Source organism: Cornus florida, unplaced genomic scaffold (assembly GCF_030987335.1).
Source record: "Cornus florida cultivar Cherokee Brave unplaced genomic scaffold, ASM3098733v1 CherokeeBrave_3.0.0_Hap2_Chr11, whole genome shotgun sequence".
NCBI lineage: Eukaryota > Viridiplantae > Streptophyta > Magnoliopsida > Cornales > Cornaceae > Cornus > Cornus florida.
The window spans coordinates 107,783,983-107,928,161 of record NW_026775581.1 but is presented as its reverse complement, the minus strand read 5'-3'; the positions used below and the strand labels follow the sequence as shown (position 1 = coordinate 107,928,161).

The window sequence follows — 144,179 nt, the reverse complement described above, 5'->3', positions numbered from 1 at the left end:
ATGGCGACGAGAGTAGACCTGCAAAGGTGGAGAGGAATCCTACATGGATGGAGAAGGAGATTCCAGGACAGTGTGATTTTCAAAGAGAGGAACATGACGGGCAATAGGAGAAATCTCTTTCTCCAGATCACAACAGAGAGAATTCTGTACCACATAATTAGTACTATAAAAAGGAACAGTTTCATAAAATGTCACATCAAGAGAAGATACATATGTTTGGTCACAGGATTATAACAATGATAGCTCTTTGACAAAGTAGAATACCCCAAGTAAATACACCTAATAGATTTATAATCAAGTTTATGACGAGAAGGACTATGGTTATGAACAAAACAAGTAAAGCCAAAAACACGAGGCAGAAGGTGAAACAATGTATGCTGGAGAATCTGAAGTGGTGCCTTACCACCCAAAACTCGACTGGGAGTACGATTAATTAGAAAAGTAGCTGTAAGAATAGCCATGTGCCAATAGCATTTAGGCACATGTATACCACTCAGAAGACATCGGACCACAGACATAAGATGACGGTTTTTGCGTTCAGCCACGCCATTTTGCTAAGGAGTATAGGGGCAAGTGAGTTGATGTAAAATCTCCTTTTTATTAAGTTCAAACCGAAACTCATTCGAAACATATACTCGTCCATTATCAGAACGAATATTACGGACAACAGTGTTATACTGGATTTTGATCATTTGAAGAAACTGGGTAAATAAAAGAAACACATCAGATTTCTTTTTCAATAAATAAACCCAAGTACAACGAGAATAATCATCAATAAATGTCACATAATATCGATGTCTAGAGAAAGCAGTAACTGGGGAAGGCCCTAGACATCAGAATGAATAAGATCAAACATACTAGGAGCACAACTCATATGAGAAATATAGCTAGTTCTAGTATGTTTAGAAAGCTCACAAACTTCACATTGAAACTTATGGTTCTTACATGCTTTATTTAACGAAGGAAACAATAGACATAGATATTGAAAAGTTTACATGCCCCAAACGTGCATGCCACAGACTAAAAGTGCGAAAAGAAATATCATAAACACTAGAAGTAGGTAGGACAGAAGCTTGAAGACTCGTTCTTGGTGGTTCCCTAAAGTAGTAAAGCCCATCACGCTCATAACCCTTGCCAAAAATCCTCTTCGAACAAAGGTCCTGCAACAAACAGTGATCTGGTAAGAATATAACTGCACATTGGAGGTTTTTTGCAAGTCGGCTAACAGATAAAAGGTTAAAGACAAATTTAGGTACATGAAGGACAGATGAAAGAGTAATATCAGGAGACAGATAAATGTTACCGTTACTGTGAATGTAAGATGTAGAACCATCCACAAGATACACAGATTGGGTAACAGGTATAACATTAGAAGAAAAAACTGATAACTCACCAGTCATGTGATCATTGGCCCCAGAATCCAGAACCCAAGTGGGCTGCTTGGCCTTAACATGAAATGTAGTAGGAGTACCTGTAGCGATAGTTACAGTGGGAGCAGTTGAAGGAGCACTAACTCTAGAAACAAGGGAGCCAAGCTGGTCCTGGATCTGCCCAATTTGAGACTGAAGCTGGCTCAGTCCAGGAAATACAGTAGATCCACCAGTAGTGTAATACCCCTAATTTAACAAGGATAATTCTGAAATTTATTTAATTATTTAAGTTATATTTTATTGATTTAGTTGTGAATTTGTTGATTTAATTGTGAATTATTTAAATGACTTGTTTTGTTTGGTTGTTTTATTTTAATTGTTTTTATGTAATTGTTTATTTAAAAGTTGTTTTAATTATTGGATGTAATTGTTTTTCTTTAAATAGAGTTAATTATTTTTCTTGATATTGAATTAGTTGTTTTAATTATTGGATGTAATTGTTTTTCTTTAAATAGAGTTAATTATTTTTCTTGATATTGAATTAGTTGTTAAATGATTTAATTTAGTATAAATGGATTTTCTATAAATAGAGTTTTATGTTAGTAGGATTAATTAGGGTTTTGGTTTTAGACGTCACGTATGTAGCCGACATAATTAAACATTAATTAGGTTTCATATGCGCCGACTAAGGATTTAGTGTAGGGTTTAAATTAAACTAGGGTTTTGTGTAAACTTATAAACCTATAAATATATCTGTATAAGGCTATCAAGGGTTTAGAACCCTAACCACGTTGTGGAGACAGAAGTAACAGAGAGAAGGAAAACCAAAGGGGCGCCGGGAAAACTTAAAAGAAAGACACTGAGATTTCTGAACTGAGTCTCACAGGCAAGTTCTAATACTAACTCTACCTCTTTGACTTGTGTTCTTTGCATCTCTGACACAATCTCAGGATGAAATAAGGATTAAAATAAACCTGGTTCGCATGCTTGCATTGTTTCTTAAACATATGCTTATGAACTGTTAAATTGTTCGTTTTGCAGTGTTGTTTGTTTTACTGTTTTGTTTTACTTAATTCATGATTTTAATGATGTCAATTGATGGATTAAGAATTTTAATAGTTCTAAAACATGGTGGGAAATCTTAAGATTATTCTGGGTCGCAGGGCTAGATACCTGAAACAGTATGTGTTCTTGTATGGGTTTTAATCCACTTAGAAACTGTTTTGCGTAATTCTTTTTCCATAGGGTTTTGATTCATAAGTAATGGATTTAATCAACTTTAGAACACCCTATGTGTAATACCCCGTAATTTTAAAGAATGTATTTAAATTAATTTTGTGTTAGGTTAATTAATTTTATTTATTTGTGCATACTACATTATTTTATTAAATTCATTTAATTGTGCATGTAAATTAATTGTGTATGTTAAAATAGTAAATTTATTCATTTAATTGTGCATGTATTATTTTAATTACTTTTATTTGTTGATTATGTTTAATTAAGCAATATTAGTTAATTAGAGTATTATATTTGTGTTATAAAGTATTATGGTGATATAATATATTATTTTGTAATAACAATAATAATAATTATATTAGTTTAATAATAATAATAATAAAAATATAATAATAATAATAATAAAAGTTTATTAATAATAATATTAGTAATAATAATAATAATAGTTATAATAATAATAATAGTATTAAACCAAAGTCATGATGAAATTAGAGATTAGGATAGGATTGCATCAATGGTTATGGTTGGAATTGAAGCCATATGGTTGGGAGGATGGTTAGTTGATGAAAAAATAAGATATTTGTAATATTTATATTATATATTTTGTATATAAATTAACTAGCTTGCCTTAGAAGAAAATAAAGGGAGTTAGAAGCAAAGTATAAATTCTTGAGAGCTATTTTATAAGAGTGAAAGGAAAAGAGAAAGAGAAAGAAGCTTGGACCGGTGTAGGCAATTTTACCCGACTACGCGCAGACCGGCGGATTTATTTGTAAATCCAAAAAGGTAAGTTATTATCTACTTTTCCCCTTTGAATTAATAAATTAATTGTTTAGTTTAGTTTTATGCATAGAGCCAAGGTTTAGAGGTTAATAAATTATTAATTTTATTTTATTCAATTAATGGAATTTTAATTATATAGGATGGTATATATTTATTTAATGTCCTATGAAATTTATAATGGCTAAAAATAATTAAATAAGACTTTAGGGATTTTTCTAGAATTTTCTAGATTTTTCCGGGCATTTTCTGCAATTTCCGGCGACCTTCCGGCGAGTTTTCCGGTCGCCGGCAGTGGGGGAGACGACCGGAGTGATCCGGTGCGACGCGGCGCACCATAGGAGGGTGTACGCGCGCATCCTGGCCATTAGTGGAGTCTGATTGATCCGGTGCATCGCGGTCCATGATACCGCGGTACACCCGGATCCGTGGACGTTGGATGGAGGAGATGTAGATGGATTGATCCGGTGTGGCGCGCACGTAGGAAATCTGATGCAACCGACCAACCAGCACACGCCGCGTCAGCAAGGCACCCCTAGTGCGCGCGTGGCAGCGCGTGGCAGCGCGTGCGCGCGCGTGGGACTCTCCAGACGCGCGTGGGAGCGCGTGGCTGATGCCAGACGCGCGTGGAGGCGCGTGGGAGAGTGGGGAAGGTTGGGCTGCGCGTGGGGAGGCTCTGGGAGGCGCGTGAGGGCGCGTGTGGGGTCCCTACAGCTGCTGGAAATTACCAGAATACCCCTAGGGCCTGTTTTGTAAATTCCAGAACCTTAAACTTGGATTTTTAGGTACTGTGTTGGTAATTACGGGTTTAACGGGCCACGAAATTATTATTTTAACACCCGTTACTTATTCTTATGGCCGATTAATCTTTTCTAAGCATTTATTGGCTCGTTCGCAGTACGGATACTAATGTGATTTATTTAACGACATTGTTAAATATAAATAGTGTTATTATCGTATTTAATGATATCAAACATTACTGTTAAATTAAATAAGGCCATGGTTTTAGTCAGATAAATTATCCATGATATCTTATAGGATGTTTATACTGTTAATTGATATATAAACCATGATTATTATGCTGTGTGCATTTCAGGAAATAAATGGACTGTTTAATTATGTCGCATTTATATTATATGGATGTGTTGCCATATAGAACCATATGAGCTGGCTAATAAGTTTAGACTCATTTATACCTTATGCATTCGTTGCGATAGACAGATGTGTGGCTGTCGGGGTATGTGGTTTAATATTATTGGCATGTGTTGCCTAAATTGACATTCTCGGTATATTTATTAATATTATTTGCATGTGTTGCCTAAATTGACATACTCGGTATATTTATTAATATTGTTGGCATGTGTTGCCTAATTGATATGCTCAGTATATTCATCAGTACTTTGCGAGGTGTTATCACTGTGTAGTTCGTTATAGTCTGTGTTGTCAGTACCGTGCACCATGTATAATAGCTGATTTCCCGGGTAGGGAAAGGCGACACTTGACCACCTAGTGTGAGTCTAAGTGATCACCGTCTATTCTGGTTGAGGTCATGTTATACATTGGATAGTTCCCATAGGATGTATACAGATATAGTACTCATCCGATTCATAATGATTAATTTATTTGATTCTCTGATTTGGGTCATAGTAGAGAGGACTTGCTCGTGGGGTTGACCCACCACTGTTGTTATTTCAGGATACGGTCAGTATCCGTTTCAAGGCTGAGGTTAGCAGTGTGGGACCATCATCCGAACTCATCTACTCCTACAATCCAGTGCAGGGTAGAAGTTTTATGTAGTATTTCAGTTTCAGTTTTCATTTACTTTTGACGTTGAACTCTCAGGGTTATATTTAGGGATCCCTGACGTAGGATTTCCAAGTTGTAACGAAGTACTGTATTAAATAAAGGATGGATGGATGTTGTATTATTTAATGTTTCTTTCCTGTCTAAATTCTTTTATTTCCATCATTTTGTATTCCATGCTTGTATATTGCCAATTGTTTTTGATATCCCTCGTTTTTCGTGTATAAGCCTGATCAACTTATGCGTGGGAAATGTGGGGGTGTTACAGTTGGTATCAGAGCATTCCAGGTTCGAGTGTCTTAGGGATCTGTGATTACTATACTTCCGCGTTGTGTATTCTGATAATTAGAGCCTAAATATTAGGGTTCTTTGTATTCTTTTAGTCGGTCCATTATAATGTACTGACGTTAGATTTTTCTGAATTTAAAAGAAGGATGTCTCGGCGTGGGACAAGGAATGCGAACCGTCATCGCAGTATTTCCCCAACTCAAAATGAGAATCAGGAATTTTCTCCTCAAGTTGCTGATATCATTGCACGAGCGGTGGCAGCAGGAGTAGCATCTGCTCTACGAAACCAGCAACCTCCTCCGATAGTACCTGTTCCTGAACCAGTGGCACAGCCAATGTCATGGGACAAAGTTCGTCACTCGTTCATCCGGGGAAATCCACCGACATTTGCAGGGTCCACAGATGTCCTGTTAGCATATCAGTGGAAACAGGAGAGCGAGCGTCATCTTCGGATGGTAATCTGTACCGAAGTGCAGAAACAGATGCTGGCTACGTTTATGCTGATAGGCAATGCATTGCAGTGGTGGGAGTCTATTACTACTGTCGATGAGAGGACCAGATTGACGTATGCTGAATTTCAGACTCGCTTTGACGACAAGTATTTTCCTATGTCAGTAAGATCAGCGATGAAGACTGAATTTCTGGATCTGCAACAGGAAGATATGACTGTGGCTGAGTATGAACAGAAGTTCATTAATTTGTCATTATTCGCACCAGAGGAGGTCAATACGGAAGAAAAGAAGCGAGACCGCTTTGTGAAGGGGTTGATATGGCCGATTAAAGTGGTGATCATAGGTAGTCCTGCATATACTACTTATATCCAGGTGGTTAATGCCGCCTTACAGCACTGCCAGATGAGGAGTGATTACCGGAAGTCCAAGGGAGATAAGCGGACTAACCGAGACTACCAGACAGGGGAGAAAGGAAGCAGCAGTGGTGCCAAGTCCAATGATCGGGGCAGATTTCAAGGACATCAACCTTGGAAGAAAAACAAAGGAAACCTAGATGTGCAGAGGGATGGAGTCCCTAATCAGGGTAGACAAGGTGGGATACCTCAGACCGGACAGGAACAGTGGTCGGGAAATCAACAGAGAAGGCAGGCAGGTCCTTTTACGGGACGTTGTTATCACTGTAGAGAGATTGGGCATCCGGCCAAGATGTGTCCCAAAGCTAAGCAGGGACAGTATGGGCAGCCGAGACCTAATCAGCCGTTACCTCTACCGGCCCCACCGATGCCACGTGGGCAAGTTCAGAATTTTCCGGCACTTCCAGCACCACCATTTCCTCCGGGACAACCTCCACAGCAGTTGCATCATGGCAGAGTTTATAACTTCATGCCACATAATGCGCAGGCTCCTCAGGCTATTGAGGGTATGTTTTCTGTACATGGTAGAACTGCTCGTATACTGTTTGACACTGGTGCATCACATTCTTTTGTCTCTAGATCTTTTGTTATCTTATCTGGTATGACGACTCAGTTATGTGACCAACCTCTTAATATTTATACACCATTGGGAGTTGGCGCAATTTTACGAGAGTATAGCGGTGATATCCTTATAGATATGGGCCGGCTTCGATTTCTTGCAAATTTGTTAGTGTTAGATATGCATTCGTATGATGTTATACTTGGGATGGACTGGTTATCTCAGTACCATGCTCAGGTTAACTGTTACGAAAAGTCTATTGTATTTTCTATACCAGGACAGGAGATGTATCTTCTCGTTGTACCACAACCTGATAGAGGGCCTAGCACTTATTTATTCGTTCTTGAGGAGGACTCACAGGAAGCGACTGCGGTATCTCTTGACAGCATCCCGGTAGTACAGGAATTCCAGGATGTATTCCAGGAAATTCCAGGCTTGCCACCGAGTCGAGAGATAGATTTCGTTATTGATTTAGCTCCAGGCACTACGCCTATTGCTAAGGCGCCGTACCGAATGGCACCAGTGGAGATGCGAGAGTTGAAAGATCAAATTCAACAGTTGCTCAGCCAGGGATTTATTCGCAGAAGTACTTCACCATGGGGAGCACCAGTACTGTTTGTAAAGAAGAAGGATGGATCTCTTCGTCTTTGTATTGATTACAGAGAACTGAACAAGGTCACTATTCGCAACAAGTACCCGTTGCCCAGAATTGATGACCTGTTTGATCAGTTGAAGGGAGCTACTTACTTCTCAAAGATCGATTTGAGGTCTGGTTATCATCAGCTACGAGTCAGAGAACAAGATGTTCCAAAGACAGCATTTCTCACGAGGTACGGATCTTATGAGTTTCGTGTTATGCCTTTCGGTTTGACGAACGCTCCAGCTGTCTTTATGGACTTGATGAATAGAGTATTCAGAGAATACTTAGATCAGTTTGTCATTGTTTTCATTGATGATATTCTGGTTTACTCTAAGTCGGAGAAGGACCATGCCAGACATTTACGCACAGTATTGCAGACACTTCGAGAACATCAGTTGTTTGCGAAGTTTGAGAAGTGTGAATTTTGGCAGAAAGAGGTCAAATTTCTGGGTCATGTAGTGTCAGAAGAAGGGTTAGCAGTAGATCCAGCCAAGGTTGCGGCCGTTATGGAGTGGGGACAGCCTACCTCACCGACAGAGATCCGCAGTTTTCTGGGATTGGCAGGGTATTATCGCCGGTTCATCCAGGGATTTTCCAAAATTGCGGGTCCACTTACTCATTTGACTAAGAAGAATGTACCATTTGTATGGGATGATTCTTGTCAGACTGCTTTTGCTGAATTGAAGAGTAAGTTAACTTCTGCACCTGTCTTAGCCACACCTCAGAGTGGAATCGAGTATTTAGTATTTACCGACGCTTCTCTGAAGGGTTTGGGTTGTGTGTTGATGCAAGAAGAGCGACCAGTTTCTTATGGGTCTAGGAAGCTTAAGCCTCATGAGCTTAATTACCCGACTCACGATCTAGAGCTCGCCGCAGTGGTTTTTGCCTTGCGTATTTGGAGACATTATCTTTTGGGGGAGACTTTTCGATTGTTTAGCGATCATAAGAGTCTACAGTATTTGTTCACACAGAGGGAACTGAATATGAGACAGCGCAGATGGTTGGAATTCGTGAAAGATTATCACTTCTCTATTCAGTATCATCCAGGGAAAGCGAATGTTGTAGCAGACGCACTCAGCCGCCGACCCTATGTCAGCCTTTCAGCTTTGTTTACAACAGAGTGGGATGCTTTGAAGACTGTTGATGAGTTAGCAGACGCTTTTATGGCATGTGTGGTAGTAACTCCTTCTATCATTCATCAGGTCATTCAAGCGCAACTCTCAGATCAACAGTGTATTGATCGGGTTTCGGAGTTAGCCTCCGGAGATGTTCCTTTTTATTCTATAGGGACTGATGGAGGATTGAGGTACAAGGGACGTTTAATTGTGCCTTCAGCTGATAATTTGAGAAATGTTGTGATGAGAGAGACACACACTTCTCAGTTCTCTGTACATCCAGGGGGAGACAAGATGTATCAGGACATGAAACGCCAGTTTTGGTGGGCCGGCATGAAAAGAGATATAGCTATCTTTGTCTCTAAATGTAGCACCTGTCAGATGATTAAGATTGATCATCAGAGACCGCCAGGATCGTTACAGCCACTTCCCATACCAGAGTGGAAATGGGAGAGTATTTCCATGGACTTTATAGAGGGATTACCTACTTCACAGCATAATCACAACTCTATTTGGGTCATTGTTGATAGATTGACCAAGTCCGCTCACTTTCTGCTTGTTCGGTCAAACTTTACGTCAGAATAGTATGCTAAGCTGTATATTGCAGAAATGGTGAAACTTCATGGTGTACCATTGTCCATCGTATCAGATAGAGATCCGAAGTTTGTATCAGGATTTTGGAGGAGCTTTCAGCAGGCTTTGGGTACAGAACTATATCTTAGCACTGCTTATCATCCTCAAACAGATGGACAGACTGAGCGAGTTAATCAGATTTTAGAAGACATGTTGCGGGCATGTGTTCTTGATTTTAAGGGCAATTGGGAGGAATATTTGCCGCTTTCAGAGTTTGCTTATAACAATAGTTATCAGAAAACTATTGGTATGGCACCATTTGAGGCTTTGTACGGCAGACCGTGTAGGTCTCCTGTCTGTTGGCTTGGAGTTGGTGAGAACAGCTTTCTGGGTCCTGAATTTATTAAGGACACGTCAGAAAAGATCGCTATCATTAGGGATCGGATGCGTACAGCTCAAAGCAGACAGAAAAGTTATGCTGACCGTCGAACTCGTGCTTTGGAGTTTAAGGTTGGTGATCAGGTTTTGCTTAAGGTTTCTCCCATGAAGGGAGTAATGCGGTTTGGGTCAAAGGGTAAGTTATCGCCTCGTTTTGTGGGTCCTTTTATGATTACAGATCGGATTGGGGCAGTAGCTTATCGTCTGGCTCTACCAGATAATCTTCATAGGGTACATAATGTTTTTCATGTATCTATGCTGCGAAAATTTCTACGGGATGAAGATCGATACCAACACATTGATGTGGGTGAGATTGAGTTGCAACCCGATGCAACCTATGTGGAACAACCTTACTGTATTCTCGATCGTAGGAATCAGATACTGCGCACGAAGACTATTCCATTAGTACGTGTACAGTGGAGTCATCATAGTGCTACAGAGTCTACTTGGGAACGGGAAGATATTATCCGTGCCAAGTATCTAGAACTTTTTTAAGACAGGTATGTAGTGAATTTCGGGGACGAAATTCCTTTATTAGGGGGGGAGAATGTAATACCCCGTAATTTTAAAGAATGTATTTAAATTAATTTTGTGTTAGGTTAATTAATTTTATTTATTTGTGCATACTACATTATTTTATTAAATTCATTTAATTGTGCATGTAAATTAATTGTGTATGTTAAAATAGTAAATTTATTCATTTAATTGTGCATGTATTATTTTAATTACTTTTATTTGTTGATTATGTTTAATTAAGCAATATTAGTTAATTAGAGTATTATATTTGTGTTATAAAGTATTATGGTGATATAATATATTATTTTGTAATAACAATAATAATAATTATATTAGTTTAATAATAATAATAATAATATAATAATAATAATAATAATAAAAGTTTATTAATAATAATATTAGTAATAATAATAATAATAGTTATAATAATAATAATAGTATTAAACCAAAGTCATGATGAAATTAGAGATTAGGATAGGATTGCATCAATGGTTATGGTTGGAATTGAAGCCATATGGTTGGGAGGATGGTTAGTTGATGAAAAAATAAGATATTTGTAATATTTATATTATATATTTTGTATATAAATTAACTAGCTTGCCTTAGAAGAAAATAAAGGGAGTTAGAAGCAAAGTATAAATTCTTGAGAGCTATTTTATAAGAGTGAAAGGAAAAGAGAAAGAGAAAGAAGCTTGGACCGGTGTAGGCAATTTTACCCGACTACGCGCAGACCGGCGGATTTATTTGTAAATCCAAAAAGGTAAGTTATTATCTACTTTTCCCCTTTGAATTAATAAATTAATTGTTTAGTTTAGTTTTATGCATAGAGCCAAGGTTTAGAGGTTAATAAATTATTAATTTTATTTTATTCAATTAATGGAATTTTAATTATATAGGATGGTATATATTTATTTAATGTCCTATGAAATTTATAATGGCTAAAAATAATTAAATAAGACTTTAGGGATTTTTCTAGAATTTTCTAGATTTTTCCGGGCATTTTCTGCAATTTCCGGCGACCTTCCGGCGAGTTTTCCGGTCGCCGGCAGTATGGGAGACGACCGGAGTGATCCGGTGCGACGCGGCGCACCATAGGAGGGTGTACGCGCGCATCCTGGCCATTAGTGGAGTCTGATTGATCCGGTGCATCGCGGTCCATGATACCGCGGTACACCCGGATCCGTGGACGTTGGATGGAGGAGATGTAGATGGATTGATCCGGTGTGGCGCGCACGTAGGAAATCTGATGCAACCGACTAACCAGCACACGCCGCGTCAGCAAGGCACCCCTAGTGCGCGCGTGGCAGCGCGTGGGACTCTCCAGACGCGCGTGGGAGCGCGTGGCTGATGCCAGACGCGCGTGGAGGCGCGTGGGAGAGTGGGGAAGGTTGGGCTGCGCGTGGGGAGGCTCTGGGAGGCGCGTGAGGGCGCGTGTGGGGTCCCTACAGCTGCTGGAAATTACCAGAATACCCCTAGGGCCTGTTTTGTAAATTCCAGAACCTTAAACTTGGATTTTTAGGTACTGTGTTGGTAATTACGGGTTTAACGGGCCACGAAATTATTATTTTAACACCCGTTACTTATTCTTATGGCCGATTAATCTTTTCTAAGCATTTATTGGCTCGTTCGCAGTACGGATACTAATGTGATTTATTTAACGACATTGTTAAATATAAATAGTGTTATTATCGTATTTAATGATATCAAACATTACTGTTAAATTAAATAAGGCCATGGTTTTAGTCAGATAAATTATCCATGATATCTTATAGGATGTTTATACTGTTAATTGATATATAAACCATGATTATTATGCTGTGTGCATTTCAGGAAATAAATGGACTGTTTAATTATGTCGCATTTATATTATATGGATGTGTTGCCATATAGAACCATATGAGCTGGCTAATAAGTTTAGACTCATTTATACCTTATGCATTCGTTGCGATAGACAGATGTGTGGCTGTCGGGGTATGTGGTTTAATATTATTGGCATGTGTTGCCTAAATTGACATTCTCGGTATATTTATTAATATTATTTGCATGTGTTGCCTAAATTGACATACTCGGTATATTTATTAATATTGTTGGCATGTGTTGCCTAATTGATATGCTCAGTATATTCATCAGTACTTTGCGAGGTGTTATCACTGTGTAGTTCGTTATAGTCTGTGTTGTCAGTACCGTGCACCATGTATAATAGCTGATTTCCCGGGTAGGGAAAGGCGACACTTGACCACCTAGTGTGAGTCTAAGTGATCACCGTCTATTCTGGTTGAGGTCATGTTATACATTGGATAGTTCCCATAGGATGTATACAGATATAGTACTCATCCGATTCATAATGATTAATTTATTTGATTCTCTGATTTGGGTCATAGTAGAGAGGACTTGCTCGTGGGGTTGACCCACCACTGTTGTTATTTCAGGATACGGTCAGTATCCGTTTCAAGGCTGAGGTTAGCAGTGTGGGACCATCATCCGAACTCATCTACTCCTACAATCCAGTGCAGGGTAGAAGTTTTATGTAGTATTTCAGTTTCAGTTTTCATTTACTTTTGACGTTGAACTCTCAGGGTTATATTTAGGGATCCCTGACGTAGGATTTCCAAGTTGTAACGAAGTACTGTATTAAATAAAGGATGGATGGATGTTGTATTATTTAATGTTTCTTTCCTGTCTAAATTCTTTTATTTCCATCATTTTGTATTCCATGCTTGTATATTGCCAATTGTTTTTGATATCCCTCGTTTTTCGTGTATAAGCCTGATCAACTTATGCGTGGGAAATGTGGGGGTGTTACAGTTGGTATCAGAGCATTCCAGGTTCGAGTGTCTTAGGGATCTGTGATTACTATACTTCCGCGTTGTGTATTCTGATAATTAGAGCCTAAATATTAGGGTTCTTTGTATTCTTTTAGTCGGTCCATTATAATGTACTGACGTTAGATTTTTCTGAATTTAAAAGAAGGATGTCTCGGCGTGGGACAAGGAATGCGAACCGTCATCGCAGTATTTCCCCAACTCAAAATGAGAATCAGGAATTTTCTCCTCAAGTTGCTGATATCATTGCACGAGCGGTGGCAGCAGGAGTAGCATCTGCTCTACGAAACCAGCAACCTCCTCCGATAGTACCTGTTCCTGAACCAGTGGCACAGCCAATGTCATGGGACAAAGTTCGTCACTCGTTCATCCGGGGAAATCCACCGACATTTGCAGGGTCCACAGATGTCCTGTTAGCATATCAGTGGAAACAGGAGAGCGAGCGTCATCTTCGGATGGTAATCTGTACCGAAGTGCAGAAACAGATGCTGGCTACGTTTATGCTGATAGGCAATGCATTGCAGTGGTGGGAGTCTATTACTACTGTCGATGAGAGGACCAGATTGACGTATGCTGAATTTCAGACTCGCTTTGACGACAAGTATTTTCCTATGTCAGTAAGATCAGCGATGAAGACTGAATTTCTGGATCTGCAACAGGAAGATATGACTGTGGCTGAGTATGAACAGAAGTTCATTAATTTGTCATTATTCGCACCAGAGGAGGTCAATACGGAAGAAAAGAAGCGAGACCGCTTTGTGAAGGGGTTGATATGGCCGATTAAAGTGGTGATCATAGGTAGTCCTGCATATACTACTTATATCCAGGTGGTTAATGCCGCCTTACAGCACTGCCAGATGAGGAGTGATTACCGGAAGTCCAAGGGAGATAAGCGGACTAACCGAGACTACCAGACAGGGGAGAAAGGAAGCAGCAGTGGTGCCAAGTCCAATGATCGGGGCAGATTTCAAGGACATCAACCTTGGAAGAAAAACAAAGGAAACCTAGATGTGCAGAGGGATGGAGTCCCTAATCAGGGTAGACAAGGTGGGATACCTCAGACCGGACAGGAACAGTGGTCGGGAAATCAACAGAGAAGGCAGGCAGGTCCTTTTACGGGACGTTGTTATCACTGTAGAGAGATTGGGCATCCGGCCAAGATGTGTCCCAAAGCTAAGCAGGGACAGTATGGGCAGCCGAGACCTAATCAGCCGTTACCTCTACCGGCCCCACCGATGCCACGTGGGCAAGTTCAGAATTTTCCGGCACTTCCAGCACCACCATTTCCTCCGGGACAACCTCCACAGCAGTTGCATCATGGCAGAGTTTATAACTTCATGCCACATAATGCGCAGGCTCCTCAGGCTATTGAGGGTATGTTTTCTGTACATGGTAGAACTGCTCGTATACTGTTTGACACTGGTGCATCACATTCTTTTGTCTCTAGATCTTTTGTTATCTTATCTGGTATGACGACTCAGTTATGTGACCAACCTCTTAATATTTATACACCATTGGGAGTTGGCGCAATTTTACGAGAGTATAGCGGTGATATCCTTATAGATATGGGCCGGCTTCGATTTCTTGCAAATTTGTTAGTGTTAGATATGCATTCGTATGATGTTATACTTGGGATGGACTGGTTATCTCAGTACCATGCTCAGGTTAACTGTTACGAAAAGTCTATTGTATTTTCTATACCAGGACAGGAGATGTATCTTCTCGTTGTACCACAACCTGATAGAGGGCCTAGCACTTATTTATTCGTTCTTGAGGAGGACTCACAGGAAGCGACTGCGGTATCTCTTGACAGCATCCCGGTAGTACAGGAATTCCAGGATGTATTCCAGGAAATTCCAGGCTTGCCACCGAGTCGAGAGATAGATTTCGTTATTGATTTAGCTCCAGGCACTACGCCTATTGCTAAGGCGCCGTACCGAATGGCACCAGTGGAGATGCGAGAGTTGAAAGATCAAATTCAACAGTTGCTCAGCCAGGGATTTATTCGCAGAAGTACTTCACCATGGGGAGCACCAGTACTGTTTGTAAAGAAGAAGGATGGATCTCTTCGTCTTTGTATTGATTACAGAGAACTGAACAAGGTCACTATTCGCAACAAGTACCCGTTGCCCAGAATTGATGACCTGTTTGATCAGTTGAAGGGAGCTACTTACTTCTCAAAGATCGATTTGAGGTCTGGTTATCATCAGCTACGAGTCAGAGAACAAGATGTTCCAAAGACAGCATTTCTCACGAGGTACGGATCTTATGAGTTTCGTGTTATGCCTTTCGGTTTGACGAACGCTCCAGCTGTCTTTATGGACTTGATGAATAGAGTATTCAGAGAATACTTAGATCAGTTTGTCATTGTTTTCATTGATGATATTCTGGTTTACTCTAAGTCGGAGAAGGACCATGCCAGACATTTACGCACAGTATTGCAGACACTTCGAGAACATCAGTTGTTTGCGAAGTTTGAGAAGTGTGAATTTTGGCAGAAAGAGGTCAAATTTCTGGGTCATGTAGTGTCAGAAGAAGGGTTAGCAGTAGATCCAGCCAAGGTTGCGGCCGTTATGGAGTGGGGACAGCCTACCTCACCGACAGAGATCCGCAGTTTTCTGGGATTGGCAGGGTATTATCGCCGGTTCATCCAGGGATTTTCCAAAATTGCGGGTCCACTTACTCATTTGACTAAGAAGAATGTACCATTTGTATGGGATGATTCTTGTCAGACTGCTTTTGCTGAATTGAAGAGTAAGTTAACTTCTGCACCTGTCTTAGCCACACCTCAGAGTGGAATCGAGTATTTAGTATTTACCGACGCTTCTCTGAAGGGTTTGGGTTGTGTGTTGATGCAAGAAGAGCGACCAGTTTCTTATGGGTCTAGGAAGCTTAAGCCTCATGAGCTTAATTACCCGACTCACGATCTAGAGCTCGCCGCAGTGGTTTTTGCCTTGCGTATTTGGAGACATTATCTTTTGGGGGAGACTTTTCGATTGTTTAGCGATCATAAGAGTCTACAGTATTTGTTCACACAGAGGGAACTGAATATGAGACAGCGCAGATGGTTGGAATTCGTGAAAGATTATCACTTCTCTATTCAGTATCATCCAGGGAAAGCGAATGTTGTAGCAGACGCACTCAGCCGCCGACCCTATGTCAGCCTTTCAGCTTTGTTTACAACAGAGTGGGATGCTTTGAAGACTGTTGATGAGTTAGCAGACGCTTTTATGGCATGTGTGGTAGTAACTCCTTCTATCATTCATCAGGTCATTCAAGCGCAACTCTCAGATCAACAGTGTATTGATCGGGTTTCGGAGTTAGCCTCCGGAGATGTTCCTTTTTATTCTATAGGGACTGATGGAGGATTGAGGTACAAGGGACGTTTAATTGTGCCTTCAGCTGATAATTTGAGAAATGTTGTGATGAGAGAGACACACACTTCTCAGTTCTCTGTACATCCAGGGGGAGACAAGATGTATCAGGACATGAAACGCCAGTTTTGGTGGGCCGGCATGAAAAGAGATATAGCTATCTTTGTCTCTAAATGTAGCACCTGTCAGATGATTAAGATTGATCATCAGAGACCGCCAGGATCGTTACAGCCACTTCCCATACCAGAGTGGAAATGGGAGAGTATTTCCATGGACTTTATAGAGGGATTACCTACTTCACAGCATAATCACAACTCTATTTGGGTCATTGTTGATAGATTGACCAAGTCCGCTCACTTTCTGCTTGTTCGGTCAAACTTTACGTCAGAACAGTATGCTAAGCTGTATATTGCAGAAATGGTGAAACTTCATGGTGTACCATTGTCCATCGTATCAGATAGAGATCCGAAGTTTGTATCAGGATTTTGGAGGAGCTTTCAGCAGGCTTTGGGTACAGAACTATATCTTAGCACTGCTTATCATCCTCAAACAGATGGACAGACTGAGCGAGTTAATCAGATTTTAGAAGACATGTTGCGGGCATGTGTTCTTGATTTTAAGGGCAATTGGGAGGAATATTTGCCGCTTTCAGAGTTTGCTTATAACAATAGTTATCAGAAAACTATTGGTATGGCACCATTTGAGGCTTTGTACGGCAGACCGTGTAGGTCTCCTGTCTGTTGGCTTGGAGTTGGTGAGAACAGCTTTCTGGGTCCTGAATTTATTAAGGACACGTCAGAAAAGATCGCTATCATTAGGGATCGGATGCGTACAGCTCAAAGCAGACAGAAAAGTTATGCTGACCGTCGAACTCGTGCTTTGGAGTTTAAGGTTGGTGATCAGGTTTTGCTTAAGGTTTCTCCCATGAAGGGAGTAATGCGGTTTGGGTCAAAGGGTAAGTTATCGCCTCGTTTTGTGGGTCCTTTTATGATTACAGATCGGATTGGGGCAGTAGCTTATCGTCTGGCTCTACCAGATAATCTTCATAGGGTACATAATGTTTTTCATGTATCTATGCTGCGAAAATTTCTACGGGATGAAGATCGATACCAACACATTGATGTGGGTGAGATTGAGTTGCAACCCGATGCAACCTATGTGGAACAACCTTACTGTATTCTCGATCGTAGGAATCAGATACTGCGCACGAAGACTATTCCATTAGTACGTGTACAGTGGAGTCATCATAATGCTACAGAGTCTACTTGGGAACGGGAAGATATTATCCGTGCCAAGTATCCAGAACTTTTTTAAGACAGGTATGTAGTGAATTTCGGGGACGAAATTCCTTTATTAGGGGGGGAGAATGTAATACCCCGTAATTTTAAAGAATGTATTTAAATTAATTTTGTGTTAGGTTAATTAATTTTATTTATTTGTGCATACTACATTATTTTATTAAATTCATTTAATTGTGCATGTAAATTAATTGTGTATGTTAAAATAGTAAATTTATTCATTTAATTGTGCATGTATTATTTTAATTACTTTTATTTGTTGATTATGTTTAATTAAGCAATATTAGTTAATTAGAGTATTATATTTGTGTTATAAAGTATTATGGTGATATAATATATTATTTTGTAATAACAATAATAATAATTATATTAGTTTAATAATAATAATAATAATAATATAATAATAATAATAATAAAAGTTTATTAATAATAATATTAGTAATAATAATAATAATAGTTATAATAATAATAATAGTATTAAACCAAAGTCATGATGAAATTAGAGATTAGGATAGGATTGCATCAATGGTTATGGTTGGAATTGAAGCCATATGGTTGGGAGGATGGTTAGTTGATAAAAAAATAAGATATTTGTAATATTTATATTATATATTTTGTATATAAATTAACTAGCTTGCCTTAGAAGAAAATAAAGGGAGTTAGAAGCAAAGTATAAATTCTTGAGAGCTATTTTATAAGAGTGAAAGGAAAAGAGAAAGAGAAAGAAGCTTGGACCGGTGTAGGCAATTTTACCCGACTACGCGCAGACCGGCGGATTTATTTGTAAATCCAAAAAGGCAAGTTATTATCTACTTTTCCCCTTTGAATTAATAAATTAATTGTTTAGTTTAGTTTTATGCATAGAGCCAAGGTTTAGAGGTTAATAAATTATTAATTTTATTTTATTCAATTAATGGAATTTTAATTATATAGGATGGTATATATTTATTTAATGTCCTATGAAATTTATAATGGCTAAAAATAATTAAATAAGACTTTAGGGATTTTTCTAGAATTTTCTAGATTTTTCCGGGCATTTTCTGCAATTTCCGGCGACCTTCCGGCGAGTTTTCCGGTCGCCGGCAGTATGGGAGACGACCGGAGTGATCCGGTGCGACGCGGCGCACCATAGGAGGGTGTACGCGCGCATCCTGGCCATTAGTGGAGTCTGATTGATCCGGTGCATCGCGGTCCATGATACCGCGGTACACCCGGATCCGTGGACGTTGGATGGAGGAGATGTAGATGGATTGATCCGGTGTGGCGCGCACGTAGGAAATCTGATGCAACCGACTAACCAGCACACGCCGCGTCAGCAAGGCACCCCTAGTGCGCGCGTGGCAGCGCGTGGCAGCGCGTGCGCGCGCGTGGGACTCTCCAGACGCGCGTGGGAGCGCGTGGCTGATGCCAGACGCGCGTGGAGGCGCGTGGGAGAGTGGGGAAGGTTGGGCTGCGCGTGGGGAGGCTCTGGGAGGCGCGTGAGGGCGCGTGTGGGGTCCCTACAGCTGCTGGAAATTACCAGAATACCCCTAGGGCCTGTTTTGTAAATTCCAGAACCTTAAACTTGGATTTTTAGGTACTGTGTTGGTAATTACGGGTTTAACGGGCCACGAAATTATTATTTTAACACCCGTTACTTATTCTTATGGCCGATTAATCTTTTCTAAGCATTTATTGGCTCGTTCGCAGTACGGATACTAATGTGATTTATTTAACGACATTGTTAAATATAAATAGTGTTATTATCGTATTTAATGATATCAAACATTACTGTTAAATTAAATAAGGCCATGGTTTTAGTCAGATAAATTATCCATGATATCTTATAGGATGTTTATACTGTTAATTGATATATAAACCATGATTATTATGCTGTGTGCATTTCAGGAAATAAATGGACTGTTTAATTATGTCGCATTTATATTATATGGATGTGTTGCCATATAGAACCATATGAGCTGGCTAATAAGTTTAGACTCATTTATACCTTATGCATTCGTTGCGATAGACAGATGTGTGGCTGTCGGGGTATGTGGTTTAATATTATTGGCATGTGTTGCCTAAATTGACATTCTCGGTATATTTATTAATATTATTTGCATGTGTTGCCTAAATTGACATACTCGGTATATTTATTAATATTGTTGGCATGTGTTGCCTAATTGATATGCTCAGTATATTCATCAGTACTTTGCGAGGTGTTATCACTGTGTAGTTCGTTATAGTCTGTGTTGTCAGTACCGTGCACCATGTATAATAGCTGATTTCCCGGGTAGGGAAAGGCGACACTTGACCACCTAGTGTGAGTCTAAGTGATCACCGTCTATTCTGGTTGAGGTCATGTTATACATTGGATAGTTCCCATAGGATGTATACAGATATAGTACTCATCCGATTCATAATGATTAATTTATTTGATTCTCTGATTTGGGTCATAGTAGAGAGGACTTGCTCGTGGGGTTGACCCACCATTGTTGTTATTTCAGGATACGGTCAGTATCCGTTTCAAGGCTGAGGTTAGCAGTGTGGGACCATCATCCGAACTCATCTACTCCTACAATCCAGTGCAGGGTAGAAGTTTTATGTAGTATTTCAGTTTCAGTTTTCATTTACTTTTGACGTTGAACTCTCAGGGTTATATTTAGGGATCCCTGACGTAGGATTTCCAAGTTGTAACGAAGTACTGTATTAAATAAAGGATGGATGGATGTTGTATTATTTAATGTTTCTTTCCTGTCTAAATTCTTTTATTTCCATCATTTTGTATTCCATGCTTGTATATTGCCAATTGTTTTTGATATCCCTCGTTTTTCGTGTATAAGCCTGATCAACTTATGCGTGGGAAATGTGGGGGTGTTACACTATGACTTAGTTTTAATCAGTAGTAAACTTGGTTTGGAGGATCCATATAGTCGGACACCGCCGGAGCTGGAAAAGATGCCGCACAGGGGAGGAGCCTGCTCTTTTTCAAGAAGAGCAGGCTCATTAAAAGGTAGAGGAGGCTCTACCTTGAGTAGAGCTGGCTCTTGTGGCTGAAGAGGCGCCTCCACTTTGTGTGGAGGCGGCTCTATTAAAAGGTGGAGGCGGCTCTATTAAAAGGTGGAGGCGGCTCCTCCAAGTTTTTTTGATTTTTCGTTTTTCAGTGCTAGGTTTGGCTACGGGACTCAGAATTGGGTATTTTCAGAAACCATTGTGTAATACCCCTAAAATTAAAAAGAATATAATTGGGATTTTACTATTTATTTTAAGTGTTTTATGTGTTTATGTGGATATGTGTTTAGGTTTAATTGATTAAATTATTTGTTCGTTCTTTATTTTATTTAATTGTTTAGTCTTTAATTGAATAATTGTTTTTTTTATTATTATTTAATTAAATAGGTTAAATTATTAGGGTTTTGTCTCTTTACCATCACGTTTGAATAAAGCCACCTTGTTTAATTAAGCCGCCTTAGAGATGTAAGGAATTGTTGATTTCCGTCTCTACGATTAAAGTAGAATTAGGGTTAATATCTTTTCCTAAGCCTATAAATAAAACAATAAGGGTCTGCTTAGGGTTGTAAGCACAAACCTTATTCACGAATAGTGAAAATACAGAGAGTTTAAGGGAAAAACTAAAGGAGAGGAAGGTAGGGTTTGAGCCAAGGATTGTAAGCCGAACTAAGGAGGAAGCTTGAGAGCTGTTTGAGGGTTAGAACCGGAGCAGAGGAATCCTTGACGGCGGTCACAATCGCCGGAAAGTTTAGGAAGAAGACGACGTTGAAAGGTTTCAAACCGAAACCGAAATGCAAGTTCTTCTACTTTCTCCTTCCCTCTGGCTTGTGTTCTGCGCACCTAGATAATCTTTAGGGTTTAATCAATCAGTAACTGGAATTTACATGTTCAATATATGTTATATTAATGATTTAGTTGTGTTGAAATCAAAACTGTTACAATTTCTACATGTCTCGTTTCAATTTTCAGTTCTTTAAGCATATTGCTCTGTTGTAACTTTAGACTTTGTAATTTATTTCATCTACTGCAAACGAACTTTGGGGATGTCATAGGGATTTATATAGGGTCCTTAGGTTCAGTGGTGAAGAGGAACAAAGGGTTTGGAAGAGAACTGAAATTTCTTAAATTAGTTTCAGTGTTGTTCTTTAAACATATTTGTTTAATGGCTTTGTTTAATCTCTGTAATTGATTTCAAATTGTTGTTCTAAAACCATTGGGAGTCTGTTTTGGTATTAATAAGACCTTAGGATAAGTTTTTTGAAACCAACTGAATGGCAGAAACATGCCGGAGAAGAAGCAGAAAGTCAGAACGGAGCAGAACGGGGACAAGGGCTCTCAAAGGAGGTGAGAGCCGGCTCCATAGATGTGGGAGCCGGCTCCCATACTCATTGAGCCGGCTCTACATTCTTAGAGCCGGCTCCAGGCTCAAAAAAGAGCCTGCTCTTGGAATTTAGAGCAGGCTCTTTCAAATAAGGATTTTCTGAATTTTTTTTTTACGATCTATTTGCAACTGTTGGAGCATGGGAACTGTTGGATGGGTCTGGGTCTACACAGAGGTATTAAGAAATTTATTTTGGGTGTAATTAAGACCTTAAGTTGATTAAAGTTGACCTCTAAGCCAATGGGACAAACAGTATAAAATTAAGGAATTTTCTATGCTGTTAACGGATGGAAGAGAAATAAATTGCTTAATTAAATTTCAGCAATTGTTATGGGATTTAGTAAGTTATTTAAACTTATTTTATATGCATGGTGAAGTATTTTAATAACCAATTGGACTTGTGGCATATTGTATGGCTTCGTGCTAAAAGATGAAACAGAATACGAGTATATAACTTAGTACGCTGTTATCGGACGAAATGAACTAAATTGCCTAGATTAGTTTAGCAATTAATTGGACTATACTATGATTATAAAACTTATTTGTAATGCATGATAGAGTCATATATATATTAGATGTGATCTACGCATGCTTTGGATGCTAGTTGTTGAACTTTTAAACCGTTTCCTGTAAATACATGGTTTAACTCTTGGATTTAAATTGCTGAAACTATAAATAGTCTCCTGCAAGTATTTGGGACGGTTCTGGATTGTAAATTGCTAAACTGTTAATTATTTGTTGTAATTTACATGGGTTGGATGTTAATTGTGGAATCTTATATATTATTCTACAGTTAATTGGATTGTGGTTTTAAACTGTAATTGTTGTGGCATTGTATAAACTATTCTGCAATGATATGGATAATTGGTTTTGGACTGTAAATTACTTGCTTATTATTTATATGTTGTAATTTACATGGATATGGAGGATCGTATGTACCGGTATGGGACGGTGACATACTAGGTATGGTTTAGCTCAAAACGCTCATTCCTACCTTATGGATTTTAATTGGTGAACATTTCTACCTGTTCAATTAATTATATGGATTTTGTGGATTGTATGCGCCGGTATGGGACGGTGACATACTAGGGGCAAACTGATTCAAAATAACTCAGTCCTACCTATTTTGGATTAAGGGTTCGAATTATAAAAACATAATTCTCTTTATATTTAAGTCTGTGCAGCTGAATAAGCTGAACGACTTATTGGATTTCCTATGGATGGATATGAATGGATTTTAAATATATGTTTATGGTACCACGAGATGAGCTTGAGTCTCAGACTCGTTGGTTAGGGTGCGTATATACAGTGGATGCGTAGCTGGCTATAGTAGGTTGAGGTGTACCCTGTTAGGTCTAGGTACTCATGCCCACCTTTGGGCGCGTTTTCGCATGTTGCCTTCTATTCAGGTTGAGACCCCTACTGTAGTCCAGTGAATGTCCCTTAGTGTAGATATATCTATATGTATGGACTAGATAGCTATTGTTGAGACATCTAGGGTGTATCTGTGTATCGAGTCACTGTTTGGATTATAGTTAGAGAAGAATTTGCATGTGGGCCTGACCCACTCTTATTTTTACAGGTGTTCGTTAGTTCCAGACTTAGAGCTGGATCGTGCTGAGCAGATACAGTTATTCACTCCACCGATGACCAGGGTTTTATTTCATATTTTAGACTTGGGATTCGTTTCCAATCTTTTGAGTTCAGTGAGATATTTTAGGGGTCCACTAGATGGATTCCCGAGTTGTAATAGAAATGGAGAAGTAGGATGTATCAGAATCAATCTTTGTTAATTAAATTTTATTCTGAGGTTTTTGGATTATGATTCAAGTTTCTTTTCAGCAATTTATTTATTCTTGTTTTTCTTATTTGTATTCTGTGTTCGATTATTACTAATTGATTTGATATCCTCGGGTTATCAGGCTTGGGCCTGGCCAACCCGCATACGGGAATCCAGGGGTATCACACATTAGGAGTTACACATGGATTTTTTTTTTAGTAGCATCTAAGTCTTATTAAAAGTTCTGAGGGTGTGATATTACATAATAAATCACAAAGAAATCAGTAAATTAAACCGTTATTGTTTGAAGTAACTTGTGGACTGTTTTTTTTAAAGTAGAGAATTTAAAGTGCATAACCTTACGGGTTACTAATTATCTGGGAATAAAGATATTATTTGATCATGTTTCTGTAATTCAAATGTAAGCATATTAGATTACAGAATGATTATATATTTATAATGGACAAATTGACGTATACATATGTTAAAATGTATGTTCAATTTTTGGATACTTAAGTAGTGAAATTTTTAACACTCCAGATGGAAAAATGAGCTGTTCTAGGGGTACTCAAGAATGTATAAACCCTTGTTAAATTTTCAGAGGGCCTGGTAGTTCGTAATCTACCATAAGAAACTATTGTAGGAACGGTCGGGAGCACATAAGGAAATTTGTGTAACGATTGTAATACAGGCTTATCAAGTTGCTTATTTTCTTTTAATTTAGCAATTGAATTAGGAATTTCATGTTTAAATCATATGACAGTGGTATAGGATTAAGCATCACAATTAATATAATGTCGGTTATGCTTAACAGGAAATTAGTTGATGTTTACAAGTCATTATGTATAATCAACTAACCGGATGATATGGAATAGTTTAAACGAGCATGTTAATTTTGATATTGATATTAGTATGCTGATAGGGGATTAAAGAATGGATTACACTTATTATCTGCGTTCTTAAACTGTTAGAGAATCATGTATTGTTCATATATGACAAGCTTGTAATTTATATATTCTTGTTGTACTTGTTATAGATTTGTGGATATTGATATTTATAATATCATCTGTATTATTAATAGTTGGATGGATGGTGTTATACTTATTATGGATTGGTTGATATTGATTTTATCTCATTATTTGTATTATCAACATTGGATGGATGGTTTGCATGCACCGGTATGGGACGGTGACATACTAGGGGGATTAGCTCAAAAACGCTAAGTCCTACCTACTCTGGATTAAGGGATGGATTAACTACAAAGGTTAAGTCCTACCTGTATTTTGTGTCAGATCACTAAATAGTTGAGTGACACTTTTAGTTTGGAACGGATTTTAAATATATTTTTATGGTGCCACGATATGAGCCTGAGTCTCAGAGTCATTGGCTAGGGAGCATATATGCATTGGGATGCATAACTGGCTATGATGGTTGGATGTGTACCCCGCTAGGTCTAGGTAGTCATGCCCACCTCAGGTGCGTTTTGCATGGTGCCTACTAGTCAGGTTGAGACGGGCCTGTAGTCCAGTGAGAGTCCTGTAGTGTGATTATATATATATGTATCTACGGACTATTTAGTTATTGTTGGATTGGTTAGGATGTACATGCGTATCGGGTCTCAGCTTGGGTAGCAGTAGTATAGAACTTGCTAGTGGGCCTGACCCACTTATTATTTTTCAGGTATCGGATGTTTGAGGTCTTAGAGCTTGTTCGAGCTAAGCAGAGACGATCTTTCATTCTACCGACGATGTAGGACTTCTTTCCAGATATTCGATTTGGGCTTGTATCTTTAGTTATTTATTTTCGTTCGGTTTGGATTTTTATTAGGGGTCCACTGGAGATGGATTCCCGAGTTGTAAACTTATGAAGTTTGGATTATCAGAGTTTAAATATTTATATTTGAGATTTTTTTAATCTAGTATTCCTTCAGCTTATTATTATTTCTTAAATTCATTTTGTATTCTGTGTTCGATTAAATATTAATTGTTTGATATCCTTCGGATCTGTGCTCGGACTTGATCACCCGTGACTCTAGAATCGAGGGGTATCACAAGTAGTAACAGGAGTTTCTGCAACAGCCGTAGTACGAGAATAACCAGTTTTAGATAAAACGGTTCTTATAAAATTTTTGCTTCAGTTCAGGATGAAATTTGAAGCAACAAGCCTTAACATGTCCAACCCCTCCACAATAGTGACAAATAATCTGACCTCCAGAAGCTCGTGATCCAAAGTTGGCTGCAAAAGCCATACTATCCCTAGCAGGCTCAGACACTGGTATAGGAACAATTGAGGGCTGAATTAAACGGTGCCTGCGTGCTTCACCATCAACAGTAGCAAAGGCTTCCAATAGGGATGGCATTGGTGATGCATTCAAGATCTGAGACTTTAGTGGTTCAAATTCTAGGCGTAATCCCATCAAAAACTGATAGGTATGCTGACGATCAAGACGTTTGACAAGAAAAGAGGCTGCCTCAGAAGGAAATTCACTGAGAGGCTCATATTGAGCTAGTTCCTCCCAACGAGATCTCAAATACCCAAAATAATCAGTTACAGACAAATTCAGGCCTTCCTGCAAGGCCTTAGCAATATCTTGATATAATTCAAAAATACGAGCATCATTCCTAGAATGAGCATACATTTGATTCAAAGTAGTCCACAAGTCATTAACAGAGTCATAAAACATGAATATATTATAAATGCGTTCCTCCATATAATTAAACATCCATCCTAAAATGGTGCAATTGTCCATATCCCACTAAACATATTTATGATCCTTAATATCTGGCCTCTTTTCAGTACCCAAAATCCACCCTGATTTGCCTTTTCCACCAACATAGAGGCGGAGGGAACGAGCCCAAGATGCAAAATTACGGCCATTCAACAACACACTAGTAACTCGTTGAGCCGGTGTGTGTTGCGCCGAAAAGAGAGTTTCTTTATTATTACTTGATTCAGCCATAATATTAAATAGATCAATTCAACAGATTATCAATAATTTCAAATAAAGGAGGAATAAACCTGATTTTGATCAAACCAAGAAGTCAGAGACACGGCGGTTTGATCCAAAAATGCTGCCGAATATCCCAGCAGCCCCAAAAAATTACAAACACGTCTTTTGACCCTTAGTGCATGAAAAAGACTAAGGGAATATTCCTACAGGGGTCAAACCTAGAGGAGATTGACTCCCCCTAGGACTGTCGCAACAGCGACCTGAAAAAGAGATAAGGTCTGTGAAAAAAAAAAATAGGGAAGGGGTTGTAACGAGATAGAGAGAGATATTAAAAGAGGCGGTGAAAGAGAGAGAGATGGGGGAGGGGTAGGTTTAAGGCTTTGATACCAAAAAATAACTTGGTAAAATTGGCGTACTCAATTTGAGAGCCTGACTATCATTATATACAAGCGAAAAATTACAAATATGAAAAAGAGAATAAAATCAAATCAAAATAAAGAGAATAAAATAAAATAAAATCAAATCAGAATAAAAATAAAATTCCTAAAAATTAGTCTATATTGAAGACCCAATAAATCTGTCATTATCATTGAGTCAACTTATAGATAAGATTTCCAACAAAAATATATGCAGATATCAACTTAAAGGTTAAAAAATAGATGAAGTACACCTTTTTTCAGACTTGTTGCAAACAACAGCAACTAAATTAGACCACCACCATGTTTAACTCAGTAGAAGTAGTAGCATTACCAATAAATAAATAAATAAATAACAAATAAGAAATTTAGCATTGGCATAGTCATCTCGCAGTGACAAGTTAAAGGCCAAAAAATAGAAGAAGTATATCTTTTTTCAGACTTGTTGCAAACAGCAGCAACCAAGTTTAGACCACCACCGTGTTCAACTCAGAAGAAGTAATAGCATTACCCACAAAAAAACAAATAAATTAGCATTGGCATACAGTCATCCCGCAGTGTATAACAATTTAAAGGCCAAAAATAGATGAAGTATACCTTTTTCAGACTTGTTGCAAACAACAACAACCAAATTAAGACCACCACCATTTTCGACTCAGTAGAAGTAGTAACATTAGTCAAAAAAAGAAAAAGAAGAAGAAGAAGAAGAAGAAGAAGTAGAAATTTAGCTTTTGTCATACCCCGATACAAAATTAATTTGTTCAGCATAATTTAATTTTAATTGACATGATTATATATGAATATTATATGGAGTAGTTTATTTTGTGAATTTTATTTATTTATTTTTTATCAAGCTTATTACTTACAGTCCAATTGAAAATAATATTAATAATATAACTGATAGGAGTGGAATGAGTGATACATTTGTATTGGTGGGATACCATGAAATGGATATGTCCAGAACCTATGTGTGGGTGTGTTTGATACCACGTGGTGTGTGTGTGTTTGGTGATTTTAAGCGTAAAAGGGTGTGCCCATGAGGTGATAAAATTATATATATAAATATACATTGTATATATTATCAAATGATGCTAGATGTGGAAGTTTCCACACTTCTCCTTGCTGGTGCTTGAAGTTTCTAGATATGTATATTATGTATTCTATAAAGTTGAATTAAATGTTTGAAATAACTTTTGTGATTTGATTAGTAAATGTGTATATTATTATATTATAAAGGAAGTGATGTTTCGAGTTTTATAGAGAGAAATTAGCTGCTAGCACATGGGTTTTTAAGTTGCCAGCACACACACAATACACTTGTACATGCATAAATGAAGAGTTTTAAATAAGGTATACACTGAAATTGAGAAGGAAAAAGAAAAGAAGTAAAAATAGAAGGGGTTCCGGCCATAAAAGAAGAAAAGAAAAAGGAAGGGTTGCCACAAAAGCTGTAGGCAAGGACTGAGGAATATAGGTATATAAATAAGTCTTTTACATCTTCATCCTTCAGATTTATTATTTGAAGCCCTTGTAGTTGATATAATAATCTGTTCTTGAATAAATTCTATTTATTCATTAGTTCTATCTTAATTTGGTTGTAAATTTCTTTTAGATTGGAAAAATCTTGCTGGGTATATGTAAATATATTAGATTTGTATATTGATATCTTTATTGGATAAATTTAATTATGGTAAAGGATGAGATTGAGAAGTTGGTCCTGGAAGCTTTGTGTGAAAAGATTTATGGTGGGAGAAAACAAAATTATAGTATTCTGTGGCTGCTATTTTTGAACCCACAAAAATTAACTAAAAGATGAAATTCATGGGAAGGAGTGACTGGGGAGAAGGTGAGAAGGAAAGAGATAGAAAGGAGAGAAAGGAGAGAAAGAAGGAACTGAAAATTTTCTCTCTGGAATTTTTGATAGCTAGTACTAAAAGTAAAGAATAAATTTTTATGTTGAAAGTTTATAGTCGGTGTTCCAATGAGCAATTAGGTTAATAAATTTTACATAAATTCTATCTATATTATTTATTTTACTTGATTCAAGTACTATAACATCTAAGTTTAAATAATTGTTAGTTGATGCAATTGTTGAGGTGAAGTTACTATCATTATTCTTGTTGGAATTTCCACTATAATTGAGATTTGTTATGAAGTTGATACTCTCTTTGGAAATATATATGACATGATTATAATGTTGTATAGGCAAGGAGAAGGAGTTGACAGCTTCAATATTTCCAAGTGATAAGTAAATAATTTGGGAAGTAGCCAAGGTGATTGTACTCACTGGAAGTTTATACTTGGATGTGTTTAATTGAAGTATTGAAACTGTTTATGTGAAATGAAAATAAATATATATAACTTGATTATATCATATAAGGTTCATACTCTTGCCTAGAAGGAGAGTACTATATTAAATAAGGTCCATACTCTGACCTGGTAGGAGAGTAATATATTATATAAGATCCATACTCTGGTCTGGAAGGAGAGTACTATATTAAATAAGGTCCATACTCTGGCCAAGAATGAGAGTATTATATTTAAATAAGGTTCATACTCTGGCCTAGAAGGAGAGTACTATATTATATAAGGTCCATACTCTGGTCTAGAAGGAGAGTACTATATTTTAATGCCTGTAATATGTTAATGAAGTTTAATTGAAGTTATCAGATAATATTTGTTTATATTAATCTGATGTAGTAGTGTTGCATTCACTGTGCTTTAAGCTCAGTCCTTCCATATCTATATTTTTCAGGTATCAGGTTAGGTTGCTATTGCCAGGTCTAGAGTCTTGAGTGTGACTGGGAAAAATAACAAAGGAAGGTTTTTTTTTTTTTTTTTTTTGTATAAAATGTAAATATTGTAGTAGAATTTAATATTGTGACTTATAGTTAACGGTTTAGTCTTCTTAGAATTTGCTGGTGGATTTATAGTTCATTTTTAATTGTAAACTTTTAAGCAAGCACTCTGATATATGATGCCGTCATGTATGTATGAGGTTAATGCAGATGGTTAGATACATTCTAATTGTTTAATTTATTTAATAGTGTAAATTGGGTTGAGGTGTGTCAGCTTTGGCATACGGTCATCCCGCAATTGAAAGTCACTTTGCATATATGTAGCATGATACACGGTTTTACAATTTGATCAATTAGTTTCAATTTAGTTTTCATATAGTTATACACAATAACTCGAGTTCAGCACAAATAAAAAGTATAAGAAGATATATTAGAACTCTTACTGAGAACCAATCAATTTTTTTTCTTTTTTTTGCATATAGGTAGCATGATAAACAGTTTTAACAAATAGATCAATTTGGTTTCAATTCCGGTTTGCATTTTGTTGTATACAAAAATTGAGCTTCAGTAACCAATGACAAAAGATTTTTACATAAATTTTTTTTTTTCACAAGTAATCGAACTAACCAATCTGTAATTCAACACAAATAAGATCATTAGACACAACATATAAAAAATGAATCGAAGTAACCAATCTGTAAATTCAGAAAAATGGAAGACAAAAAAAAACCCAAATTTATACACAGCATAAAACAAAAATTTATCCAACACCAATCTGTAAATTCAGATGTACTGTTGAAATTTTTACTTTTAAGACGAATTAAAGGCCAGTGACAACGTCATGCCACTGCAACACTCATACTCTATAAACTAACAACCCAACACAAACACAAAAAATTTAATTGAAGTGACAAAAATGTTAAAAACAGTTGAAATTTCATTTCAGAAGAAGTAGGGTATCCAAATCGAAGACACAAATAGACCCAAAGTCATACACAACATAAAACAAAATTGAATCAAAGTACCAGAAAAGATTTTTCAGAAGAAAGGTTTCCAAATCCAAGACAGAAATAAACACAAAATTATGCACAACATAATAAAATATGAAACGAAGTAAAGAAAACTTGAAATACCGAAGTACGATTTTTAGATCTAAGCACAAATTCAACCCAAAATATGACAGAAGATAATAAAATCTGAATCGAAGTGACTTGAATTTTCGAAGTACGATTTTCAGATCAAAGCACAAATTCAACAAAAAATAAGACACAAGATAGTAAAATCTGAATCGAAATGACAAAACTTGAATTTCTGAAGTACGATTTCCAGATCCAAGCACAAAGTCGAACCAAAATGTTACACAACATGACAAAAAACTAATCCAAGTAACAAAACTGAAACCTTCACCACTAGGGTTTCAGATCCAAGCAAAAAACTAACACGAAATAGGAAAAAATTACCATCAAGACGAAGAAGAAGATGAACAAGAACAAAATGGAGTTATGTTTACCAATCAGAGCCTGCAAGAACAACGTTTGTAGCGACGGGATGGTTGAAGCTCGGTGCACAGTGGAATCGCCTCCGAATCGCTCGAGGGTTTGCTCTCGTTTGCTTTCAACATTTGTGGCTGGATATGGAATAATTGCTTCAAGTATTTTGGGCCCAATGATTCCACTAATGGGTTATAGTGGAGGAAGTATTTTACCGTTACAGTTCTCGAAGCAACAAAAAGCATCATCATTTTGATGCTTTTAAAAGTAAGCTCATTTTCGAAAGTGTTTCAGCACTGTTTGGAAGCGTAGCAGTTTTCACTAAACATGTGTTGGGCCAGAATTTTGCTACAGTAACTGGCCCGAAGCAAAAAACATGTGAGGCCCTATGTGATAATGGTATTTGTGAAAATAATAAAGAAATTATGATAATCTGAAATAAAAATGGAAACAAAAAGAAATTATAATTCATAGTAACATCCACTTCATGTTACTTGCTAAATATAATATCCAATATGTTGGGTGGTGCAGCATCCAAAGTCAATCCTTGCACGGGTGGACTCTAATGTAGAATGTCATAAAAGGTGCGTCCTTTCTTCACCTGAACACCTTCAGATGAGATGGCACAATTTGATTCAACTAAGTGGTATCAAATTTTAAGATATAGATTCAATTCACAAGAGAGCATCACGTGGGGGACTTCTTGCACGAGCGAGCCCTAGCATTGAAGGACAACAATTGGTTTCCAAATGAAATGGCAAGGTCCCGATCCAATTTAATGAGATGAAAATGAATTAAATTTTTTTTCTTTCAAAATATGATACATGTACTAAATTACTTACATATTTAAAATTTTATATTTTCTTTTTTCTTTATGTTTTATAACTTTATTCAATTACTAATATTCTAAAAAGCAAAATACAAATATGGTACTGAAAAATGATGCAGTATATATATTTATGTTATGCGACTGTAGTTTTGTAACAGTAGAATTTGCTAGATTTGATTGGAATGGTTTGCGGCAGGTACCATTCTTGCAAAACAAGTTATTCACATGTGATAGCCTAAGTTGCTTTTTTTTTTTTTTTTTTATGGTTCCAAAGAGGAATCTTTCCAATGCGTCGATTACTCGTGAAACCCTAGTTTTAGCACTGAAATTAGACTCATTTTTTTATTTTTATTTATTAAAGAATTTTTTTATATAATTATTTAGGGAAAAAATATTACTATTCTATTATTATTATTACAAATGTACTATCATCAGAATATACTTGATTTATTAAATGACTTTATAGTTTTGCAACTTTTGCTTTTATTCAGATTTTCAAGCGATTTTTAAAAATATCAAAAACGATTTTGGCAAATTTTAGTTTGAATTTTTAAATATTATTCAATTAATAATCTAAGAGGGGGAAATTTACCTTTTCTTCTAAAGGCAATACAAGTTTTTTATATTTGACCAACTGAAGTTCGAGAAAAAATAAATAAAAAATAAACATTTAAATGGTGACTGAAACTGAAATTATGCATTTCATGCATCTTTACATTAATAAATCATTTCATAATTATTGTTTCATTTTTTAATTATATTTTTGTAGTCACATGCATTTCAAAATCAAGTAAAAAAATAATATATATCATTTAAATTTTGAAAATTATTTTCAAAATTTAAATGTAACACGTCACGTCAGATTCAGTACATTTTTAAAAGTAAAATACCAAAAAAAAAAAAAAAAAAAAAAATTGTATATTATGTGGTGGCAATGGAAAAGGGCACTTGTTATTAACGGAAAAAGAAAGAAATTGTTTTTTTCGTGTCCACGAAGTTTTCCTTTATATATGTATGTAATTTGTTGACACTTGACATTGATCCTATCTACATATGTCAGTTGTCACGTGACAGACCTCAGCTTTCAATATCAGAATTCAATATAGATATATATACATATATATATATATATGGGGTTGAAATTTTCTTCAAAAGCGATAGAGAAGAGTGTGTGTGTTAAACAAGAAGGTAGAGTGAAATGTTTCACACAGTATCATCGGAAGAGTTCTGGAAGGGAAACATAAGCGGATTTGGATGGGCATTCAATACCATCACCGTCCTAACCTTCATAATCACATTTCAATACTTGGCCGCCAAATCCAAATTTTCTTTCATTGGGTGGGGGAACTACAAACTAGATACTCCGGAGTTATTGAAAAAAATTCCCCGATCCATATCAGCAGTTGCTTATTCTGCTATTTCTCACTCCGACTCCAAGAAATCCACCGCCGTATCTCAATCTCCTGATCCCCAAATCCGTGTATCTCAATCTCCTGCTCCCCAAATCCGTGTATCTCAATCTCATGATCCTCAAATCCGGTAATCATCTCTTTATATGTTTTGTTTATGTTAATTATAATACCTGTTCGGAGGAATTTATGAATAGATTGGAATGAGCAACACTTCAATTTTCTGATTGTTTTGTTTATGAAGGGATTAGAATGAATTCATTTGCTTTATCAACTCTCCAGTTTTCTGATTGTTTCGTTTGAAGTGTACCCATATTATTGACTTTGCTAGCTATATTTTGATGTGTTTGAGGGATAAAAACTGGTGATAAGCTAAAGGGACATTACCCAATTCGTCCTGCTAAATTAGGGTCATGGGGACGGAGTATTTGAGACAAACTTTCTGTTTTTTTTTTTTTTTTTTCCTTGGCAAGTAACTCATCCACCAATTTGCCCCGTATGGGGACTTGAACCCTCACCATCCACTGTGGGAGGTAGAGGAGATATACAACGCCCTTGGTTATTTCAGACAAGACCAAGACTTAGCATTTAGTATTTTACAAAGTGGCTGCTCTGGGTCGAAATCCCAATCTAGAGGGACATTACCCAATTCGTCCTGCTAAATTAGTGTCACTTAACATCTAGTGTTTTACAAAGTGGCTGCTCTGGGTCGAAATGGCAATATGAAGGGACATTACCCAGTCGGCCCTGCTAACTTAGGGTCATGAGGACGGAGTGTTCAAGACAGACTTAACATTTAGTATTTTACAAAGGGGCTGCTCTGGGTCGAACTCACACCAATGGCAGTAATGTTTAAGCATAATAATTTTAGACTTGGGTTGGAAATATGGCTGTAATTCAACGTCTTGATTGATTATGTTTTTTTGGAGTAATTCTAAAATTCTATATATTTGGTTACTTCACTTATGTCAAAGTTCTGTTTCTTCCTGCAGAAATTTGGAGATTGTATCTGATTTGGATTTGAAGAACTTGATTCACAATTTGGATCAGAAGCCTTGTGACAATGAGAAATGGGATAATGTTGTAGACAAAACAAGGAGTTGTCTTTCCTACAATGCACAATGCTGTAAACCAAAGGTTACTGCTTTTATGCTTGATCTATGTGGAATACAGAAGATAATTTGTATAAAATTGATTAGAATCAGTAGGCTGAAGAAAATTGAAGTTTTTTCATTCTTGGAAGAAAATGTTAGGGTTGCTCCTTTTATTGTGGTTTCTTAACATCTCTGCGCGCTGTCAGCTATGTTTTTCCACACTATGAGAGGCCTGTGAAGTGTTTATCAAAAACTCGTATGTAATTAATCAGTGTGCCTGGTTTTTAAATTTGAAGCATAAGTTAGCTGCATTATGATTCTCACTCTATGGGGTTCTTGGTAATTTTTTGTTCCTTTTAAATTGAAAGCACTCTCTCAGCTAAACAGGTACGACAGTATATTATTGTGTATTTGTATCGGTTTGCAAGTTTATTACACCCAGGCTGATAAAGATTTATCTTGCTTGACCGAGTATATCTTCACAATTCGTGTAGGTAGTGGTACTTGTTACTCAACTTCTTTTTACTGGTTAAAAATCTAAGATAAAAATCTCTTTCCGTTGGCAGGATGGTCCCCTGAAATATTTGAGTGTGACAATATTTGAGAATTGCTCTGCTGAGATGCTGAGAGACTTCTACATGGACAATGAATATAGAAAGAAGTGGGACAGAACCCTGACTGAGCATGAACAATTGCAGGTGGATGAAAGTAATGGAACTGAAATTGGTCGTACAGTAAAGAAGTTCCCACTTTTGACACCAAGAGAATATGTATTAGCTTGGAGAGTGTGGGAAGGAAAAGATAGAACCTTCTACTGTTTTATTAAGGTATTTGTCATGAAATTTCAGTCTTGATCACACAACTAGTCTCTTTTTAGTCACAGATGAGCATTTTTTTGTAGTTCTCAGGTTGCATGTGGCAGTGCTCTGAATGTTCTTGACTTCATCTATTATATATGCATGCTACTGTGGTTGCATCTCTTTCTCTCTCTAACCCTGTTTTTGTTCTCTGTCATGTGGTAGCAAACATGTGATAGAAGAAAGCTTAAGATTCATAATGTGCACTTCCTTCCTCAACCTAGATTTTATCTGTGAATCATGGTTTATAAGGTTTCTAAAGATTTCTCTCGGATTTTTTGTGGGATCCATATCCATCCAAATTCGTAAGATCATAAAATTTAGGATCACATTAGATGTAACAATCATGATTATTATTCAAGTAGTTGGGATTCGACTTTGTTGATTAGAGTTGAGAATTGACATAGGTTATAAATTTATAATTGAATGATTGACCAGTGCAATATCACTTGTAGGTCAATTGCATAGTTTCAAAACCCGGCCAACTCGACTTGGACTCCTCTAGAGTCAAGTTCGAATTATGCCAAAATCTCAGCCAAAATAAAAATTGTTGCTGACTCTACTACTCAATCTCGCTTGGTTGATATGGCAGAATCTTTGCCTGACTTGGCCAAGAAGACCGTGATTTAGCCAGAATTGTTGTCTTGGCCGAGACGGCCATAATTTGGCCAGAACTGCTATCTTGGCCGAGACAGTTGTGATTCAGCCAGAGCTGCTGTCTTAGCCCCGACTCGGCTTGACTTGGCTGAGACGACTCTGATTTTTGGCCCAAGTCTAGAAATCGTATTTTTAGCTTCCCTCTCGGATGTTTCAAAATCTTAAGACTGATATAGTGAGAAAACAAACCCCACTCTACCAAACAATAGATTTACAAATCAAGAAACAAAAAACTTTAGTTTTTTCGATAGATTTAGTGATTTACATTATAAATGTTCCAAACTCGAGATTAACTGGTAAGTACAAAAAAAATTAGTGAACTACCATTATATGTGTATTAATAATGTTAAAAGCATACTTTTTATGAAGCATATGTTAGTATACATTTGTTATACATAAAAGATTCAATAAAAAAGTGACTTACAAAACAGAAAATTGATAAAATTCGTTAAGAAGTATTATTATTTAACAAAAACAAAAAATAAAAAAATAGAAACAAGCAATTATGTAAGAGTTATGTAAGAGTTATCTCTAGTGTATATGATTTCCCTGTTCCAACTACAGCTATACTAATTTTCAACTTCTGAGTTATTAGTGTTTTTTTTTGGTCATATGACATTTTATTTATTGTTTTAGTATGTACTTGTTTCCATAGATTTAGTGCAAAGTAAAAAATTATTACACCGATACTGCTGCTGCACCTCAAAATTTAATCTATAGGCCATTACTCATATGAAATCACCTTTGAATATTTAGTAAATTTATTAAAAAATATTAACAAATGGTTCTATTAAATTTTGGAGTTGAAGCGTGTGTATCAATTCGTTTGTATAATTCTTTATTTATTTTTTAAAAAAGTTTCAAAATCGCGACAGCTGATACCTGTTATGTAACCTGCTACAGTCCGAAATAGCAAGACCGCTGCCAAGGTCATGACCACGAGTTAAATGCTTGGTCATTTGTGTGGCACAGTGGCTTCCTTATAATTAAAGTAGTTCGCATAATGCATGTTCCTCTTTTTTTACTTTTTATTTATATGTAATTTTTTACACATTTTAAATAGTAAGGAATTTTTTATTTTTTGAGTATTACTTATTCTTCCAAATTTTTTATTCTCTTGACATTTGTGTGGTTTACCTCTGTGATGATCACCTGATCTTTTATTGTATCATTTTTTGTTCGTGATTATGGTTAGGAATGTGAACATCCTTTGGCCCCAAGACAGAAGAAGTATGTACGTGTTGGGTTCTTTAGATCTGGTTGGCGAATCAGGAAAGGCAAGTTCGTGATTTACCCCTTTTATTCTTCTCCTTGTTTTCAGGAGCACCAATAAATTGTCCCATAATAAGCAGGTTGCCTTCCCTTCAAACCTAAGTACTTGTCTTAGTTGAACTGTGGAATATGATGTCAATTGTCCTTTTAGTTTTGCTTTCACTGATTAATGGAAAAAGAAAAAGAAAAGAGAAGAAGCAATAAATAACCATGCAAGCAAACACAAATATACAAATTATTCTGGTAGATGTTGTTTCAAGTTTTTTTCCATTGGATACAGTGGACAAATGGAAGATTTACAAATGCTGCTTGAGTTCCATGTATCCTAAAGTTAAATGGTTAATTTTAGTTATGAATCTTATGACCGAGAAATGAACCAAGGTGCTTGTGAATAATTCCCGTTCCTAATATACTTATCAAAAAAAAAAAAAAAAAATTCCCGTTCCTAATATGAGGCTTTGAGGAAAAAAACTAATTGTTCAAGAATATAATTGCTCAAGCTTATATATCTTGCTTTGTTGCCTAACTGTGAAGTTTGAGTGACACCAAGTTCAGATTGACTGGGCTTGTGTTGACTGGGCTTGTGATGTATTTAGATATTTGTTCCCAAAATGTCACCTATTAAGAATTTAACAAAGTAAAATTTAAAAATAACTAAGTTCACAAGTGACATTAGTGATTAATCCAGTGAGGTAAGTCCCAGGATTGAGTAAGCTTTTGGTGCTTCTTGTGGTTGCTAAGATACACTGGTACTCTGGTATAGGTGGACACTTGAATTGTGATTTGAAAATGATTGTTGGGTGAAAAAAGGCTTGTAGCTTAGAGGCAACCAAATTTCCTTGAGCCTAGTAGATCTGACAAGGTTACTTGAACAGCCCAATGCTCAGGTTGACTAAGCTCATTTGTACGACTAACCTCTGTTAATCTTTGGTATCGCAACATGGCAAACTAGGTGAAAAACAATTTTTTATTTTTAAATTTGTTTCTAGCTCTTGTAAGGTGAGTATAGTGTGATTTGGTTGTGTGATTATCTTATTGCAGTACCTGGTAGGAATGCCTGTGAGATCAAAATGGTACACCAAGAAGATGCTGGTTTGAATGTGGAAATGGCAAAGCTGGCCTTTGCAAAGGGCATATGGAGTTATGTTTGTAAGATGGATAATGCACTGCGTCGATACTCTGCCATCCGTCTTTCTGTCATTGGCCGTCCAAAAGTTAGTTCAGCTGTGACTGCAGTCACTCTTATTCATAAGGTCATTACTGTTCCCTTTGTATTTAACTTCTGGTTTGGGATTATGGCCAGGTATCAGATCCATACATCAAAATAATCAGAAAGATGATTGAAGTAAAATAGTTTCTGACACTAGATAGTAGTAAATGGTGCTTAATTTTAGCTATTTGTATTGATTTCCTTCAACTAATGTTGATATGCAAGGATGTGTTGCTCTCCTGACTCCTATTACCTGCAGCACCGTGAATTCTAGAAGTACTTAATGTGGACCATCCTTGTGCTGTCAAAACCCGACTAAAATCCCTCAGGACACGGGACTAGGCCTTCACTTGGACCTTTATGCAGCGTTTAAAAGAGTTCTCTTTACAAACTGACCCATCGGTCAAACCGGGGTTAACCAATTTGCCTTCCTGGCCAAATAAGTAGTTGTTTGGTTTTTAGGACATTGATTATAATTCACAGCCTGATAATAGGACTACCAATACCATTGATGGATTGTTTTTGTAGAATACTATTCTGTTCATGGATGTTTATTTTTCATGTAGGTACCGCCTGAATTAGATCCAATAAACAAAACAATCGGAAGAGCTAATCTGGAAACAGCTGCAGTGAGTGCTACTCCCACCCCCCGCCAAATTGCTCACGATGGCATTACGAAAAAATCCTCAAGGCCTTCAAATAAATTGATAGCCAATGTGCTGATTCTCCTTGGGGGTGTAATCTGCGTGTCTCGTGGTCACTCTAACTTGGGTGGAAAGCTTGCCATGGCATACATTTTGAGCAAGTTCACCAAGCGTGGTGCTTCATCAAGCCAAAGCAGGCAAGTTTAGACACGAGTTTGTTGTAACATTGCAAGCGAGTTTCTGAATGTTAGTAACTGTACCATGTTGCGAATTGCATCGATGAATGCTGCTGCAGTATCATAACCACACACTCGAAATTTTACCTGTTTGCTGGATGGTTTGATGTACACATTACTGCATTTGTATCTTTGTAGGGATGTCAAGACTAATCTGCTTCCTTGGAGAAGATGGAATTTCTCTTCTTTTTCTTTTTTCCCCCTAAAACTAGGGCATAAAAGTGGGAAATGACTTTATTATTGTTTTTTCCTTGTATATATGTCAAGAAACACAATTATTTCTTTATATGTAAGTTCAATGTTGATAACTGATGTCTTGCATTATATTTTTCCTTTTTTTATTCAATTTTCAACCAAATAATATACTCCCAAATGTGAAAGACTTTTGCCTTTCCTTGTGAACATCTTTTTCAATTATTTTTCTTCAAAATTTTCATCCAATGCACCAATAAAAGCATAACAAAATGTCTGCATTTGGCTTTTTTCGGGTAATGTGTGTTTAAATGGCATTCCCATATTCTTCTATTCCCTTATTTTTGGTCCCCACAATTTTTAAACTTCAAGCCATTCAAGCCATTAACAGTGAGGAGAACATACAACGAGAGAAAAAATAAAGGCAAAATACCCGAGCGTGAGAATTCAGTACTTGAATTTAGCTTATTAAATGGCTAGAAAGAAAAATGTGGCTAGAAAGAAAAATAATACATACTGTATTTTTTTTTTTTTATATATAAAATGAGTGCCAATTATTAAATTAATGATTGCTCCACTCTCAAAATAATGAACATTTTCCTATTTTGTTATTTCATTAAACATAAAAATAATAAAAACAGAAGAGGAGAGGAGAATATTGATGCCGGTGCATATGCTCTATCTTCTCTCTCTAGAAAGAGAAACAGTGAGAGGCTCTCCCACATTTGAGGCGTACCTGTCGCTTGTAGACTCCCACCAATGCCGCTCTCCTCTCCAACTGCTTCAAATTCAGACATTTCCCTAATTTAATTCAGCGGCTATTTCACCAAATGGAAATCGGTAATACAAAAACACTTCTCAACCTCTAAAAATAGCAAACTGTTCAAACATTTTTTTTTAATTTTTTTTTCCCCTTTGTCAGCAACGATATTGGAAAACGAATAGCAAAGAGAATTGGCTTTTGTTTGGCTCTCATTTTGTTTGTTCGTTGGTTCTTCATTCATCGTTTTTATGCATGACGACGGCGTTACCAACTTGTTTTGCCCATCCTCTTCTTCCTCCTCCTCATCACCACCGTTATCATTGTTGGAGTTCTGATTGATTCTCGTAACTTTAGATGAGTAGCTGTAGTTCTGTCCTCCATTTCTTCGATAGACCATTTTATTTTTTTATTTTTATTTTTTGTTTTTGTTCTGAAGATGGTCCCTTATATTCAATTTAGAGGGCCCTGTATTGTTCTCTCTCTCATTGTCTTCACTATCACCATTACTTTGGTCCACTCCAAAACAGATTCATCTGATGGTACTCTCTCTCTCCTGTGGTATCCTAACATGTTAATTCTTTTTTTATTTTGCTTGTTATTTTAAATTAATTACTTGGGCTGTAACATTGCTATATATTGTTTGTTTATTTGCTCTCATGTGGAAGGAGTGCAGGGACAATGGAGGGTAAATCCCCACCGGGACTAATCCCTTATGATACCCGCACCGGGGAGTTTAAACACAACCTACAGACTATATAAGCTACCCCAAACGGGGTTCTGTAACTAGTTGCATCATCCATGAATATTTGATTATTTTGTCAAAATTATGATTTATTTATCTCTGTTACAATCTTACTAATGCAAATAGTGAAGGTGGTCGTAATAGAATGGACATGTATATCAGTGTTAGACTTGGAAATTGATATAATGTCCACTATCCATATAAGTGTGCAGTGCTTGCTACAGTGGTAAAAGTCTGGGTTGTCAAGCCTAAGAAAAATGATTTGATTTTTTGAGGATAACTACTTTGTGTAGAAAATGCTAAACCTTAGGTTTATTACCAATTCTTCCCCTAGCACCCTCAGTTAGCAAGACCAACATTGAGTAATTGCCAATTCAGTCCCGATACAAATGATGTCTTTGTTTGTCGTGGAATCACCAAAATTCAACAAACGCATAATAATATAGAAAATTGGAGGTGAAAGGTTTTGTTTGAAGAAAGAAAAAAAATGACCAATTTCCCATGCCTCGACGTTTAGTTCCAAGATAGTTATGGTGTCACTATCTTCTGATAGTAATCTAAGCCATCAGAATTTTTTTATTTTTGATAAGTAAGATAAGCCATCAGAAATTTTTACCCACCTGACCACCTTCTCTTGCAGAATTCAGAAAAACTAAATAAGAATTGATGCTCTAATGGGATCCTGGTGCGACAGTGTTTAGCAGCAGCCTTCTCAGGAACAAAGTTTGGAACTTAGATAAGGTGATATACTTGCGATATAGGCTTAAACTTCAGCCTCACAATATAGCTTTGAAGCTTTTGAAGTGGGCTAAAAATTAGAAGACGCACAAATGTCATAAACCTTGTTGCAGGAACTCATTTAGAGGTAGTTATTGCAATCCTCAACAAGCTCATTAAAGTAGTCATACTGAGGCTTAGGGAACTTTTTGGAATTGTCAAGGCAATCACTTTGATGATTTCGTTACTTCGCTGGCTCAACAATCTCATACCTCATTCATATGTTTTTAGCCCCTAGAGCTTGTCGCCAAACCCCTTCTCTCCCAGTTTTATACCACAGATGGATGTTACTGTATAGAATGAATGACAAGACAGAAGTCTTCACAAAGGACATGAGTGGAGAAAATAAATCCTACTGGTTAATGTTATTGGCTGCAATTGATGTAGTATATCTGTAAAGAGAGTTTTTTTTTTTTTTGTGCACGCACGCGCGTGTATGGTACTGATTATCATTGGTTTTAGTGGCTAAAAGGATTGTGCAGTTATAGGATTCTAGGACTTCTGAAGAGTATAAGAAATGGTTAATGGTTTGAGGTTCTGTTTAGACAAAAAAAAATTGATGTAGTTGTTCAGGGTGTTTTTGGATAGTACCTGTTAACAGTAAGCACCAGGAATTTGGTCCTTTTGTGCCCTATGGATGAATGATTGAGGAACGAAAAGGTTTGGGCTTGTGAAATAAGATTTTAAGCGTAAAAGGAGGTTAAAGCATATCTGGTTGAAGAAGAGGGAGAAAAAATAATCATCTCAGAGTATAATGGATCTTACGCTTCATCCTTTTAATGATTGAGCTTAAGCTACGTCACATAAAAGGATAAAAATTATCTGGATAGTACCTGTTAACAGTAAGCACCAGGAATGATAAAATGAATAGAAAGATTACACAACTTTTATACAATAATGGATTTATTCTACTTTTACTTGGACTGTGGTTCAATGCATGAACTTAGATCCTTTGATTACTAAGGGTCCAAGAGAGAGAGACTATTCTAGACCAGCTAAAGACTCCATATGAAGACCAATTGCATTGCTTGGCCCCAAATACGACCTTTGGACTACTACAGACCATTCTTAGCAAATCTACAAGTTACTAAACTATTTTGACTCCTAAAAACTTAATCGTACAAATAAATTTAATCAATAGTCTGTTAACTTAAAATAAAGGTAGATAAAGATTCAAACTCAACCCAAAACCTGATTAAAAAGATTCAAATCATCCTCCATATTTGAGAAAACGCAGCTTCCAGTTTTGTATGTTTGGAGTAAGATAAACCAATGGTAAGGAACTTGCATTCTTCTGAGACTTGATATCTCATAGTTGATATGGTGTTATTGTTTTTTTCTAGAAGCAACAAGAACAACACTAAGAAACAGGAATGTGACGTCCCACATTGCCTGGGGGAAAAGTTGCTGGCACTTATAAGGGGGATACCTCCTACTTTGTGTATACACGTTCTAAAACTGTGTGCCAAGAGAGTGCAAAGTGGACATCACCTGGTGGGATAAGTTGCTGGCACTTATAAGGCACAATGTGAGGCGGGTCCTGACAAGGAATAACCGCATTAGTTTTTTTGTGTTCGAACTAGCCATAAAAGTTTGCAAAAGCACCAAGAAAAGAGTCAGTTGCATTCCTAAGAATGTATCCACAGGCCACCAAGTCCAGTTTTCTACAGTGTCCATCCACATTTATCTTGTGATGGGGAGGTTTATAATTAAATCCAAGATTCTTAGATAGGTCTTTGAGATGAACTTTCTTACAGAAATATGAAACTGGAGAAATCAAATTTATATATATATATATATAGATTTTTTTTTTTGGCACTAAGAGACGAGTTAAGGCACATCCCAGACAAGATTAGAAGTGTTGAATATTGTTGAATTCTGAACCACACATCTAGTCTTAGTTCTGGAATGTCAAATCATTAAGCAAGACAAAGCTTCGTGGAGTTAACACTTCCAGAATCTTTGTTCATGGAGAAAGTTGCAAGGCCTTCTCTTTCTTCTCCCAATCTCTGTGAAATTATGCTCTCCATGAAAGCGATAAGTGGTCATATTATATCGAACCTGTCGTTACATTTCAAAATTCTGATGTTTGGTAATAATTTATGCAGTTTCTGCTCTGAATGTCATGTATAGTAGCTTGAATTCTCCTTCTCAACTGGATGGTTGGAAATCAAGCGGAGGTGACCCTTGTGGCAGTTCATGGAAAGGAATCAAATGCTCAGGCTCATCTGTAACTGAAATGTATTGATATATATATATATAATTTATTTCTTTTTAAAGGTTCAACATATTTATGTGTGTATTTTAATATGTTATACATGTACGTCGTAGAGTTGAAGGCTTCCACTTCATGAAGTATAGAGGATTTGTCCAAATCTTTTGATACGTGCTTCATTTCTTATATGTGCTTTGCAGTAAATTATCTGGCCTTGGACTCACTGGATCAATGGGTTACCAACTTTCAAGCCTGACATCTGTCTCCTCCTTGTAAGGCCCAGATTTTGAGCATAGGAAATTAGGAACTTTTTTGTGTTTGATCATCGTTATCAAATATTCATCATCATTAATATCATTATTACTATTATTCTTATTTTGCTGAAAGAAGTTCAACCCAAAGTGATGCATTTGTCTTTCATAGTACAGTGATCTAAGCAAAAACAACCTCAAGGGTGATATACCGTATCAACTTCCTCCTAACGCTACTAACATGTAAGTCAGCAGAAAAACATTTCACATTTTCATATTGAACAAATAATGTTTCGTAATTTTACCATTTCTATATATATATTACACGAGTCATAATACATTTATGACACTACCAATGATTATTTATATCCTGCATAGCATCTACATGTCAGGTTGTCTTTATATTTATCACTTTTCGTAATTGGATTTGGTATGACACATATATCAGTTAGAAGGGTCCATTGCTTGGTGCAATTGTAATAGCTCAGGCTGTGAAGCCTGAGACTGCAGTTTCAAAAGGCTAGTTGTATACCCTATCCACCCTTCCTAGTCTCAACACCTCACATTATGGAGACCAAATCTCAGTAGCTTCTGCACCTATTGGTATGATCCATCATCAAATGAATCTTATTGTTGTAGTGGTACCATATGTAGGTTTTGCAATTTTAGTGTTTTTAAATTATTCTATAACCTGATTTCAGAAGAATGACCGTATCATAATATGAGCTTGTTGTGCAGAGATCTTTCAAACAATGACTTCACTGGTAATGTGCCTTACTCAATTTCACAGATGAAAGGCCTTAAATACCTGTAAGTGGTGCTCGTTATCTGTTGGATTCTTAACAGTTGGTTTGCTTTTATAAATATTTTGTGTATGGATGCAGAAATCTTGGTCATAATCAGCTCAATGGACAGTTGAGTGATATGTTTGGACAGCTTCCCAAATTGTCTCAATTGTAAGTATAATTTCTTCAAGAGCAAGTTTTTCGCTTCTTGTCATTCTGTAGATCACTTAGACTATAGCTCGAAGACTTGGGAACTTGGTCATGCAGTAAGACTAATGATTTGCACCTTCTTTTAAACCCACCAAACCTAACAAAAGAAATACTTAGGTGAGCTCACTATGGTAGGTACTAGAGGTTCTTGTCTCACATCGGATCCAGATGGGGAGGGTCTTGGGCGTATAAGGGAGGGTGGCAGCTCCATTTAACAGCTTAAGCTTTTCGGTCGGATGGCAAGCGCCCGGCCCATTACAAGTGGTATGGCCAGTCCTGGATCCAGTGTCACGCCAAGGGCCCAATTAGGAGTGTCTGGGTTCGGGTCATTATTGGGTCCTCCCACCATTGGGGGGACAGGAAGTTCGGGTAGGGGAGAATGTTAGAGGTTCTTGTCCCACATCGGATCTGGATGGGGAGGGTATTGGGCACATAAGGGTGGGTGGGCAGCTCTACCGAACAGCTGAAGCTTTTGGGTTGGATGACAAGCGCCTAACCTGTTATAGTAGGTCACTCTAAAGCCCAAAATCAAACTACAAAGAGAATTTTTTTTTTTTTTGAAACAGCAGTGGAACGAAAAGATTAATATCTCAGGCAAGCTTGGAATATTAATCTTTCCAAATAACTACATTGGCCATTAAATTTAGTTTCCTCTTCTCTTGTAATGCTTTCTGAACCTTCTTGGCACGTTGGTTGCATAATCTTTCCTTGGCTTGGGTAAACTTGACTTCAACCAGTTAATAATGGTATTGCTCACAACTGTCTGATCTAATTGTCATTTTTTTTTCCTAAAATAATCCACGTGTAATATAAGCAAGGCCTATTCTTCTAAGTCATCAAGTTCTTTTTTTTATTTTTTAATTTTGATATGAAACAAGATTTTAAGAAGAACAAAACAGAGTTTACAAGAAAGTAAAAGGAAATTAAAGAAATGCAGAGGTCTCACAAGTCATTAAGGGATATAAAGACAAGTTCAAACTTGACTAGCTCATCCGCATTTTCATTGTCCGATCTAGGAATCCATCAAATTTAGCCACTAAAGATAAATGTGACCAAGATCTCTTTCATAAGATGACAATAGGTAGAGGAGCCCAGGGTGGCAAATCTAACCCAACCACAACCTTGAAGCTCCCCTCAATCAAAAAGGCAGAAGCTTTCACTATACCATCCAAAAGAGCACGATCTTTGCCTTAATAGCGAAAGTCACTCCTGCTAAAATGGAAAATAAGGAAATTGTATTTTGGGAATATACCCCAAATTACAGAATACCCTTGGTTACCATTATAACAACCATTGAAGTTGTGCTTCACTTTGTCTTTAGGCAATGACTTCATTCAAAGCTAGACAACTTTTTCCTTCTTGCTTGTGTCATTCACCACAGTCCAATCATCCAAAATCTTAACCAGGGGAAGACATTTAAGATTAGTAGAGGCTGAAACCCAAAGGGAAGTGAAACACTTTGAAATTCTTTTTTTTTTATTTTCTTTAATTTTTGGTCCAGACTACCTAAATAATGGCCAATATGACACACCTTAGCAAAGGCTTGGTCTCTCCCCTAACCAAGATCCCTGAAAGAGGTCTCAGGTAAGGAGCAATGTCTACTGGAATCTCCCAATAAAATCCTGCAATGAGTGGAAGTCTGCCAGAGAGTAGTAGAGAAATGACAATGAATGAGTAGACAACTGGTGTTTTTATCATTAGATCTGTATAGACATAAGCAGCAACATAACTAGCAGATGGGCAGAGGTGAGCATCAGATATATAAACAGAAAAGGCATAAAAAATATCCGCAATAAACAAGAAAAATTTCAAAGTTCGAAACTATTAATAATGAACATTTTGCCTGGCAAATGGCAATCCCAGGACATTGCCATTAGAATTCATCATCTTGGGAACCTTGGATGGACCAACACTTCAATAAAATCAATAGTATCGGAGATCGAATAGAAAAAAACATTCAGCAGTGAGCTGCATATACTCTTTTTAAAAATTGTATCATTTGCCCTGTCATATTTGTCTGCAGCAATATTCTATGTGAGTTGGATAATAGGTACTGAATGCCACTGTAAAAGTTTTTTGCCTGATTAGAAACCCAAACATACTTACTCTTCTCATTATAATGTTTTTTGTTTGTTCGCACATTTGTTCTTTCAACCAACTTGATGTTACAAGATCAAATAGCTGTTTTGAAACAATTTTTTCTTAAATCCTATTTATTTGAATATTTTTGGGTTGTGGATTCCTAATCTATTTTTTGTACATATTGTTCAGTCATGATTGGAGTTTGCTGATAATGACATGTCTTTGTATGCTTAGATGTTTGTGAAAGTTTTGAAATGTGATCATTAACATGACACAATTAGATGACGTACCAAAAAGTAATAATAAAAATATATAAAACAAAAACACTGATAAGAATGAGAAAACTTTATCCTACATTGTGATTTCTATTATAGAGATAGAGTATTGACAATATGAGTTGTGCTGATGTCATTAGCATTATATGATCTTCTTTCTCTTGTTTTCACTTTCTTTTGTTATTATTCAAGAGATGCGTATTTTGAAGAAGGTTGAATTTTATTATCTAACTCTTGAGATGACATCCAGGGATCTCTCCTTCAACACACTGTCAGGCAATTTGCCTCAGAGTTTTAAATCTCTCACAAGCCTCAACACATTGTAAGGAGAAACTATATTTGCTTTTAGAACCTATAAATTACTTGCTTCTAACATATCTTCATGTCTGTTTTTTTTTTTTCCTAAGCAGATCTTCATGTCTTTGCTCAGGTATTTGCAGAACAATCAGTTTACTGGTAAAATAAATGTGCTTGCAAGCCTTCCTCTCGATAATTTGTAAGTACACTAACAAGTGGTTTTAATCCTTTTCTTGGACATGGTATTCTAATAAAGCCTTGTATAATATATATTCCAATAGAAATACAATATAGAAGAAACAATAGAGAATTGTGTAAAGGCTTGAGTGAGATAAATCACTCATTCACAGTTATGGTATTTATAGATAAAAAGAGCACTATGCTCATATTACAAGAAAAGAAAATATATCAGATCTAAATCAAATCAAAGCATATTCTATAGCATAATCAAATCTCTGGTAATATGGTAAGTCATTCCATAAATCGTGGCTATCATATCTAGTAACACTCCCCCTCAAGTTGGTGCGTGGATATTTGAGACGCCCAACTTGGACAACGCATCTGCAAACACGGTCTTGCTAGCACCCTTCTTTAGAATCTAGAAGTTGCAGAGTGCAAATCTGACTAGATTAAAAGTGCCGATCAACAAATCAAAAATGTTTCCTCAGACCATAAACAATTAACAATGTCTCCTCATACCATAAACAACCAATCATGTCTCCTCAAATTGTAAACAACCAACAATGTCTCCTCAGACTGTAAACAACCAACAATGTCTCCTCAGACCATTTCCCTTCACATGTTTAAAACATGTGGATGGAAGAATCAACAATGTCTCCTCAGACCATTCCCCTTCACTTGTTTACAACATGTAGATGGAAGAATCAACAATGTCTCCTCAAACCATTCCCCTTCATACATATGTTTCAACAAAGTACATGAAAGAATAAACAATGTTTCCTCAAACCATTAAAAAAAAAAAAAAAAAACTAAGTCTCCTCAGACCATTTCTGAATGGGTGGTGCCAAACTCGCAATGTCCTTATTGAGGTCGGACCATCCTGCCTATCCGACACCTCCCGGATGTGCAATGTCACCTTAGACCATTTTCAAATGGGTGGTGCCGAACTTGCAATGCCATCATTGCAGTTGGACCACCCTGGCTTTGATACCAAGAAGAAAAATGAGAGAATTGTGTAAAGGTTTGAATGAAATAAATCATTCATTCACAGCACTAGTATTTATAGATAAAAAGAGCACTATACTCATATTACAAGAAAGGAAAATAAATCAAATCTAAATCAAATCAAAGCATAATCGCTAATATGGTAAGTCATTCCATAAATCGTGGCTATCATATCTGCTAACAATTCGTATATACATATAAGAACTTATTTTATGGGGTTTTCCCTGGCATATGTAATATTAGATTTATGTTGTTGTCAAGTCATTAAGGAATTAAGGCATTGGGTATGTTTCTGCAGTCTGCCTTTAGGCCCTTTATTGTGATTGACAAGTTCTCAATTCCTGTGTCAGATTTGTTTGATATCTTGTAGCCGTAGGAGTTCAGGTGGTTCATTACTTTTTATTTGCAAATGAAGAAAAAAATAATCAAGAAATGATCATCAAAATCTGTCTGACAACTGACAATTCATTTGCTACAAAGTTTCTGGTAGTACAATTTTTAAAAGGCTTTATCTTACTAATTTTTGTAGACTTGTTTACGGTGGATTTTTGCTCAATCAAGCGGTTGCATGTGTTTCCATACATTTTTTCTGTTTGACTATTTCCAGACTACTGAAATTTCCCACATTTCTTCTCCAAGGTCTGCCCATGGCAAAAATAATGACTTCTAAAGAACTACGTTCTATTTTACCTTAGGCTTAAGATGAAGCAACAATTTCTTATGTGCATAGGCGGTAGTATCAGCGGTGGCAATTTGCGGTAGCGGTGGTGTTAAAGATGGTGAAGGTGGCCGCTATAGTCATTGGGATAAAGGTGGTTTGTTGGTAAAAACTGTCATGTTTGTGCAACAGTGAGCAGTTGTGGTGTCTTCAGAGAATCAAACAGTTAGGTGTGAATTTCTCTTTGGAAGTGTAGATTAGATTTTATGAGCATCGATAATCTATTTATCGAGTTTAGCAAATCTACAAACCCAATGATATGGGAAACACTAATAATTATTCATATATTCAGTATCCTGCTTTTATTCTCTAAGGTAAAATGGTGTTTCAGTACAACATGTTAATAGTGTGATAGAAGGAATACTTAAGATAGTTTCATGTTCAATATAAAATTTTGAATTATCAGATATGTTTTTGAGGTGCATGTTGAACCAAACACGTTGGATACACCCCATACCCATAACCAAGTGGTGTGTATCCAATACAGGTACTTCACACATTTAAAAGAGTGCATGAACATAGTTCATAACTTACAAAAATAAATGCTTTTGGGTTTTGCTGTATGAAAATGTATTGTTATCAATAATGCTTTTTTAACAATAGAAAAAAAAAAAAAATCTATTAGTTACTCAAGAATGAATTTTTGTAGATTTTATATTCCATTATTAGGTCTCCCTAATCTTTAGAAGATTGGTCTTTATTATTTCACAAAAATTTATGAGGACCCATGAAACACATTCTTCATTGCATAAGTGGAAACTCTGAAATTTCTGAAATTGCTAAGAAACTTCCATTGCAATTGTCACAATGATTACCTGCACCATGCAGCAACTGCACAGCTGCTCCACAACTATTCTCTTTATTACTAATTCTTCTTGCTATCACTGCTATTGCCACCTCCCCACCCCAGCACCCCCTTTGTTATACTGTCATCCTTATGGCTGCCAACACACATGCTATTGTAATTACCATCTAAATTGTCACCTCTACAACCATTGCCATAGTTCTTGCCACTACTGTGGCCTCCACAAACATGTAGTTGGTTCTGCTGTTGTTCCCAGCTGTTAGAGATTCTTGTCCCACATCTGATCCGGATGGGGAAGGTCTTGGACACATAAGGGCGGGTATGCAGCACCACCTCGCTTTTGGGTCATATGGCAAGTGCCCGACCCATTACAAATGGTAATGAGGGCACCGGGCCAGTTGGGTGGTGTCCGGATCGTTACTTGGTCCTCCTGCTATTGGGGGGATAGGGGAGGGCCTTAGGCTTATAAGGGCGAGTATGCAGCACTACCCAACAACTTAAACTTTTAGGTTGGATGGCAAGCCATCTCCATCACTATGATCATTAGTTTTGGAATCTTCGTCAAATGACTAAGGCATGATTAATTTATTCATGAGATCTTGCCTGAATTGCTAAATTTATAATTTTATGTTCTTTAAACATCACTTAAAAGCATAACACATTTTTTGGTTAGAGGATGATTTTGCACTTCGTTTCCCTATTATTTGTACTTAAGTTATTCTACAATTAGGAAATTCATTATGATAGATTTTAAGTGTCTATTCTAATGTTTCATTTTCTTTTCTGAAGTCAGCCATCTTCTAGGTTTTAGGGATGTCCGATATAAAATTTTCCATCAAAAATTAATTATTGACAAAAGCATTCATTATAAGGAGAGGCAACATATTAATAATAGTCTCAACATTGAATGGGTGAAGGTCAGTATCCTTTTCTCATAACTTGACATGTTGCCATCCTTACATATGTTTTTGGGGTGTGCAAATTCTGAAGGAGCAGAGAATCAACCCCCATTTTCAATGTTGTTGGAATGTTGTAGAAGAATATAAGTTATAGCCCAACTAAAATTTTCAATGTTGGAAATGCTTTTTGTGACTCTTGATGTTCCTAATAATGTGTACTTCAATGGGTTTTCAATCACAATCCCAATATTAAGCATGCCTGTTATCTTGGGGAATTTTGACAAGGTCTTAATGTACTATTTTTCTTGTGGTGTTCATAACTTTTTATGTTCCCCACGCTCTTGTAAAATGTAAAGAAGTCATAAACTTCTGTTTGGCGTCTGTCAAAGTAGTTATTAGGAATCTGAACAACCTTCCATAATAAATTTATTTGCAATGCTTGCAGGAATGTTGCAAATAACCAATTTACAGGCTGGGTTCCGAATAGTTTAAAGGACATAAAAAACATTGAGTGAGTATTTTGTTAAGCTGTTCTTGCTTGAGAATGCTATGCTGCTTAAGTTATTTCATGACTTCGCAATTCTCTTTCTGAAGGACTGGAGGAAATTCTTGGTCATCTGGGCCAGCTCCTCCTTCTCCCCCTGGTCAAAGAAGCTCTCACACTGGTACAGAATCGAAAAAGAAGTCTGGTTTAAGTGGAGCAGCCATTGCTGGAATAGTAGTTGCTGTTTTGGTGGTACTTGCAATTATTATAATTGCTGTAGTCTCAAGAAGATCTTCTTCTTCTCCTTCACATCTTCTTGATGAAGAGAAGCTTAGCCAACGTAGACCCTTTACACCACTTGCATCCCAGGAGTTATCTAGTGACTCCAAGAACTACAAAGGTAATCCTTTGCTTGCTAGGTTTTTTCCCCCTTTCTTTTGTGTTTGAGAACTTGTATTAATTCAAATATGTGATCATAAATAGGATAGCCCTAAACTAGTTCCACTTTCAAGTGATGTGATCTTACTTTAAGGGTCTTCTTAGGAACAAGGAAGACCATTAACTTGGAGTGAGGTTGCAAACAAATGCAGACAGCACATGGTTAAACTGATGTTTTTGTCCTAGGGACAAAATGGGATTAACATAGTCAACCCAAATGCTTGGAACAAGATTTTGTTAAGTTTATTGGTTATGGAGTTGTTCAGAAGCAATGTATATATTCTAATTTCTAACACCTGGTATGGGAAGTATTTCTTATTTTGGGGGAAGGGTATGAATAATCATTGAACTACTACCACTGATTGTGTAAATACTACTTTTTTTCTTCTTGGGGATGGGTCTAGAATCCTGCAGTGATTAGTGTCTTGCTTCTGCCTACTTGTAGAAATGGGCCATTATTATTTTATTTTATTTTTTTATTTTTATTTTTTCGTTTGAAGTACTTCTGCAATGGATATGGGAGACTGAAATTCCTTTACTGAGTCACTTGCTAATAATTTTTTTAAAACGATAGATGATGAACATCAGTCCACATCTGTGGTACAATAGCTATAGAGGGACACCATCTTTCTCCACTGAGTCCATAATCCTGCAGTGATTAGTGCCTGATTCTGCCTATTCCTTTGGCCCATTGTTTATGTAGTGAAAGTTTTGACGGATTTTGCAGCTCTTTTGTTTTCTCTGGCAATTGTTGCTGCACAGTCTGGATATAATTAATTAATGAGTTGCTATAATATAAACACCTATGACCTATCTGAGGAGGATATTGGTAAACTTTCTGGCAGATGATGTTTCTTGTTAGTATTTTCAGAACCCTGCTGTGATTGGTATCTGATTTTGCCTATGCCTTCTCCAAGAGGTGGACTATCCTTTATATGGTTGAGACTGATGTGTTACCTGGAAACTTCATATTCATTTCCGTCTTAAATTGCCTTATGATTACTTTATCGATTTTTCCTGAATTGTTTTGTTCTTATTTTGTACCCTTTTATGTTTTTCTGTTAGCGTGAACTTCACATTAGAATTTAACTGATTAGATGCTGTACCGGTGACAGAACTCAAGTCATCAGACTCTTTGTCTTCAATTCCTGTAAAGGGTTTGCAAACATCTCCTTCAATTGATATTAAGCCTCTGCCTTTGGATCATCTCAAATCTTTCGATGATAATGAGTTTGTAAACCATACAAGTATCAAAAGGAGCAGCTCCATCAGTGTTACAAGTTGTTCTTTGGCAGATTTGCAGGCTGCCACTGGTAACTTCGCAACAGGTCGCCTTCTTGCTGAAGGATCCATTGGACGAGTATATAGGGCCAAATACGCTGATGGGAAAGTATGTTTTGCTTGCTTGTTTTTTACTTACATAATCCATGTATCACTTGTACAATATGTATATTTTCCGTATGATAAACTTTCACATCATGATATGCTGATTGCAGGTTTAGGAGCATTATATGTTTTGAGAATTTTCAAAGCTTTTACTATTTGGTTTACTGTTTGATGCTTCATCAAAAAAAAAAATGATGCAAACTATTAGACATATTCTTCCCTTATCTTCAGTTTTAATATGTTGTTTCCTTTTCCTGATGCCTATTCATTCATTTGTCGGATTAGGACTAAGAACTAAACTTTTCTGATTCAAATGATAGCTAACTTTTACCTACTAAACATCATGGAGTTAGTTCTGTAATGAAGGTGTAGAATGGGTACTCTCCCTCTAGTTATTTATGCCTTGCACTCAGAGCTCTGTCCAGGGGAAAATTACTCTAGGAACCAATTAAAGATAGTTCACGAGAACCCATCTGTATGAAAATGATGCTACATTTGAATTTTTTGTAGGTTGAAATAACGCATATTTCATATCTTTGGGACCAACCCTCATGGTGCTATATTTCATATAAGAAATCTTTGTGGGCTGTAAAGCGTGAAGAATTTTAAGTACCATAGCGGACAAGATTTGTGCACCAAAAGGAAGAGTGGTAGCCAGAAATCAGTTCCATATCATATAGTGATAAACACTCTTTTGGAAAGGTGGCTTTGAAAATTTGGCATGGGGTAGCAGGAAGTTGTAGCACAATGGTTGAGCAGTGTAATCAATTCTTCCCAATGGAGTCGTAAATTTTCCTTAACTGTCCAGTCTACGTATCTGGTGATTGGGATTCTAAATAAGATGTTATTTGATTGTTGATGTATTATAGCTATTTATTGTTCATTATGGTTTATTTAGTTCTTATGTCATAAATCTTGCATGTATGGGTTTTGCAAACATTGCATCACATTAAACTAAATAATATCCTGTCTAAACTGTTTTATTTTTAAAAATTTCCAATTCAGATTCAAGACCATTTTTTAATTTATATTTGTATATCCTTCATCTACTTGTTTGCATGTTTACCACTTCCTTTTGTTAACCAATCATTGCCGTTGAAGATAAAGAAACATCATGGGGTAGAGCTTTGTAGTATTATTATTATCATTCACTTTTAGATATGAACTGACGAAGTCAAATTAGGCTTAAACTTGATTCAAAGAGATTTCATTTTTATCTCCTTTATGGTCCATAATCCATATAAACCTAATTTGGGTAGATGTTTGTTAAATTAGTTTCAGGATTTTCAAATATTTGTCACATCATCATTTTCATGATCCAAATGAGTCCTCTGTCACTTCAACTTGTTTGGCCGACTTTTTCTTAGTTCTCTCTTAATGTGAGATTTTTGTCTTCACGTGATTTAGCAGCTGTTGGTTACTTTATTTCATTAGTGCTCTCCAGCCTCTTATTATCTTTGTTGCATTGAAATTCTAGAAGTTTCTGTTACTTTGATTTTGTTATTATCTTGTGGCTTGTAACTGTTGGTAATTAGATTTGTACCATTTATCAGGTTTTAGCAGTGAAGAAGATAGACTCGTCACTTTTCCAAGGTGGGCAAGGGGCAGATTTTACGGAAATTATTGCAAACATCTCCAAGCTTCGCCATCCAAACATTGCTGAACTTGTAGGTTATTGTTCAGAACAGGGACAGAACATGTTAGTATACGAGTATTTCAGGAATGGTTCACTTCACGAATTCCTACACTTGTCAGATGAATTCAGCAGACCACTTACCTGGAATACCAGAGTCTTAATTGCTCTTGGCACAGCCCGAGCTGTTGAGTAAGTTAATTTTGTGCCGCTCTTTTTGGATCATAAAACAATGCCTTTGTTGTGGTCGCCTTTGAGAATAAATTAATCTACTTATTTACATTGACTCAACTGCATGTGTTGGGTTCTGGTGTGCATCTAGGTAATGGATTTATCTAATTCCCGGTCTTAGAAATCCAGGGGCCTAGGTGAAGTATCAACTATCAAGGATTCTATCCATTTTTTCTTGTATACCATAGGATAGAGAAAACTATCTACATAAGTAAGCATGTGCTGCACTATAAGCATCAACTGCTTGACAATATCAATGTAACAAATATCCTATTGATGTTCTATTACTATAGTAAAAGATAATTTAGGGATGTTGTACTGCAGTTAAAATTTGGAATATGATCTGCTCTTCTAGTACTAGACATGTCAAACAAATACATGTCCAATAGTAGGAGTTCATATCCCACTGATATCCATGTCATTTCATGTCTGCAATTAGTCATTTTAAAGGGTGTACATACACCATAAGATATCTAATAGTTGTATATATTATTAGAACTTCTTCATATTGGTGATTTTCAGATTCAGAAAGTGATGGGCTTGAAACCATTTGTCTTGGTCGCAAATGTGATATATTGAAAATCTGCTTCACGCAGTTCCATGTTTGAGGTTAATGTTGGTGAAAACGTTTTCTTTTTTGCTTGATTATTGTTAATTCATAATTTTTGTATATAATAGAGGGCGAGTGTCAAGATGGAGATACTGGTCTGCCTCTGCCTTGGTGGCTTTGTGATGGAGAATGAGTTATGATTCGTATGCTTGAGCTGCACGTCTTCTGCCTCTATTCTCGGAGAAGGGGCAAAGACTGGGATTGTTTTTCTTTATCTAAGAGAGTTTTTAAGAGTTTCGTCATGGGATCACGGGATGAGTGTGTTAAGATTTGTTCTTTCTTGTCGGGTGTTCATTCGGGTTTTGGGTGTGTGGGCACAAGGCAAGTCTTGGACTCGTGATTGGTCGGGAGTACAATTGAAAGGCATTAAGGGCCTTAGTGAAAAGCGTGAAAAGAGGGAGAGCCATTTGGCAATTCCTCTAAAGTTGCTTGGCACAAGGGTGTGATTAGTATGAAAAGTTTGGGTTTAAAATTGTAAATAGAGGGAAGATGGGTTAACTATAAATAGTAAGAGAGGTATTATGGGCACTCATTTTCTCCTACACTCTCTATATATCTATCTATATCAAACCCACATTAGATCTATATCTTCTCTTTACAATTTGGAGCACTTAGAGTTGGAATTTGGAGAAGCCACAAGAGGCAGAATTGTTCTCCTCGAATTCTCTATGGCATATACAGTTTAAATTTTCGTTTTGGAGTGTTCGAGTATGGTGGGATTTCTTGGTGTTGCTCTTCTTGAGGTAGGGTATGTATTAATTCATTTGATATATGGTTTGCAAGCATGATTATGTGATTTGTTGTTGTTTAGCATGTGTAGAACTTCTAGGGAATCGTGTAAGATGCTATACATATATATATGATATTGTTGAAATGGGTATGATCATTTTATGTATTTTGTGTGAATCATGATGCTTAGTGTGTAGTTGGGTGTTGTACATGCTTAAGGTAGGCTTAGTTGATGTTGAATGCCGCGAGATAGTATAAATGAGATACATATATGTCATATGCCCCCTTATGTTTAATTAAATGTTCAGTTCAGACTATTGTATTGAAATTGAGTATATACATATATGTGCCATATGCTCCTCACATACTTGATGAAATGCTTAAGTGAAATAGATGCATTAAAAATGAATTGTTGGTGATAATAAGGTGGATATTATACTTAAAAGAGTAATTGAATGATGTTATATTGAAATTGACATACATGGGTTACATATCATTTGGTGAAATGGTCATGGTGCATGTGTTTGGTGTGAAATTCATAATGGGCAAGTATTTGAATTTGGAAGTTTATGCTGGGTTTGGATTGGATTGGGTTAAATAAAAAGGGCCCGGAGCCCTAAGGTTGAAAATTTCAAAACTTAACCAAGTGGGTGTCATTACCGTTGGGTTAGTAGCTCGTAAAGCGAGGGCAGAGATACGGGGCCATAACACGTGTTCGGGTGTGAGTACAAAAGAAGTTTTTGGTTTTGGCTTACTCAAACTGAGAGCCAAGAGCTATATTTATATACAAGAATATGGTACAAAGAAAGGAAACCAAATCAAAGAAAAATAGGAAATATGCCAAAATCTACGTGATCCCATGATTACGGGAATCTTATCTACATGATCCCATGATTATAGGTATCTTATATAAAAGTTAAAACACATAATAAAATGCTAAAAACAGCTAATAATAATAATAATAATAATAATAATAATAATAAAGATATTTTAACACTCCCCCTCAAGTTGGAGTAAAGATATCAATCAAGCCCAACTTGGTAATCGAGGAATGAAGCAAAGATGGACCAACGGATTTGGTGAACACATCTCCCAGAGCTTGGTTTAGCTGCTGCTGGGCTTGATTGATATCTTCACTCCAGCTTGAGGGGAGTGTTGAAATATATGTATTACCATTATTTTTATTTTTATTAGCTGTTTTCAGCCTTTTATTAGGTATTTTATGTAAGATCCCTATTATCAAGGGATCACGTAGATAAGATCCCCGTAATCATGGGATTACGTAGATTTTGGCATATTTCTTGTTTTTATTTGATTTGGTTTCCTTTCTTTGTACCCTATTCTTGTATATAAATAGCTCTTGGCTCTCTGTTTGAGTAAGCCAAAACCCAAAACGTCTTCTTTTATTTATAAGCATGCTTTGGGCTGTTTTTAAACATTTAGAAGTACTCAAGTTGGTTCCTCCTATAAAAAAAAATAATAATAATAAAAAAAAAACCAGCTCCTAGGTTGCACCAGTGCAAAACTGTTTCACCGGTGCAACAATTTACTTTTTCTCCTGAAAAATCAGTCACTTTTTTGTACCGGTGCAAGAAATGCTGCATTGGTGCAACATTATTATTATTTTTCTTTTCTCTTCTTTCTTTAAGGGTTTGTTTGGCAAGTGAGGGGCATCGCTTGCATTTATGAGAGGTTGAAGGTTCATCCATCTTTTCTTTTTCCTTCTAATTTCCCTCCCTCTTTTATTCTTCTCATTTTAAGCCAAACGGGTTCTTGCTTTGCAATGTTTGAGTGGACGTTTTCTCTTTGTGTCAGGGATGGTCTTAATTGGATTCGAATCGAAGGTTGTTTAAAGTATATCTCATGGATGTTGCTTGAGGTCCTGCTAACTCTCATGGGTTGTCATGCGTGTGTTTACTTCCGCTTGATTGTGAATAAAGGATAATTAATCTGGATTTCCATTCTCATTTCTTTGCCCTTTTCTATTAAACCAGGTCCTCTTTGAGTAGGAATTGAAGGTGTTCATGTGAGGGATGTGATTTTGATTGATGGAGTATCGCGAGGGTGAGGGTTAGGGTTACACTGACCATTGTGTGATGATGTTCGTCCACATGCTTCTATTTAGATTTAAAGATGACGAGATAACGGCTTGGGGATTGTTCAATCCCTCCTTGAGTGGTCATGGTCACTGCCCATGTGAGGAATGTGAGGTCTGTTGATGACGTGTTTGAGAGAGGATGCTTAGGGTCAAGTTGACCCTTATGCGATGGTGTATGTGTAAGTGCTTCCGCTGGGTTTGAGAGTGATATTCGGGAGGTCACGTGGACCATTATGTGTCAAAATTTGTGGGATTTTTTTCACCCAGATTTGAGGTTTGACATTAGGGTTTCAAGTCTAGGTCGGGTCCGGGTTCCTTGTATCCTTTGTTTTTATCGCGTTCCTGGTCTTTGGGATTCGGGGTGTGACATTAGGAATTTGATGTAACTACTATATATATATATATATATATATATATATATATATTGGTAATGTTTTAATTTTAGGGATATTTTAGTACTCCATTATTTTAGGGTTTGGTTAAGATTTTGTGTATATACAGGCTTCTACGTAATTTGAATATTGAAATACTTAAGCGAGTTTGAGAACTATTCCCTTTGTCTTCTTCTCTCTCATTATTCTTGCTTTTCTCAACCCCCAGTCTCTCTAGCCTATCCTTTCAATCTGTTTTCTCTCCCCTTTCGTCTGTTTTCTCACCTCCTCCTTCTTGCCTCATCTCATCTTCTCATTCTGATCCCCTGCTTTCATTCTGGTCCCGCACCAACTTGATTTGACAACACTATCCGTCCTGCATCACTTACTGGTAGAGGGAAAAAAGTGTCAAGATGGAGAGCTAAGACTATTGGTGATGTCTCAATGGCTGCATATTTTTGTGTGTGGAATATACACGTGTTTATGGCTGTATTTTGACAGGTTGAAGTGTTTAACTCGGGCAAACCCAGGTCCAACAAAATCATCGGATAGGGTTGGGCTAGTCTTTCTGTAACTTGTATAGGTTTGTGAGATAAGTTTCAATTTGACCTCAATTGAGTTAAGATATGGTTGTGACATTGAGCTGTTACCTAACCTTATGCATATAACATAAGATAGATTGATGTGTGGTGACAATATATTTAAGAATGGAAAAACAGCTTGCAATATTCTGTCTTGTGTTTTTATTGTGTCGGTAGAAACTAACAAACAGTTTTCAGTTACATACCTTCTGATACCAGTATTTGTCATCCATATATCAGTGTTTCCTTATCCATTTTCTTGGAATTTTTAGTTTTATTGATTGAACTATTAGGTTCCTAATACCCTTTTCAACCTATTTTAAGTTTTGTGGAGTTTTCCCAATGGTTTTGTTTGGATTTCTGGAGTTTTAAATTTGTAATTTTCCATCTACCTAGCCTACCCAGTATCTACCAGGACTGAACTCATCATAACTCGAGTCAGCCTGATAAAGAAAAATAGGCTTGGGGTTGGCAGCTTGAATTGGATTTGTCTACTCAAGAGGTTTTTTTTTTTAGGCTTGCCTCCAACCAGATCCACCTAATCTGCCCTACTTCCAGTCTCATAAATTATATGTATTACAGTTTAAATTGCACATATCTATATTATTATTGATTCGTTGGTTGAAGCCCATGACCCACTTTGCATTTCAGTTCAAATTGGTAAACATATGACCTACCAAATGAAGAAAAACCCTTCCTGATTTGGCCTAAGGTTTAGTTGTGTTGTCTAACATTAGTCTGCATTGACCCAAGTTGCATCCTTAGTTTACATGCATGTGTCAATATTTTGATTTTCAGTTTAATTGATTTTACCTTCGTGAATATGCTGATTTTTTCAATAAATTTTTTATGTCTAGGTACCTGCATGAGGTTTGTTGTCCATCCTCTATTCACAAGAATATCAAATCTGCAAATATATTGCTTGACAACGAACTCAATCCTCGACTCTCTGACTGTGGCATGGGGATCTTTCATCAGGTACTTTAGTATTAATAAATTACATATAATGTTTATATGTATACATATTAACAAGTTTCAGCGATTGCTGTGGTTTTAGATAGAGTAAAATTCACCTGAAATATCTAGTTTGGGTTTGTATAATTTGGGTAGTGCTTTGGTAATAGTGTCCTTGATTTTGAGGTTTATGTAGACTTTCTCTAAGTTCCATATACCTTCTTTCAGTTTTCGTACAACGTATTAAATATTTTGATGATATTATTCAATCAATTTCCTTCTGTAGTGTATGTTAATAACTTTTTATTCAAATCAACAGAGTATACTAGATAGTACTTAGTGAATGGACTGCGATTGTGGACTGCATGCCAGATAATAGAAAAATGTTATAGGATGACTATAATTCATGCATTGAAGAAACTTGCTGGAAAAAATGAGTTTATCCACCAGCACAAGTTGGTCCGTTGGTGTTGTTGCTGGGGCTTCTCAAAGGTATTAGGGTTTCAAATCTTGTAAACAAATTAAACAATCTCTTTGTCAGGGGCCAGCCAGCCGTTCCACTGTACTGAGTGGGGAGGATTATGGTGAGGTACAATGACAAGGCTAGGAATTTACTTGAGGGAGGGCAAGAGAGAGTTGAGAGGGAGTTTGAGATAAAAAGGATAGACTGATTCAAACTAAATAATGAGAATTTTGAAAATTTTATATAATTATTGTAAATCAAGTATACAAAATGAAATTAAAGTAAGTTGAGTGAGGCAGCTGCCCCACTAGGCTGTATGTAATCTCACCCTTTGTGGGTTAGGGTTTTAGGTAAAGGAGTTGACTTTGTTATCAATAGAAAAGAAAGTGTGTTCCTGAGTAGGCAAAACGAGGATGTTCAAATGAATGACTGGCATATGAAATTGCATTCATGAGAAGTTAGAGGTGGGTTCCTATTGAAACTAAAATGAGTAAGAGTAGTCTAGGACTGTGCGGTCATCTTCAACAAATAAACCGGGGAATGCATTGGCACAGTCCACAGAGTGATTTGAATCAAGTTAAAGGCGTGAAAGGGTACAAAAATAGACCAAAAAATCATGTCTTGATACTGAAAAATGAATTGACTGGTAAAGATATTATGGACAGAATCTATGGTTCGTGTAGCTGACCCATAGTAGTTCCTACTTGGTATTGAGGATTTTCTTTTTAGTTGTGTGGTTTCAGTCGTTAATAATCTATCAGTGATTTCTAGTGCTTAGGCATTCTCTCAATGGATGGGAGCTTACCTAGTCTAACATTGCTTATGTCGCTTGCTGACTAGCCTGAAAAGTAGGCTAGGTGCCTTTGCACTACTCACTTTGAGGTGAATTTGATTAACTTTTTACTAGATGTTTTTATATCCTTCCCATAGAACTCATTCAGATATATGTTTTCATTTTCAATTTTGTGCACTGAAACTGGATGGTCTAGACCAAAGGAAATTCAAGGGGCAAAATTCAGCATATCAGATTATTATTGATAATAGATAGATAAAGCTGCTAAGCGCAGTTAAACCTTTTACTCATATGGCCAAACTGTCATTGCATCTTTTGCCACGTGGATGACTTATATGGTACCCAATTATTCTTGTGTCATAATTTTATTTGTTAAACAATGTTATGTAAATTTGAGAAAAGAAAAAGGAAAAAAAAAAACAATGTTACGCAACTTATGGGAACCGGTATGGTACACTCATTAAATAACTTGCTTCTATGTCATGAGAAAAGCATGTAAAAGAGGTTGGCTTGACTTGTAGTTTGGCTTCTTATATATAACTAGATACTGGTAATGGTCTTGCAACAGATTTTTTAACTTTTATTTCATAAATTATTTCATTTTTTAAGGTTCTGATTTTTTCATGAATTGAATCTCACTAAGATGTCCTTTCCTTGTATGAAACTTATTGGTATATCTGGTGTTTCAGATCTCGCTCTGCCCATCAATATTTTGTTTAGTTTCATCAGAATGTGGTCTCTCTTTTTTCTTTCATTTTTTTTTTGGGGGGGGGGGGGGGGGGAGAGGGTGGCACCTAGCTAAGGAGGTGCATGCCATGTCACCACATTGTATACACAAGTAGGCTATACAAGGCTGTACTTTCATCTATCTCAGAAATTCTACTACAGAATTGAACAGAAGAAACAAAGAACAAGAGGGAACTTAAAATCCTTTTCTAATAGGTGATTCCTCTCCTGCGGAGGACATCCTATTGCTCTCATACCAAATGCATTTGGAAGACATGGTGGAACCACCTACTACATTGTCGTAACTTTTGTACCCATTTTACCACCTCCCTAGATGGTGAGCTTATCTCATACCAATCTAAGCATTTCGTAGTTTACATCAAAGGTAAGGTAACGTGGCCCACAAATAGCGAAGCAGGAAATGGCAGGTTAATTCCGTCCCTCGGCCACTTGCACATGGAAAACCAGTTGACCACAATCTGTATCTTCAACAAGCTGCTGGTGGTCAACATGTGTCCCATAATAGCCATCTATCCAAAAATGCAACCTTGGGTGGAATTTTGGTACAACAGGTAGTCCTCTAATGATGCCCAGGACCGTGCCTTCTTTGAAAACCCTGTAGAAAGAATTTTTCCTCTAAATGTTTTCCCCATCAACTCCACCTACACCAAGGCATCCTCCATGAGGTGGCAGCCTTGGAGTCACATTTTAAGCTGAAGTTATGTGAAGGTGAAGTATGGCAATAATACCGGTAGATGAAATATTAAAGTTACATTGCGTGTATAACAGTATACATTACGATTTTTCTGACTTCATGATGTTGTGTTGCTCATTTGTTGTCTTTGCACATTTGCATCCTTTTTATTATTTGTCTTCTTAATGCCAAGATTTGACACCAACTCCGGTGTTTCACTGTGCAAGTGTGCCTCTATATTGTCTATTTGTTCGTCTTTCAGATATTTCCCCCCTTTTTTGATAGGAATTCTTCACTTATTGTTATTCTAATTGACTCTGTCAGCGCACTAGTCAAAACCTGGGGAATGGGTACAATGCACCAGAATGCACAAAGTCTTCAGCTTTTACAATGAAGAGTGACATTTACAGTTTTGGGGTGGTCATGTTGGAGCTGTTGACAGGTCGAATGCCTTTCGACAGGTGTGTTTCATAGATTCAATTTATTTTTACTATGCTGATCTATGCAGACCCCATATCTGAAATGGTTTGGTTGCTTCTTTTCTGTTTAGTTCAAAGCCAAGATTAGAACAATCTCTAGTCCGATGGGCCACCCCACAGCTCCATGACATTGATGCATTGGGAAAAATGGTGGATCCTGCCTTGCGTGGACTCTACCCTCCTAAGTCAGTTTCTCGATTTGCTGATGTGATTGCTCTCTGTGTGCAGGTGAAAGCCGCCACCCTTTTCCTCTTGTACCTTTTTTTTTTGTTTTTTTAAAGGGTTAATTTCATTAACACCCCCTCAGGTTTGGCCAAATATCACATTGAATACCTTTGAAAATCACTTTCACTTAGGTCCAATTTTACTTTTCCGTTACTAACACCATTAAAAGCATGTGAAAAGACAATTTTACCCCTATTTTTTTTAATGCATTTTAATCCAAAATATCAACAAACTTAAAAAACAAAATTGCCCCCATTTATTTCTTTCTGTAAAATTCACACTCTTATCTTTCATCTCCTAACCTTCTGAACACCCACTTTCCCTTCCAAGGTCTCAGACCCCTCAACAGACCCACTGACCACGCATCTCTCTTCTCCACAACCCATGTATATATGTGTACATATACAAGCTTATACACACAATTAGAGATTGCTGGTTTTGTGGCTGTCTAATGTCCATTCCCTTATGTGACCCACTGACCCAATATATCTATAACGGAGAAGGCAAAATTAATTTTAAATTGTGACATGAAGCTATGGATCTCCTCAGTTTTTTTTTTTTTACCCTTTTATTTTAGGGTTAATTCACTCACACCCGCTTAGGTTTGGCCATTTTGCACCCTTAAACCTCTTTTGAAAATAATTATCACTCACATTACAAGCTTTTGCTCCGTTTTTCACTCACACCCCAACCGTTAGTTGGACAGTTTTGACCCAATGTTAAATGACTTAAATACCTTTTGCTTTTGTCAAAATAACTCTTTAGCCTAAAGAATTACATTAAAAGACTAAATTATCCCTCAAAATTTTGTAAATTTACAAATTATATATATATACATATACATACACACACAAGCACAACACCACCACCAACACCGGCGAGGATCTCAGCGCAGGAGACAGCGGCGGAGCAGGTGCAGGAGACAACACCACCACCAACACCGGCGAGGATCTTGGCTTAGGAGACAGCGGTTGAGCAGGCGCAGGAGACGACGGTGGGGCAGGCGAACCATCATGGTGACGAGCTCCGGGGTAGCGACGGCGATGATGTCGGTGCAGGAGACGATGGTAGGGCAGGCGAGCTCAAGGGCAGTCTTAGCGCGGATGACGACATTGAAGGCGTCGCCAGGGAGGGAGAGCTTGATGTCAGTGTCGCGCTCGACCTTGTTAATGGGAGTGGAGGAGATGAGGACGGAGGCGTCATAGCCCTCTGGTTCGTTGTCTTCTTTCCCACCAATGGTGTCGACGTGATCCTCTCGCCGTCCTTCAATTCTAATATGGGTTTAGTAAAATTTGGGGACATGGCGGAATCTGGGGTGGTCGTGAAATTTTGGTGGTGGTGAGAGATGAGATTGAATAGAAATTGAGTTGGCCGTGGGGTTACAATGAAGGCCATGGTTGTAATTGTGAAATCGAGGTCCAGGAAGGTCTGTAACAATGTCGTAGTACTCGATTCTGGTGGGTGAGGCGTCCAAGGGTGATGAAGCCACCAGATGGAATTGCAATTGCAAACCAAGAAACTGTGATTGCGAACAGAAAGCAAGAACCTAGGTCGGTGACGTCATTTCCTGCGAGCCCTTCTCCTGTGGCGGGTGTGTGAGTTGTGGTGGTAGGTAGGTGTAATGATAAGGGGTATATTAGTCATTTATGTAATCTGATATTTGGGAATAAAATAGATTAAAAAAATTAAGGGTAAAATTGTCTTTTTACAATTTTTTAACGAAAACCGTAACGAAAAAGTAAGTGTTAACATTGGATGCGGAAAAAAGAAATGCAAATATGAAAAGGGAAGAGAGAAAAATAAAAAACATAGGCATATATATGGTTCAGCACTAAGGCCTACATCCATGGACAAAGAGCCATTAAGGGCTACATTTTTATTATTCAGAACTATATATTGCTCGAGTACAAGGAGCCTCTGTATAGGCATGGTAAAGATAAAAATATATGGAAGGTGATAATAGTCAAAGGAGGCATATTGGTGGAGGATTTTGTTCTACCGTTATATAGAAATATTTATAATTGGAAGGAAATTGACCAGATCACTATGATTGGTGAAGGATTTTGCTCCATAATTATACAGAAATATTTATATCTTTTAACACTCCCCCTCAAGTTGGAGCATGAATATCATGAATGCTCAACTTGCTAAAGAAACGCCTTGAAAGATAATGCAAAAGTGTCTAGAACAAAGCTTGGAAAGGCCGGAACTAAGTCGGGAAGTGGCCGGAACTAAGCCGAGAAAAAGTTGGAACAACGCCGGGAAATGGCCGGAACAACGCCGGGAAAAGCCGAAACTACGTTAGGAAAGGAAAGTGAAGACAGAGAGAATATGCTCCATGATAATAGTTCTAATACTCCTCCTAAAATTCTAGATGGGATGACAAGAACAACTTGACTTTGATACCATGTTAAAATTGGATGCGGAAATAAGAAATGCAAATAGGAAAAGGGAAGAGAGAAATTTGGAAAACACAGGCATATACATGATTCAGCACTAAGACCTACATCCATGGACAAAGAGCCACTACTACATTTTTATATATTGCTAGAGTACAAGAAGCCTATATATAGACATGGTAAAGATAAGAATATATGGAAGGTGTACAATAGTCAAATGAGGTACCATAATTGGTGGATGATTTTGTTCCACCGTTATATAGAAATATTTATAATTAGAAGGAAATTGACCTGATTACCATGATTGGTGGAAGATTTTGCTCCACAATTATACAGAAATATTTATATATTTCAAAAGTAAGAATGGACCTAACTGATAGTTATTTTCGAAAGATGTTTGAGGGTGAAAAATGGCCAAACCTGAGGGGGTGTGAGTGAAATTAACCCTTTATTAGTATGAATTATATATTGTGCAAATTCGATTTTTATGTTGTGAAAAATTCTGCATACCCATTTAAATTCTGCATACTCATTCAATTTTTAGATTCTATATTTAAATTTGTGTTCTTATGTGGTCTGATTATGTATGTGTGTGATTGTGTGTATATACGTGTGTGTGTGTGACTGGTGTGAGCATGGTGGCGATGGTGATTGTGGTGGCTGAATGAGACCCATTTTTGTTGTGCAAAAGGACAATATGAGAATCATATAAAACTTTTTATTTTTTATTTTTTATTTCAAGCTTTATCAATGGCATAACAAATTAACAATGCAGTTGGTGATGCTGGTGGGTGGAGACAGAGAGAGTGGTAAGAAAAGAAGATTGGGTAGTTTTGATAGAGTAATGGGTATTTTGGTCACTTAACATGGGTACTATGGGTAGTTAAGTCATTTTATATATAAGTTAATCCTTTTATAAGTTAAAACAAAAGTCAGAAGGGTAAAAATGTCATTTTACATGAAAAAGTGCTCTGACAACACTGAAAAGTAACTTTTGGGTGTGAGTGAAAAATGGACCAAAAATTTGTATTGTGATTGATGTTAATTTTCGAAAGATGTTTCAATATGATATATGACCAAACTTGAAGGGTTGTGAGTGAAATTAACCAAAAAAAAAAAAAAAAAAAACAAAAAACAAAAACAAAAACAAAAAAATAAAAGAAAAAAATAACGAAACACTCATAGCTAAGCTTTTCAATTCTGCCAATGCAATAGATATACTAATAAATGTCATGCAGGCTCTAATCCAGCCTGAAGTTGTTCTGCTTGGCAATTGTATTGTCTAGCAATCTTGTTATGCTTTGCATTATTTATTTTTTTTTTGCCACGTAGGCACCGGAACAGGCGCATATGATCTCTGTTAACCAACTTTTAGCTTGCATCTTGCTTTACATGGTTGTTGCAACCCATTCTAAGTAGATTGAATCTGACCAGAAGATGGTTGATCCACAATTTCTTAAACATGTAATCCCGTCTTTGTTGTTTTTTGGTATTTTGATCCATTATTCTAACTTGTTTCTTGATATTTTTGTTTTAGCTGGAGCCGGAATTCAGGCCGCCCATGTCTGAAGTGGTGGAGGCATTAGTCCGGTTAGTTCAGCGGTCGGATCTCAGTGGTTCTCGTCGGGGGGATGACTATGACTACTATTGAGTTGTTCCTTTTGGTATATTGTGTACACTAGAAACATATACAAAATGAAAGGCATATTATATTACCTTTGTTTTGTAATTTATGAGTTTTTTTTTTTGGGAGTAAGAAGCCATTTATATAGTGAAGTCTAACGAAATTTAAGAAATGTTCTTTGCCTTAATGTTATGTAGAATTAGTTCAAAGATTGGGAAGTGGTTGGATTATGTGGAATAACCGAATTATCGTCATTTTTCCTCCAATCAGTTACATTTATGTTCGACGCGGTCATGAAATGTGTTGGAAATTTGAAAGATTTGTTTTTGGTATTGGGACATGATGGACCTGATAGGTTTTGTAATTATTTTGTTAACGAGATTCAAATGCAATTTTAAGACATATCAAGGATTTATTGAAAGTATAATGTTTTGGGAAACAAAAAGAGCACTCGCATTGTCCCATTTAGCCCTAAGTGCCGCTGATTACATTCATGGTATTATTATATATAAAATCAGAAAAACAATTTTGTAAATATAAATATATTTATTGTGTCTATTAAGTATTAACCATTATTTATTTTAAAAGTTTAAGTTATTAAGAAAGGTGTAATTTTAATATTCAAATTTATATATTATTTTATACTAAAAACAATCAAGAAGTATTTTTTGCATCATGTGAGTTTCACATAATTGTATCAAGAATGAAAGTTCGAGCTCTTAGTGTAAGCATAATCATTTTAGGAACAAATTTATAGTGGCTATGATAATTATATTAATAAAGAACAATAAATTAGGATCACGTTATATGACTCAAAAAAATCAGCCAAAAATATATTGCAGATTACCACATTCTGTTATTTAAAAATATAAAAATAATTTGTTAAAAGAGAAAATGGCATGGTAGGGGTTGAGGTATGTATAGGGATGGGTGATCCCTTTCTTTGTCTTTCAATCAGCCAAAAACGTGCTTGATAATTCATTGTTGTGCAGTAAGGGATATCGAGTCCTTGTGTGAGATTAATCTGAAAAAAGTTTAGCAAAATTGTATTAAAACACCTTTTAACTGTCAACTTGTTACAAAATGCACTCCTTGTAATTAAATTCAACTTTCAAAACTGCTAACATTACAGTTAGTTAATATGTATTTTATTAATTTTATACACAACGAACGTGACATGTATTAATAGATTAAATTTAGACAAACTGCAAACAAAAAATTTTGAGTGATCTAAATGGGCATTGGAGAGAGAGAGGGGTGGGGGTGGGCGTGGGCGGGGCTGGAGTGGTGGAAATGGGGTGATGGAGGGAGTGATGACGGTGGGGAGAGAGAAGGGAAGAAGGTGACAGGTGGGGAGGGAGGTTTTTTTTTTTTTTTTTTTTTAAGATGGGGCATTTAGGTCATTTGTCATGCCAATTTTTTTGAAATAAAAAAATCATTTGAGGGCAAATTTGACTTTTCACCACTTAAATTTTATGCCAGATCACACATGTCTAACCGAATAATTTTTAATTAACTATTTATACAAAATATAATTAAGTGGAAGGCTTGGTATACAATTAAGTAACTAAATAATTTTTAATTAGTTATTTATACCAAATATAATTAAATAGAGGGCTTGGTATGCAACTAAGAAGAGGGCTCCACTTCCTTATTTATTTAATTAATGCTTTTTATAACCTAATTTAAATAGAGTAAAATTGTATTAAAAATTTTAAAAAATATTTATTTTTTAATTACTACTTAAAAATTTAAATGTTTAAAATTCAACTCTTAAAATTTTTAATACTTATTTTTTAGTTTTATTAATTTCGTGCGAGAATCATTTTCTAAGCTTGTCTGTACCGTGTAATAATTCCGTGCAAAAATTATTTTTTAGTTTTATCAATTCATTGCAACAATTCCGTGCAACAATCATTTTTCAAGTTTGCAAATAAAGGCAAAATTCAGGGGTGTGTCAATGTAAAATTTTAGTAAGCATCGCCGAACCCTAGCTGACTCAGTCTCTTAGAACGAGTAGAAAGACGAGTAAAGCAGGTGGAAGAATCATATTCCCTTTTGCGCATCATCTACCAGAGAAGAGAAGAGAAGGGGCGATCATATTCCCATTTCTTGATGGCGGCTGAGACACGCCAAGTTTCTGTCATAACAATTGGCGGCAAAGGCTCTTCTCTCTCATCAGCCTCTGTCTTCGCCGTCGCCAATGGCCTCTCTCAGGTACGAATCGATCCTTCCATTTTCGACAAGCTTTCCAACAATGCTGATCGTAACCCGTCTCTCGAGTTTCAATTCTCAGTACCCAATTATCTATCCCCACAAGAACTCAGAGCTTCTCTCTTGCTTCTCCTGAACCGCCTTCTCCTCTCCGCCACCTCCGGTGGTGGTGGTGGTATTCGCGACACCATTCCACGTTTTGTTTTAGAAACTCTCAATTCGCAGCAAACCCCAACTCTTGATCGTACCATTCCATTCGATGTTACCCAAGAAGAACTCGCTGTTCTGGAGAAATCTTCTGCTGTTCTGGGTGGAATTTGCGGGCTTCTGGATCACCAATCGTCGGCGTTGTTGGGGATTGCTGATGCAGTGGCTGCATTGTCTTGTGAGGCCTCGAGGGCCGACGTGTCTGCCTTTAATTTGATGGATTCTGGTGATGGGTTCTCCGCCAAGGACGAAATCAGCGTTGCTAGTGATCTCAAGATTTTGCTCAATGGTTCCAAATTGGCGGGCAAGCTCGAGTCCGACGCGGTATCTGAAATTCCCGAGGTTCACGGAAGTCTGAGGAAAATTGCAAGATTAGTGCACTCGACTACTCGGGTTGAGTTGAATTCTGCTGCTGTCAAAGGTGGTGGCTCCAAGAGTGGAGGGACCGGCAAGAGTTTGGCAACAGATTTGTTACCGTTGGCCGCGGCGCTTCGGAAATTGGGTGAGAATAGTTTGTGCCGTGCAAAACTTAATGTTGATGCGATGACTAATGATGATTTGCGTTCCAGTGTGATGGAAATGCTTAACAAGGGATGTCCAAGTCTCAATAGTTTGAGGGATATTTTCGCAGCTTTTGAAGAGGACTACATTAAGTTTTTGCATGAGATTAATAGTTTATTAGAAACTGTGAGGAAAATTGTCTCGTGGGAGGCAACTATTGCCTTTCTGTCACTTGAAGGTGGTGAATTAATAAAATCTCTTCAAGGCAATGTGCCTTCGAAGGTGGATATGAAAGGCGAAAATGCAAAAGTAGATAAGAAGAGTGAAAAGAGAAAGAAGGTTTTTGGGAAAGGGACTACAGTTTTGATGCAGTTTCTTAAGGATAGGTTGCAGAATGGAGTAGGTGAGGCAGTTGACCCATCAGCTCTATTGGAGAAACTCTGTCAGGAATTTCTTTCATTTTTCGACCCAAAGGAGTCTGGTTTTGATAGCCTATTCCAGAAAGTAAAAGAGATTGTGGAAAGTAATGAAAGTAGAAGACTACCCAAGATTCCGAAGGTAATAAAGTACCTCAAGTTTTATGATTTTTTTTATCTTGTTAAACACATTCATCACTTGGCCTTCCAAAAACATAAAATATAAATATCAGAATCAGGTAATTATCTAGTGTTATTAGAAAACATTTAGATCCTGTAAAATAAATACAAAAAATGGCATATACCAATATGACTGGGTATCAAGCATCATATTCGCAAATATGCTGCTCATTTGTTACATTTAATCTGAAATGGTGCCAATTTGAGAAAACATTTGCCATCCTGTTCTCCTTCTCCTAATTTATGACCTCTGTTGGCATGCTTTTCTATAGGATTATCATGGGTCTGCTCGTTTTGTCTAAAATTAGTGAGAGTAATTTACGATTCCTTTTGACAAAGCATTGATGTAATAATTAAATGTTTAATGCAAGTTGTTTAATAATCATATGTGTAAATCTAGTTGGCAATTTATTCTTCTTTTCTTCAAGATGTGTATCTGACTTAAGAAGCAGAGGATGCCAGATGCTTTATTTATTAAAATTAGTGAGAATAATTTACGATTCATTTTGACAAAGCATTGATGCAATAATTAAATGTTTAATGCAAGTTGTTTAATAATCATATGTATTAATCTAGTTGGCAATTTATTCTTCTTTTCTTCAAGATGTGCATCTGACTTAACAAGCAGAGGATGCCAGATGCTTTGTTGATTTATATAATTATTTATTTTTTGTAAATTTATTGTTTCAAAGGCATTTATTTCATTCCATTGAAAAATGCAGCTTTATTTTTGTAAGATGCAACATAAATAGAACTTAAACTGAAGCCGTCAACATATGTCTCAAGCTTAGTTTACATGAAATGAACTAAACTTGATGCTTTTTGTATAGTTACAGAGTAATATGGTTAAACAGGGGATCAAATAGATGATTGGTGGTCTTGTTGGAGTTAAAAGTTATTTAAACAATCATGGTGCATGTGGAGGGTCGAATTCCTCCACTGTCATATTAACTTCATGATCTTTGATTCATGTGCTTTTGTAAACAAGAATACAGGCATAGAGTTTGACTGAAGGGTTTTGGATGATTAGGTCAGAAGTTTCGAGAATGATTTAGCAGAGTTTCAAGTACCAGTTACAAAGATTGCATATTATGGCCTTTTAGAATTGGTATTTTATAGGTGACCTATCTACAGCAGATGAAGATCACATTTTGATATTCTCGGTGATTACTGAACTGGGTTGAACCTATCCTATCATGTTAAGCAGTTGACTTAAAGTTGAACTCTACACCCAAACTGGATGGAGCCTGAATTTGATTTCTTATTCTATTATGAATAAATCTTGGTCCTTGTAAAAGAATTGAATAAATGTTGATCCCCTTATTACATGTTCCCTTGTTGCTTAGATTTACTCCGTTTAGGAAGGAACTCTAGGCATAAACGGAATATCATAGAGAAGTTCTTCTTGTAGACATGTCATTCCTTATGTTTGAGCTCCTGGTCTGATGTCGGTTCATTTTGTCTGGTCTAGCTGATATAGGGAGTTTGGGAGTTCCGACTATGTGTAGAGTTCAAACTAAGTTTGTCTGAGCTCACATGTTGACATTCTCAGCGGGCATGTCCCTAGATCACATGCTTTCATGTTGTAATATGAACTGTATATGATACTCCCACAGTGTGAATAAATATATATATATATATATATTTTTCTTCTTTTGGTTACTCCCTGTATTATATGCATTATGCTTTTGTTTGATTGTATCCTAATCCAGTTTATTAACGTATCCAGATTGATTTCACAATTTTTTTCTTGTCTTCACAAACTTAGCTGACCAAAGAGTTTTCCTGTTTTACAAGCTGATATAACTAAGCCCTTTATAGTCAAGATATGCCTTTTAGCTATTGGGTTTGGGAGTGTGAACTTGCTTTGGGATTATACAGATTTAAGCCGGTACATTTGAACTTTAATAATTTTATTTTCTTTGTTGTCATACGGATTTTTGGTTAAACTTGACGCTTCCTTTAAGCTAAACAACACGAACTGTACAGAAGGCCTACCTCACATTATTTCTGGTCCAATATTTTTTTTGGTTCAGCATTCCTTGTTTTATAATTTTTTTTTAAATGTTAAAGCAGGACGTGGTAAGTGTAGATTATTATGGCTTAGAATTATCATGTGCACATTTCTGTGGTTATTGGAATTGAGGTGTTTTGAGAGAATAGATCTCAGTTCTCACATAGTCCTTGTGGTTTAAGGTGTTGTAGTTGAAGAGGAAGTTGGTGCCCTTTTGGTTTAGACATGATAAAGTTCTTGGCCCAAGAAATGTTGTTGTTGAAGGCAATTCATCAACATCTATTTGAAAGCCAAGGAAAGTAAGCAAGGAGCTTGGTTATGTTGGCATAGAGTGAGGGATATTACTGACTTGGCAAGGGAGGTGGTCTTGGTTGTGTAGCCACAAATGACTAAACTGACGTTTTGGCTAGCGCAGGGGCTAGATTAATAAGTGACACATTTCTGGGGGCATGTTTACTGATGTAACTGAACTTTGTAGTTATTTCCACCCTGTTTTGTAGCTCCAGAATTGACCCTCTTCTCTTCTTACTTCCACAATAGATGTTTTTACATTTAAATAATTTTTTTTTTTTTTTTTTTTTTTTTTTTTTTTCCCCTTTTGCATATCAGGGTACTCGTGATTTTGCGAAAGAACAAATGGCCATAAGAGAGAAAGCATTCTCAATTATTGTGGAAGTTTTCAAGAGGCATGGTGCCACAGCCCTGGATACTCCTGTCTTTGAATTGAGAGAGACTCTTATGGGAAAATATGGGGAAGACTCGAAGTTAATTTATGATCTTGCTGACCAGGTAAAATATGGGATGATGGTTCTAGTGAATTTATTTATTTTTTGTTAGCACTGTTAGGAATTTGTATTCATAAAAAGATGTTGATTATTTTCCTTTGACAAGTTATACTTTTAATATTTTAGCTTCTTGTTGATTAGTTTGATCTATTTAGCAATGTGGGGTGCTTTTGCCATGTGTTTTGATTGTACAGTTCATTGAAAGCCCTTTTTTCTTGGTAAGGCCCTTCGGGGCTTATAGTATAGACCATTCTTATTCCTTTAATCTACTTTGTCACTTCAAATTATAGCATTCTCTTTCAACTTTTTAACCTTCTCTCTAGTTTTCGCTGCTGTTAGTTGTTTAATTGCCTTGTACACAAGTATAGTATTTCATTTTTCTTTGGTTTGTACTATAAGCCTACGTTTCAAAAAGTTGATTTTGGTTTTCTTTCTGCATACCATGCACCTTTTATACTTCATGCTGATATTGATTATTTCAAATTTAAAGTGAAAAATAAAAAAAGACCATTACATCAATGGTTGTTAGGTGAAGGGTCTTGCTCAGGATAAATATATGAATCTTGGCATTTTATAGAAGTACCGGGATCGTTTCACAATAGTGGGAATTTGAAGTTGTTCAAGAACAGTTTTGCATAATGGGAAAACAATTTGGTTGACTATGAATAAATGCAAATGTGTGTATCATGGGTGATTAGATGACATAAAGGGCTGTTAAATAGATGATTTTGAGTAATTTTAGATGGTTGTATCTTATTTGTTGCATGTAAATGCATAGTACTTTTCTGCAGTTATTTGAATGGCTCTTACACCCGTTTTTTCATTCATGGTATTTACTATTTAGTTTAAAAAGATTGAATTTTAGTATTTTACATCAAATAAGACTCAGCCCATCCTACTAAATTGTGTACAACATGAAGTCTAGGTTCAATGCTACAACAACAAATAACCCCCCCTTTCCAACGAATTATGGGTTCAATATTGGTAAAAAACCGACAGTCCAATGATTTTTGTTTCTTTCGGAGTTTTTACCCAAATTCTAAGTTTCCTAAATTTCAAGATAAAAACTAAAGGACTTTCTAACTTGCTAATTTTAGTAGGATGGACTTTCTAACTAAAGGCACCTGATCAAAATACCCTTAAGGAATGGTTACATGGCAGCCAAACTGCAAAACTTCCTGCCCAGTCAGAGTGATGGTGTTTACCCTTAATCTTCTCTCATTCCCAAGTAATGTTTTGCAAGTTGTGTAAAGGAGATGTAATGCTTTGATTAAAGTTGGTTGAGGCTATACTTCTATCCTAATTATTCACTATAATAGTGTACTTGTACATGTGTATGTGTATATAGACTATATTTTTGTGGTTTAATAAGGCTAGGAGTTGCTTTGGAAAGCTTGGAATTAGGGTTTATTATGTTATTCGAAGTATGGATTTGTATCTTCTGTACATAAAAAAGGTGGGCATGATAGTTGTAATGGTCTTTTCAACCCCTTCTAAATAAAAAAGTAAAACGAAGATACCTTTGTTTCTAACTTTTCTTGTCACTCAAAGGGCCCTCGAATTCGTATTCATATAGGAACAGACCCTTAATGCGCCCAAGCATGTGCTTTGAAAGCTGGCTGGGAAGAGGAGAGAAAACCCCTTTGACCGTACAAGAATATGTGGAGCTCAGCATGTCTGGAAGTACATGCATGTGATCCAATTGGGTTCAAGTGCCTGAAGGGCAAGTGTCCGAAGTGAGTCTAAAGGTCAAAGAGTTATCTTTGAACACTACTACGCATCCTTACTCGGGTCAGCCCAGGCCCAATCCAACGCGACCTTCAACCCAAGCTTCCTAACCTAAGCCCAACTAACATTTAAAATTTTTAATTCCTGTTAAGTTTGGGTTATAATATCAGGGCTGAAAATCGGGTTCTATGCATGAAAAATCCAAAAACATGAATTTTAATATATATAATATTTTTTTGATAAGTAAAGATATCATAGAAAAGCGCTCAAACAAGGAGCGTATCCCATATACAAAAAGCACTATATCACCAAGCTATCCACAAAAACCAATAGCTCCTCCACAGATTTACAAAATCTACCATGAATCCAAAAAAATAAGGATCCAAGTATAAAGAATTTCAAAGCCCAAATTGGTGTCTCTTTCCCTTCAAAGGATCTCCTGTTCCTTTCACGCCAAAGGCCCCACCATAAAGAAAGAGGGGCCACCTCCAAACACCTCTTAACACCTTCCAAACACCTCTTAAGAATAAAATATTGTAAACAGATTCTTAAGAAATTCATTTTTCAAAGGATTAATATACAATAAATCAAGATTTAAAGAAAAAGAAATTGAAAGAAAAAAAAGGCTAACCATGATCACAAGTATATATAATATATTTACAACAGTAAATATATAGAAGTCAGCTTAAGGTTCAGGTTCGGGTTGCTGACACCTCAATCTAAGCCCAACCCTAATTAAGTTTGAGTTGAGATTTTTCAGGCCATGCCCAATCCAAATTGTAGAAATAGTTGTCCAAGCCTGTGAAAAATGGGACTAGGATTGGGTTGGGTTCGGGTTGGCCCGCCCAAGTTGCGCCCCTACTTGCTATATAAGGTTGTCTTGACATTTTCTAGGATTATTCTACTCTTGTTTGCAACCTTGAAGGAGGAGGAGGAATTAAAAGACTACCAATATCAACTCGAGATTAATAGTAACTGATAATTTTACTTTTCTGCAATGTTTAGGATGTTCTGGTATAAATTTTAGGTAGATTAGTTAATTTATTGACCATGAAGATGTATGTATATGCGTTTGTTTTTGTGGTAATGATCATTATATGTGATTACAGGCATGCAATATACCATCTTTGAACATGAGTTTCATGTAAAAAGATTGTTGAATATTATTCTGTTTGGTTTTAATTCATCAATAATCATATATAAATGTGTATACAGTGTTACGTGTATATGTTTGAGTTTGTAAAGAAACCTACTATCATATATTGAATATTAAACCTATAAACTTTCATGATTTGATTCGGCCAAGTTAGTGGGTGTGACAATAGTGCTGTACTAAAATCTTTTCTGACACTGCTAGAGTAACGTAAAGTGCAAAGTTTTCTAACTTATGTTGAAACTGTGTTATGAGACCCAAACTTAAATTTACTTTGATACTGTTCTAAATGAAAAAAATGAAGTTAGTATACAATTGCTAATTATTTTGTACTTTTTTGTTTAAATTGTTGATAGGGTGGAGAACTTTGTTCACTACGGTATGATTTGACAGTTCCATTTGCCCGATATGTGGCTATGAATGGTATCACATCATTTAAAAGGTATCAAATAGCCAAGGTGTACAGAAGGGATAACCCGTCCAAAGGAAGATATCGCGAATTTTATCAATGTGACTTTGATATTGCCGGTCAATATGAAAAAATGGGGCCAGACTTCGAGGTCATAAAGATTTTGACTGAATTGCTGGACGAGCTAAATATTGGTGATTATGAGGTACTTTTTCTCCAGATCTTGCTCTTTACTGTAGTGCCTCTAGGAAAGCCTGTCCAATTACTATTTGATATTAGACATAGATTCTCATTCCGCTACACAAGCTAACAAGCTTCTTGGCCTTATTTTACCTCCTATCCTCTCTGATATCAATGTTCAGATGTGGTCTATCCATAAGGGACTTTTATCCATTTGGATGCAGTATTCAACTGTTAATATAGAAGTAACATACAAAAACATGAATATTGATAAATGTATGGATGACAGTGGAGATCATTGTAATATTGGCTTATCAAGGGAATAGCTTAGAAATAATATATGGCTTTTAATTTTTTCCTTCATACCAAAAATTTTGGTGTCAAGCAAGTTAGGCGCACTTGGATTAGGGACTATGTCGTTACTTGTAAATACAGCTCTGTTCATGTTATATAATTCCCTGCAATTTGTCATTTGGATTTCATTGAAATGCTCTCCAGAGTAGTGATATCCTTCTTGATCTTTTCTATGTCTTATATATTTTCGCAGGTAAAATTGAATCATCGAAAGTTACTGGATGGAATGTTAGATATATGTGGAGTGCCAGCTGAAAAATTCAGAACTATTTGTTCAAGTATTGACAAACTAGACAAGCAATCATTCGAGCAAATAAAGAAAGAAATGGTAAGAAAAAACATATTTCTGTTGATTTTAATGTTCTACTTTTTGCTACAGATTTCAAAAGGGAATGTTAGAGGCAGCTTAGCCCCCCCACCGCCCCTGATTCTACTTCTCTCTCTCTCTCTCTCTCTGAATGTGCACATCATATTATTTACAGAGAGCCACAATATATTTTTCCAGTCTTCTAGAAAAGAAAGATCTCACTGTTTTGTTATCATCCCAAATATAGTCCTTTTAGGTGGATCTGGACTATTGTCCTAAGATTCACCAAACACCTTTGTTTTAAAGCCTTTTGGAATTACAAACACTATACTAGTTTTTCAGATTTTTAATATGGTTCTTATTTTTTTTCCTTGTCTCTTATATATGTATGTTCTATTGACAAGTCTACACTTTTTTTTTTTTTTTTTGTATATATCTTAGCTAACTAATTAACCAAAAAAAAAAAAAAAAAAAAGGAGGAATCAAATTACCTCAATTAGTTGTTAAAACAGTTGACTAGTTTAAAGCAGACTAGAGTTAACGAGAACAATTTTGACGTAATTATCCTCATTAGGACATTTAATTGGATTGCAGTTAGATAGATTCAGAACAGATGAAAATAAAACTTAGGAGAAGAAGACAAATAATTTAGTGTTTCCATTCAAAACTCTCTCAGGAAGTCTAGAAGTAGGACTTCTTTTATAGTGATGCCATGTGGTAGCTTCTTGTTATGTAAGCTTCTCCTTCATTATAAGTAAATATGTTAGATTCCAGTGCAGAAACCTAATGACTATCAAGCTAGATGTACAATGTGATCCACACAATGATATTGGGTATCTTCAATCTCATATCAATTGTAGGTAGCATAACATTCTGCTCACAAAGACATTTTGTTGTTGAACTTGAATTCTGGATGTTTCTTTTCATATAATCCCTTATTATTGGATAATATTTGGACTGTTTTCTAATATTTTGATTAAACAAACAAATCAGAATCAGAATCAGAAGTAGAAATTAAGACATATATTGGGTAGATGATAATGAAATTTTCTCATTGTCTTTTAATAGATGTCCTTTTTGCTCTGAAATTTATTCTTTGAACTTTTCTGAATTACAGTGTTTTTCGAACTAATTGTGTTTTTATTGTTTGTTTCTTTAAGCTTAGATGTGTCACTATCAGTTATAAGTTCCTTTGTTGAGTTCTAATAATGAGCATATAACTCTTGTAAAATTTCTCTCATTTTGTATAGGTGGAAGAGAAGGGTTTATCTAGTGAGACAGCGGATAAAATTGGCACTTATGTGAAAGAAAGGGGGTCCCCTGTGGAATTATTATCTAAACTTAAACAGGAAGGCAGCAAGTTTCTAGAAAACAGTGTATCTCTTGCTGCTTTAAATGATTTGGACATATTATTTAAATGTCTGGAGAAGTCGAAGTGTATTGACAAAGTGGTTTTTGATTTAAGTCTTGCCAGGGGGCTCGATTATTATACTGGAGTTATATATGAAGCTGTTTTTAAAGGGGCTACACAGGTAAATTTTCAATTTGTGTTTGTTATCTTGCTTATAACACATCCATGAAGCAGTTTTTAACCTTTTAGCTATCTTGATTGTAAATTTGTTATGGTATTTGAAAAATCAGCGTTTGTTCTCTTTCTATTATAGTGATGAATAGATCTTATAAGATGTCACCTAGCTTTTGCATCACATTCTCTGTTTAAATTCTTTTCTGCATTTGTCCACTTGCTTTGTTACCATGTCTCTTCTTATAGTCATATTCACATCAATCATAATCTGAGTGACAATTAATGCGTGAATCTGAGTTGAAATGATCAATTAATGCGTCACACTAGTTGAAGGCTGAAGGCTATGCTTATTTAAACAGATAACTTGAGAACCATTTTTCTTACCCTACCAGCTTGCCACTGATTATCTATGTTCATGGACTGGTGTGTTGCATGTAGTAGTGTACCTATTATTGTACCTTATCATGATAGAGAACTAGTCATGATTCGTGATTCATCATTCCTCTTTTACAATGAGTGATAATTAATAGCTGCTATAATATATGTTTTGAACCTCTTCCTGGAGTTGGCATGCCCAACTAATCCTTTTGTGCAGTCAACTGTTAGGATGAGTTGCCCTCTATTTTTCCTGTTTGATTTCGTGGTTACTAGAAGTAATAAAGATAATCCATATATTCTACCTTTCCTTTTTCTATGTGCATCAGTGTCTGTGTGAACATGCACTTGTGTCAACCATGATACATTTTTTTAGTAATCTGACTCATCTATACTCTCAGGTTGGTTCAATTGCTGCTGGTGGACGTTATGACAACCTCATAGGGATGTTTGGTACAAAGCAGGTTCCTGCAATTGGTGTTAGTTTAGGAATTGAACGAGTATTTACCATAATGGAACAGCTTCACAAAGACCAGAATCAGGTGACAAGTGCACAATGTTTTAGAGGATGTATTTCATTGTATATAATTCTCCATCTCATTATCAGATTAATTCTAAAGTGAACCTATACTCCTTTTTGCAGTGAGGAAAATACTATATCAGTCTTCTTATGCACAAGTGTGTCTTAACTCTACTAAAATTTGAAACTAAAAATCCCATTTGAGCTTTGGTTTTAAAATTCATGCAAGGCTTGTCTATGTAAACAGTACTGTAGTAATTAACAAGACAACAAGAAAAAATTACAACCCAATTTAAACTTTAAATCATATATAAAGCCAAGCCAAATCTGACATCAGGGAGGCGATTGGCTCACCATATCTTTTTGTTATCCATTGAAATACTTGTGTCATTTATTCCCTTGTAAATATAAGGATAAATCAATGGTACTTTTAAAATTTTAAAATCTCCCACACCCTTAGTCTACTTTGGAACCTTTGCCTTCTTTTTTCACTTCCATGTCTCCCTCCATCTCTCGCTCTTCCTATAGTTTTTCTTTGATAAGTTCTTTAAAGAGCACCAAACGCGGTGCGGCACAGAACAACTGCAGAAAAACTATAGCCTCAAGCTATCCTCAAAAGACAAAAGAATCTCCAAAGATTTCAATTAGAACCCTGCCCAAAAGAATAAAGAACTCAAAATGGAATATCTAAACACCCCCCAAGGAGTCTGCCCCCATCAAAGGATCTCCTATTCCTCTCCTTCCAAATACCCACCACAAGCAAAGGGGGCTGTCCTCCACGTATCTGACTTGGGGACACGCCTGTCAACCTCCCCAAGCAGCAATGAAGTTGAACATGGATGCTGGCATAACCCACTGAATCCCCAAAATGGCACACGGCATATCCCAACCATCCTGAGCTCTGGGGCAATAAAGAAGGAGATGATCAACCAATTCCTCATCCCCTTTGCACGTGCAGCTCCAATTTACAATAACCTAACGCTCTCCCTACATATAACTATATAGATACACCCGTCATTTGCTCTTGCATTGCACATGGATCTGTGACACTATAATTTTGTCACCAGATGTTAAATGCCTACCAGTTTGCAGTTATATATATATATATACACATCGTGTAAAATTATCAAAAGGGCATCTAACGTCATTTTTTTTAAACAAGGCACTGTATATTCACTTATGCTCTAATCTATTTAGAGCTTTTCTAACCTATGAGCTCTGCTGTTCTAAGTTTACAATTGTCAATTTCCTAGGTTCAGGATGTGGTTGTATTACAAGCATATAGAAGTACAATTTCAACACCTATGATTTCCCAACATGTTATTTATTGTAAAATTATGCAGCATGAATCTTTCATCTTTCTACACTCTTTTCCTTTGTGTCACACTAGAATTTGTGTTACATATGCAAGAAATTCACCTAGGAACTACCGATAGAGCTGTGAATCAAACTCATCTAATGCTCTAAAGCTTCTAGAATGGATGGTAGATGTTGTTGTAGAAGACCCAAGGGGGAACAATTCTTATTGGATGAAGAAGTGAAGATTTAAATTTGTTTGGAGAGAGCTGCTAATAATTGCAAAAAACTGCTATTGTAACAATTGAGAATGGCAGTTGAAGAGTGTTAGAGTGATGTTTGCAAAGTGGCAAAAGTCAGAAAAGCATTAGTCAAGGGCCTAGCTTTGTTCTGTAAGCAACATTTAACTACATATTTGAAGATGGCATATGGGATGATATGTGATAACAATATTGCACAAAACACATAAAACTTTACAATGGTCTCTTAGTTGCTTTGATGGAAAATTATGCACCTTGAAATGAAATTATATATACATATATATATATATATATATATATATAGAAAATATAAAATACAGAACTCTCTTATCCAGAAATTGTCATGTTTTTCATTTTGTTATACTAAAATATTTCTTGCAGACTTTAAAAGGAATTAATTGTAACTAAGAAAAACTGGATCTGTGTAATTGGTGTGCACCATTTTAAGGACTTAATGTGCCACATCCCAAATTGAGTTATATCTAAAATCATCAAAATTAGTTAACTTTAGGCACACTTAATATTTCATAATGTATTAAGTAGCTATTGTAGTTGCAATAATTTCAATTTGTGCAAAACAACAAAGGATTGGATCTTGATGGGTCTTAAATCTAATAAGGCTTGGAAGACCATATGGCACTCTTCGGCACCTACAAGGGTGGCATTCTTTGTGTGGACAGCTGTTTGGGGTCAGATTCTGACGATTGATAATTTGAGGAAGAGGGGAAATTGTATTGTTAATTGGTGTTGCCTCTGCAAGCAAGATGGGGAATCTGTTGATCATCTCCTAATGCATTGCCCCGTGGTGCACGATTGTTGGAATCTTATTCTTGGATTGTTTGGCATATGTTGGGTAATGCCACGTTCTACTAAGGATTTGATTCATGCCTGGAGAGGATGTCGTGTGAGTAGGGGTGTACGCGATTTTTGGAGAACTGTCCCACATTGTGTCTGGTGGTGCGTTTGGAAGGAGAGAAATAGCAAACTGTTTGAAGGGAAGGAGTCGCCTACGGCGACACTGAAACTCGTTATTATTTGCTCTCTCGTTAGTTATGTGAAGAGGAGTTCATGTTCCTCTTCTGATGATTTAATTACTTTTCTGGATTCTTTCGGGCCTTAGATCCCAGTTCCTCTAATGTTTAAGGGACGCGTTCCCCTTTTGAACGCCCTTTTTAATTTATTATTATTTATCAAAAAAAAAAAAAAAATCTAATAAGGCTTGCCAAAAATTATGAATTTTATTAATATATTTATCTACTTCAATCAATCTGTTGCATTATTTGAGCGGTTTATATTAAAATATATATATGAAGCATATTTAATGCTAGTGCTCAAAACCATCAAATTATAGGTGGTTCCTTGTACTCTCTCCTAATTTGATCAATCAAAATAATATATGCTAATATATTACTCTAATGTTAAATAACAAAAACTATACATGTTTATTTTATTTTATGAATTGCATGAGGTTTCTAGGAAAGTCAAGCATGAGGAAAGTATTAGTTTACAAACTATATCCAATTAAAGTATTCTTGCCTGAAAAGGAAAAAAAGAAAAAAGAAGAAATATTAACTATACTGAATTCAACAACCTCAAAGCCCTTTTCCAACTACTTGGAGTCATCTACACGAATCCTATTTTTTCATTGCACTCTATTTAAAACCATAGCTATCGTCAAACCACATATTATCATATCCTTGCTTATTGACTACCCTTTTTTTTTTGGTCTTTGCCTTTTTCTAGCATAACTTTCAATTTGGACCGTGCCACTCTTCCTTACTGGTGAACTTAGTAGTCTTCTTTACACATGTCCAAACTATCTTAATCAATTTTCTTACAATTTTTCTTCAACATCTCATGAATGTGTTCATAATTAATTCTATCTATGGTGTTGACACACATCTATCCCAGTTTCCGCCACACTGATTTTGTGTATATATTTAGTTCTTAGCTGCCCAACATTTTGTCCATAAAGAATGTCTGTTCTAAGCAGTTGTTTCACAGGACTTTCATTTCAATCTTAGAGGGATACAAACACACTCCTTTATTTAACTCATCCTTCTCTGACTCTATGGTTAACTTCATTTTCAATTTCTCCTTCATTCCTCAAATTTCATTACATTACTATTTATATCTGTAGAAAATTTAGTATTACACGTATATTCTGTTTTGTTCCTACGTATCTTGAATTCTTTTAATTTTGAGCTCCTCTAAACCTCCTATTTAGTATCCATATGTTCTCTAGTTTCATCAATTTAAACAATATCATCAGTGTATAACATACATGGTCATTTGAAATATAGTCAAATTTTCATATTGCATGTCCTTTATCATGTCAATATATGCCTTTGTGACTTTTTCTCTAAAATCGTACATATTAGATCTTTTAAGTATCCTACCATAGACTTCCTAATCCAATAAATACCATATCTAAATCTTTTTTCCTCTGTATTTTTCATTAGTGTTCTCAATAAGTAAATAACCTCTGTAGTTGACCTCCATGGCATAAAATCCAAATTTAATTTCCAACAATTCAGTTTCTCGTCATAGTAGTTGTTCAATCATTTTCTCCCCCGGTTTCATAGTACGACTCTTTAACTTAATACCACTATAACTTGTAGTACGACTTTGCATATTCCTTTTATATGTATATGTGTGTGTATACATGTATATATATATACACAGAGATACTATAATATTTTTGTGCCACTGTTCAGTCATTCTTTTACCTGTTTTATCTTATTAAACAATTTTGTTAGCCAAGATACTTTATCTTCCTTCAATACATTTTTTTCTCGCACTCCCTAATTGTACTAAAAGATATGTCCTCACAATTCTTCCCAAGGTTGCCATATTATTCTAAGCCTAAATTTTCTGAATGATTTTTATTTAAAAAATTTTGAAGTAACTTTTTCATATTTGTTTAACTTGTCCATATTTGTATTTGAACGAGCACTGGTGTTTTTCTTGTTTTTTTATAGGCAACACGAGCTACGGAGACTCAAGTCCTGGTCTCTATTTTGGGGGATGACCTAGCTCTCGCTTCAGAAATGGTAAATGAATTGTGGACTGTCAGAGTGAAAGCGGAATACATGGCCAATAAAAGAGTTACGAAACACTTTGATCGTGCGAAAGAGTCCAGGATCCCTTGGATGGTAATTGTTGGAGAACGTGAACTGAATGAAGGTGTTGTAAAATTGAAGAACATTGAAGCCGGCAAGGAAGAGGAAATCCCTAGAAGTAGACTTGTCGAGGAGATTCTGAAACGCTTGAATGGCATTTCGCCATGAACACAGGCGTTGGGCAAGGTGGCGTAACACAGCCAGATATTACGTGAACACAGGCTAGTTTTATTAGGACACTCACCTAAACATCTACATATTTGTTATGAGAGATTGTGGCTGGGTGAAGTTAATGATGAGAACATAATTGAAAGGGGAAATTGATACAATCATTTATATACAAGGCACCGTCATTGTAATATACCTTCAACTGTTATAATCCATTTCAAATTTGAGAGAGAGTTATGTGGAAGTTTAGCTTTTCAGCATATTTTTTTTGGTTGCCAAATTCTCAAGTTTTGAATTATTCCCTTCAAATGCTTTAAGTTGGAGCTCGTCAAACACTAGTAGGCAATATCAGTCCTTATTTTACCAATTAACAGAAATGAAGATAGATATGCTAAAATTATGCGAGGGAAAACGTCCTAAATGCCCAAAAACAGTTATTCCCTTAACTAAGGCTCACTGTCTAGGAAGAAAATCCAACAGTACTAAATCATGTTCCATCCAGTTTGGGATGCATTTTACAAAAAGTTCCGTTTGGGATGTACTTTACAAAAAGGTTGGGATGTTTACTGGATGGACATGAATTACTATTCCACTGAAGAGGATTCGGGTCCCGGATCCTCTCGTGTGGGTCTCTCCTGTGGAAATAATGTCGTATTGGTGCATATTATGGAGCTTAACGCCGGTCACGTAGAACCATAACACAGGACTTGTGTTGTGCTCCATGCTTGTGCATTGAAATGACACCATTTGGGTAAACAGGATACCCTGACGGATTTATGTGCCCCTCCTTTGCCTTCCATGCAATATTAGCTGCTACTAGTATTCTAACTTCCTGTGAATTTTTCTAGTAATAAAAAAGGCCTCGAGTGTGAGAAGCTGAATTTAAAATGTGAATTTTCTTGAAGCTCTAATTAAGATAAATCTTGAAGCAAGTGGTATTGTTAAGAGTGTTTTGGCAGACACAGGAATGAGTAAAAAAGGTTTAGGTTACAGAATGAACAACTGAAGTTTGGATAAAGACAACTGAATTTGTTTTCCTCCTAAAAAGGGAAAAGACAGATATAGGATAGGATTTGAACCTAAAATTAAAAAATTGATTTACAAATTATTTGTCATTTTGCATATATATGTAATGTTGAGACACAGAAATCCAATAGTATTATGCATGGGAGGGACAGAAATGGATGATTACTGTGAACGGTTGAGAAACGTCACCAGATATGAAGAGGTACCGTCAGCTCCAAAATTCAAAGGTCAGCCTTGCATCTCTCACCTCCACATCTATTTCTTGCTGCCTTAATTCTATTCTTGGCATTATTTTTTCAAACCCATTCAATCCCCATTCCTCCTCCCACTCTCTCTCCTCCCTGTCTCTCTCTCTCTCTCCTCCCCTCTTCTCTTTCTCTCTCATGCATTGTCATGGAATATTTCAAACAAAAGAAGAAAGAAAGAGAGAAAGAGGGAGACCTCATGCCTTCAGTATCCTTCCAAGGAGGAGGATCCTGCAATCTCCTGGGGACTACTACACATTGTGGCTGGTGAAAATGAAGGCAATGGGCACGCGTGGGATCATGCGTGCACCACCAAACACGCCTCCATTGCTCATCCTTAACCTCCTCCTACTCTTAGCATTTTCATCATGCTTCATTGTGTCATTTGCATCACCGGACGCTGACACCCTCGTGAAGTTCAAGGAGTCACTGACAAATGCTGATGAGGCTCTGAGCAGTTGGGATCCCTCCACTGAACCATGTACCGCGAATTGGACTGGTGTGGTTTGCTCTAAGGACAACATCTTGACTTTGCAGTTCGAAAGCATGAACCTAGGCGGTAAAATTGATGTGGATGCTCTTGTTCCCTTGCGCCAATTGAGGACTCTGGACTTTATGAACAACAAGTTTGAGGGTCCCTTGCCTGACTTCAAGAAACTCGGGGATCTCAAGTTCTTGTTCTTGTCGAATAATCAGTTCTCTGGGGAGATTCCGGATGATGCATTTGCTGGTATGGAAAATCTGAAGAAAGTGTATTTGGCAAGCAACAAGTTTAGTGGTGGCATTCCTTCGTCGCTTGCAGCATTGTCTAAGCTGGGAGAGTTGAGGCTTGAGGACAACCAATTTGAAGGGCAAATACCAGATTTCAAGGATCCAGATTTGAAACAGCTAAATGTATCTAACAATCAATTAGAAGGTCCAATCCCTGAAAGTCTAGCCAACATGGATCCGACCGGATTTGCTGGTAATTCATCAAACTTTTGCTTTGCCTTCTTGCTTTTTTGATCATGTCTTCTTCTTAATTATCCTGCATCTTACGTTTCTTTTTTATATATGACAATGCAGGAAACAAAGCTGCGAAATCACCCCCTGCCCCTCCTGCTGCCACCAAAACTCCCGCCACCCCTGCTGCCACCAAAACCCCTGCTGCCGACGCTTCTAAGACCAAAGATGCTAGCAAAGATGCCAGCAAAGATGCTAGCAAAGATTCTAAGGGCAAAGATGCTGATGCTTCAAAGGCCGGAGGTGCAGCGGCCGCCTCCAAAGCTGCCGGTGCTGCTAACAAGAAGTCTCCTATGGGAACAATCATAATTGTGATTGTTGTTGTGATAGTTATAGCAGTAATTGCGGTGGTGGTTGTTATGTATATGCGCAAAAACAAAGAAAAAGAGAAGCAGGCTGCAGCTTCACCACATGAGCAGAGGAGTGTGCCAGCTCCCCATCCAACTGATGCAGAACTTGGGAAGGTATCTCCCGAGAGGTCTGGGAGCTCAAGGAGCTCAAGAAGAGGTGAAAATGGGAAATTGTCGTTCGTTAGGGAAGACCGTGAGAAGTTTGAGCTGCAAGACTTGCTGAAAGCCTCAGCAGAAGTGTTGGGTAGCGGCAACTTTGGATCTTCCTACAAGGCTTTACTCAACAACGGCAAAGCCATGGTTGTCAAGAGGTTTAAGTTAATGGACGACATTGAAAGAGAGGAGTTTTACGAGCATATGAGAAGGCTAGGGAGATTGACGCACCCCAACTTGCTTCCTCTTGTGGCATACTACTACAGAAAAGAAGAGAAGCTGTTGGTATATGACTATGTTCACAATCGCAGCTTGGCTAATCAGCTCCATGGTATGTAACTTTGGCCTAACTAATGGTACTAATTTGCTTTAAAACCATTGAAAATGTGAGAGTTTAGGCAAGTATGCACTCAATTCAATTTAAACAGTTTTTTTTTTTTTTTTGGTTGCATCCTTCTTTAAGCAAATGTTTAGGAAAGCAAATTAGGCTTATAATGATAGATGGACATTCTTTCTTTGAAAATTAGGCTTCACATACATATCCTGTTTCTTGTGCCATTTGTGCTATTCAATTATCCCTTTTGTGGAACTAACAATATAGTTTGTTACCTGGAATAAGTCTGCGCCGTTTAGTCTTTGCTAGGCTTAAAGCTTCAATCTGTTACATTCTTGTAGCTAGGCTTTTATCTTGACCATTGTTACCTGAGATGAACACTCTTTGAAAATTAGGACATATCCGGTTTATTTTTCTATTTATGCTATTCAAAATCCCTTTTGTGGAACTAAAAAAAATAAATTGTATGTCTGCTTGAAAATTCACTCCAAATAGAATGATTACTTATAGCAGCCGCTGTTTTGATTTGTGTTTATTTAGGCAACCGTCATGTGGAGCAGGTGAAGCTTGATTGGCCAACGCGCTTGAAGATTGTGAAAGGAGTAGCCAAGGCCTTGGCTTACCTCCACACTGAGCTCCCTACCCTTAGTTTACCCCATGGTCACCTCAAGTCTTCCAATGTGCTTCTAAATGACTCCTTGGAGCCCCTGTTGATGGACTACACTCTGGTGCCGATGATCAACCTAGAGAAAGCCCAGCAAATCTTGGTGGCTTACAAGTCACCAGACTACGTGCAACAGGGCCGAGTCACCAGGAAGACAGACGCATGGTGCCTAGGAATTTTGATATTAGAGATCATAACAGGTAAGTCTGCCGCGAAATGCCTTGGACAAGCTGCTGTTGGTACAAGTAAAGATGGTGCAGCAGATGATAACTTGTCAAGTTGGATCAGCTCGATAAAAGAAGACAGCGTTGATGAGAAGATGGGGGACAGCTCGAAAGCTAAAGGAGAAATCAAAAAGCTTTTGAAGATTGGAAAGACTTGCTGTGAAGAGAATGTGGAGAAAAGGTTGGAGTTGAAGGAGGTTGTAGAGAAGATTGAAGGCATAAAAGAGAAGGACAGCACTGATCAGAATGACAAACCAGATGCTGCTAAAGTTGATGTGAAGGGTTGATGATTTTATATAAATTCCTGCACATCAAAAAAATATGGAGAAGTGGATGGTTGTTACTTTTTAGGCATTGAGGTTGATTTTTCATATTGCTGGTGTAAAAATGAAATTGCTGTTTTGTTTATTATACAGTACAATGGTTGAGGATAAGTATTTCCTTCTTTCTCCTTTCTTTTAATCATTGTACTGACAGTGCAATTAAATAATTAAGATTATATATATCTATCTATCTATCTATATATATATATATATATATATATATAAATATTTAGTTAGACTGTTCACCTCTCTATCTTCCCCCAGTGTGAAGTAGATACAATATGATGTAAATTTTACTGTTTTCATTTTTTTTCTCATCAAAATCAAGTACTTAAGAAATGTCTAACACCAAATTCAACCTGTTTTTGTCACCTGAGAAAATATATATATTAGTAAGAACTAAGATGTAGTGTGTGTTTTAGGTCAATATCAACTGATAAATGAAGTGTGCAACTTTGCTTGACTTCTTTGTTTTTTGTTGGTGGTGGTTGGAAATTCTGGCAGAACTCCAATGTCTTGTCTTCAAGCAAGGATCCAAACCAAACCAAAGACAAATGGTTCTTTATTTTTTCCTTTTATTTACTTCTTTCAATTTTATCAAGAATCACCCAGAAAATTTTCCCAATAATCAGACAAGCCTTTCCTTTGTTCAGGGCCTCAGGCTAAAAGAAACTCTGAATGGCAAAGCATAAAGTTTTCCTATGGGCTCAACATTAAAATATCTACACATCTAATATATATATATATATATATATATATATATATATATATATATATATATATATATAGAATTATTGTAAATGTACAATTAAGAAATGTAAAGCCCCCTCTACTTGCCAATAGGTAGGCTAGTCTAGATAGTATTTGAGTGTTTATGACCAGTTTGCTTGAACTTTTAAAACAAAAAAAAAAATAATGCCTCCTTTTCACATGAAAGCCAAAAACAAATTCTAATGTTTTTGAAACTCATAAAAATGTTACATCACATGTCATCAAAACTACTATCATTTTCTTAGATTAATGAGAATATATTTAAAATTTCCATAATAATGAAAAAGAAACATCTTAGTATTTTCCAACTCATATTAAAATGAAGGTGAATAAATTATACTGACTTTCAATATTTATTATTTTGACTTTTTTTAAATTTGTTTGTCGACAATTAAAAAGTAACTTATTATTATTATTTTTTTTCCTAATTAGTGTACTCACACATTTACGTACACATGCCTCCATTGAGGGTTGAACCTCTTACCTTTCTTTGAAAAGCAAGGGTCTGGTATCGCTAGGTCACTGACCCATTGAATATAAAAAGTTAATAATGTTCTAATTTTCATATAATAAAATAACAAGATTTTTATATAAAGAAAGGACAAAATTGTCATGTTATAAAATTTGGTCAAAATGTTTGTGAGAAAGAAATAATAAGAGTTTTTATTGAACAAAGAGCTAAAATTTTATAGGAAGCCAAAGTAATAAATTTTAAATAGTCAGTTCACATGTAATTTGTTCAAACGCAAGACGTGATAATTTAACCTAAAATAAAAAAAAACATATAGCAATAGGGGACACTATAATTATGTTCTTACACACCATAGATAAAGCATTAGGGAAATAACATGAAAGAGACTTTGAGCTTCTATTCTTGTTAATTGACCAAAAATTGAAGCAGGGAGAGAGAGAGAGAGATTTATGGGTGCAGGTCTTTACTTTTCTTTTTATGGTAAATAGAATTTCATCCAGAAACTGTTTGTTGTGAGGGCTGAGGGCCTTTGAATACAAAAAATTACAATAACCAACGACTTCCAGGAGAAAGGGGCATGAAATATGCATTCTATATATATACAGATATATATTACTCAATATTTGTATGTGGAGAGAGATCAAACTTCTGGTCAAGGGAGAGAATTGTGTAGAGCTTCTCTGGTAATTTCTCCTGTAAATAGGAAAAGGGTAGTGTTAATTTGTTAGTTATCGCGGCGAAAGAGATATATATAGAGAGATATATAGAGAGAGAAAAAGAGAGAGATCATGTGGCTTCCGAAGCCTGGTCACACAGAAAGGAAGGCGGGAAGAAATGGGTTGGTTGCAGTTGCTATAGACAGAGACAAAGGCAGCCAGCATGCCCTCAAATGGGCCATTGAGAACCTTCTCACCAGAGGACAAACTGTTATACTCATCCATGTTGTTCAGAAACCTTCATCTGGTAATACATACATACATTCTCTCTCTCTCACACACACGCACACAAAATTGCTTTAAGGGTTAGCCAAGTGCACAAGACTCTAGCCATTGTGGGCTTTGAAGAGGGTTACATGTTTCCGGTTTTAAACCCGTGACCTCTCGGTCAGAGCAACCTTACCGGGCCATCAAGACACACACAATTGCTTTGATTCCTCTAATTTAAAAACAACTTGTAATCAAAATCTAGTTTAAAAGCTAAGCTGTTATATGGGATGTAACTTAAGTATTTATATCCTCTAAGACATCACCTCGAAGTGTGGTTTTTCTTTTGGTCCACCACATGTTTTAATTTTAAGAATGAGGTGACGATAAAGTTTGGCTCCAATAGCATGTTAACGATCATTTATTCTAAAAATTTAAGCCGTTAGTGATGGTGTATCCTGAATAAACAAGTTTCAGATCGATTTCTTTGGATCATTATTGTTACATGAAGTTACTTGTATCTCTGTGCTTTCTGGGTGATGATGCATAATTGAAAGGCACTTAAACGATACATTATGCAACCATAGTTGGGAGACCATTTGAACTTGCTTAATTATGGGCACGATTGAGGTGTTTAGGAAGAGAAGTAACTAGTGATGAGAAGAATGTAGGCAGCCTTGGTCCTATCTTGTTCACCAAGACATTTGGAAAGGAAAAGCTAAAAACAAATAGCAAGCAAAAAAATAAAATAAAAGTATTTTATTCTAAAAATCAAATATTAAATCATAGGAATGCAGCAATCAAATATTTTTTTACCGACTAAAATGCCTTCAGGGGTCCCAGCTAAAAGGACATGGCATTAAACACCCAAGAATGGAAGTCCATATTCGGTTTAAAAATAAACAAATTAAATGAATTAAAAGATTCATGATGACAACAATAACAACGATACTTTTTTCCCCTTAAATTGAATATAAGATACTCAAAATTTTCTTCAAATGTATATATGGCTGCAAAACTGAAGATTGAAAAAACTATCTTGGCGAAGGCTTTGTTCATCATAATGAAAATCTTGTAAAAAGTATTGGCAGATAAGTGGTTTTGCAGGAAAACACGTTGCATATCGTAACATAAAAGGGAAAAAGAAAAAGGCATACATAAGGACGAAAGATGGCAGCCGATGGTAGCACACTGAGCATTTACATTTGCAACAACAATAGCAAGCAGTTGACAGGCCAATGTCAAACATTAAGTACATTTAAGAACTGATAAATGACACTAATCTCAAACATCTAAAACATAAGCTGCACATGGAAATTTTTTGATTTGTCAGAGTTTCTATATTTGTGCCGCCTCTTATTATTGCAGCTAACAGCGATAAGTATTTATTTTGTTGATGCAGCTGGGCACCATGCTGCTGTTTCTGATGTCAATGGGGCTGCATCTGCACATAAGCAACAACTTGAGAAACAAACCAAGGATTTGTTTCTTACCTTTCATTGCTTTTGTACCCGTAAAGATGTAAGTTTTTGAAACTTTATATGGGTATCTTTGTTATTGTACCATAAGTAAGCTGAACTGGTCCCCATTCAGACATCTTGGAAATAAATATTAGTCAAGACCTTTGTAAATTTTTTCAAATCATTATAGTACCTATTTTATCAAATCTTGCCTCACATGACAGAAACGTCAATTAGAAGTTAGGATTTGCATTTCATAGCATGAAGTTATGAACATGTGAATTTGTGAAATGTGTGTGTGAATACTTAACGAACCAAAAAATCAAAAGTGAATTTCCCCTTTATAGCTTTCACATATTTAAATTTGTGTAACAGATACAAAGCCTTGATGTCATACTTGAAGATACGGATATAGCAAAAGCATTAACAGAATATGTTTCTTATGCTGCAATTGAGACCTTAATTCTTGGTGCCTCGTCACGGCATGGCTTTATCAGGTGAGTTCCTCCCTTTTTATGTTGACTTTCCTCACCAACATCCATAGTAGCAAAAGTTTTGGCATATCACCTACAACAATAATTCAAGAAAAGAAGCTAAATTGTTCAAACTTAGAAAAAATTGTTTGCAGAAAATAGTTATAAATGACCAAGGTCCTTGTGGCCTAGTGGTACCTCCTCTCCTTCTAAAGTAGAAGGTCGAGGGTTCAAGTCCCCGTAGGGGCAAAAAGTGGGTGTGTGATTATATTTCTTGCCAATGAAAAAAAAATGAAAAATAGTTATGAATACAAAAAAGATGGGAAAACTTATCAAATTTCACAATCTAAACGCTTTTTCCCTTTTTTCTGGTATGTCAATTTACATTCTCAGTGAACTTAAAGCAGTGCAACATTTCAAATATGGTGTATCCTTCATAAAATCCTCTTTCTTCGGTTATTTGGATAAATCAATGCTCGGTTTTGCAATTTGATATTATTTTTATGTAAAGGGGTTAGTTAAAGCAAGTTCCATGCCATCTTTATGTTTATCTGAAATAAATGCGTGGTATACTGACATGTGCACCCAATTAAATTGTAAAAATTAATTCTACAGGTGAAGAGAACAAATGGTTATCACTTCTGAACACAAAAACAGAGTTATCCCTCATCACAATGAAAATAAATTTTGCGTCAGATGGAGTCAAATCTTAGTTGATTATATATTTAAATAGAATTGTTTGAAGGCACATAGAATCTAAGCGTGCTTCATTTGCACAGGCAATGGGGTGAAGTTTGAAGGTTCCAACTCAAAGTAGACTAACACGAAGAAGAGTACCCGAGTTGTAAAAATTGCATTTGTTTATAGACACTAGCACTAAATAGGATACAAATATCTATAATAAACTTGTAAGAAATTCAATATCTACTGCTAACAAAATTCATGAAACAGACCCATAGGTAATAAGTTAAACTTTCTAATGAGATCAGTATTTGTGCATGATGGTTGGTGAACAAGGGCTGGTTCATTTGTAGCGTTAGCATCCTTTCTTGGATAATTTGATCTCTTTCTATTTTAAGGCCATTCTTTCAAATTATAATGTATATCATTGTTTTTTGCTTCAATTTCTCACTTGAGACTTTAAATTTACATACTTATAAATCCATTATCGGTATGTGCTTTGACTAATTGTGTATCATCAACTTTCTGCCTCAGAAGATTCAAGATGTCAGATGTTCCGAGCCATGTATCAAAAGGTGCGCCAGATTTCTGTACTGTTTATGTCATCTCCAAAGGAAAGATCTCTTCTGTGCGAAATGCTTCTCGCACAGCTCCATTCACTTCCCCTCTTCACGATCAAATAGAGAACCAAGCTAACCAGTATACTCACAATACTTGTCCTATTGATTCACGCTCGAAGCATAGTATTAGCATTAGAGGTTTGTTTTTTGTAATCATAATGCCTTCCTTGTCGTTTAGATTAGACTTGCTTAGATGCTCACTAACAAGAGAAAATATGTCAAATCTGTATCAGTAACAGAAAGGACACAGCGCAGGCCTCGTAATGTGCCCGATGACGAGTCAGTCAGGTAAGTCACAGCAATTTGACACAGTTAGGGAAAATGAAAATCATGATTTTGCTTTCGGTGATAGCAAAAGCAAGAACCACTTCCTGTTGCTCTGATAATTTTTGAATTGAAAGTACTTTTAACATCAAATTCGTGTAAGTACTAAAATAAAATCATGAACTAAAACAAAATTATATTACTTTGTCAACTTGGATATAGCAGGTTGAGATCGATTGAAGTTCTTATATTTCAAGTCTCATTGGTTGGTGATTCTTGTTAAATGTTTAGCTAAATTATTGTACTGATATTATACTCCAGAATTTTATTTGGCTACTTAGGCCTTGGGTTCTGTCTTCAATATTCTATATAGATGCACTGTAGTTTGGTAAAAGTGACTGACCTGTCACGATGGTTGGAAACAGGTCACCATTTGCTAGAGGAAGAGGCTTACATGCAAAGTTTAATGACGAGTTCTCAGAATCAGATACTGATATATCCTTTGTAAGCTCTGGCAGGCCAAGCACTGCTTCCCAATATGATGCCATGGATTTAGCGAGAAGTTCCCGTCTTTCAAATAGTTCAGATCAGAGCATTGGGTCACTCCGGTTGGGAGCCAAGTGGACTGATATCAGCTCTCTGCATGAATTCTCAACAACCTCAGTGGACAGTGGAAGGACGTCATGTTCATCACAAAATATGGTAGGAACATAATTTCCTTAATGTGTATAAGCACCACTTACCATCCTACTTATTTACACCCACATCATACTTGTGCTCCTATGCAATATTATGCAATTTTGATCGTCAAATTCTGGAACATTTTGTATCATTATAGCATCTTATCATGTATTTTACAATTGTACAACACATGCTTGAGTATATGCAAAAATACTGCACTTCCACCTTATTTGATACATCTCTTATGTTAATATTGACAAAACTCATTTTGACTTTGAAAAAAAAAAAAAAAATGACAAAACTCAGTTCTAAAGTATGTAATATTATAAACCACCATTTGATCATCACATATCAGATGATTGTAAATTGTATTCTCTGGGAACATACAGGATGATGTGGAAGCTGAAATGAGGAGGCTAAAGTTAGAGTTGAAACAAACAATGGATTTGTATAGTACAGCCTGCAAAGAAGCACTTACAGCAAAACAGAAGGTAGTGAGATGTCACATCTGTTTTTATACATTCACAGAATGTAACTGTTAGTGCTAATTGATATCTAAGACAGGCAATCGAGTTACACCAATGGAGAATGGAAGAAGAGCAAAGATTAGAAGAGGCTCGAATTTCTGAGGAAGCAGCACTGGCGATGGCAGAGGAGGAGAAAGCTAAGTGCAGGGAAGCCCTACATACAGCTGAAGCCGCTAATAGGATTGCAGAACTCGAAGCTCAAAGGAGAATAAATGCTGAAATGAAGGCTCTTTTAGAGGTAGAGGAAAAGAAGAAGATATTAGATACTCTAACCCATAAAGATGTCAGGTACAGGAGATACACGATTGATGAGATTGAAATAGCAACAGATTATTTTGCTGCATCTCGCAAGATTGGTGAAGGGGGTTATGGCCCTGTTTATAAGTGTTATCTTGATCATACGCCAGTTGCAGTGAAAGTTTTACGTCCAGATGCAGCTCAAGGAAGGGCACAATTTCAGCAAGAGGTGAGGACAAAGAAAACTTAAAACTTGTAACTAATTGATAATGAGTATATAATTATATATGTATTATATAACTCAACCCTTCCATGATTAATATCAAGTTGTAGAAGGAACTTCTTTTCAGAATTAAATCAATCGAATTCAAAATGAAATCCTTGAAAAAGGGAAAGAAAAATATAAAATCAGCTCAACTACCGAATAATTTCTCCATTTTTGTTTCTCTGTCTCAAGTGAACCAAAAATTGCCTATGTTATTACCATCTGCCTATGTAAAACCTGTAAATGAAGATTGTCAGTTATTTCGACTATTCATGAGCATGTAGCAGAGACCATTTATAAGAACTCAAATTCTCTCTCCAATAATTGATTCGACAATGTAGATAAATCTCCTACCCAAACCTAATAAGTAGTTGGGTGTACTTGTCTATATCCAAGATTGTGACTTATTGATCATAAAGAAGTTTGTTATTTGTTTTAACAGTAGATTCTTCATGTGTCTGTTGCGTGCCTTTTACCACTAGAAGTTAATCTTCGCTTCTGAGAATTTTTCTGGAAAATTTAATGCAGGTTGAAGTACTAAGCTGCATGCGACATCCCAACATGGTACTACTCGTTGGTGCCTGTCCAGAGTATGGCTGTTTGGTGTACGAGTACATGGCTAATGGTAGCTTAGATGACCGTCTTTTTCGAAAGGGGAACACTAAACCTCTCTCTTGGCAACTTAGATTCCGAATTGCAGCAGAGATTGCCACAGGCTTGCTCTTCCTCCACCAGACCAAGCCAGAGCCACTTGTGCACCGTGACCTCAAACCTGGCAACATCCTACTTGATCACAACTACGTCAGCAAGATCAGTGATGTAGGATTGGCGAGGCTCGTTCCTCCCTCTGTAGCTGATGATGTAACACAATATCGAATGACATCAACGGCTGGAACTTTTTGCTACATTGATCCAGAGTACCAACAAACTGGAATGCTTGGCATCAAATCTGATATCTATTCACTGGGCATCATGCTTTTGCAAGTGATAACAGCCAAGCCAGCAATGGGCTTGACTCACCACGTTGGACGGTCTATTGAGAAAGGAACATTCGCTGATATGCTCGATCCAGCTGTGCCTGATTGGCCAGTTGAAGAGGCCTTAAGCTTTGCAAATCTATCACTCCAATGCGCAGAGCTAAGGCGAAAGGACAGACCGGATCTTGGCAAGGTTGTTTTACCAGAGCTTAACAGATTGAGAGCACTTGGTGAAGAAAACATGAGCCACTTCATGGTGGGTGGTAGTGTAGGCCCCTCCCCCAACAACAGCAACGCTTCCATCTCGCAGGTGAGTCAGAAAAATGTATCAGATTTTGGAAGCGTTAGGCATTAGCCGTAGCAAATGATATTATCCTCTCTTCCTTTCATACTAAAGTGACATATTTTCTTCCAGTAATAGATAGAAATGAAAAATCATTTTCGGTCCCTCGGAGAATAAAAAAATAATTCACTCCAAATACTACCAGAAATATATCCTAGCTATATTGAATTAATGAGAAGCATTTGCTTGCGGGTTTAATCTGTTTGCACCAGACATATCAGAACAATAATTGTTTTGGGATAAATTTTACAGTTAGTATGAGTACTTGAAGACTTCCTCATGCAATATATATGCAGAAATAAACAAACATATGTTAAACTAAATTTCCGAGTTTTTAACGCATTGCTGAAATTAAACTTTCATTGCAGGAAGTGATGAGCGACCCTCTGCTTATAAATTCAGGATACAATAGCTCAACTTGCCGCTCAAGCTCATCTTCACTAGCTGAAAAGCCAGGTATTGATTTTTAAAAGTCTGGACTGGAAAAGAAAAAAAAAACAGATATATAGTGTGATATTTAAAAAATCTTGTATTATAATTATTATTATTTAATTTATTTGCTTTGATTCACAGGACCAACTGAGTAGATTCAGTGGGAGTTTGGCAGTTAATTAAAATGCAATTCCTCATAATCAGTAAATTATTGTAAATTAGTGTTCCCAGAGTAGCTAGTACGCTGTTGAGCTGGTATGTTTACTCACGTACCTTTATATGTATATTTATATATATGTATATGGTTTGGGTAGGTTCAGTTAGGGAAGTGAAACAAAGCATCAGGAGGAGTCGAGTAGCCAGCAAATGCAAGGTCTCTGGTCACCTGAATTGTGATTAATTTAATTCCATGTAATTTATGATTTATTGATTGTATATTTGTGAATATGACGGAGTAGTAATGTATGTAATCATGTGGAATTCCATGAGATATTCGAGATTACATTGCAAATATTCATAGCAAATGTGTGCGCGCGCCCACATAAGAGTCACTAAATTCAAATCTTTCTTTACAGGTGGTTTTTTCGGTTACTTATGCAATTCTCTGGATTCATACGGGATATGCTATTGTCGAGATTCACACTAAATACTAGTATGATTCCATACATACAAACATAGCAATATCTTAAAAATATAATATGTGTATGACATGAATGCATTAATTAAATAATAATATAATATATTATGTATAAAAAGGATAATTTTGCGTATTTTATCGATAATTTTGCGTATTTTATCTAAATTATTATGAAGGGAATTACTAAATTACTTGATAGCTAATATATATTTTTTAAAAAAACTTTATATTATTTTTCTAGTTAATGCATAATATGTTTTAAAATTACACTGAAATCTCAATTTTTTTTTTTAAATTAATAATTTCACTACTATCTTCTTGCGTTGTGAATGTGTTTCAAGTGTGCATGCTCTTGTCATGTCCAATAAAAATATATATATATATTTAAGTTATATGACACTTTTAGAGCAACTCTAGCGCGTAGCAAAGTGTATAATATGTGAGTCTGTGTGGAATGAAAAGGATCTAGTATACTGATTACACACAAGTGGGGCCCATCTCATATTACACACTCCAAACTTCACAGTTAAGGAATGAAGTAGCGCTTGGCAGTGGCAGAAGCGCAGGCGCAATGGGCCATTGTTGGGTCATTGTGTGTGAGAAAATAATATAAAATGAAAAAAATAATATTGTGTGATGGTGTGTAAAACAATTATTGTATGTGTATTAGATTAATTAATTAATGTAAAGATAGTCAAATTTTTATTAATTAAGAAAAAAAATCATTTTTCCTAAATAAATAAAAAGAGTCATTTAATTTGCATGATAGTTTAATTAATTATATATATATTTTTAAAAAGTTTGTACACATTGACTAATCAATTTTATTTATTTATTTATTACATAATAATTTAATTAATTTTCATAATAATATAAAAAATAAAATTTACTATTTTTGTAATGTTTACAATTTTTTTTTTTTTTCCTGAGTTATATTGTTTTATTTTATTTGTAGGAAGTTATGTAATGCACTTTATATATGTATTATTATTGTTTTTTAATATATATATATATATTTCAAATCTTGTATCTAAATCGGAGCAAACAATTATAGCAGTTAGTATTATAGTTATTGAAAATAAAATTGTTGGAAAAAAAAAATAATAAAAAAATTTATTTTATTATTTTAAAAATAATAATATAATAAAGTGTACAATGAAAAAATGAGTGCACAATAAGAACGTAGAGCCTTCAAAATAAGTGTATAATCAATTATTAACGTAATTGTACATTTTATATAAAATTAATGACGTAACTATACACTTTATTTAATGTGTGGAATGGAAAACAACCCGAGCGCTGGGTTGCTCTTATTTGTGTCAAATATGGCGTGATCGGTGTGTGACACGACAGATCAATAAAGCAAACACAATAGTGAGCTTGACTCAAGGAATGATATAGTGTATAGACTGGAGTGTTCCTATTCCAAATAAAACGTATGGATAAAATAATTATCAAATTTGTTCCGAGATGGAGTGATTTAGGAATGAGCTTGGTTTCTCACTCAAAAAAAAAATATTTTTCGAAAATTCAGAAATCAGTATATTACTTTTAGATAAAACATGACTTTTTTTTAAATGAGTTTTTTTTTTAAACCAAACAGATTTTTTTTTATTACCACTTTTTGTTTTCTCAAAAACTATTTTCAAAAAATTGAATCAAACATTCCTATAATATCCTAGTTATATAATTTAAATAGTAACTAAATACAATTTTAAACATCTTCATAATAGAAAAAATATCATAAAAATTATGGGAAAAAAACAAATAAAACGTTTAAATTATATATATTTATAAAATTTATCAGATAGGTTCATTCAGGGTAGGTGAGTTTTGAATCTCATTTTAAAATTAATTCTCACTAATTAAATAAACATTTTATTTTTATTTTTTATGTTTTATGTTTTATTTATTAGAAACAGAGTGAGCAAGGATAGACCTAAATCTAGGCCCACCCACATGGGCCACAAAAAGCAAGGCAGGCAACGTGGGGTTACTGAAATTTGAAGAGTGTTGGCTGCTTACATGGACAACTGTAGGCTACGTGCCCCCTCCTCTCCGACCCAACCGCCATTTTCTCTCATTCGGTAGCATCTCTCCTCCCTTCATATATATACACACACACACACAAACACACACACACACACACACATTATATTTGTATATATATAATATATATCCAAAGAAGAAAGGTCAAAGGAAGATATGGGACAAGGAGAGGAAGTCAAGATCAAAAGCGAACCCCACGTTGAGATTCAGGTCTCTCTCTCTTTGAAGTCGTCTTCATTAATTTGGTTTTATTCTATTATCTACAATTTCTGTTTTCTTCTTCTTCAGTTTGAAAGGTGTATAAAATTAGTACTAAGTTACATGGACTGAAACATTTCTGATATGTTATGATCAATAAAAAATAAACGAAAATGGATTAATTAATTGGAGAGGGTAATTTCTTTGACTATAATCATTCGTCTCTGCTATATATCTATACCATCATATATATATATATATATATATATATATATATATATATATATCTTGGACAACCCTTATTATAGAATAATATTACTATAATATATAGGGTATGTACTTTTAACCAAACACTTCAATTATATAATACCCTAATATCAAATTTGTATTTGTTACATGTATTATAGTTCTGACATGATACTAAATTTTGTTCCTTTATAACAACAATTTCTATATTTAAATATGCTCCATAATAATATGATATAGGTATTCACAATAGACTTAGATGCTGTTTTGATAAAACTAAAAATTAAGATCCCAGGTTTTAAGTGATAATGAATTATTTAACCATCTAGGGCAGACAGAGTGTGACGTTTAATATTTAAATTTTCTATAACACGGCTTGCAGGTGCGACCTCTGTGTTATTTCAATTTTAGTTATTAGGATTGATACTAATACCATGTTAACAAGCATATACGCTAGAAGCTTAAGATATTAGAGATAATGTGACTTTTAATATTTAAATCTTTGAAACTACGATTTAGATTTAAGTATTGAATTGGGTTATCGAACAACACAAATTTTACTTTTAAATACAAGCTTCCAATCATGGTATTCAATCGGGGTCCAGAACATGAGATATTCTTCTTCTTTGCTTGAAATAATATATGCTTCTTATTTATCAAATAATAATAATAATAATAATAATAATAATAATATATACTTCTTATCCTTGTATATTTGTTCGACAGAATATGTCATCTGTTAATTCTATCTAGGATCTGAAAATTCAATGGAACGTTGTATCCCTACAATGCCTTATGCATATTGTGATCTTTTATAACACTAAAGTTTCTGACTTCCATTGCTATGAATTGAAGGCTTATTCAGAAACTAATCTCATCTTGTTTAGCATTTTGCTTTATTATATCTCCCCTTTTTGTGCTTTTCCGATATATACTCAATTGTCATTTCAATATTTTTATTCATATTTTTATAAGTTGAATGCAAATTATTATTTAACATCCTCTAATTACTATTAATTTTTCATACTAAATCATAAGTTATTAATTCACATTTTAAGAAAACAGATTTTGAAAATTAAGAGGCCCGCGTTTCCCGTGATCTTCAGCCCCCGAGAACAAATACATTGTTCCTCTTAATTATAGATATATATTTAGTTCATTATTTCTTTCTTGATCGATCCTTGCATATTTGGAACCAGATAATTAATGTACAATGCTAATTATCTATATATATATATATATATATACATGTGGGATGAATGTGGTTGCCATGTATATATTCTTGTAGGAAAGAGGAGAGATATTCTTCTTTTACAGGCCTAAAGTTAACAACGAAGAAGTTCATGGCCCTGATGACGTTCAACATTTGTATATCGTTCTCCGGCCAGAATCCGGAGAAAAGCCGGTTGAAGAAAAACCGGATGCAAAATCTGGCAAGGAAGGTGCCAAAAAGAAAAGGCAATCGGCTGGGGACGAAAGTGGTGGCTCTGGCAAGGAAGGTGCCAAAGAGAAAAAGCAATCGGCTGGGGATGAAAGTGGTGGCTCTGGCAAGGAAGGTGCCAAAAAGAAAAAGAAATCGGCTGGGGATGAAGGCGGTGGCTCTGGCAAGAATGAAGGTGGACACGGTAGACAGGTGCCCGACACTTCCTTGCATGGTTAATTTTTCTCACTACTTCATACCATATGATGCACAAAAACATGTTTGTATATGGAACTGTTACACCATCTTGCAAAATTAATGAGTGAGCACTCATGCTTGTACATACTAATATCATACTCAATTCTCTTTGTCCTCTGGAACTTGTATATTACTCTGTTTTATTGACACATAAAGTTCATTATATGAGAATAAATTTTAATATTCAAAAGATCACTGAAATGTATTTTTTTTTTTGACACTGCATGCTAGATCTTCTTGCTAAGGTAAGCGCATTTTTCTATTCTTTCTGGTATTTAGAAATTTCATATTAGAATAGAAGGTCTTACCATTCACAAACCTATTTTGTGCTATTGAACATCCATCTGTTTCACTACATGCTTTTAAATCCACAAGGAAATAACTACACAAAGAAGTAGACTAGAAGCTAGTACAGACATATCGTTCTCAAAATTAATGCCAAATTCACTCGAAATTCCACCGAATGGATATGAATCAAAAGTCACCCTTAATTACTTAATTAAGCAGTGACTTCCCGAGTAATTAAGGAGAGAGAACATAAATAAGACTACCTACGTCCCATAATAGTTGTTCAATTCAAAAACTTTGACTCACTACTATTTTTTTTTTTTTCGAGTCATTTGAGATCATTTTTAGTCGTATTCATTTTTTATACTAATATACTACTTATATCCCATATTAGATGTCTATTTTGGTAACTTTGACTCGCAAAAATTATAATTCAAAGTTTTTGATGCGGACAACTAATATGGGACGGAGGGAGTATTTCTTTAGTGATGAAATTTTTTCTTTAAGGTCAAAGTTTCAACTTTATTACAATATTGGTAAATTTTGATTGGATCAAGTTCGTTTTGGCCTGTCTGAACGACACCAAGAAAAGAAGGAGAAAAAAAAAACAAAGGCAGAAATTAATTTATAAGCAGCAGATCAGATTAATTTCAAATTTTGTTGAGTTTTGCTTTGTCAAACTCTGCTGCAATATATTCTGTACACTCTGTCTGTATCATTAACAGGTAGTTATATTATCAAGATCATCTAATGCACATTACTGTCACTTGTCGCCCATTCCCATTTTAGTAATTTAAGGTAGGAGATGCGAGGCTTGCAAGTATTACTTGTTTTGATGTCCATGCTGCTTTAATAAAACATGGGAGTATTTATAACATATACTTCAAGCTTGTTTCAATGTTATTATGTTCTTCTTGATGTTAGCGTAACTTGTACATTGCAGAAAGTAAATATCCAGAAGCAACCCTTGTTGCGGCTTATTGTTATGGGGCGCAAAAGCCTTCCAGACCCAAACAAGAAAAGCCAACCTTACTGGGGTTTCATGGAGTTGGTCACAACTAAAATTGAAGATGTGAAGGATGCTCTTAAAGGAGGTATGGACCTGTATCTAGAGGCAACTTTTCTGTTTGTTCTGTTTAACGTACATGAAATGAATGGAAATTAACGTCTCACATTTCAGAGGAATATGAAACTAAAACAAGAGGTCGTCGACACAAACCTCCTGCCAGAGCTCTAGGAGAAGGCATTTATCGCATCCTGAGGCATACAGGCAAGAAAATGCACACCCATTTAGTTTACAAGCTCGAGTTGCCACCACCAGAAGAGAAGAACGAGCCTCAGGAGTTGTTCAACATTGAACGCGAGGGCTCATTTGTGATACAAATAAAGAATCCGGAGCAGCCTGGCGGTTCCCATTTCCCAGGACTTCAAAACAAGCGCAGGGCCTCTTTTCCTGCCCATCTGCAAGGGCTGTTTGGGCATCGACGCTACGCTCCAGCTGATCCACCGGACTTTCTGAACTACGAAGGATGCGAATTCTTGCTCATATCGGCTTCAGATGACATAGGAGAGGAACTGGGGTTGGAGGTCAAGACTGAATGTGAGCAGCCGGAGCCATCTTGTTCGGATTTAGTGAAAACATTTGGAGAGACTGCCTCTCCCGCTCCCCTTTTCGAAGGCACTTGGGCTTGAACAGAATCGTCCAAAGGTACTGCAGTTGCCGTGTGGATCTCATCATGTACCTATGTAGGTTGTATGTCTTTTGAATGTATTATAGTAGTGTAGATGTGCGTGTTGTGCAGGATTTACATCCTGTTTGTAGGTCTATGCCATAGTTTTGGATACCTTGTGGATCTTGAATGTACATTTTATGTAATCATGCGTAGCATGGACTGCATCTTTTGAATGTATATTTTGTAAAATCGTGTGTAGGATGGACTACATCTTTTTGGCAATATTTGGTAGGTTCCAATTGGGATAAAAGTGGTAAAGAGGGTCCGAGGCTGCATTATTAAGGTTCGTAGACTGATCTCCAAGAGTTCAGATTACACCATTTGAGGTGTTGGTAGACTAATCTCTAGAGTTCGGATTACATCATTATAGCTTGTAAGAAACAGATGATGGAGTACCGATTTGGTAGTTTGAAATCGGAGAAAATTAGGTGAAATAGGAGAAAAAAATTTAGTTATGTTTATGAGCGGGATTTGGAAGTAGAAGAAATTTTGTTCAAAATTTGCAATATTTTTTTTTTTAAAATTTTAAATTCAAGGTACCGATTTAATAATGCAAAATAAATTTATTTCAATTTAAAATTTAAATAAATACATTCATTTCAATTTACAATTTTAAATGATTTCAATTTACAATTTTAAATGCTGATCCGGTATTCTAAATGAAATTTAAATTTAAATAAATACATTCATTTTAATTTAAAATTTAAAATGCTGATTATGTATTCTAAATGAAATATAGCTCTTAAGAAGGCGGAAATACATCTCTTGAAAGTGGAAAATTTAATAAATATTTATTTAATTTTCTAAAAAACAGTTGTTAAAACTTTACTATAAAATATAATTTATAATTTTCTAAAAATATGTCTTTTTTTAATCTTAAAAAATAATGTTTGGTTTGTTATTCTAAAATAATTCTCAAAAATTGAGAAAATTAAAAATTATAAAAGACAATTCTTTAAAAATAAACTTTTTTATAACTCAAAATTTTTTTTTTTCTTAATTGGGACTCACGCACACTACCAAGCTTCGTTAAGGTTCAAAGTTTTGACCTTCGTTTAAGGAGTAGAAATCTTATACTGTTAGGCCACAAGCCTCATAACTTAAATTTCAAAAAAATAGTTTGTAAAAAATAAAAATCAAAGCAAGTGTTTGTACAATTTTGTAATTTTTAATTCTCTAAAAATAAAAAATTATTTTCTAAATGACAAAATAAAGCAAACCCTAATATTCACGCTGTCAGTAAAACAGTTTCTTGTACTTCTTTTTTATTTTCGAAAAAATAAAAATTTATTCTCGAAAATAGAATAAACAGCCCAATTTTTTTAATAAAATAAAATAAAAAACCATGTGAGTAATGGCTGCTCTGTTGTCACTTGTCAGGCTACGAGCAGATGTACTACTACCGAGAGTTCCACCGTCACTCTCTCCCCCACTCAGGACAAGGGTTTTATTTAGGTTTTGAGGAGCGTTTTGCGTATAGCTAAGAAATGTATAGCTGTTACACAAACAAATTGCTTCAAATTCAAAGAAGTTTCACGATAATTTCGCCATCCAATCATCATCATCATCATCATCATCATCATCATCATCATCATCATCGTAGCCTCTTCAACTTCACCACTTCAAAATCTCATTATAAAAATCACAATCTTTCATTCAATTGCAAGTTCCCTCTAAAAATCTCACAACAAGAAGTACTCTGCCCCCGTCACTATTATCATCATCGCCTGTTTCAAGCGCCACAAGGACACCAATCCAACACCAGAACAGGCCAACCCATCATTCAGATTCAGGTCTCTCTCTCTCTTTCTCTCTTTCTCTCTCTCTTTCTCACACACACACAGAAGTGTTCTTCATTAATTTGGTTTCATTCTATAATTTCACTTTTCCTCTTGTTCAACTTGAAAGGTATATAAAATCTGAAACATTTCTGATATGTTCTGATGAAGGAAAATCCAAAAATGGATTATAAGTATTCACAGTAGAATTAATTTTTTAGATTACACAGGTTTTACTTTTACTTTTAAATTCAAGCATTCAATCATGGTATACTTGCACTGTTGCACAAGATATTCTTTTTCTTTTCTTAAACTAGTATATACTTCTTATATTTGTATATTTGTTGGACAACAAATGTCATTTGTTAATTATATATAGATTCTGAAAATTCAATCAAACGTTGTATTCCCACAATGCATTATGCATATTGTAATCCTTTTTAACACATTAAAGGTTCTAATTTCCATTGTTATGAAGGGCAGGGTTATTCGGAAATTAATATCTTTGTGCTTTTCCCATGTATATATTTACTTAATTGTCATTTTAATGTTTTTTATTCAAATTTTTATAAGTTGAATGCAAATTATTATTTAACATCCTCTAATTAGTATAAAATGTTCATACTAAATCATAAGTCAAAAGCTATTAATTAATTCAATATTTCAGGAGAATAGATGTTCAAAAATTAAGAGACACAGATAATTCATCCTCTGCATATTTGGAACCAGATAATTAATTTTCAATGGTGATCTCTATATACATGTGGGATGAATGTGGCTGTAATATTGTATATATTCTTGTAGGAAAGAGGAGAGATATTCCTTTTTTACAGGCCCAAAATTAACAAAGAAGTTCACAGTGCTGATGACGTTGAACGGTTGTATGTTGTTCTCCGGCCCAGAGCCGGAGAAAGGCCAGTTGAAATAAAACAGGACCCAGAATCCGGGAAGGAAGGTGCCAAAAAGAAATTGGCTGGAAGTGAAAGCAGTGCCGGCTCTGGCAAGAATGGAAGTGAAGGCGGACACGGTAGTCAGGTGCCCTACACTTTCTTGCATGGTTAACTTTCCTCACTGGCTCATAATGTCTAAACAAAAAAATTGTACCAGCTAATGCACAATACTGTCCCTTATCGAACATTTTTTTTTTCGGTAATTAAGTAATTCTCATAAATGAAAGAGGAGGTACAAAAAAAGGAGGGTATTCCTCCGCCCAAACATTACAGAACTGGGCAAGAAAGAGAAAAAAACAAATGTCCACTATTGTAGCCCATAGAACCCAACTAAAGGCCCAAGCCATGACTAATCCCACGGTTGAAAAAAAAAAAACCTTCCTTCAGCACACATGTATGTATCTACCTTCAAACACATCCTCGGGTGGGATGAACCAACAAATCCAAAGTATCAACACTACTGGGGTATGGTTGAGGTTGGTTGAGCGGTCGGAGGTGGTGGTATATGTGGTGGAGGGTGTGCGTGGTGGGTGGTTGTGAAATGGAAGAAAGGATTTGAGTGGGTAAGTTCATAAAAGGATGATGGGAGATTCCAATCTGCCGCAATTTCTTCTGCAAATGGGCATTCAAATTTCTTGACTGAGAATAGCTTCATTCTGATTGTATTGATCACTGAATTCATTGTTTGGACTGGAGGTAATGAAATATTGTTGAAAATTCTATTGTTTCGCTCCTTCCAAATATGATAAACATAGCTAGCCAATGTTAGCTTCCATACCATGACCCTGCTTCTCTTTAGCTTTTGCTTCCAATTCGAGGATGCCCAAATTAGGAAATCCAAGAGTTAGGGTGTGTGCAGAACCCACATTTGTGTTGTAACCCAGCCCAAACTATCTTTGAATAATCACAGTGGTGGAACAAATGATCATGGTTCTCAGTAGCTTTTAAACAAAGGATGCACACATTGGGTTGCTTTGTGTAGAGAAGTGCAGGTTTATCTTGGGTAAGTAGCTTCTCTTGAATTGCTAGCCAAAGGCAGAAAGAATGCTTTGGAATGGCATGTTTAAACCAGATGAGTTTATGCCAATGGGTAGGTGGGATTGGTTGGGTAATGGCTAGGAGTGTATATTTAAGGGAATATGTCTTGTTGGGGGATGGAGTCCACTGGATGGTATCATTAGAATTGAGGTTGGGGAATGATAGGTTTCTGATATTACAATGTGGCGAGACAATATTTGAAATGTGTCTAGGCCATGACCACTGGGAGTTGGTGACTAATGATGATACTTTCATGGATTTGTTGATTAACCAGCCCTGTCTATGATTGGAGTTAGCAAATACCTGATAGAGGGGATCACACGGAAGCCAATTGTCAAAGAAAACCATTGTTGATGAGCCATTGTTGATGATGTGTTTGACAAAAGGTTGAGCGAAATTTCTATTCTGCAGCAGCTTTCTCCAGAACCAGGAGCTATCATTTGGTATAGGTATGTCCTAAATGCTCCTCTTTTTTACCAGATGTTTGAGTGTCCATTCTTTCCAAATTCCTGTTATGTCATTGGAGCACAGAGTCCATATATGTCTTAATATTGAAGCCTTGTTCCAAAGTTGTATATCATAGATTCCCAGTCCTCCTGCATGTTTGGGACTGCACACATGCTCCTATTCTACCTTTGCTCTATACTTGTTCATTGCTTTGCCTGACTATAAGAATCTTTGCATTATTTGGTTCATCTTGTCATACACTTTAGCTGGTAAAATCAGAAGGTTTGTCCAGTAAATATGCATGCTGAAGAGTGTGGCTTGTATCAACTGTAACCTTCCTGTAAATGTCAGTGCTCTTGCAGTCCAACTAGTTACTCTAGAAAGCATGCTATCAATAATGGATTAGCAATCATTTGCTGTGAGTCTAGTAGAGATCAGTGGTAGACCAAGGTATTTGACTAGTAATTCTGCACAGGGAAACTGGAAGATGTTGCAAATGGTATTCTTGGTCTGTGGTGGAGTTCCACTAAAAAACAAGTTGCTTTTGTTGGGGTTAGGGGTGAGGCCAGAAAGGTTAGAGAAAGTATCAATGGCTAATTTGAGTGACTGTGCAGAGACCAAACCATGGCAAAACATGAGTATGTCATCTGCAAAGGTTATATGAGATATTAGGGTTGCTTTACATCTCCAATGATATGTAAAGAGTGGTTCATTGCTTGTGATTAGGTTGGTGACACTTGAGAACACATCCATTGCCAGTACAAACAGATATGGTGGTAGGGGATCCCCCTGTCTTAGTCCTTTAATGCTGTTAAAGAAACCACACAGTTCACCATTAATACAAACAAAAAAAGACGCAGTGGATATAATCTATGGCAAGTGATGCAGGACTTGCTAGTGTTACTTTCTTTGATTAATGTCTGCTCTACTAGTGAATCGGAGTATTTAACATATACTACAAGTTTGCTTCAATGATAATATGTCCTTCTCAATGTTATTATAACTTCCTTGAACAATATAGGAAGTAAATATCAAGAAGCAACCCTTGTTCCGGTTTATTGTTATGGGGCGAAAAAGCTTTTCACGTCCAAGCAAGAAAAGCCGCACTTACTGGGGTTTTGTGGAGATGGTTACAACAAAAATTAAAGATGTGAAGGCTGCTCTTAAAGGAGGTATGGACCTGTTTCTAGAGGCAACTTAAGTTGTTCTATTAACATACATGATATGAATGGAAATTAATGTCTCACATTGCAGAGGAATATGATACTTCAACAAAAGGACATCAACACAAACCTCCTGCCAGAGCTATAGGAGAAGGCGTTTATGGCATCCTGAGGCATACACACAAGAAAATGCACTCCCATTTAATTTACAAGCTCGAAATCCCACCAGAAAAGGAGGAGAATGAGCTTCAGGACTCGCATAACATTGAACGCGAAGGCTCATTTGTGATACAAATAAAGAATCCAGATCAACCTGGCAGTTCCCAGTTCAGAGGACTTCAAAACAAGCGCAAGGCCCTTTTTCCTGCCCATCTACAAGCCCAGTTTGGGCAACGACGTTACTGTCCAGCTGATCCACCAGACTTTCTGAACTACGAAGGATGTGAATTCTTGCTCATAGCGGCTTCCATATCGTCTTCAGATGACATAGAACAAGAGTAGTGAAGGTGAATAGCACTTGGGTTTCAACATAATCATCCAAAGGTAATGCAGTTGGCGTGTCTCATCATGTATATATGTAGCTTTGAATGTATTATACCATGTAGATATGTATGTAATGTGTGTTGTTGATATGTATTAAGGTGTTGGTGAACTGATCTCTATGAGCAGTTTCAGCCATTCTGGAATGTGTGAATGTTTTTTGGGGAAGTGATTGTATAAATGTTAGAAAAGGCACATGGTATCAATTTGAACAAAAGAATCATGAGAACCTTCTGTCCAAGCTTAAGTAAATGTGGTGTCTTTGGTTGTTAATGAGGAGCCTATGGTGCTTTACTGATTTATGTTCCTCAGAATTTCTTCCTACAAAGCTGTGGCTTCTGAAGCACCTTTAGATATTCAGATCTCTTGTAGGACTTTTCAAATATGAGAATTAAGCATTTTGATGTTTGCCCAACTATTTGTCATAATATAAGAGCATCATGTATGGAGACTCATTTTGACCATCCCCATTTGTGAATATAGAGAGTGAAAGAGAAGACGGGGCTAGCAAGCTTGCTAAAAAAATTTGTGCAGGCGGTCATGAGGTGAGCCTCTAGGCTCTAGCGTTTTGACTTATCTGTGTGACTCTCTCGTCAAACAAGACTTTGACTCACTACAAAACAATGAATCGAATACTTTAATAAAATTATTACTCGTTTTCGTTTCATTTTAGTTGTTTATTTTTATTTTTTTATTTGTCCCACGGTAATTGTTCTATTTCAAAATTTTGTAATCCTAATTTACTCTCATTACCTTAAAAAGGATAAACGTTATTTGTGGATCACATCAATTCAAAACAAAGGGTAAATTTAAAAATTCATTAATAAGAAAATATTAAAAATAAATTTCTTAAAAAGTCAACTTTCAAACATGAACATTTAAAATGAAAAAAAAAAAAAATTTATATGGACGATGTGGACAAGAAAAAGTAGTATGTCTAGCGCTGGTGACATGCAACGAATTTACATTCAATATATATATCTATATATATATATATATATATGAAACACACCTAGGAATATATTATATGATACTGAAATATTCTAACACCCATTCAGCACACTAAGTTGAACATTAAGAACTATAATATCAATTCAACACATGCAGTTGCCGAATTGTTCAATGCCTGTGCGTAATTATTGCATTGTTGGTTTATAGTATTATACCAAGAAATACATTCTTTTTTTTTTCTTTTCTGTTTTTTTTTTTTTTTCCACAAAAATAAATAAATAAAAATTATAAAAGCACACTCAGGACAAGAGGGTTATATTGGCAATATTGCCCTTTTTTAGGCTTTTGGGGGCAGGGTATGGTATACAAGACAGGACAGTCTAGCAAGAATTTGCAAGGGTTTTGGGTGATGGTTGGCTTACAGGCAGAGACGCAGAGAAGAAATGTATAGCAGCAGCGTAGTCTGTTACAACAACAACAAGTTGCTTCAAATTCAAAGAAATTTCACAATAATTTCACTATTCAATACTCATCCTCATCATCGTAACCTCTTCCTCTTCACCAATCCAAACTCTCATAATAATAATAATAGCAATATTTCATTCAATTGCAACAAATTCCCTCTCAAAATCTCACTCCAAAAAAATCTCTCCTTCAATCACCATCATCATCGCCTGCTTCAAGCATCCTCTGTCGGACAATCGTCATCTTCATCAAAGGAAGAAGAACAAGCGAGAGAAGCAGTTTCAGAGATTCTTCAAGAATTTGGGGTTTCCAAGGATGATTCGCTGAATATAGCTTTGAATTCCCCCAAATATGTAGAGATGTTGATTGACAGCGTTCGCCAGTTGGATGAGCTCTCCCTGTCCTTGTGGGATTCATGGAATAGCAGCCAACAACAACAACAAGGAGCTGTTGAGGAGGGGCTCTCATTCAAAGAGAAGGTGTATCGTGTAGCCAAGGACAAAGGGGATAATGGGTCACTTCCCTTCTTGGAGAGCCTGGGACTTTCTCTCTCTTCTGCCTCCCAAGTCGCCCGCTACGTCTCCTCCCACTCCCACACACTCCCTGAACTCATTCGCAGGGTAAGATTGAGAAGAAACACAAGCACAATTCAAATTACACACATTGGTGTTTGTCAAAATGCTTATAAGAAACTCAAAAATTGCTGGTTTTACTTTGTATGTACTTTTAACTTATGACCTCAGTCCCAGAGTAAGATTGAGAAGAAACACGAGAACAATTCAAATTGCATACATTGGTGTTTGTCAAAATGCTTATAAGAAACTCAAAAATTGTTGCTTTTACTTTGCATTTGCTTTTAACTTTTGACCTCATTCCCAGGGTAAGATTGAGAAGACACACAAGCACAATTCAAATTATATACATGGGTGTTTCTCAAAATGCTTCTAAGTGACTCAAAATTGCTGCTTTTACATTGCATTTGCTTTTAACATATGTCATGCTTTTTTTTTCTTTTTTCTCTCACTTGGCTGGCCTAGTATTGTTGCTTATTTTGCATTTGCTTCTAGGTTAAGTATGTGAAGGAAATGTTCTTTTCTGACAGTGATGATAAAGGGTTTCTGGGGAAGAATGCCCGCCGTATGATGATGCACCTTTCAATTCCCATTGATGAGGATGTGCAACAAACATTATCATTTTTTGAGAAGGTTTGTAGGCCTCGCTAAATTTCTGGTGATTTTGGCAAATGAAATTTATATGCTCTTCTGTACGTTTTAAGATTATGTTTGAAGTGTTCTTGGCTGCTCTATGCTGTAGATTGAAGCTAAACGTGGGGGTTTGGATATGTTGGGTTCCAAAGATGCCTCCTTTCGCTACCTCATTGAATCATTTCCACGTCTTCTTTTTTTACCAATAGAATTGCATATGAAGCAAATGGTTGGATATCTTGAAGATATTGGAGTGAGCAAAGGATGCATGAGAGAAATTCTTCTATTGTTTCCACCCGTTATTTTCTACAACATAGAGAAGGACTTTAAACCAAGAATGCAGGTTTTTGAGAAGGTATCATCACGTATCTTTAATACTAACTGCCCTTTATTTTCTTAAACTCACCCTCTAAGATGTATGTTTTCATCGACTTATTATGATAATAAAGACGTGCAATTAATGTTGAAATTTGAATCGTCTTTAGATGTTCTTTCCAATGAAAAATGGGTTTTCTAATCTTGAAACAGAATGGCTTAGGAAAGTGAAAGATTTATATTCCCCTGGTTTAAGCACAGTGTTTAACAAATTGAGTTTAATTGGTGTCCTAAAACATTTAAGGTGGCCTATTTAGACTAAAAAGAATCTTTTATGGTTTGGCTAATGAAATAAGTTGATGAATTATTTCGGTAAAAAAATAAGGATATGAGTTGGTTTTCTAATCAAAATGGTTATTCAGAAGTAGGCGAACATACCAAGTGACTAGTTAAACCAAGACACAGATTCAGAAAATTGAACAAGAAAGTAGCCAATTCATTACTTTTTCGGTTTTCCTGTAAGTTTTTTATAATTATTTAGAAGAAATTTGTAAAGTATTTCTTTACATTATGAATTTTGTACATGAAATTTTTCTCGAGACATGAATTTGTTGAAGGTAATTAGAGAAATTACTATTTGTACAAGTTTCTGAGTACTCATTGCGAGTTTGAGGTTGAAGAATGTATAAATAAACCTTGACTAGTTGAATGTCAACACTTGCTTCTTAACCATGCTCAAATATGGTCTGGGCTTTAGCAATACTCTTGTAAAAGGTACACTTAATGGAATCCTTTAATAATTTCTTCGAATAGGTAAAGGAACAACTGGAATGGCAATTGTCCTCTTAATTGTTTTCAGTAGCCCAGCCATAGCTAAGAAATAGATATCACTAGCTCCATGAAAGCGATGTGTCCTCAGCACATGGAGGGAAAAAAAGATGTTTGTGCGTTACAGATGATGTTGGTGTTGAGGTTTTGATTTCTCAACTACCTGGAGGTAGTGGTCCTGGGCAATATTTAGCCATGTAACACCCATATGCCTTAGAATGGACAAGATTGTTGCATTTTCTCTTTGAATCCACAGTGGTAGTGGTATAATTATAAGGTATCATTTCTGTTATGATTGGAGTTTATATAACTCACTTGTTTCTTATCTCAAAATAAATACATTTATGTTTTTTAATGTGTCTACATTGGATTTGCTCATATTCATGTTTTAATGTGGACATGGACATTGTTCCTTCTTATGATTTTTGCATTTGTCCGCATTTTTTTCTTCAGGTAGGTGCAGAAGATGAAGATTTTGGAAGGATGTTGCTCAAGTATCCATGGATTATGTCTACTGGTATTCAAGGAAATTTCAAGGAAATCCTTTCTTTCTTTGATATGGAGAAGGTACCAGATCCTAAACAACATAATTGCATGCTTGGATAAGTTTTACTGTATATACGCTCCACACATCATGCCTGACAAAATTGCTTGGTTGGGATCAGAAAATGACTTAATTAATTTCCGTCCCCTTTCCCTTTAAGCAGTGGGGTTGAGATCTCAGGCACCACCACTATTGTTTCTTGCTTCCATGTCACTGTTTCTTTTTCTTTCTCCTTTCCTTCTTTCATATTTTCTCCTTTTCTTTCCAGGGGCCATGGCACTTATAGTGTCTTGAGTTCCTCTCTATTAATGTGTCAATTTAAAAATCTGGCTCTTTCTATCTGCAATTCATCAACAGGAAGTGAAGGCTTATTGTTACATTATATTAGAGACGCTAAGAAATTATAATTATTCATGGCAGGTACCTAAAGCTAGCGTTGAGCATGCAATAAAAAGTTGGCCCCATCTTTTGGGTTGTTCAATAAGCAAGTTGAAGTTGATGGTTAAACAGTTTGATGACTTGGGTGTTAGAAGCAAGAAGTTAGGTCAGGTCATTGCTAAAAGTCCTCAGCTATTACTTCGAAAACCTCAAGAATTTCTGCAGGTTGGTGATTTATTAATTTTTACCTTTGGCTATCTTATTTTGTAGGTGCAACGGTATTTTCTTATAGTTTAGTGACAGTTACAAGATGACTTTATTTCCTTGTTAAAAGACAGTGACGTCAGTGTGCTAACTGCTAAGTTCATTTTCATACTTGGACAATTGTAACCTTTCTAACAATGTAAGACTCCCATTCATCTATCCATGATTCATAATATCACTCAATATATGTGCCCTCTCCATTCGCACCCCAACAAACACACGCACAAATTATGTGTTCAGTGTTGCTTTCTACGATTATGATCGGAAAAAAATAGTGATTAATAAATTTAGGCATTAGTGAGAGATGTAGGTATGTATTAATTCAAGTTTCCTGGATGTTTTTGGGGTTTTCGTTTGTAACTGTTCATGTTTACTGCGGCTGCTCCTGACATATAATCTGTTGAACAGTTTTTCCGTAATGTGTTTACAAGATATATATAAATTGTATAGAAATTTTAATGCCTTATGCTGGTGATATAGTACTTCACGTTTGTGTTCAGGATGTGTATTGCCATGGTAAATGATTTTTTGATACTCCACTCCAATGACATGGGGGATAATTTCTGTATGACTGAAGCAATTTTCTTAAATTTATAGTGTCTAATTGAGAATAGACTTTATTCTAATATTAAGCTGTTGTTTTAATTTTATTTTTATTTTCTCTGTTTTGTGGGTTTGGGGGGGGGGGGGGGGGGGGGGGGGGGGGGGGGTTGGGGGGTTGGTTGAACTGCAGTCAATTAGTGGAGAAAAATAATTATTTCAGACAAACCATCATAAAGAAGAAGTTGAGGTTTGAAGAAAGAAAGGATACAACCAAACTCCGGAACAAGTGGATTTCATTTAAGAGAGGTTTGTGTATTGTCAGTTCTCTTTAGTGCTCCTTCCTAGTTTCCCCAAACAACCTGGCTTAGAGGCAGAACTTTTATCTAGTTTACACGGACTTGGTCAAGTTGGCCGGATTTGAGGTATTACTCAAGCTCGGCTTTAGTGAAGCTCATCTGTGTTCAGACTCAGCTCTGTACAGTTTCACCAAGCTCACGCCAGCTCAAGTGTAGTAAGATGATTGTTTTGACAAAAGAGGGCAAAGTGATATAGATCTCTGTTCAAACAGAATTATAGTTATGAAAAAAAAAAAAAAAAAAAAAAAAAATGCGCATAGGAGGAGGATAAATGTGATTGTTCAAAGATGAAATTTTTAACTATAGGAGTTGAAACCTGATAATGGAAGAAATAGCGACCAAAGTGTAATGTATCCTTTCTATTGTTCATGACTTGTGGCAAATTAGGATTTAAACTTCTTGATATGTGATCAGATAAACAGGGAAAAAAGGAAAAAGGGAAGTGAAGAAATGCTGAAGAAGCAGACTCACCACTTTGTTAAAAAAAGAAAAAATAAATAAAGAGAGCAAGGAATTTATCTTATACCTGAAACTTCAAGACACAATTGCAATATTCACTTTCTAGATTCTTTATTTCCAAATACTAAGGCATCTACAAGTGTTCAGATGCAGTAGTCTTCGACTTAATGTGTGGGCTAAATTGAAGTTTGAGCTTAGATTATTTAGAACACACCTCTTTTTCTTGATAAATTCATTTAAATAATGAGCTTAAAGGCAAGCTTGAGCTAGGCTCATCTTTCTCACAAACAAGCCAAGCATGAGCTCAAAATGAGTCGAGCCTGAGTGCTAGCGAACAATTTGGATTGTTTGTAGTCCTAATTATAGCATGCTTGACATGGCTTAGCATCACTTAATTTAGTAGATCATTGTACTGCCAGAACAAATTAATATCTGTAGAAAACATCATTAACTGACAACTTGTTCTGCTCTTCCTTTGTTGCAGCACTGTATATATGTATCTGTTCCCTGCAAATCGTATTATAAGTCTTTATTGGCTATGTGCAGGTGGTTTCTTTTTTCAAAGATTTGGGACTTGATGAGGAAACTATTGGTAGGATACTTTGTCGCTGTCCTGAAATCTTTGCCACAAGCATTGAGAAAACTCTTAAGAAGAAGCTTGATTTCCTTTCTGGTATTGGTGTCTCTAAGAATCATCTTCCTCGCGTTATCAGGAAATACCCAGAGCTTTTTGTGTGTGATGTTAACAGAGCCTTGCTTCCTCGGTAATGTTCTTACATCTCAAGTTTATAATGTCAATAAATTCACAGCTTAGTTTGAAATTTAGTTGCCCTCCAAAGGCATAAAATGAGGGTTTGTCGAACACAATTTCATTTCACAAAACTGAACCGGTCTAATGTGACTTATCTGATAATTTGAGAATCAGTATTGGCAAACTCTGTAAGAATCATTGGTCTTCTCCGCAAACCTGTGGTCACAGGTCATGAGAGTGAAAGATTGTGCCTTGCCACTTAATTCATGTTGTGTGATAGATCTGGATCAGGTGTAAAACTGCCCTACTTCGCCAAATACACCTTGAATTGAGTGGCAAGATGACGGAAACAATGTTACAAAGAACAAATTTTACAGGGCTTCACTCACATGCACACACAATGATAAACAGCATAAGGCGGAAATGCAGAAGTTATGAGAACATCGCTCATATTTTAACTTATCTGGTTTATATTGGCAGAATTAAGTTCTTATTGAAGGCCGGGCTTAGAAAGAGGGATGTGGCGTTCATGATCGGCAGGTTCTCTCCATTACTAGGGTACAGCATTGAAGAGGTTTTGAGACCAAAGTTAGAATTCCTAGTGAACACCATGGAAAAACCGCTGCTTGATGTAGTTGACTATCCAAGGTATTTCAGTTACTCGTTGGAGAAGAAGATAAAACCGAGATACTGGGTGCTTAAGGGTCGGAATGTGGAATGCAGCTTGAAAGATATGTTGGCCAAGAATGATGACGAATTTGCTACTGAGTTTATGGGTCTTGGAAGGATGCTTGTTCCTCCTACCCCCTCTCCTGAATGACTTACAGTATTTTGTTCAGTACTTGTATATATTGTAGTGGCTCCTTTTTATTGATAAAATCAAGTTCTTTCTTACAAGCACTATTCTTCTTTTTTTTCATTTTTTGTTTTCGATTACTTTAATGATCGTCATGATTGCATAGCACCTGCAATAGACAGGAAAGAAAAAACAGGTCTTGTGTTTTTTTCTTTTTCTTTTTAAAGATAAAAATGGTATATAGTAAATGTTAGATACATATAATTACTCGCAAATCACACATATCATTTGAACTCGACAATCGAATTCACGAAACTCGACAATTGAACTCAATATATTCAAGTTTACGACTTGCTCCTTGAGACTCCTTAACCACTGGCCACCTGTGCGGGTTAATTATTTTGTTAGTTGTTTAGTTTAGTTTTGTTAAACATATTGATCAATCAATGGTAGTTATACAGCTTTCAGTGAATATGCAAAGTGATTTAGTAATGCAAAAAAATAAAAAGGATTACACAAAGGAGTAACCCCACCCGATGGAAGAAAAAAAAAATAAAGGAACAGAAATTATTCTTTTGGAATAAAAAATATTAAAAAATAATAATTTTAATAAAACAGATAGGAACTAAAATTCATTTGAAAAAGAAACAAAAGAAGTAGTAATTTCCCTTCGCAATGCTTCTGGTATATTATTTGGGCCGGCTGATTATTTTTTTGGGTTTTACAAAAAGCCCATTTATAAAGCTATTAGATCAGAATCAGATGACTTGCCAGGAAGGTTCGACGCACCGTCAGATCAAAACCGTGATAGGTGGTGCCACAATTCGGACGATCAGGATATACCCTTTCGCCTTAGTAGTATACAATTCACCATACTGGAGTACAGTATTTTAAAATGACCCAACCGTTTAAACCGTTTCTCATCTTTCTCTCTCATGACAGAAAAATAAATTCGAAAAAAGCCCTAGTTTTACTATTCTTGTCTTCGTCAATAATTGCAGCCTTTTGTTATAGGTCAGGATTCAACAATTAATTCCATCTTCATTTCCTATTTTTGATTCTTTATGCATGATTTCTTCAATTGTTTTGACTTCTCTCTCTATTTATGCCTCAACATATGTATAGGCTGAATTCGATATGCATAATATATATATATATATATATATATATATATATATATATACAGGATTGATAAATTAGAAGATCAATCGATTGATTACTTGTTCATTCATCTTTATTATGTGGAAATCCAATGACACAAGGGAAATTTGACTTTATCTACTCAAAAATCAATAATATTTATATCAAGTATGAAAAAAAAAAAAAAAAAAAAACCCTAATTCTTATCCCTTGATCACAGTGCAATCGGGCTGGAGTTGGTGCCATTGATCGTTGTTTGTGACTTCTTGGATGGAATGTAATATTCGTGGAGTTGTTCGGTAATGGGGACTGTCGTGAGTAAAGCTGCCAACGGCATTGGAGGGCTTCTTGGGAATGCCTTTGTAGCTCCATTTAAAACCATTTTTGGCAGATCTTGCGAGTAATAACAATCTTATCCTTTTTCTTTCATTATATATGTATTCACACTTTTTCATGTCATGCCATGGCTTTTCTTAACTGATCTTAATGCACCATTTTTATGTTTAATTAATTGATTGAACTTGCACAGTAGCGAGGGTGTAATTCATGTTTTTCTATTTATATTTTTATTTATGTTTACATTTCCATTAGCTTGATGCATATCATTCATGGTTGGTTACGCTTGTTGGCTGCAGTATTTGATCCTGTGTATAATGGAAAAATAAATCTGAGTACTTTGAAATATGATCACTTCTGGTCAGACATTATGAATGACAAAATCTCCAAACTAGCAATATTTTTCAATTACGCAGAGGAACAAATGTTGGAGTTAGGACATTCTTGCATGCCTTTGTCAATGCTTTATAGTTACAATTTAAGATATTTATTGTAATTATTCAAAAAAGATGAACGAAGCGGGAAATGGGATTGAAAGAGATGAACTGACATCTTTGTAAACTTTTTTACTTCCCGGTCGAGTGTATCTAGTAACCTGGTTCAAGACGTCTTCCCTCTTAGGCATTCCTAGTCATTCATGGCCATTTCTAGTCAGTAATGTTATTTGTTCCATTAAATGTCAAAATGTTGAGACTTACACAAGTATTTTAACAGTGTCAATTTTGGTGAAAGACCGATTTCATCTTACTCTAGCATTGGGGATTGCGGGTTCTGGATAGTCTTTCTTTATCTTTAGGATCGGATCTTATGTCAAAGCATTTTCTTAACTAGAATTCGGATGCAGTAGATTGTGATCGAGGATTGATGATAACTGTAGCACTTCCATTTTGTGAGATACGAATTTTGTGGTTGGCAAATTTCGGTGTCAAAACGTGTCTGATTGAGTAGGATGTTGTCTACAATATACTCCTGCAAGTCTGCAACCATTTATATGCTTGTTTACGATAGTTTTCCAATTTTAGTAAAAAGAACTGTCTGGAACAAGATTTAAATTGTTGTAGTTGAAATTGATGCCTAGCCTCTTATCTTATAATTAGGTATTCTTAATTCTCACAAGTCGCCCTGATTTTGTTGCTCTAGTTCTTAAAATGCGTAGGCATCTAGTACTAGAACCTTGCTTTTCTGGTGCTGTCATAAATTTGATTACTCTGATCGACGACCGAGTACTGACCAAGGTTTGGAAATGTCTACGGCGTGGATGATTCTGCAGGGACATCTGTTCAGGAACATGGGATGTAACTTGTTTTATCGAGCATATATGTATTGGAGATCTGGTGAAACTATTGATGGTTTTCGGACTTTGCTGCATAAGTAATTCTCTTCTTTCTTAATAGTTTTTGAATTGGTTGAAACTGTACATTGCAACCAAGAGCTACTAGTTTTCAATAAAATCAAATTAGGTTAGATGTTGTGCAAGATTGTTGCTATAAAGTAATAAAATTTAGTTTATTAATGACTGATTTCTTATTTCTTATTTCTTCTACATGTCCAGTTTTAATGTTCTTCTATCTTATGTTCGAGTTGGGGATATGCCAATGCATAGGAAAAAGCCTTTTTAAGATGTGTTGGGCTTCTTGCAAAGTATACTGGACGGCATTGGAAGATATCACTTGTTTCCTGTGGTACAAGCTAAAGAATGTCAAGAGGGTAAATCGCCGGCGCCAACGACAACGCAGGCGCCTTTTTCAAGATATTGAATTAGGGCATAGTTCAAGTGATGAAAGTGAGTTGTTAGATGTTGATCGGAGTTCAAGTGTCATTAGAAAACGGAAGTTGGTTAAAGAGAGAAGAAATGATAGGACGCGGAGCTCTCTCTACCCTTTAAGGCAAGGATCTAAAGATGGACGCGGACATCAAAGTCGTCGTCATCATCGCCACCGCCACCGCCACCGCCACCACCGTGCAAGGTTGAAGTCTACAGAAGGGTCTGTTGGAGGACTAAAAAACTCCAGACAGGTTCAAATAAGGAGGTTGAGCAAACTGCAAAGAGAAGCTGCGTCTTTCAAAAGGAGAAGGCTCGAGTGATCATTTTATAGCTGTAGCTAGTTATCTGAATTCATTCGTGTGCATTGAGCATTTTGTCATGAAATAGTGAAGTTCTCTGTTCTGAAACTTGTGCCATGGATTACGGTAAGAAATTTGATTGTATCCCTATTTTCAGTGCACTAACATGTGTAAGTGTAACCTTATATGAATGGGAATATTCTGTGATATAGATTTCAGTTCTTTTGACCATTTTGCTTTAACTTCAACTTTCTATACAGATTGATATTTTTATTTTTATTTTTTTGACACCATGATGTTGTCATGTTGATGGATATCTAAATATGAACCATCCCATCTAGTGGCTAAAAACTTTGATATTGAGCTCTACAAAATTTCAGATCGACATTCATCAATATAAAACATAAACAGAATAGGGTTGGCCCTGGGCATTGACGGCCCAGGTGGCGGCTTAAGGCCTCTCAAAACTTTGGGAATCTCGAAGCCATGCCCTGAAAGTCATGCAATTGCTGGCTAGGGTTTAGAAATGTTGCCATTAATGGTTCCATACCGAACATATCCAGACTTTCTCTTGCAAGTTAACTGCATGATTGGATATTACATGGAATGTCTCAAGTTGCCAAAAAATGCTACTCTTATAGCCATTCCTTTTTCCTGTGAACACTTGCATTACAGAACTCTGAGTTTAGGAATCCAAAGAAATTAATTTTTTTCTTATTCATTCTTTTGTAATTTCTATTTACAAAACAAGGCTTCGTGGATTATATATGGATATCATTTTATAGAAACTAAACTTTTTTTTAAAGATGAAAGGAAAAAAAAAAAATGGTGATAGAACTGCAAGAGCTCTAGTTTCCAAAAAGTAAAAGATGAAATGCAGCTAATTAATCATTTTCCACAAAATGTTAATTGCATTTTTATAAAGTTGATGTAGTCCACCAAGGTCTGGTCTTGCTAAATAACATTGTTGACATAGTGGGATGCTTAGCTTGCCGATAATGGAGGTACTCCTACCATCTTGGCTCCTGAAAGGTTAGAAGAAAACAGAGAAAGAAAACAATCCAAACTCGCTCTTTAAGCCAATGGAGGCAATATCTGCTCCAGAATGTTGCCAACAATATCTTCATAAGATAGTGAGTGGCGGCATTCGGAAATAGATATTGCTTGTTAGGCTGGTAAATTGAGTTTAGATCCATAAAAAATTTTGACAAAATAAATAAATAAATAGTAACTATATGCGCCGAATAAGAGTATGTTTAGATTGCCGCGAATGGAGATACTCCTATGGCCCATCCGTCTCAACACATGGAGCTTAACTTGTCACCTGAAATATTTGAAGAAAACTTAAAACACAAGAGAAGAAAAGAATCTAAACTGCTTTAACCCGATTGACACTTCTTCTCTCCCTTTGAATGTTGTCAACAATATCCTCATAAGATAGTGAATGGCGGCATTCAAAGAGAGAAAGAGTGTCCTACTATGTCAAAGTGAGTTTAGATTCATAAAAAAATTAAAAATTAAATAGTAATTAAAGAGAGTATGCGGAAATCTTTTCTATGTTGCACATTTGAAAAAGAGAAAACTTATATTCATACCTTCCAAATTAAGAAAATAAAGCAAATCCAACTAATTAAGATCCAAAATAAATAAAAAACAAATAATAATTAAAGAGAGTAAGTTGAAACCTTAATAATGTGAAAGAAATTAAATCTGCACTACATTGCACGTTAATGTAAACATAAATTATTCACCTATACAACTAATATGACTAAGAATCTACTTTTCAACATTCTTGAAAGCATGAAACATATATAACTTGGAATGCAAATATCGTTCCTCTACAAAATTTTCAGACCTTGGTCCATCAATATAAAACAGAAACAAAATAATTAATCTTGTACAATCTTGATATTTTTTTCAAGCAGGGTGTTTGGATTCGATTAATACATAGATGCATACGTATAAATATGGTATATAAAACATGATCGAATATTTGATTAAGCTAATGACATATATATAAACAAGAAGTGGAACAATAACATCTACGGAAAACAGAGGGGAAAAAAAATCAATTGATAATATAGAAATTAAAAGAGAAAGATGTGATTATAGAAACAACATATATATACATCAAGAAACAAGAAAAGAAATTAAATATGGCACACAAATCAAAGATTGAAAGGAAAAGGTAATAAGAGACAACCCATGCAAACTTACTCTGGATGGGTTCCGAGCTCTCAAAGAGAGCTTGATGATCAAGAAAAACAAAAGAAACGCAAAATTTGATTAAGCAATTAAGACGTACCATGCATGCTCGTAATATAACAAGACGGAGCTAGAGAGAAGTTGGTTGTTGGGAACTTGGGAGAGAGAGAAGAGAGAGGAGAGAGAGAGAGAGAGAGAGACGGCTGCTGGAGGCTAATTGGAGTTTTGGATTTAGGAAAGTACTAGGGATTGATTTATATAATAACCAAGGAGGGTATTATTAGAAATAAACATAACCTGGATATTGGATTTGGATTTGGAATGAATTGCTTTTTAATAACGCAGAGGAATGAATTGCTTTTTAATAACGCAGAGGGTATTCCTGCGAGCCTTGTAAATACTTTATTTGGGCTTTATTTGATCCAGCTTGAAAGAAAAAGAAAAAACAAGACGCTGCTGAATTACAAATTTCTTACCGTTGGCAAATTTAAATGAGCAGGCCTATAGATTGCCTCATGGCTACCATATTAGCATAAAACTGTTTAAAGTATATAACCTGTACTATATATAATATATGTATTTTAAGTATAATATAAACTGTATATATAATATATTCTATATAGTATAAGTTTTATAGTATATAAAAATGAGAGCCCTGAAAAAAATAAAAATAAAAAAGGCACAAAATAGGATATGTCCCTGTGACTTTGCTTCTTAACTTTCAAACTCCATGTCAATGTTTCTAAGACTGTATGCCAGCCTGGGTTGTCCTAGTAAGTCCAAGCCCTACCCACCTATTTTTCAGTATTGAACCGGATGAGGTCAAGTTAATTAAATCACTTTATTATTTTGTTCTATGCATGACAAATACTTTAATTTAATTAACTTGTTTTAGTCATAGAAATTCCTTCTCCTGGCATTAATACCACTAAATATGATATCCTCCTTTATTATCTTAGTCACGTGTACACTCTGCATTCATATTTCCATTGCACTTACTAAGTAATTGGGAAATTAAAATTATATTAATCGATAATATTTTACCATTTATTAGAAATAGTGGTCAAATATGGGTTGATGCTCTATGGTATAAGACTAGGGGTTGATAATTGGGATAGGAATAAATTGGAAATATTGGTTAAGTGTTACATGTACTTCAATTTATGTCACATAATATTAGTCGAATTTGTCTCACTGTCTGATTTCCTATCATTATCTATATATAAATTAGTATAAAAAAAACATAATCATTCAACAAAAATTAAAAGAACATAATCCAAAGACACTTTATTAAAATATTTAAAATGAGAGGAAAAAATATGTAAGAACATAATCCAAAGACACTTTATTAAAATATTTAAAATGAGGGGAAAAAATAAGTAAAATAATAGGCATTCTATTTTAAAAAGAATTGGGTTTTGGTACTCATTAAGTATCGAACATCAGAATCGATATATAAATAATTCTTTAAAAGTCACGCTCGTGGACGTTGACATAATCCTGAATTAGGTTTTGACTACTCATAAAGTTTCAGGTTGCTGCAGGGCTTAGTTTTACAGTGTTGCTACAGAGCTTGGCTTGGCCATGGTGACACTCTAAGATATGCCCTAGCTGTAACTAATGATGGGACAGTCCACTTTGCTGAGTATGTGGATAAGCAATGTTTTTAAATTATCTTGGTAGTGTTTGGCGACATAGAATTGGAGTTTTGAAATTAAAATTGATAAAATTAGAAAAAAATTTAATTTAATTTTCTGAGTTGTTTTTTTTCAATTCCAAATCTCTAATTTGATGTATGCCAAACATCTAATTGTGAAACATTAAGGCTGTATTTGGCGACATGGAATTAAAATCTGTGAAATTAGGGAAAATTTTAGTTCAAATTTTTTAGCTGTTTTTTTTTATTTTTTATTTTTTATTTTTTCAATTCTACCAATGTTAATTCAAATCCAAAGCTCTAATTCAATATCTACCAAAGATAACCTAATTGATGATTAACAGGTTTATACTTGGGGTGCATTTTGAAGCTATTTTACCTCAATATTCTGTGATATATATTTCAGTTCTTTTGACCATTTTGCTTTAACTTCAACTTTCTATACAAATTGATATTTTTATTTTTATTTTTTTGACACCATGATGTTGTCATGTTGATGGATATCTAAATATGAACCGTCCCATCCAGTGGCTAAAAACTTCGATATTGAGCTCTACAAAATTTTCAGATCGACATTCATCAATATAAAACATAAACAGAATAGGGTTGGCCCTGGGTATTGACAGCTCAGGCGGCGGCTTAAGACCTCTCAAAACTTTGGGAATCTCGACGCCATGCCCTGAAAGTCATGCAATTGCTGGCTAGGGTTTAGAAATGTTGCCATTAATAGTTTCATACCAAACATCCAGACTTTTTCTTGCAAGTAAACTGCATGATTGGATATTACATGGAATGTCTCAAGTTGCCAAAAAATGCTACTCTTATAGCCATTCCTTTTTCCTGTAAACACTTGCATTACAGAACACTAAGTTTAGGAATCCAAAGAAATTTATTTTTTTCTTATTCATTCTTTTGTAATTTCTATTTACAAAACAAGGCTTCATGGATTATATATGAATATCATTTTATAGAAACTAAACCTTTTTTTTAAAGATGAAAGGGAAAAAAAAAAAAAAAAAATGGTCATAGAACTGCAAGAGCTCTAGTTTCCAAAAAGTAAAAGATGAAATGCAGCTAATTAATCATTTTCCACAAAATGACAATAGCATTGTTATAAAGTTGATGTAGTCCACCAAGGTCTGGTCTTGCTAAATAACACTGTTGACATAGTAGGATGCTTAGCTTGCCGATGATGGAGGTACTCCTACCGCCTGCCCACCTCATGGACCCTATCTTGGCTCCTGAAAGGCTAGAAGAAAACAGAGAACACAAAAGAAAACAATCCACAAACTCGCTCTTTAAGCCAATGGACGCAATATCTGCTCCAGAATGTTGCCAACAATATCTTCATAAAATGGTGAGTAGCGGCATTCGAAAACAGATATTGCATCTTGGGCTGGTAAATTGAGTTTAGATTCATAAAAAAAATTGGCAAAATAAATAAATAAATGAATAGTAACTATATAAAAAGTCCGCCGAAAGAGAGTTTGTTTTAGATTGCCGCGAATGGAGGTCTTATGGCCCGCCCGCCTCGACACGTGGAGCTTATCTTGTCACCTGAAATATTAGAAGAAAACGTAGAACACAGTAGAAGAAAAGAATCAAAACTTGCTTTAACCCGATGGACACTTCTTCTCTCCCTTTGAATGTTGCCAAAAATATCTTCATATGATAGTGAATGGCGGCATTCAAAGAGAGAAAGAGCGTCCTACTGTGGTAAATTAAGTTTAAATCCATAAAAATAAAAAATAAAAAAACAAATAGTAATTAAAGAGAGTAAGCGGAACTCTTTCCTATGTTGCACGTTTGAAAAAGTAAAAACTTATATTCATACCTTCCAATAAATCCAAATTAAGGGGTAATCAAAAGAAATAAAGAAAACAAAGCAAATCCAACTAAGATCGATCCAAAATTTTAAAAAAAAAAAAAACAAATAATAATTAAAGAGAGTAAGTTGAAACCTTAATCATGTGAGAGAAATTAAATCTATATTACATTGCACTAAACGGGCAGTATAAATTACTCACCTATACAACTAATATGACTAGGATTTTCTTTTCAACATTCTTGAAAGCATGAAACATATATATGACTAGGAATTCAAATATTGTTCCTGTACAAAATTTTCAGACTTACGTCCATCAACATAAAATAGAAATATTATAATTAACAAAAATAATTGCAAACTAATTAATCTTGTGCAATATATCTTGATGTTTTTTTCAAGATTAGGGTGCTGGAATTTTATTAATATGTAGATGCATATTATATAAATATAGTAGGTATAAAACATGAAGATTTGATTAAATGAATGACATATATATAAAAACAAGAAAATGAACAATAACATCTATTGAAAACAAAGGAAGAAAAAAATCAATTGATATATAAAAATTAAAAAAGACAGATGTGATTATAGAAACAACATATATATATATATATATATAATACACGCATCTAGAAACAAGAAAATAAATTAAATATGGCACACAAATCAAAGATTGAAAGGAAAAGGTAATAAGAGACAATGCAAAGTCCAATGTGAAACTCTGGATGGCTTTGAGAATTAGAGAGAAGTTCGAAGCTCTCAAAGAAAGAAAGCTTGGTGATCAAGAAAAATAAAAGAAAGATAAAATTTGATTAAGCAATTAAGACGTACCATGTATGCTCGTAATAAAATAAAATAAACTATAGTAGTTTACCACTATCAGATGGATGTCCGAGAGAGATCGAAGTTGTTGTTGAGAGAGAGAGAAAAGAGAGGAGAGAGAGAGACGGCTGCTTGAGGCTAATTGGAGTTTTGGAATTAGGTAATTAGGGATTGATTTATATACTATTCAAGTTGGGTATTATTGGAAATAAACAAAATCTGGATTTTGGATTTGGATTTGGAATGAACTGCTTTTTAATAACACAGAGCAATTGCTTTTTAATAATGCAGAGATTTGCCAATAATAATAATAATAATAGCACAGGATATTTAATTTGAAAATAAGAAAACAAAAGAAAATTAATGAAACAAAATTAAATAGTAATTATTTTATTTATATTATTATTTTTTATTTACTAAAATCACTTTAAACTACGTATTGTTTCAAGACACGTCAGTCCAAGTCCTTTGAGATTTGACTAGTCAACCTCATTGACCCTATCTTGGCTCCTGAAAGGTTAGAAGAAAACAAAGAACACAAAAGAAAACAATCCAAACTCGCTCTTTAAGCCAACGGACGCAATATCTGCTCCAGAATGTTGCCAACAATATCTTCATAAGAGAGTGAGTGGTGGCATTCGGAAACAAATACTGCATCATCTTGGGCTGGTAAATTTAGTTTAGATCAATAAATAAAGAAATAGTAACTATATAAAAAGTCCGTTGAAAGAGAGGATGTTTAGATTGCCGCGAATGGAGGTACTCCTATGGCCCACCCGCCTCGACACATGGAGCTTAACTTGTCACCTGAAATATTTGAAGAAAACATAGAAAACAGAAGAAGAAAAGAATCTAAACTCGCTTTAACCCTATAAACGCTTCTTCTCTCCTTTTGAATGTTGCCAACAATATCTTCATAAGATAGTGAATGGCGGCATTCAAAGAGAGAAAGAGCGCCCTACTGTGGTAAATTGAGTTTAGATCTATAAAAAAATTTAAAAATAAATAGTAATGAAAGAGAGTACGCGAAAATCTTTTCTATGTTGCATGTTTGAAAAAGTAAAAACTTATATTCATACCTTCCAAATTAAGAAAATAGAGCAAATCCAACTAAGATCCAAAATTAAAAAACAAATAATAATTAAAGAGAGTAAGTTGAAACCTTAATCATGTGAAAGAAATTAAATCTGTACTACATTGCACGTTAATGTAAACATAAATTATTCACCTATACAACTAATATGACTAAGAATCTACTTGTCAACATTCTTGAAAGCATGAAACATATATAACTTGGAATTCAAATATCGTTCCTCTACAAAATTTTCAGACCTTGGTCCATCAATATAAAACAGAAACAAAATAATTAACAAAAATAATTACAAACTAATTAATCTTGTGCAATCTTGATATTTTTTTCAAGCAGGGTGTTTGGATTCGATTAATACGTAAATGCATACGTATAAATATGGTATATAAAACATGATCGAATATTTGATTAAACAAATGACATATATATAAACAAGAAATGAACAATAACATCTATGGAAAACAAAGGGAAAAAAGAAGAAGAAGAAGGGATTTTTACATATAAATCAATTGATAATTTAGAAATTAAAAGAGAAAGATGTGATTGTATAAACAACATATATATGCATGGAGAAACAAGAAAAGATACTAAATATGGCACACAAATCAGAGATTGAAAGGAAAAGATAATAAGAGACAACCCATGCAAACTTACTCTGGATGGCTTCCGAGCTGTCAAAGAAAGCTTGATGATCAAGAAAAACAAAAGAAACATAAATTTTGATTACGCAATACCATGCATGCTCGTAATATAACAAGACACACAGCTAGAGAGAATTTGGTTGTTGAGAGAGAGAAGAGAGAGGAGAGAGAGAGACGGCTGCTGGAGGCTAAATTGGAGTTTTGGATTTAGGAAAGTATTAGGGATTGATTTATATAATAACCAGGGAGGGTATTATTGGAAATAAACAAAATCTGGATATTGGATTTGGATTTGGATTTGGATTTGGAATGAATTGCTTTTTAATAACGCAGAGGGTATTCCTGCGAGCCTTGTAAATACTTTATTTGGGCTTTATTTGATCCAGCTTGAAAGAAAAAAGAAAAAAAAGACGCTGCTGAATTACAAATTTCTTACCGGCAAATTTAAATGAGCAGGCCTATAGATTGCCGCATGGCTACCATATCAGCATAAAACTGTTAAAAGTATATAACCTGTACTATATATAATATATATTTTTTTAGTATAATATACACTGTACATATAATATACTATATAGTATAAGTTTTTTAGTATATAAAAATGAGAGCCTGAAGAAAATAAAAATAAAAAAGGCACAAAATAGAATACATTTGTCCCTGTGACTTTACTTCTTAACTTTCAAACACCATGTCAATGTTTCTAAGACTATATGCCAGGCTGGGTTGTCCTAGTAAGTCCAAGCCCTACCCACCCATTTTTCAGTGTTGAACCGGACGAGGTCAAGTTAATTAAATCTCTTTATTATTTTGTTCTATGCATGACAAATACTTTAATTTAATTAACTTGTTTTAGTCATAGAAATTCCTTCTGCTGGCATTAATATCACTAAATATGATATCCTCCTTGTTATCTTAGTCACGTGTACACTCTGCATTCATATTTCCATTGCACTTACTAAGTAATTGGGAAATTAAAATTTTATTAATCGATAATATTTTACCATGAATTAGAAATAGTGGTCGTATATGTGTTGATGCTCTATGGTATAACACTAGGGGTTGATAACTGTGGGACAGGAATAAATTGGAAATATTGGTTAAGTGTTACATGTACTTCAATTTATGCTACATAATATTAGTCGAATTTGTCTCACTGTCCGACTTCCTATCATTAACTATATATAAATTTGTATTTGAGATATGTTGTCCGACTATCTATCTATAGTGACACTACGTAGAAATTCATCCCAAAAAAAAAAAAAAAAATCATTCAACAAAAATTAAAAGAATATAATCCAAAGACACTTTATTAAAATATTTAAAATGAGGGGAAAAAATATGTAAAATAATACGCATTCTTTTTTAAAAAGAATTGAGTTTTGGTGCTCATTAAATATCAGACATCGAAATCGATGTATAAATAATTCTTTAAAAGTCACGCTCGTGAGCGTGGACATAATCCTGAATTAGGTTTTGACTACTCATAAAGTTTCAGGTTGCTGCAAGGCTTAGTTTTACAGTGTTGCTGCGGGGCTTAGCTTGGCCAAGGTGACACTCTAAGATATGCCCTAGCTGTAACTAATGATTGGACAGTCTACTCTGCTAAGCATGTGGATAAGCAATGTTTTTAAATTATTTTGGTTGTGTTTGGCAGTATAGAATTGGAGTTTGGAAATTCAAATTGATAAAATTAGAGAAAATTTTAATTTAATTTTCTGAGTTATTTTTTTTTCAATTCCAAATCTCCAATTTCATGTCTGCCAAACATAGCCTCAATAATTATGAAACATTAAGGCTGTGTTTGGCGACATGGAATTAGAATTTGTGAAATTAAAGAAAATTTTAGTTCAAATTTTTAGCTATTTTTTTTTCAATTCTACCAATTTTAATTTCAATTCCAAAGCTTTAATTCAATATCTACCATAGATAACCTAATTGATGATTAACAGGTTTATACTTGGGGTGCATTTTGACGCTATTTTACCTCAATATTCTAAGATATAGATTTCAGTTCTTTTAACCATTTTGCTTTAACTTCAACTTTCTATACAGATTGATATTTTTATTTTTATTTTTTGACACCATGATGTTGTCATGTTGATGGATATCTAAATATGAACCATCCCATCCGTTTGCTGAAAACTTTGATATTGAGCTCTACAAAATGTTTAGATCTACATCCATCAATATAAAACAAAAACTGAAAAAGGTTGGCCTGGGCATTGGCGGCCCAGGTGGCAGCTTAAGGCCTCTCAACACTTTGAGAATCTCAGAGCCATGCCCTAACAGTCATGTAATTGCTGGCTAGGGTTTAGAAATGTTGCCATTAATGTTTTCATAGAGAACATCCCGACTTTTTCTTGCAAGTAAACTGCATGATTGGATATTACATGGAATGTCTGAAGTTGCCACAAAATGCTACTCTTATAGCCATTCCTTTTTTTCCTGTGAACACTTGCATTAAGAACACTGAGTTTAGGAATCCAAAGAAATTTCTTTTTTCTTATTCATTCTTTTGTAATTTCTATTTACAAAACAAAGCTTCATGGATTATGAATATCATTTTATAGAAACTAAACTCTTTTTAAAGATGAAAGGAAAAAAAAAAAAAAAAAATGGTCATAGAACTGCAAGAGCTCTAGTTTATAAAAAGTAAAAGATGAAATGCAGCTAATTAATCATTTTCCACAAAATGTCAATTGCATTTTTATAAAGTTGATGTAGTCCACCAAGGTCTGGCCTTGCTAAATAACACTGTTGACATAGTGGGATTCTTAGCTTGCCTATAATGGTGGTACTCCTACCGCATGCCCTCCTCATGGACCCTATCTTGGCTCCTGAAAGGTTAGAAGAAAACAGAGAGCACAGTAAGAAAATAATCCAAACTCGCTCTATATGTTAATGGACGCCATATCTGCTCCAGAATGTTGTCAACAATATTTCATAAGATAGTGAGTGGCGGCATTCGGAAACAGATATTGCGTCCTGAACTGGTAAATTGAGTTTAGATCCATAAAAAAATTTGACCAAAAAAAAAAAGAAAAAAGAAATATTAACTATATAGAAAAGAGTATGTTTAGGTTGTCGCAAATGGAGATAACTCCTATGGCCCACCCGCCTCGACACGTGGAGCTTATATTGTCACTTGAAATATTAGAAGAAATTGTAGAACACAGAAATAGAAAAGATTCTAAACTCGCTTTAACTTAATTGACGCTTCTTCTCTCCCTTTGAATGTTGCCAACAATATCTTCATAAGATAGTGAATGGCGACATTCAAAGAGAGAAAGAGCGCCCTATTGTAGTAAATTAAGTTTAGAATGCATAAAAAAAATTTAAAAATAAATAGTAATTGATTAAAGAGAGAGTACACGAAAATCTTTTCTACATTTGAAAAAATAAAAACTTATATTCATACCTTCTTTATATTGCACGTTTAAAAAAGTAAAACTTATATTCATACTTTCCAATCAAAAGAAATAAAGAAAATAAAGCAAATCCAACTCAGATCCAAAGTTAAAAAACAAATAATAATTAAAGATAGTAAGTTGAAACCTTAATCATATGAAAGAGATTAAATCTTACTACATTGCACATTAATGTAAACCGACATTATAAATTACTCACCTATACAACTAATATGACTAAGAATTTTCTTTTCAACATTCATGAAAGCATGAAACATATATATGACTAGGAATCCAAATATTGTTTCTTTACAAAAATTTTAGACCTACATCCATGAAACAGAAACATAATAATTAATAAAAATAATTACAAATTAATTAATCTTGTGCAATCTTGATATTTTTTTCAAGATTAGGGTGTTGGAATTTAATTAAATGAATGAAAAGAAAGATGTGATTATTGAAACAACGTATGTATGTATGTATGTATGTATATATATGTATCGGGAAATAAGAAAAGAAATTAAATATGACACACAAATCAAAGAGTGAAAGAAAAAGATAATAAGAGACGAGCAGTGTAAAATCCAATGTGAAACTCTTGATGGCTTTGAGAATTAGAGAGAACGTCGAAGCTCTCAGAGAAAGCTTGGTGATCGATCAAGAAAAAGCAAAGAAAGATAAAATTTGATTAAGCAATTAAGACGTACCACCATGTATGCTTGTAATAAAACAAAACAAACGATTGTAGTTGTTGTTGTGAGAGAGAGAGAGAAAAGAGAGAGGAGAGAGACGGCTGCTTGAGGCTAATTGGAGATTTGGAATTAGGAAAGTATTAGGGATTGATTTATATACTAACCAAGTGGGGTATTATTGGAAATAAACAAAATCTGGATATTGGATTTGGAATGGATTGCTTTTTAATAACGCAGAGCAATTTATTTCAATAAATTGCTTTTTAATAACGCTAAGATTTGCCAAAAAATTATAATAATAATAATTTTTAAATATTATAATGTGTTATTTTATTATTGGACTACATAGGGGTGAGTAGCTTCACCATACCAGTGAGTAGGTAAGTATTATTCTAATAATAATAGCGCAAAGGGTATTTAATTTGAAAATAAGAAAACAATAGAAATTTAGTTAAACAAAATTAAATAGTAAGTATTTTATTTATATTATTATTTTTTATTTACTAAGATCACTTTAAACTCCCTATTATTCCAAGACACGTCGGTCCAAGTCCAAGTCCTTTGGATTTGACTAGTCAATGATGTGGCTTAAATTAGAAAAAATTATTAAATGATCCTGGACCATTAACACTTAATGGACCAGTTAAATACAGACTCTCAAATTAAAAAAATGACTTCACAAAAGTGTATTAATAAATTACAAAGTTTGATAATAGGAGGAAACATTCTCCGAGTCTTTGAGGGCTTTAAATGGACCCTTGTAAAATCTATATTTTATTTGGGCTTTATTTGATCGAGCTTGAAAGAAAAAGAAAAAAAGGGCAGTGGTGAATTAAATATATCTTTCTGTTGGCAAATTTAAATAAGCAGGCCTATAGATTGCCTCATGGCTACCTTATAACATAAAACTGTTAAAAAGTATATAACCTGTACTATATATAAATATAATATATATATATATATATTTTAAGTATAATATAAACTGTATATAAAATACTCTATAATATAGGTTTTATAGTATATAAAAATGAGAGCCTTGAAAAAAAATTAAAATAAAAAAGGCACAAAATAGGATACATTTGTCCGGGTGACTTTCCTTCTTAACTTTCAAACTCCATGTCAATGTTTCAAGACTCTATGTCAAGCTGGGTTGTCTCAGTAATTCCAAGCACTACACACCCATTCTTCAGCTTTGGACTGGGTCAGGTCGAAGTAATGGATGTTATATATTTCTCTGAATGCTATCGACAATATCTTCAGAAGATGGTGAGTGGTGGTATTCAAGGTGAAAGAAAGCCATGTGCCATAAATTGAGTCCTTTAAATTCATTAAAAATTTGAAAAAATAAATAATAATTAAAGAGAGTAATTAAGCTTAAAAAATTTCTATCTCCCTCCCATGAAAAAGTCAAAAACATATATTCATACTTTATAAGTTAAAGGGTGTAATCAAATAATCATATAAAGAAGAACGTGTTAGCAAATTCAAAGATAATAAAAGAATCCAAACTTGTTTTATAACAAATGGACACTTTTTTTCTTCTTTTGAATATTGTCGACCATATCTTCGTAAGATAGCTAAATGGCAACATTCAAAAAAAAAAAAAAAAGCCAATGCTCATAAATTGAGTTCGATTCATACAAAAAAAAAAAAAAAAATTAAAACCAAATAATAATTAAAGATGTTATATGACAAGTCTAAGGGGTACTCGAGATAAAGAAATTAAATCTATACTACATGTCTGACATAAATATTTACCATTACAACTAACTTGACTCGGAATCTTACTTTACAACATCCAAAATTCCCAAAGTCTTTTATGTTTATGTATGTATTACCTAGTATATGTCAAGATCTAGAGTGGGATCCATGAACAATTAAACAATATATGCACAATATTAATATGAATACACATAAAATTTTAGGAAAGCACGAAACATATATAATTTAGAATCCAAATATTGTTCGATCCTCCACATAATTTTCAGAACAATTCATGAATATAAAACAGAAAGAGAAAAATTAACAAAGTTAATTAGAAATTAATTAATCGTGTACAATCTTGATATTGCTTTCAAGCATAATACTGATTTGGGGGTGTTCCTAAGTCAATTAAGAAAAAAAAAAAAAAAAAAGTTACGAATATAGACCCCAATATCTTGGTACACAATATATATATACACATACATATAAATATAAATGTATATAAAACATGAAAAGAAAAGATCAGAAACAAATGACATATATCCAATAAAACAAACAATGACATCTATGGTAAACAAAGAAAAAAAAAGTGCATTTATCTGGAAAACAAAAAAAAACAAAAAACAAATGAATCATATAAGTCACATATATCACTCAACAAACCGGCCAGAAAATATATATATATATATATATATATATATATATATATATGACTCACAAATCAAAGACTTTAAACAAACTATTCTACCACAAACACATTTTTTTTTACACCTCTAACACAAACACATAGATGGGAGAGAGAAGCTATCTTTTGTGGTGTGAGTCTTGAGACTTGTAGAGATAAGTTATCTTTATGTTGTGAGTCTTGAGACTTATAGAGAGAAGTTATATGCGCGAGAGTCTCGAGACTTGAGATAGAGAGAGAACAGATGAGAGGCAACTAAGCTAATTGGTGTTTTGGAATTGGGAAAATAAAAGTGATCGACTATATATATATATATATATAAAATAATGAAACAAATTTAAATAGTAAATAATATATATATATTTTTAACTAAAATCAGTTTGAACATCCTATCGTTTCACGTCCACGGACAAAGAAAGTATGACGGGACAGTGATATTCTTCATGCTTTTTAATTTTTTAATTTTTTAATTTTTTTTTAGTCTAAAGTACAATAACACCATGTCAAGTTTGCTACAATTTGGCTATTTACTAGACAATGACATTTCTTTGTCGGAATTCTCTTCCAAACTAGGCATTAAATAGTTTATGAAGACAAAATTGTCTCTTAATATTAAAATCAGTTTTAGTATAAAATATTAAATATGTTGAAATATCAAAATTATCCTTGAATTAATATGAATCACAAAATAGAACTAATTTATTGTGCTCAAATTCATTAATTTCTCCAGGGTATTGTAATATTACGATTGCTATGAATTTTTTACCAAAGACTCCTCTGTATGTCTAGTTACTCTTTGAAAATTTTCTTAATTTTTGGCCAAACATATATTTTTATAAAAATTCGACAATAGCTGTTGTCTGAATTTTTCACTTTTTTGAAAACATTTTCGTTTGCTCCATTTTGATTTCAAACGAATTTTCTATGAAATTTTTATTCACTCCTATGAGGATTGTTACTGAGGAGTGAATTGGTGTCATTATACTTTACTCTTTTTCTTTTTTTTCCTAATTAATACTCACACACATGTCTCTTTTGAGACTTGAACCTCTGACTTCCCTTTAAGAGGTAAGAGTTCGATACCGCTAGACCACTGGTCCGTTAGTCATACTTTACACTTTTCTTTAATTAGGATTGATGTGCATCAACTTTGTAGCTACATGAAAATTTTAACAACATAATTTTTCATTCTCCTCAATATTGTGATATGAAATTTTTTTTTTTAGTAAAAAAAAAAAAAAAAAAGACGAACATACTTGCAAATTAAGCAAACTAACTTGTAAATTCAAAAGGCATAACTAAAGCCAAAATACATTCGACAATGATACACATAAAGCATAAACATTTAAGTAACATCTTAACACATGTATTCACAAATGACTTGTCCTGAAATAATGTAATACAACAAATTCATAATTCAAATAATTAATAAATATCAATCTTTATTTTACAATATTCTACAAACATTTCACCAATAATTCACCTCCAAATTTCAAAACGTTAACCAAAAGCATGTCAATAATCTCAAAGCCACTCTATTAAAATATTTTAAAAGAGATTAAAAAAAAAACATGTAAAATAAATGAAAATTTAAAAATATTACATTTATTTTTTGATAAGTAAAAATATTAAATTTATTAATCCAAAAAGTACGTACAAATTATACACATTCTCATTGTCAAACAATATGAACAATTTATAACAATTATTTCTATAATGATATATTACTTGCACAAAAACATAAATTAGCATTAAAAAAAAATTAAATGAAAAATAAGGTCTTTTATATTATAAATTTAAAACATTACTCTACAGTTAAATATGCAATACTCCTTATTTTACTATTTGATAAAAAATAAAAGTACTCTAATGGTGAGTAATCAAAGTATGGCCGTATGTCCTCTAGCTTCTATTACTTTTGATTATATGAGTCTCTTCCTCCCAATACCCTTGCTTCTATTACGCCTAATTATATGTGTTTCTCTTGTTATATAACGTGATTCTCTACTCCCACAGACCCAATCCTCTGTTCTCATACGTTTGTGTGCCTAAATCCACCCCCGAGGGAAATCCAACCCAGAGGTAAACCCTAATCTCTCTTTCTTTCTCTCATTAGCTTTTTGTGCCTAAATCCACCACCCCACGGAAATCCAACCCAGAAGAATACCCTAACCCTAATCATATAGCTAGATTTCACAAGCCTATTTAAAATCTTCCTAGTTTTGTTTTTGCATATATAATGGAACGATTCATGCAGTCCAGTTTGGAGTGCTTTGAATTATGCAGTCTCTGTCCTTTGAAGGACCACTAGCAGGTTTTTTCAGAAAACTCTTAGGGTGTGTTTGGTAGGGTTGATTTGAAGGGATAGGGAGAGAAAAGAAAAGAGAGGATAGTATGAATTGTGTTTGGATGGATTAAGTGGAGGGATAAGGATGGATAGGGAGAAATAGGGAGGGATAGCTATCCCTCCCTATCAGCTATTGCCTTTCTCTCCCAAGTTGAGAACATAGGGAGAGAAAGGATAGTGGGAATAAGTTGTAAAGTTGTAATACCAAAAATGTCCTTTAGAAATCTACACACTGAAATGTAATTCCAATCATGTCCCAATGATATATTACTCTTACTAAGGCAACAACTGGTTAAGAAGTGAGAGGCGACGCAGAACCGATTAACTTGAGAGGCGACGCTGCTTCAGAATACTTCTCCAGCTTTGGGCAACGGCGACACTGCTTCTTTGTCTTCTCCAGCTTCGGCCGTCACCACAAATCTTCCTCTAATCAGATCAGGTCAGTATTATTGCAATCAATTTTTGGATTTGTTTTTCTTGTTAATTTTTAGTAAACCCTAGTTTTTAATTTCTTTGCACTTTCATCAAAGGAGTGAAGATGGTGATCGATGATGTTAATAATAATGATGATGATAATTAAGGATTCTGATTGTTGGGCATTAAATTGATCAAGAAAATAAATGTTTTTTGCATCCAACAGAGCCCAGAAATCTGGCGGCTTGTAATGGGATTCTCCATGTGATTGATGGTCATTAATTGTATTTTCCAATATAGTCAATTTCAGAAATTAGAATGGTCCAGATAACTATCAATCCTCATTGAGATTTGAATTATTGAAGCTACGCAAGTGAAGTTTTTCAATTACATAGCACATTTGTAACTAGGTTTCGAGTGACTGTTTTTTTTTTTTTTTTTTGACCATCAAGTGACTTCAACATTATAAAACTTCTATGCAAAGGTTTTGACCTTTTCCTGAATTAGGTAAATTAAAAATTAGTGATTCACACCCAAAAATAAAAAATATGAGAGCAAACAATTGTAGGGGTTTCAATATACTTTTAAAAGCTCCATCATTTTCTTCTACATTTTTAACTTTTTAGGACTAGTAATATATATATCTGAGTACAAAGCTTTCTAATCTCTCTCCCTCTCTCTGGTCTATTATTAAACTGTGTAACTTTTTAGGACTAGTAATATATATATCATTTTCTTCTACGTTTTTAACTTTTTAGGAGGAGTTATGATTCATGAAGCATAAACTGTGTATGAATTGGGATTTCCAATGAAAGAAGATAGCTTCACAACTAAGTATCTTGTAAAGTGTAAAGTCACAACTCCCTTCATTTTATATCTTGGATCATACACAGACTCTGCATAATGCCCTAACTGAGAAGAAAGGACACCACAATAAGCTGTGTGAACCTTGGATTTTCTTTTTAGATTCAAATTTACTTGTCTTTGTATCCTAAATGCTTGTTTATCTTGTCTGCACCAAGTATAATATTTTCCTGTATCAGTCCAAGTATTGTATAGTTGAACATATTTAAGATTAACGATCACCTTCGAATTATGTTCCAAGTTCGCTCTAGACACAAGTACACAATCATTTCTATGAAAAATTAAAAAGATTTCATAACTTACAACGAATTTTAAGATTATTCATCAATTTTAATTCATCAAATATTGTATAGTTGAATGTATTTAAGATTATTCATCAATTTTAATTGATTTCAATTTTTTTTTTCTTGGTTATTAATATATCATTTTGCATTTTACAATTTTAGATGGAGAGACAACGAAATAAGATACGAAAATTACATTTAATGTGGGAACAAAGACGAAGTAAAATTGCAATTCTAGTCACTACCATTGCCGTGTATTAGTTTATGCGTCGAAAACGTAGAAACTATATAGATAAACCTATTACACAACCAGAAATTGAAAGGCAAATAACATGGGATAAAATAATGAACGAGCTTAGGGTAAGTGTGAAATGTCGTAAAATTACTCATATGGGACCAGAAGCTTTTCAAAATTTTTGTAAGCTGCTTATGAGAGATGGTGGTCTTCGACCCACAAGACATGCAAGTGTTGAAGAGCAAGTTGCCAGGTTTCTTCACATTATATCACACAATGTGAGGAATCGGACAATGTCATTTTTCTTTTGTTGCTCTGGTGAAACCATAAGCCGTCATTTTCATAGTGTGTTAAAAGCAATAATATCCTTGGAATGACAATTCCTCAAGCAACCTAATGGATCGGACGTCCCCCCAGAAATACTCAATAACGATAGGTTTCATCCGTATTTTAAGGTAAACGTGATTATTACTTGTACTCCTCAATACTTCAATTTTTCTTTTCTCACCAACTATTACATGTAAATTTTTATATAATAATTTATCTTAGAATTGCATTAGGGCAATTGATGGAACACACGTTCGTATGAGAGTATCTAACGAAGATGCACCAAGATATCGTGGCAGGAAGAATTATCCAACAATAAATGTGTTAGCTGCTTGTTCATTTGACATGAAGTTTACCTATGTCTTACCTGGATGGGAGGGTACCGCTTCAGACTCAAGAGTTATGGCTAGTGCACTAGAAAGAAATGAAGATAAACTAAAACTTCCTGAAGGTAAATTTTGTTAATATTAACTAAAAAATTATTAATATGAAGCTAATATTAATTATTATTGTGTTTAATAGGGAAATATTATCTTATTGATGCGGGATACCCATTGAAGGCTGGACTTATCACGCCTTATAGAGGTGTGCGTTACCATTGAAAAAAATGGTCCTCACGTCGACCGGAGAATCCTCGAGAGTTATTCAACCTTCGACATGCATTACTACGCAATGTTATTGAGAGAATTTTTGGTATGTTGAATAAACGATTTCCTATCATAGGAAAAAGTACTGAACCAACATATGATGTTAATACTCAAGTTGATATTATTTTAGCATGTTGCATCATACACAACTATTTAATGGGCATGGATCCTGATGAAAGCCTTATTAATGAAGTAGACCGGGAGCTGTTGAATGAAACTCG

At 35.4% G+C, this 144,179-nt stretch overlaps 10 protein-coding genes across 13 annotated transcripts in view; all 10 read left to right on the top strand.

Annotated features, from left to right (window-relative positions):
• The first annotated feature begins 33,383 nt into the window (after positions 1-33,383).
• On the top strand, positions 33,384-39,999 carry LOC132284070 (uncharacterized). Its single transcript, XM_059786131.1, has 6 exons — positions 33,384-33,851; positions 34,714-34,858; positions 35,382-35,642; positions 37,525-37,606; positions 38,643-38,854; positions 39,378-39,999. The coding sequence occupies exons 1-6, from the start codon at positions 33,511-33,513 to the stop codon at positions 39,660-39,662; spliced, it is 1,326 nt and encodes a 441-aa protein (XP_059642114.1). The 5' UTR covers positions 33,384-33,510; the 3' UTR covers positions 39,663-39,999.
• Positions 40,000-40,529: 530 nt separating this feature from the next.
• On the top strand, positions 40,530-69,014 carry LOC132284068 (protein STRUBBELIG-RECEPTOR FAMILY 5). Of its 2 annotated transcripts, XM_059786129.1 has the most exons (17): positions 40,530-40,723; positions 40,806-41,185; positions 44,274-44,406; positions 44,581-44,652; positions 44,809-44,874; positions 45,370-45,441; positions 45,516-45,587; positions 48,234-48,305; positions 48,414-48,479; positions 52,333-52,398; positions 52,482-52,771; positions 53,925-54,199; positions 55,749-56,020; positions 61,306-61,426; positions 64,403-64,539; positions 64,629-64,785; positions 68,719-69,014. In XM_059786129.1, the coding sequence occupies exons 2-17, from the start codon at positions 41,083-41,085 to the stop codon at positions 68,830-68,832; spliced, it is 2,088 nt and encodes a 695-aa protein (XP_059642112.1). In that variant the 5' UTR covers positions 40,530-40,723; positions 40,806-41,082; the 3' UTR covers positions 68,833-69,014. The 2 variants fall into 2 exon arrangements, with proteins under 2 accessions (XP_059642112.1, XP_059642113.1); XM_059786130.1 differs by lacking the exon at positions 40,806-41,185.
• A 1,770-nt stretch (positions 69,015-70,784) lies between these two features.
• On the top strand, positions 70,785-86,779 carry LOC132286968 (histidine--tRNA ligase, cytoplasmic). Its single transcript, XM_059789417.1, has 7 exons — positions 70,785-72,285; positions 74,947-75,126; positions 78,360-78,617; positions 79,140-79,274; positions 80,504-80,785; positions 81,555-81,695; positions 86,211-86,779. The coding sequence occupies exons 1-7, from the start codon at positions 70,921-70,923 to the stop codon at positions 86,517-86,519; spliced, it is 2,670 nt and encodes an 889-aa protein (XP_059645400.1). The 5' UTR covers positions 70,785-70,920; the 3' UTR covers positions 86,520-86,779.
• Positions 86,780-87,486: 707 nt separating this feature from the next.
• LOC132286953 (pollen receptor-like kinase 1) lies at positions 87,487-90,987 on the top strand. Its single transcript, XM_059789393.1, has 3 exons — positions 87,487-88,754; positions 88,856-89,626; positions 90,170-90,987. The coding sequence occupies exons 1-3, from the start codon at positions 87,740-87,742 to the stop codon at positions 90,802-90,804; spliced, it is 2,421 nt and encodes an 806-aa protein (XP_059645376.1). The 5' UTR covers positions 87,487-87,739; the 3' UTR covers positions 90,805-90,987.
• A 1,519-nt stretch (positions 90,988-92,506) lies between these two features.
• On the top strand, positions 92,507-100,496 carry LOC132286164 (U-box domain-containing protein 52-like). 2 transcript variants are annotated; one of them, XM_059788438.1, is made up of 11 exons: positions 92,507-93,046; positions 94,409-94,527; positions 94,842-94,963; positions 96,158-96,378; positions 96,474-96,528; positions 96,930-97,206; positions 97,575-97,676; positions 97,750-98,178; positions 98,743-99,501; positions 99,903-99,990; positions 100,108-100,496. In XM_059788438.1, exons 1-11 carry the CDS (start codon positions 92,872-92,874, stop codon positions 100,119-100,121), a joined length of 2,361 nt encoding a protein of 786 aa, XP_059644421.1. In that variant the 5' UTR covers positions 92,507-92,871; the 3' UTR covers positions 100,122-100,496. The 2 variants fall into 2 exon arrangements, with proteins under 2 accessions (XP_059644421.1, XP_059644420.1); XM_059788437.1 differs by having other exon boundaries at positions 96,155-96,378.
• A 2,312-nt stretch (positions 100,497-102,808) lies between these two features.
• LOC132286724 (uncharacterized) lies at positions 102,809-106,947 on the top strand. Its single transcript, XM_059789099.1, has 5 exons — positions 102,809-102,862; positions 104,385-104,586; positions 104,689-104,729; positions 106,006-106,156; positions 106,243-106,947. Exons 1-5 carry the CDS (start codon positions 102,809-102,811, stop codon positions 106,752-106,754), a joined length of 960 nt encoding a protein of 319 aa, XP_059645082.1. The 3' UTR covers positions 106,755-106,947.
• A 1,194-nt stretch (positions 106,948-108,141) lies between these two features.
• Positions 108,142-113,009, top strand: LOC132284047 (uncharacterized). The gene is made up of 4 exons (XM_059786106.1): positions 108,142-108,588; positions 109,378-109,608; positions 112,030-112,180; positions 112,263-113,009. Exons 1-4 carry the CDS (start codon positions 108,283-108,285, stop codon positions 112,670-112,672), a joined length of 1,098 nt encoding a protein of 365 aa, XP_059642089.1. The 5' UTR covers positions 108,142-108,282; the 3' UTR covers positions 112,673-113,009.
• Positions 113,010-113,852: 843 nt separating this feature from the next.
• On the top strand, positions 113,853-120,667 carry LOC132285079 (transcription termination factor MTERF4, chloroplastic). The gene is made up of 7 exons (XM_059787246.1): positions 113,853-114,747; positions 115,195-115,332; positions 115,442-115,687; positions 116,929-117,042; positions 117,440-117,622; positions 119,566-119,783; positions 120,251-120,667. Exons 1-7 carry the CDS (start codon positions 114,106-114,108, stop codon positions 120,588-120,590), a joined length of 1,881 nt encoding a protein of 626 aa, XP_059643229.1. The 5' UTR covers positions 113,853-114,105; the 3' UTR covers positions 120,591-120,667.
• Positions 120,668-121,356: 689 nt separating this feature from the next.
• LOC132285080 (uncharacterized) lies at positions 121,357-124,486 on the top strand. 2 transcript variants are annotated; one of them, XM_059787247.1, is made up of 4 exons: positions 121,357-121,580; positions 121,927-122,106; positions 123,313-123,413; positions 123,595-124,486. In XM_059787247.1, exons 2-4 carry the CDS (start codon positions 122,009-122,011, stop codon positions 124,125-124,127), a joined length of 732 nt encoding a protein of 243 aa, XP_059643230.1. In that variant the 5' UTR covers positions 121,357-121,580; positions 121,927-122,008; the 3' UTR covers positions 124,128-124,486. The 2 variants fall into 2 exon arrangements, with proteins under 2 accessions (XP_059643230.1, XP_059643231.1); XM_059787248.1 differs by lacking the exon at positions 121,357-121,580 and having other exon boundaries at positions 121,729-122,106.
• Positions 124,487-143,569: 19,083 nt separating this feature from the next.
• LOC132281811 (protein ALP1-like) overlaps positions 143,570-144,179 on the top strand; it is a 1,511-nt gene continuing 901 nt past the window's right edge. Inside the window, exons 1-3 of the mRNA XM_059783480.1 lie at positions 143,570-143,762; positions 143,834-143,896; positions 144,035-144,179. The exon at positions 144,035-144,179 is cut by the window's right edge and continues 94 nt beyond it. Coding sequence (XP_059639463.1) covers positions 143,570-143,762; positions 143,834-143,896; positions 144,035-144,179 — 401 coding nt within the window. The remainder of the gene's footprint in view (positions 143,763-143,833; positions 143,897-144,034) is intronic.

Coding starts and splice junctions, on each gene's coding strand:
- LOC132286724 (XM_059789099.1), top strand. CDS start 102,809: ATGGGACAAGGAGAGGAAGTCAAGATCAAAAGCGAACCCCACGTTGAG. Junction 102,863..104,384: donor AACCCCACGTTGAGATTCAG/GTCTCTCTCTCT, acceptor ATATTCTTGTAG/GAAAGAGGAGAGATATTCTT. Junction 104,587..104,688: donor GGACGAAAGTGGTGGCTCTG/GCAAGGAAGGTG, acceptor CTGGGGATGAAG/GCGGTGGCTCTGGCAAGAAT.
- LOC132284068 (XM_059786129.1), top strand. CDS start 41,083: ATGGTCCCTTATATTCAATTTAGAGGGCCCTGTATTGTTCTCTCTCTC. Junction 45,442..45,515: donor ATGAAAGGCCTTAAATACCT/GTAAGTGGTGCT, acceptor GTATGGATGCAG/AAATCTTGGTCATAATCAGC. Junction 45,588..48,233: donor CTTCCCAAATTGTCTCAATT/GTAAGTATAATT, acceptor GATGACATCCAG/GGATCTCTCCTTCAACACAC.
- LOC132286953 (XM_059789393.1), top strand. CDS start 87,740: ATGAAGAGGTACCGTCAGCTCCAAAATTCAAAGGTCAGCCTTGCATCT. Junction 88,755..88,855: donor GGATCCGACCGGATTTGCTG/GTAATTCATCAA, acceptor ATGACAATGCAG/GAAACAAAGCTGCGAAATCA. Junction 89,627..90,169: donor CTTGGCTAATCAGCTCCATG/GTATGTAACTTT, acceptor GTGTTTATTTAG/GCAACCGTCATGTGGAGCAG.
- LOC132286164 (XM_059788437.1), top strand. CDS start 92,872: ATGTGGCTTCCGAAGCCTGGTCACACAGAAAGGAAGGCGGGAAGAAAT. Junction 94,528..94,841: donor GCTTTTGTACCCGTAAAGAT/GTAAGTTTTTGA, acceptor TTTGTGTAACAG/ATACAAAGCCTTGATGTCAT. Junction 96,379..96,473: donor GCATAGTATTAGCATTAGAG/GTTTGTTTTTTG, acceptor AATCTGTATCAG/TAACAGAAAGGACACAGCGC.
- LOC132285079 (XM_059787246.1), top strand. CDS start 114,106: ATGTATAGCAGCAGCGTAGTCTGTTACAACAACAACAAGTTGCTTCAA. Junction 114,748..115,194: donor TCCCTGAACTCATTCGCAGG/GTAAGATTGAGA, acceptor ATTTGCTTCTAG/GTTAAGTATGTGAAGGAAAT. Junction 117,623..119,565: donor AACCTCAAGAATTTCTGCAG/GTTGGTGATTTA, acceptor GGCTATGTGCAG/GTGGTTTCTTTTTTCAAAGA.
- LOC132284070 (XM_059786131.1), top strand. CDS start 33,511: ATGTTTCACACAGTATCATCGGAAGAGTTCTGGAAGGGAAACATAAGC. Junction 34,859..35,381: donor CACAATGCTGTAAACCAAAG/GTTACTGCTTTT, acceptor TTCCGTTGGCAG/GATGGTCCCCTGAAATATTT. Junction 37,607..38,642: donor TGGTTGGCGAATCAGGAAAG/GCAAGTTCGTGA, acceptor ATCTTATTGCAG/TACCTGGTAGGAATGCCTGT.
- LOC132285080 (XM_059787247.1), top strand. CDS start 122,009: ATGGGGACTGTCGTGAGTAAAGCTGCCAACGGCATTGGAGGGCTTCTT. Junction 122,107..123,312: donor ATTTTTGGCAGATCTTGCGA/GTAATAACAATC, acceptor ATGATTCTGCAG/GGACATCTGTTCAGGAACAT. Junction 123,414..123,594: donor TTTCGGACTTTGCTGCATAA/GTAATTCTCTTC, acceptor CTACATGTCCAG/TTTTAATGTTCTTCTATCTT.
- LOC132284047 (XM_059786106.1), top strand. CDS start 108,283: ATGTATAGCTGTTACACAAACAAATTGCTTCAAATTCAAAGAAGTTTC. Junction 108,589..109,377: donor AACCCATCATTCAGATTCAG/GTCTCTCTCTCT, acceptor ATATTCTTGTAG/GAAAGAGGAGAGATATTCCT. Junction 109,609..112,029: donor AAGGCGGACACGGTAGTCAG/GTGCCCTACACT, acceptor TGAACAATATAG/GAAGTAAATATCAAGAAGCA.
- LOC132286968 (XM_059789417.1), top strand. CDS start 70,921: ATGGCGGCTGAGACACGCCAAGTTTCTGTCATAACAATTGGCGGCAAA. Junction 72,286..74,946: donor GACTACCCAAGATTCCGAAG/GTAATAAAGTAC, acceptor TTTGCATATCAG/GGTACTCGTGATTTTGCGAA. Junction 79,275..80,503: donor AGCAAATAAAGAAAGAAATG/GTAAGAAAAAAC, acceptor CATTTTGTATAG/GTGGAAGAGAAGGGTTTATC.